The following is a 142,331-nucleotide window of genomic DNA, read 5'->3' on the forward strand; positions in this document are numbered from 1 at the left end:
GTAGGGCTCAGAATCCATTCAATCAGCAAATATCTCAAAACCAAGCTAGTGGGAGTGGACCCAACCAACCTACTAAAAGAGGGAGGGAGAGCCAGAGTGGCCAAACGAAGATGGACGTAAATTTTCATCAAGCCGCCTCGGAAGAAACCGAGGAGGACCCTATATAAACATTACCATTAATAAAAGAATATTAAGGTGTATCGCTGACTCGGGATCATCGATCAACATCATGAAAGAAAATTATACAGATTCCGAGATAAAAGACGATAACCTTACGGTCCATACCATCAATGGACCTGTCCGTTTAACTAAGAGTATAATGAGGAATGCGAACAAAACATGTCCGTCCGAACAAAAGTTCTACATACATAACTTTTCCGAAAATTATGATATTTTATTAGGAAGAGAATACTTGATGGCAAGTAAAGCCCTCATCGATTACAGAAATGACACTGTAACACTAGGAGCTAGGTCGTACCCAATCATTCAGAGTGGAGAAGTTATTGAAGCCGGCAAGACCGCACAGAAGTGCACTGATCCCTCTACAAAAGAAGAGAAGATCGCACCTAAGTGCCTTGACCCATCTCCAGAGGGAGATCAATACTTCGCTTCCGCTCTAGACAGTGAATTAAGGGAATGTAATCAATTAAGATTTGAACACTTAATCGACGAAGAGAGGGAAGAGTTAAAGAAGGTCTTATATGAGTTTAAGGATGTGCAGTACAGAGAAGGTGACAATTTGACTTTCACAAGTACAATCAAGCACGAGATCAAAACTCAACATGAAGACCCGGTCTACAGACGACCATACAAATATGCCCAGATACATGATCAGGAGGTAAACCAGCAAATCAAAGATATGATCAGGCAGGGAATAATTCGAAAGTCGAATTCTCCTTACTGCTCGCCCATATCTATGATTCCGAAGAAGATAGATGCTTCAAGAAAGCAAAAATATCGAATGGTAGCAGACTATAGAAGTCTAAATGAAATAACAGTTAAGGACAAATTCCCAACTCCACGAATGGATGAAATCCTAGACAAACTAGGTAAATGTCAGTATTTTACGACAATCGATTTAGAAAAAGGTTTCCATCAAATACCCATGGAACCTAGCTCAATCCCCAAAACTGCGTTCTCCACTAAGCATGGACATTACGAGTTCACTCGTATGCCCTTTGGGCTAACCACTGCCCCAGCTACCTTCCAAAGATGTATGAACAATCTGCTAGAAGAGTTAATCTTCAAAGATTGCTTTGTATACTTAGATGACATCATTATATTTTCCACTTCATTGGAAGAACACTTGTTGTCACTAAGGAGAGTATTTGGAAAGTTGAGAGACGCCAACTTGAAGCTACAAATGGATAAATGTGAATTCATGAAAAAGGAAACTGAATTCCTAGGTCATGTAGTCACTACTGAAGGAATAGTACCAAATCCAGGCAAAATCTCTGCCATTGTCAAATTTCCAATACCAGAAACGACTAAACAAATAAAGTCATTATTAGGTCTGTGCGGGTTCTACAGGAAATTCATTCCTAATTTTGCGAACATAGCAAAACCCATGACACTCAAACTAAAGAAAGGAGCTCTCATAGACCGCAAGGAAGAAAAGTACGTCGAGGCATTTGAGAGACTAAAAGTACTCATCACATCAGACCCTATCCTTGCGTTCCCAGACTTTGACAAAATGTTCACGGTAACAACCGACGCTAGTAACATAGCATTGGGAGCGGTTTTGTCACAAGAACACAAACCGATCTGCTACGCTAGCAGAACCCTAAATGAACATGAAATAAACCATTCAGCCATCGAAAAGGAATTATTAGCGATCGTATGGGCAACCAAGTATTTCCGTTCATACCTGTTCGGTAGAACATTCGAGATACAAAGCGATCATAAGCCCTTGATTTGGTTGAACAACCTCAAGGAGCCAAATATGAAATTACAAAGGTGGAAAATAAAACTGAATGAGTTTGATTTTAAAATGAAATATCTACCAGGCAAAGAAAATCATGTAGCTGATGACTTATCAAGGGTAAAGATTAATGAAAATCTCCTTGGAGAAGCTTCCAATAGCGTTGGTGCAACTGTACATAGCGCACAGGAAGACAATCTAAATCACATTGCTATCACGGAAAGACCAATTAACTATTACAATCGGCAAATTGAGCTAATAAAAGGCAATGAAGATAAGGTAGAAACAATTCGTTATTTTCACAAGCTAATCATCAAGATCACGTATAAGGAAATGACTAACACCTTAGCGAAGGATATAATAAAGGAATATCTATGCACCAAAAAGAGCGCATTATATTTCCATAACGAAATAGATTTTCCTCCATTCCAAAAAGCCTATTTAGAAATCATTAATTCTAACAATATAACCAAAGCTATTAAATCAAGCACGAAACTCCTAGATATTCAGAATTACGCTGAATTTAAAGAAACCATATTAAAGAATCAAAAAGGCTTACTCCATCCAGGGATAGAGAAAACCGTCAATTGGCTTAGGGGAAAATACTATTACCCGGATTATCAAAAACTAATCCAAAACATCATAAACGAATGTCCTACTTGTAATATTGCCAAAACAGAGCATAGAAATACGAAGTTGGCATTCGAAACTACACCGGAAATACTGAACATCAGAGAGAAATACGTCATAGATTTCTATATGGTTGGTAACCAACAGTTCCTATCATGTATTGACGTATACTCGAAGTTTGCCACTCTTGTAGAAGTAAAAAGTCGTGACTGGTTAGAAGCAAAAAGAGCCATCATGAAAGTTTTTAACGAGATGGGCAAACCAATTGAAATCAAAGCCGATAAAGATTCAGCTTTTATGTGCACAGCATTGCAAGCATGGCTGAATGCGGAAAACGTCAAAATAGAGATCACTTCCAGCAAAAATGGAATATCTGACGTAGAAAGATTTCATAAAACAGTAAATGAAAAATTAAGAATAATATCTAGCGAGGATAACCCAGAAGATAGATTCACGAAGTTTGAATTAATTCTTTATACTTATAATCATAAAACCAAACATAATACCACCAATAGGACACCAGCTGATATATTCATTTATGCAGGCTCACCTGATTATGACACCCAACTAAATAAAGTGAATAAAATCACTCAATTAAATAAAAACCGCATAGAGTATCAAGTAGATACCCGCTATAAACTATCACCTCTAGTTAAGTCTAAGGTAACAAATCCTTTCAAAAGGACGGGCGAAATTAGACAGGTAGACGAAAAACATTATGAAGAAAAGAATAGGGGTAGGAAAATAACTCATTATAAATCAAAATTCAAGAAAAAGAAGAAATCTAATAGAAGCAAATATAATAATTCCAGAGAAACCGAGGAAGTTAATGGAATCGGCGAACTTCAACACAATTAAACATAGGCCAAAACATAGAAATAAATCCTATAAAATCCCAAAACGGATATATGATATTCAAAACTGGATCGATTAACATACCTATCAATTACGAATACCATTATCTAACTGTTAATGTAACTAAAACCGAAGAACTATACCAAAATTTATTAATGCAAGCCACTAAATTCCAGGACATAATCCAAATAAAATATCTAGTAGACAAATTGCAAAGAGAAATGAACGGGCTAAAAATAACCAAAAGAAATAAAAGAGGCCTAATCAATATAGTAGGAACAGCCTACAAATATCTCTTTGGAACACTAGATCAGGAAGATAAAGTCGATTTGGAACAAAAAATAGAAAATTTAGCCAGCCATAGCATTCAAATGAATGAACTAAATTTGGTAATAGATGCAGTTAATAGCGGAATAAACGTTATAAGCAAACTTAATGAAGAAAAAGACAGGAATCAACAAATAGAAATTTTGATATTCAATCTACAACATTTCACAGAATATATCGAAGATATAGAACTAGGTATGCAATTAACTAGGCTCGGTATATTTAATCCAAAATTATTAAAACAAGACTACCTGGAACAAATAAATTCTGAGAAAATACTAAATATAAAAACCTCCACATGGCTAAAATCCGATACCAACGAAATTCTAATAATTTCCAACATTCCCAAAGACATTACAAAAGTACCAATCTATAAAATCGTTCCGTATCCAGACGAATTAAATAACATGTTTACAGATATGACATACGACAAGTACTACATAAAAAATGAAGAAGTATTTGTTAAAGAAACTAGATTGAAAACCAATGACAATTGTATAAAAGGAATTTTAATGCAAATTCCCACTAAATGTCCATATTCCAAAACTTTTCAAAACTTTCAAATAAACTTTATTGAACCCAATATACTAATCACATGGAATCTTCCAAAAACAACGCTAAACCAGAATTGTGTAAACCAAGAAATCATAGCGGAAGGAAATACCATTATAAAAATCTACAACTGTTCAATCCAATTAAATGAATGTACAATATCAAACACAATGTTAGATTTTGCCCAGAATGTTTATGTTTCAACAACAACATAACTAAAATAAAACCACTGTCGTATATCCAAACTAATGAAATAATTATGCAATACACCAAATATAGTAACCTATTACAAATAAGTCTACTAATTTCATTTGTCATAATTATATTAGTACTACTAAGTTATGTAGCTGTTAAATTTAAGAAAACTTCTAAAAGAGTCACGGTTAAATGTATTAACCCTATAATAGAAGCAGAAGAGGAACCAACCTCAGCCACCGCACTTGACCCCCCGTCACTATACCCGAGGGTAATCGCCTAGGGACAGGCTAATAACAAACGGGGGAGTGACATATCCATAATTCCCCACATCCCATACACATTATGTTTATGTACAATTCATCCACCCCATCCACACAAGTAACAGGACCCCACTCAAGAATCAATAACTGTTTCTTCCCATACTCCAAGCTAGGGCCCCCCATAATATAAACAATGGACCACATTGTTTCATCAACATTAGAATCACGCCACTCTCGAGAAATCGATCCTTTAGAATCACGCCACTCATGAGGACCAATCAAAGCTAGACATAAAACCAAGGAGTATCACATTCCTAGCTCCGTCATGTAATGCAACACCGATCGCCAGCAGTGGATGCCTTTCATCAAAGCCGACGCATCCCCAAATATCGATCCAGGCACGTACGCCACCGACACGAAGATGCAGCCGAGGAAAGCAACGCCCGAAGCCAGAGTCGGGAGTTCCAAGAGAAGGGCTCATGGAAACTAGCCAGCAGCAGAGAGATCAGTTCCGTTTGAGACAAGCAGACGTAAAGTTAAGTCGGGGAATTCAACCAATCTTGTGACATAAAGAAATTAAGTACTAAACATAAAATCTTTTTTAAAAACTAAATTTCGAGTTGCGGATATTTAACTATATATATGTAAACAGATATATAGGCCCTTGATATCAGCAGATGACTATGACTGAACTTAAGGACGGCGTACAAATAGGGTTGGTCGTGTGCACTCTTGCTAGGCTTTGGTCTAGCTCGCCGGATGGTCGGGGTTCTTCCTCACCTAATTGTACTATCGTACTCCACTACATTTAAATAGTGCAATTTACGGGAAACTATAAGTGATTATACAAAAACAAAGTAAACTGAAATACTGATAGCGCCGACACGCCAAATAAAAGCCCTACTGAACCATTTCTATTTAGAGAGAACCTAGGTGTTGATTGCCCCTCTCTTCTGTACCCACCCTAGCATGACAATGCGTTCGAGTTCTTGCATTGTCCCTTGATGAATGCTTTACTAAGATTTACCACATTTTATAAGATCCTGGCACGGATACTCGACAGACCGTTTTTATGATTTTAAAGATTCATTTCAATTCAAAACGATTCATATTTTAATATAATGGGAGACTTCAATTTAAATATTCATTACGTTGCAGTTGTAGAAACACAACAATTGACTTAGGTTCTAATTTGTGGGTAATATTCCCTTAATCCTAATTATCATATAAGTTTAGTTATAAATTCATTATTTTAAAGCATGAAAATGATTAGGGTATAGATATATATATATATATATATAAACGAGAGAATAAGAATCGAAATCGTAAACAAAAGCTAGATCAGTGTCTTACGCTGATCGTTGGGCCCAATGAAGTCGTAGATGTTGACCGCAGCTGTTTAAAATATGGAAATCATAAATATATAATGCATACAATACAAAATACAAACACCGTCGCATAGTCATCAGCCAGTTGTTTTGGTTTTCATAAATTTAATTGTTATGCTCTATCGCGAAAATTGAACCAAAAAGTAACAAACGAAAGACAATTTAGTGTGCATATGCACATATGTATGTAGATATGTACGCGCGTAACATCAAAGAGGGGTGTTAATAAAGTTTCAGTTACATTACGTTAAACTGCTGATGTTATGCGTTGGAACTTGATAATGAATTAAATGTAAATTGGACAAAACTCGATCCCGTGCGGCTGCTGTGTAGACTCTTGTCCGCCTGAAGTTGGTTAGAGGTCAACAGGTGCGATGTATATGGTTCTTGGCCGTACTGACGAATCTTTTGCCAAGCCTATATTTAGTGATTTATGACTGAGCAGCACTAAATATTCTTGGCGATTGAGGCTGATCTGGTTCACTTGGGTCTTTGGAGATTCCGAACTCGGTGGTAATATAAGATCCAGAAAAGATGAATTATGGTTGGAGTTGGAGAGACCTCGACAACTGTACGCCTAAGCCAGCTCCCAGGGTAGTCTTCTCGAGACTATACCGCGATGGGGCAGCTTAGGTACACTTCCCTGCAACATAGGTTATGTCAGCACGTGCACGGCATTAATATGAAAACATACCTTTTTCCCAAAATATATCTGCACTAAATTCTTCTTATTCACTGACCACTGGGCTGTACGGCACTTGTAATTATATGCTTCCTGCATATATATGTGGAATGTATATATTTTCCGGACAGCACTATATATATATGTGTGCACTGTGTATGTTGCTCGCACTCGGGAATTATCACGTCTTTACAGATCGATCAACTTTCTTCTTTTGTTCAAAGCAGTAATAGACGATGGACTGAGTAGCCTGTGCAGCAGAGCTTTTGAGCTTTTTACTAACTGTGCAATCGTATGATCTAGAACATTCGAGCAGCATTAGACGATCGTGTAATGCACAGCATAGCTTAACTGTGCAATCGTACGATTGCCGTCTATGCTTCCCACTGTCCGTCGCTTGCATGTGTGCGTGGGCGTTCGGACTTAAGAGCGGCTAAAGCTTTGATCCAACCTTAAGAGCGGCTAAAGCTTGATCATTTGAAAGATCACTAGGAGGTCTCACGAGACGAAAGAAGATAACCAATTCCCTATATTTATACCCGATACTCAAAATGAGTAAGAAAGAATCGTTTCCGACCCCATAAAGTATATATATTCTTGATCAGCATCAATAGCCGAGTCGATTGAGCCCTGTCTGTCTGTCCGTCCGTCCGTCTGTCCGTCTGTCCGTCCCCTTCAGCGCCTAGTGCTCAAAGACTATAAGAGCTAGAGCAACGATGTTTTGGATCCAGACTTCTGTGATATGTCACTGCTACAAAAATATTTCAAAACTTCGCCCCGCCCACTTCCGCCCCCACAAAGAACGAAAATCTGTGGCATCCACAATTTTAAAGATATGAGAAAACCAAAAACGTAGAATTGTAGAGAATGACCATATCTTTAAGACTGCGGAATCTGAATTGGATCGTATCATTATTATAGCCAGCATCAAGAAAACAATTTCATTTTTTCTCGCCCTGTCTCTCTCTAACACACACGTAGCATAGGCGGCTTTGCTTAGAGTAAAACATTAGCGCCTAGATCTCAGAGACTACAAAAGCTAGAGCAACCAAATTTGGTATCCACACTCCTAATATATCGGACCGAGACGAGTTTGTTTCAAAATTTCGCCACACCCCCTTCCGCCCCCGCAAAAGACGAAAATCTGGGGATATTCAAAAATCTCAGAGACTATTAAGGCTAGAGTAACCAAATTTGGTATCCGCACTCCTGTTAGATCTTACTATAAAACGTGTATCTCCAAATTTCGCCCCACCCCCTTCCGCCCACACAAAGAACGAAAATCTGTTGCATCCACAATATTGCACATTCGAGAAAACTAAAAATCATAGATAATGACCATATCTATCAGATTGCTGAATCTGGATCAGATCAGATCATTTTTATAGCCAATAGGAACAAATCAATTTGCAGTGGCTACGCAGCGCCCGACGTCACGCTCAGACTGATTTTCTGTCTCTCTCGCACGCACTCTTTGTCGTGTCGTTTAATATTAGCGGCGTCTGCCGGAGGAGAGCCATACTGACTTAGTATCTGGTATAACCGTAGAGTTGCGGTGTCCGCAGCAACTCACAACGTTCCCCCTCGTTGACATTCGTTTTAGCCTGTTGCCGGATTAGCTGCAAGGAATCTGGGTTCTCTATTCTAGTATCGTCGTTCAAAAGGTCTAGTTTACGCAAGAGCGCGTAATCCTTCCCATTCAACATCATGGTTTGACCAAATGCTAGAAAATATGGAGAATACCCTGTACTCCTATGTAAGGTAGATCTCAATGAACCACTAATGGCATTCAGGTTACAGTCCCAATTGGAATGTTCGTTACCGATATAAGCTCGTATCGCAGCTATCACGGATCTGTTCAGTCGCTCGCTGGCACTCGCTTGCGGTGAATAAATAGCTGTGCATTTTTGTGTTATACCGAAGCTATTTTAAAATGCCTGAAAGTAGCTAGATTTAAATTGGGATCCATTGTCTGACAAGATGACTTCTGGCACCCCAAATGTATAAAAGAGAGACCCTTCCAGGTATTCACAGATCTTTGGGGCTGTAAATTTCTTCAGGGGACACAGAAAATGGAACTTGGTATTGTGATCGACAACTATGTTTCCCTTTTTCGTGCGTGGGTATGGTCCTAAGAGATCTATGTATAATTTCTGAAACGGCCTATCCGAAGTGAATGGTTTACCCATAGGAGGTCTAAGAATCATATTCGGACTCTTGGTCGTGCGACAAACGGTGTATTCAGATATGTACTTGCGCGTCTGGCTAACCATGCGAGGCCAGAATAAATATCTTTTAAGCTTCTCTATGGTTTTACTCATCCCACAATGTGCGGAGCTAGGGGCGTCATGAGCTTGATATAATACGTTCGTAATTAAACCTGACGGAACCCAAAGTTTCCATGATGCGTTCTCTTGAGACTCATCTCCCGAAGCGAATACTGTACTTTTGAAAACTTGACCGTCTATCACTTTTAAGTCTGGGAACTTACTCTGATTCTGTTGAATGCTTTCTATTAAACTCAGATACTCAGCTGATTTGAATTGATCTGAGTCTATATCAACCATGGGGTTTATTTGCGTGAGCTCCTCTATAGCCGGTTCATCCTGACGCGATAGAGTGTCAGCGACAACATTCAGTGTCCCCTTTCTATGTAGAATATTAAATGTGAAACTACGCAATTTCATAGACCATCTGGCTAATCTACCCGATAAATCTTTTTGTTGCATTAACCATTTAAGTGTTGCGTGATCGGTTATGACTACGAAGTCCTGTCCCTCAATACAAGAGCGGAATTTTTGTATCCCCTTTATGACTGCTAAGCACTCTAGTTCGGTAACCGAATAATTACGTTGTGCCTTGGATAATTTTTCTGACATGTAAGCAATTGGCAATTCAACGCCGTCGCGTTCTTGCGCTAAAACACAGCCGATTCCGTAAGTGCTAGCATCACAGAGCAAAATAAAAGGTTTTGAGAAGTCAGGAGTTATCAAAATGGGTGATGCGGTTAAACAGGACTTTAAGGTCTCAAACGACTGTTGAGCATCCTCATTCCACTGTAAATCTTTTTTCTTCTTAAGCAACTCGGTTAGGGGAATACTAACGGTAGCATAATTTTCAACGAAACGTCGGTACAAACCGGATAACCCCAAAAATCGACGCAGTTGCTTAACGGTAACTGGCACAGGGAACTTCGAGATGGCCTTGATTTTGTCTGGATTTGTCTTTATCTGACCATTACCAATAATAAAACCCAAATACGTGATTTCTTTTATGCAAAATTTCGATTTCCCTATGTTAATGGTTAGATTTGCTTTGCGTAGACACAACGCTATCTCCTGTAACAACAGTAAATGCGACTCGAAGTCCTCTGATAAAACAAGTAGATCATCTAAATATACAAACACACGTGTACGAAGATGAGTTGGAATAACTCGATCCATTAGTCTACAGAGAGTTTGAGCGGCATTGCAAAGACCAAAAGGCATCATTATACCCGATACTCAAAATGAGTATTGGGGTATATTAGATTTGTGGTAATAGTGGATGTGTGTAACGTCCAAAAGGAATCGTTTCCGACCCCATAAAGTATATATATTCTTGATCAGCATCCATAGCCGAGTCGATTGAGCCAGGTCTGTCTGTCCGTCTGTCCGTCTGTCCGTCCGTCCGTCTGTCCGTCTGTCCGTCCCCTTCAGCGCCTAGTGCTCAAAGACTATAAAGCGAGAGCAACGATGTTTTGGATCCAGACTTCTGTGATATGTCACTGCTACAAGAATATTTCAAAACTTTGCCCCGCCCACTTCCGCCCCCACAAAGGACGAAAATCTGTGGCATCCACAATTTTAAAGATACGAGAAAACTAAAAACGCAGAATCGTAGAAGATGACTATATCTTCTAGAGTGCAAAATCTGAACCAGATCGTATAATTATTATAGCCAGCATCAAGAAAACAATTTCATTTTTTCTCGCCCTGTCTCTCTCTAACACACACGTAGCATAGGCGGCTTTGCTTAGAGTAAAACATTAGCGCCTAGATCTCAGAGACTACAAAAGCTAGAGCAACCAAATTTGGTATCCACACTCCTAATATATCGGACCGAGACGAGTTTGTTTCAAAATTTCGCCACACCCCCTTCCGCCCCCGCAAAGGACGAAAATCTGGGGATATTCAAAAATCTCAGAGACTATTAAGGCTAGAGTAACCAAATTTGGTATCCGCACTCCTGTTAGATCTTACTATAAAACGTGTATCTCAAAATTTCGCCCTACCCCCTTCCGCCCACACAAAGGACGAAAATCTGTTGCATCCACAATATTGCACATTCGAGAAAACTAAAAACTCAGAATCATAGATAACGACCATATCTATCAGATTGCTGAATCTGGATCAGATCAGATCATTTTTATAGCCAATAGGAACAAATCAATTTGCAGTGGCTACGCAGCGCCCGACGTCACGCTCAGACTGATTTTCTGTCTCTCTCGCACGCACTCTTTGTCGTGTCGTTTAATATTAGCGGCGTCTGCCGGAGGAGAGCCATACTGACTTAGTATCTGGTATAACCGTAGAGTTGCGGTGTCCGCAGCAACTCACAACGTTCCCCCTCGTTTTATATTGATATAACGGTCGGTTAGGCACTGTAAATGCAGTGTACTGTCGCGATTGTTCATCCAACGGGATTTGCCAAAATGCGTGTTTCATGTCTAATCCAGTGATGTAACGAGCGGGTGGTAACCGACTTAGAATACCATCAATATGTGGTAACGGATATGCATCCCGTCTTGTAACCTTGTTCACCTCTCTTGAATCGAGACACAGTCTATATTTTTCGCCTTTCTTTACCAAAACTCAATTACTGCTCCAGGGACTAGTCGACTCCTCTATAACATCGAGCGCAAGCATATTGTCCACCTCGGCAAACATCAATTTCTCAATGGCTGGTGATACCGGCCAATGTCGTTGCTTTACGGGAATAGCTGCTCCAACATCTATAGAGTGTGTGACTAAACTGGTACGGCCTAATCCTTCAGTAGCGAAAGATGGAAAACAACCTATCACTTTATCTAAGCGACTTCTCTCGTCTGCTGTCAATTTATGTAGGTTCGGTGGTTCTTCGACGTCATCCGTACCTCCAACATCTAATTCAGATACCTCTGCAGATTTTATCTAAAAGTCCAAATTTTTGCCAGAAGTCTATCCCCAAATAGACGTCTTGCTTGAGTTCAGGAATAAGAAACATTTCTAGGTCTGCCGTGCATCCACGGTAATTAATTTGTGTTACCAGCTTGCCTATAACCTTACTTTCAGTATCGTTAGCCGTTCGTATTGCTCCTGAACACTTTTTAATCTTGCAATGCGCCAACATTTCTTTCGCGGCTGAGCCTCCAATACAACTGATTGTGGCCCCCGAATCTAACAAAGCTACGTAATCACTGCCTTCAATGGTGACATTGGTATACAGCCTGTTATCCGAACTAAGAAATATAGGTGAAACAAACTTGTTCTTATTCTTGCGAACCATCTTCCCAAATTGTCTTAAACGTTTAGTTGAACGTTAGGGCTTTCTTAAAAATTTAAAACTATCTATCTTATCAAAAATTTTCTTACGCGTTGTAATATAATTTGCTTCCCTTTCAGGTAAAGGAGTAAATGAATAATGATATGCCGTAGGCAGGGTTTCCTCTACTGTTTGTGAGCTGATCTTAGGCTTCCTTAAACTTTGGTCGTTCGTTAAACTAGTAGGTAATTCTTGCAAACTTTTTTCTAAGGATGTGTCTGCTTGTTGTTATTTAACACATCCTTCTGCAGGTTTCCCGGAGGGTTACATTTGGGACATACCGGCTTGTAAGTATCTTTTGTTCCACACCCGTAGCAAAAGATCTTACGAGGACCTACACAATCGTCAAATTTATGACCTTTGTTGTCACAGTTCCAGCAAGTTGGAACTGTGTGTGAAGTACGACGTTGTATTTGACACACTTCATTATGCTCGACCAAGTCATCGAATAGCTGCTCGCTATCGTCTGGACCTGACAATTCCAATACGTATGAGCGAAGAGTCCTTTGCTTGACCGATTTTATATCGTTATAAAACTGCTCCTGCTTACGTACCTCACGTCGTAATAGCGATCTGTTGGCAATCTTTAAGTGTAGAAGCTCGTGGTGAAGAGTGGGCTTGGAATTTCTAATAAGTAGATTCACAACATCTTCTTCTGTAACCGAATTTTGAAGCCTATCCACGAGATCTTCGATAGCACATTGAAAGTCATCGAAGGATTCGTTTTCGCCCTGACGACGTTTCCTAATCTTTTCCCAGACATCATAGTCAGTCTCAACATCTTCAAATCTTCGTCTAAACTCTATACAAAACGTATCCCAATTAAAGTTTGGGTAGGTTAGGTTAGGTTAAGGCGGTAGCCGGGAGGGGGGGGGGGGTAAGAGCCCCCCGCCCCCAAGCTCACTTGGACCTATAAAAGGTCCGTTGTGTTGCCGCATGGGCATGTGCCCCTTCGCGTTGCCCGAACCGTGAGAGCTACTGCAGGTTAAGGGCAGTCCCATCCGGTGGCTTGGATGTATTTGGACAAGGTCCCTGGTTTGATTACGGACAGGTCCGAAATGTCCGTGAGGAAAGCGGCCCCGAGAATACGAAGACGACGATTTCCAAGGGCTGGGCAGTGGCAGAAGAAGTGGGGAACCGATTCCTCCTCCTCCTCGTCGCGACAACTCCTGCAGAAGTCGTTATGAGGGATTGACAGTCTAGAGGCGTGAGTGCCGATCTGCCAGTGTCCCGTAATGGCTCTAGTAACTGCAGAGCACTGTGCTCTGCTGAGTTTATACAGCTCTGCTGAGCGCTTCTTCGATCGATATGGCCATATCAATCTTGAGACTTTACAGGAAACGGTTTGCTGCCATCTCCTATTGGCATTTTGCTCGAACAATTCGTGCGTTAGGAGCCTGCACGTAGCCAAAGGCATCGCTACTTGCTCCCTCTCCGATAGGAGAGGAATCGTAGTACCCTGCCTGGCTAGCTCGTCGGCGGCGTCATTCCCCTCGATGTCCCTGTGGCCGGGGACCCATATAAGGAAGAGATCTAACTGCTCTGCGATCTCGTGCAGAGACCTGCGGAAGTCATTTACAGTCGCTAAGTTCGACGATATTGAGCCTAGAGCTTTGATAGCTGAGTGGCTGTCCGAGAAGACGCACACTAAGTGCGTATCTAGAAGTAGTTTGGAGACGATCGAAATGGCCTCCTTGATGGCTTCAACCTCCGCTTGGAACACACTACAGTGATCCGGGAGCCTGAAGCAATGACTGATGTTCAGCTCGCTGCAGTAGACTCCGCCTCCCACGCGGCCGTCTAGCTTTGAGCCATCAGTGTAGAAGTGGACCGCATTTGCAGGTCCTGGTTCGCCCATCTCCCAGTCCTCCCTAGATGGGATTGATACCTGGAAGGGCGTCGAGAGGTGATCACTGGGGATACAGTAATCTGTCCTCTCTGGTAATTGCGGGAGTCTCATCAGGATTCCCGAGTGCCCAACCGCGGATGCTTTCCACAGTCTGGCTTCTCTCATTCTGAGGGCGGAAAGTGTTGCCACCTTCTTTCCCATGAGATCCACAGGGAGGAGGTCCAGCACAGTATCCAGGGCTTCCCCTGGAGTAGTGCGTAGCCCGCCAGTTATGCATAGCTCTGCCATGCGTTGAACTCTGCTGAGTTTATTGAGGCATGTCCTTCTGTCCAAGGCTGGCCACCATACCACCACTCCATAGAGCATGATTGGTCGTATGATGGCGGTGTAGAGCCACCGAACTATATAGGGGGTCATTCCCCATTTTAGTCCTATGGCTTTCCTGCAAGTATAGAGGGCCACTGTGGCCTTCTTTACTCTATCCTCTATGCTCAATTTCCAATCGAGCTTTCTATCGAGGATTAGGCCAAGATACTTGGCGTTGTTGCTGAAGACTAGCGTTTCCCCACATAGTCTTGGGGGAATCAGTACCGGAACTTTGTACTTCCTAGTGAAAAGCACCAGTTCCGTTTTAGACGGGTTGACGCCTAACCCGCATTTGTCTGCCCATTTCGACATTTTCGTGAGAGTACTTGTCATGCACTCACACAACGTCTGCGGAAATTTTCCGGAGAATGCTATGACAACATCGTCCGCGTACGCCACCACACGGCAGCCACCCCCCTCTATCTCCCGCAGCAGTGTGTTCACTGCCACGTTCCATAGGAGGGGCGAGAGGACTCCGCCCTGCGGTGTGCCTCTGCTGACAAATCTGGTACACGTTGACGTCCCCAGTGATGCCTCAACCGTCCTGCATTGTAGCATCTGATCGATCAGGCTCACCGTCCTGGAGTCAACGCCCAGATCCGTCAGTGCGCCCGTGATGGCGGTCGGAAGGATGTTGTTAAAGGCGCCGTCTATGTCGAGGAAGGCTACTAGGGTGTACTCCTTAAAATTAAGGGACGCTTCGATGATCGATGTGATTGAGTGTAGGGCCGTTTCGGTGGATCTTCCCTTCCGATAGGCATGCTGGGAGTCTGAGATCAGACTGGACGGAATGCGCGCCGTTAGATGCAGCCCCAGGAGCCGCTCCATCGCCTTTAGAGAAACGACGATAGACTTATGGGTCTGAAATCTTTTGGGGCAGTGTGCGAGGGCTTGCCTGCCTTGGGTATGAATACGACTTTGGTCTGAAGCCAGGTGTCAGGAATGCACCCGTGGGAGAAGATTCCCTCGTAAATTATTTTGAGCCAGTTAATGGCTTTATGTCCCGCGTGAATCAGTTGGGCAGGGAAAATGCCGTCTGGCCCCGCGGACTTGTAGGGCTTAGCAGTCCTGGCTTAGCAGTCTCAGGATGGCATTTGAGGCGACAGAAGGAGGCGCGAGGTAGTTGGGTCTGTTTTCATCGCAGCCAGGGAAGTGGGAATTTAGGAGAAGATTTAGCGACTCCTCGCTGGACGTAGTCCACGACTGGTCGGTGTTCTTCAAGTAGCCCAGGGTGGGTGATGTCTTCGAGAGAACTCTGCGCAAGCGTGAGGCTTCTGAGTTACTCTCGATTTCGCTGCAGAACTTACGCCAGGAGGCGCGTTTGGCTTTTCTAAGTTCTTTGTTGTAGGTTGACAGACTGGCCTTGTATTCGGCCCAGTTTTGCTCAACGTTTTCAGCCTTAGCTTTTTTGAAGAGTCTCCGGGAGGCTTTCCGGAGTTCACCCAGTTTCGGATTCCACCATTCAGGATTCTTCCGGCCTCTGTTCTTGCCAGAGGGGCATGCTTTGTCGAGCGCCTTATTGCAGGCGTCGGTAAAGATCTTAAGAAGACGAGTCGTGGCCTCCGTGGGTAAGTTCGATGGAATTTCCAGTACCAATCACTAGCTTTTCCCGCGAATAAAAGATACAAGTGATCACAAAGCAATTGATAATTGTTATAAAGATTTTGTTGCGTTAGAGAACGTACTCGATAAATGAACTCATCCATCCTCATGCATGTTTTTGAACCACCGAATTTAATGCGCCATTTCTGCATTATACTGGAAACTTTTGCTGGTTTTACGTGTGAGCTCGAATTACTTCGATTTGCACTCGCTCTTGAAAAATCTAAAAGAACTTCTGCGTGACTATCTCGTGCTTGACCGATACCCACGTTATTTGTTTGGTTAATGTTATTGTCACCGGAAACATCGGGTGTTATATGTTCTGGTTGTGTCAACTGGAGTGACGCTAATTGATTTTGAATCGAAGATTCAATTGTTTTGCTTAAAAATGAAGTTAGTTGTTCCATTAACTGAGCCTGTTGAATGCTTACAGCAGACTGGACGTAGTTAGCGATTTCCACTTGAGTGGTTATTGGAAGGGTTGTGTTGTTGGTTTCAGTTTCTGTTGGTGAGCGATCTAACCGGGATCGTTGAGTTGATCTCGAATTCATACCCCTTCTAATAAACTTTTGGCCCTTTTTAGGTCGATTAGACGTTCCGTCTATTGTGCTAAAAGATTCGTTAGCACTAGTTGGACGTGTTCCTTCGGCGTTAAGCTCGGCTAACAACGTGTTGTTAGAGAATGTTAGTGCCAGAGCAGAACAATCTAATGAACAGGTGGGACATTTTGGGTTTGTCCTAATCTGTTCCAAATACAAAGTTTATGGAATTTGTGTCTACACGGGGTGTTGGCTATAATCTCACTAGTTCCCAATACTTCGTTGCAAATTCCACAAAATGGTTCTGCTTCCTGCAAAGCAGTTGTTATATCATCTGTACTTCGCCTTACAGCCATTGTATATCATGTTGAAGAATGACCATCTCTAGCAATGCACGCATGTATTGACAGACATATGAGTATGTAGACGTATGTATGAGTGAGAGACGTAACCAAGCGACGTTCTCTTATCTCCCTTTTTGTTCTCCCTTTCGTTTCGGTCTCTATCTGCCTGCGAGCAGAGCATTTATTAGTCAGTTAGAATGGTTGCGTTTTTACTTTTCGGTACAAGAACTTCCCTTGCAACGGCAGCGAAATTCTGTCCAACAGGTTATGGGCCCAGGTTCGGATTTTGTAAATTAAAAGTAAAGTGATTGTTTTAGTTACGAACTATTAACATCGGTGTGACTCAGAGACTAAACGATAATCAGCAATGAGCGGGATGTATCAAATAGACAAATTAGAGGAGGGAAATTATGACTCCTGGTGTATTCAAATGCGGTCTGTGTTGGTGCACGCTGAATTGTGGAGTGTGGCATCTGGTGACCTGCTACCAACGAATGTTCCCGAAGGTGTGAATTGGCAGGCCAAGGATGAAAAGGCGCTGGCCATGATCACATTGAGTGTGAAAACTTCACAGTTGGGATACATTAAAAATTGCTGTAAGTCGTCCGAAGCATGGAACAAATTAAAGAGTGTTCATCAACCAAGTGGACCTGTACGAAAGGTTCAACTGTACAAGAAATTGCTAAGCAAGCGCATAGACCAAAGGCAAAGCATTTCAAGCTACATTAATGAGTTCGTGGATATTCTTGATGGCCTTGGGTCAGTAGGAATCGAGCTAAATGATGAACTGCGCTCAATTGTTTTGTTGTCAAGCCTTCCAGAACAATTCGAAAATTTCGTTGTCGCCATAGAGACGCGCGACAGTCTGCCGACTTTCGTTGTTCTATGCGTAAGACTGAAGGAAGAAGGCGAACGAAAGGGAAACACAGAAGATCAAAAGGAATACGCAAAGGCATATACCGCAGTACATAAGCCGGCCGCGCACAGAGCGCTAAAGAAGAGAAACAATACAATGATATGTTTCAAGTGTGGTGAGCGCGGGCATATGAAGGCTCAGTGTAAGAAGGAGAGCGCAAATGTGGAAAGGGCAGCAAGAGTGGAGAACAAGCAGTGCAGTCTATTAAATGCGTTGGACGCAGATAATTTGAAAAAGAGTATGTGGTGTTTGGATAGTGGTGCCACAAGCCACATGTGTTGTGAGAAACAGTTATTCACAAAGTTCGAGAAACACACAGAAATGATTGGTCTGTCTGACTCCGGTTTCCTAAAAGCTGAAGGAAAAGGGGAAGTAGAGCTGAAGACAGAGATATGCACGCTGCTGTTAAAGAATGTTCTCTATGTGCCCGAAATGAATGGAAATTATTTCTCGGTGAGCAGCGCTGTACAGAATAAATGTTTCGTCACTTTTGGACAAGAATATGCACGAGCTATCCAAAATGGCGAATGCATTGTAAAGGCGAACAGAGTTGGAAACTTGTATATGTTTCGAGGAAAACAAAACAACTGTTTTGCGGCGGTTAAGGCTGATGGTGCCCTGTGGCATAAACGGTACGGCCACTTGAACATCAGTAGTATGAAAGATTTGATCAGCAAAGGAATGGTGCGCGGCATTGAAAATATGGTTTTCCCGGCGAATATGAATTGCAAAACATGTATGGTCAGCAAGATTCATGCGCAAACATTTCCTGTTGCAACCACCAGTAGAGCTCAAGATATATTGGAACTAGTTCATGCAGATGTGTGCGGGCCCTTTGACACACAGTCGCTTGCTGGATCAAAGTATTTTCTAACCTTCATCGATGACAAATCAAGGCGTATATTTGTGTATTTCCTGCGGACAAAGGATGAAGTCTTCCAGAAGTTCGTCGAGTTCAAAACCCTGGTTGAACGGCAAACGGGAAAAAGTCTCAAATGTATCCGGAGCGACAATGGCGGTGAATTTGTCAACAAATCGTTTGATGAATTTCTGAAAACTAATGGGATTGAGAGGCAGCTGACAATGGCGTACACTCCACAGCAAAACGGCGTTGCTGAGAGGGCAAACCGCACTCTGGTGGAAATGTCAAGATGTATGCTGGTCCAGTCAGGATTAGGCGAATCCTTGTGGGCTGAGGCAGTCAACGCAGCTGTCTATGTACGGAATCGATCACCGACCAAGGCGCTGACCAGTATGACGCCTATGGAAGCGTGGACTGGTAAGAAACCTTTTGTTGGTCATCTAAAGGTTTTTGGCTCCGTTGCAGTAGCTTTGGACAAAGGTCCAAGGAAGAGTAAACTTCAACCAAAAGGCAAAGAATATCGCATGATTGGATATTCAGTAGCGGCTAAGGGCTATCGACTGTATGACCCTGTGTCTCATCAGGTGATTGAGAGGCGAGATGTTCTCTTTGACGAGATCCAAGACGACAAGGATACAGTCACATTCGAACTTCCGAAGGCAGAAGTTAGCATGCAGTCAGGCGGCGATACTGATGACATTGACAGCAGCGGTGGAGACAGCAGCCATGGTGCAAGCGTTGACGGGGAGAATCCCAGTAGCAGCGGTACTGATGGGTACGAGAGCGCAACAGAAAAGGTTGAGTCAGATGAGCCAGCTCCTCGCGTTGGACCTGGCAGACCAAGGCTGATTCGGAACGGCAAACCTGGCCTTCCGAGAAAGGAGTACAAAATTCTTGGTGCTCTGGTTGCCAGCGACGTAAAGATTCCAGTATCCTACGAGGAGGCGTTGATCAGTATTCATGCATCACATTGGTCCGAAGCGATGCAACGCGAATATGAGGCATTAATGGCAAACGAGACATGGCAGTTGGCAGACTTACCGGCAGGACAACGAGCAGTTGGATGCAAATGGGTATATAGCCTGAAACGCAACAAAGATGGTCAAATCGAACGATTCAAGGCGCGGCTGGTGGCAAAAGGTTGCTCCCAGCAGTACGGCATAAACTATGCGGAAACATTTTCTCCAGTCTGCAGACTGGAGAGCGTGCGATTTATTCTTGCGCTAGCAGCAGAATTGAAATTATATGTCAACCAAATGGATGTATGTACGGCATACCTCAACAGTGACCTGAGCGATACGGTGTACATGAAGCAACCACAAGGGTACATTGATCGAGCTTATCCAGCGAAGGCTATGCTGCTTAAAAAGGCAATATATGGATTGAAGCAGTCAGGAAGGGAATGGAATTCGAAGCTGAATGGCGTCCTGACTAATCTGGGTTTTGTTTCCTGTGACAACGAGCCGTGCCTCTACCAGCAGAGAGGGAAAGGTAACTTATCGTTAATCTTGGTATATGTTGACGATTTACTTATAGCATGTCAGTCCAAACAGGACATGCTCGGTATCAAATCGGCTATTTCAAATGCGTTCGAATGTATCGACAAAGGTGTTCCAGAGCTGTTTTTAAGCATGGAGGTGCACCGTGAAGGTGAGCTTGGGCCTATCACCATAGGCCACTCGCAATACATCAAGGAACTATTGCAAGCTCACGACATGGACAAATGTAGACCAGTGGCTACTCCGTTGGATGCGGGGTTCCAGGTGGATTGTACTAATGAGCAGTGTCAAAAGGTTGATCCTGTCATGTATCAATCCATGATTGGTGAGCTGATGTGGCTGGCACTCACAACCAGACCGGACATTTTGCATTCAGTTGCAAAGTTGGCCCAGAGGAACAAAGATCCGCACGCAGAGCATCTGGCTGGTGTGAAGCACGTTCTGAGGTACTTGGCAGCGACGATGAACTTCAAACTACACTACAAAGGGTGTCACCAGCCACTTACTGGATATGTGGATGCGGATTGGGGCGGCGATCGAACTAACCGGAAGTCGTATACGGGCTATGTTTATTTTTTGGCAGGTGGCCCAATTTCTTGGCGATCTGAGAAACAACGCAGCGTGGCACTTAGCAGCACGGAGGCAGAATACATGGCACTGTCGGCTGCGTGTAATGAGTCCATATTCTTACGTCGCTTAATCATTGAAATTGGCTGGGGAGATGAAGCTACCTCAACTACCTTATATGGCGATAATCTGAGCGCACAAGAGCTGGCTAGGAACCCAGTGCATCACTCAAGGTCCAAGCATATTGATATTAGATATCACTTTGTACGACAGATTGTAGAAGAAGGTCAAGTTAAGTTAAAGTATGCTAGTACAACAGATATGATTGCAGATATCTTGACCAAGAAGAGAAAGCATGTCGAATTCACAAAATTGTTAAGTTTAAATTGAGTTAAATGGAAGCATGCACGCATTGAGGAAGGGTGTTGAAGAATGACCATCTCTAGCAATGCACGCATGTATTGACAGACATATGAGTATGTAGACGTATGTATGAGTGAGAGACGTAACCAAGCGACGTTCTCTTATCTCCCTTTTTGTTCTCCCTTTCGTTTCGGTCTCTATCTGCCTGCGAGCAGAGCATTTATTAGTCAGTTAGAATGGTTGCGTTTTTACTTTTCGGTACAAGAACTTCCCTTGCAACGGCAGCGAAATTCTGTCCAACAGGTTATGGGCCCAGGTTCGGATTTTGTAAATTAAAAGTAAAGTGATTGTTTTAGTTACGAACTATTAACATCGGTGTGACTCAGAGACTAAACGATAATCAGCAATGAGCGGGATGTATCAAATAGACAAATTAGAGGAGGGAAATTATGACTCCTGGTGTATTCAAATGCGGTCTGTGTTGGTGCACGCTGAATTGTGGAGTGTGGCATCTGGTGACCTGCTACCAACGAATGTTCCCGAAGGTGTGAATTGGCAGGCCAAGGATGAAAAGGCGCTGGCCATGATCACATTGAGTGTGAAAACTTCACAGTTGGGATACATTAAAAATTGCTGTAAGTCGTCCGCAGCATGGAACAAATTAAAGAGTGTTCATCAACCAAGTGGACCTGTACGAAAGGTTCAACTGTACAAGAAATTGCTAAGCAAGCGCATAGACCAAAGGCAAAGCATTTCAAGCTACATTAATGAGTTCGTGGATATTCTTGATGGCCTTGGGTCAGTAGGAATCGAGCTAAATGATGAACTGCGCTCAATTGTTTTGTTGTCAAGCCTTCCAGAACAATTCGAAAATTTCGTTGTCGCCATAGAGACGCGCGACAGTCTGCCGACTTTCGTTGTTCTATGCGTAAGACTGAAGGAAGAAGGCGAACGAAAGGGAAACACAGAAGATCAAAAGGAATACGCAAAGGCATATACCGCAGTACATAAGCCGGCCGCGCACAGAGCGCTAAAGAAGAGAAACAATACAATGATATGTTTCAAGTGTGGTGAGCGCGGGCATATGAAGGCTCAGTGTAAGAAGGAGAGCGCAAATGTGGAAAGGGCAGCAAGAGTGGAGAACAAGCAGTGCAGTCTATTAAATGCGTTGGACGCAGATAATTTGAAAAAGAGTATGTGGTGTTTGGATAGTGGTGCCACAAGCCACATGTGTTGTGAGAAACAGTTATTCACAAAGTTCGAGAAACACACAGAAATGATTGGTCTGTCTGACTCCGGTTTCCTAAAAGCTGAAGGAAAAGGGGAAGTAGAGCTGAAGACAGAGATATGCACGCTGCTGTTAAAGAATGTTCTCTATGTGCCCGAAATGAATGGAAATTATTTCTCGGTGAGCAGCGCTGTACAGAATAAATGTTTCGTCACTTTTGGACAAGAATATGCACGAGCTATCCAAAATGGCGAATGCATTGTAAAGGCGAACAGAGTTGGAAACTTGTATATGTTTCGAGGAAAACAAAACAACTGTTTTGCGGCGGTTAAGGCTGATGGTGCCCTGTGGCATAAACGGTACGGCCACTTGAACATCAGTAGTATGAAAGATTTGATCAGCAAAGGAATGGTGCGCGGCATTGAAAATATGGTTTTCCCGGCGAATATGAATTGCAAAACATGTATGGTCAGCAAGATTCATGCGCAAACATTTCCTGTTGCAACCACCAGTAGAGCTCAAGATATATTGGAACTAGTTCATGCAGATGTGTGCGGGCCCTTTGACACACAGTCGCTTGCTGGATCAAAGTATTTTCTAACCTTCATCGATGACAAATCAAGGCGTATATTTGTGTATTTCCTGCGGACAAAGGATGAAGTCTTCCAGAAGTTCGTCGAGTTCAAAACCCTGGTTGAACGGCAAACGGGAAAAAGTCTCAAATGTATCCGGAGCGACAATGGCGGTGAATTTGTCAACAAATCGTTTGATGAATTTCTGAAAACTAATGGGATTGAGAGGCAGCTGACAATGGCGTACACTCCACAGCAAAACGGCGTTGCTGAGAGGGCAAACCGCACTCTGGTGGAAATGTCAAGATGTATGCTGGTCCAGTCAGGATTAGGCGAATCCTTGTGGGCTGAGGCAGTCAACGCAGCTGTCTATGTACGGAATCGATCACCGACCAAGGCGCTGACCAGTATGACGCCTATGGAAGCGTGGACTGGTAAGAAACCTTTTGTTGGTCATCTAAAGGTTTTTGGCTCCGTTGCAGTAGCTTTGGACAAAGGTCCAAGGAAGAGTAAACTTCAACCAAAAGGCAAAGAATATCGCATGATTGGATATTCAGTAGCGGCTAAGGGCTATCGACTGTATGACCCTGTGTCTCATCAGGTGATTGAGAGGCGAGATGTTCTCTTTGACGAGATCCAAGACGACAAGGATACAGTCACATTCGAACTTCCGAAGGCAGAAGTTAGCATGCAGTCAGGCGGCGATACTGATGACATTGACAGCAGCGGTGGAGACAGCAGCCATGGTGCAAGCGTTGACGGGGAGAATCCCAGTAGCAGCGGTACTGATGGGTACGAGAGCGCAACAGAAAAGGTTGAGTCAGATGAGCCAGCTCCTCGCGTTGGACCTGGCAGACCAAGGCTGATTCGGAACGGCAAACCTGGCCTTCCGAGAAAGGAGTACAAAATTCTTGGTGCTCTGGTTGCCAGCGACGTAAAGATTCCAGTATCCTACGAGGAGGCGTTGATCAGTATTCATGCATCACATTGGTCCGAAGCGATGCAACGCGAATATGAGGCATTAATGGCAAACGAGACATGGCAGTTGGCAGACTTACCGGCAGGACAACGAGCAGTTGGATGCAAATGGGTATATAGCCTGAAACGCAACAAAGATGGTCAAATCGAACGATTCAAGGCGCGGCTGGTGGCAAAAGGTTGCTCCCAGCAGTACGGCATAAACTATGCGGAAACATTTTCTCCAGTCTGCAGACTGGAGAGCGTGCGATTTATTCTTGCGCTAGCAGCAGAATTGAAATTATATGTCAACCAAATGGATGTATGTACGGCATACCTCAACAGTGACCTGAGCGATACGGTGTACATGAAGCAACCACAAGGGTACATTGATCGAGCTTATCCAGCGAAGGCTATGCTGCTTAAAAAGGCAATATATGGATTGAAGCAGTCAGGAAGGGAATGGAATTCGAAGCTGAATGGCGTCCTGACTAATCTGGGTTTTGTTTCCTGTGACAACGAGCCGTGCCTCTACCAGCAGAGAGGGAAAGGTAACTTATCGTTAATCTTGGTATATGTTGACGATTTACTTATAGCATGTCAGTCCAAACAGGACATGCTCGGTATCAAATCGGCTATTTCAAATGCGTTCGAATGTATCGACAAAGGTGTTCCAGAGCTGTTTTTAAGCATGGAGGTGCACCGTGAAGGTGAGCTTGGGCCTATCACCATAGGCCACTCGCAATACATCAAGGAACTATTGCAAGCTCACGACATGGACAAATGTAGACCAGTGGCTACTCCGTTGGATGCGGGGTTCCAGGTGGATTGTACTAATGAGCAGTGTCAAAAGGTTGATCCTGTCATGTATCAATCCATGATTGGTGAGCTGATGTGGCTGGCACTCACAACCAGACCGGACATTTTGCATTCAGTTGCAAAGTTGGCCCAGAGGAACAAAGATCCGCACGCAGAGCATCTGGCTGGTGTGAAGCACGTTCTGAGGTACTTGGCAGCGACGATGAACTTCAAACTACACTACAAAGGGTGTCACCAGCCACTTACTGGATATGTGGATGCGGATTGGGGCGGCGATCGAACTAACCGGAAGTCGTATACGGGCTATGTTTATTTTTTGGCAGGTGGCCCAATTTCTTGGCGATCTGAGAAACAACGCAGCGTGGCACTTAGCAGCACGGAGGCAGAATACATGGCACTGTCGGCTGCGTGTAATGAGTCCATATTCTTACGTCGCTTAATCATTGAAATTGGCTGTGGAGATGAAGCTACCTCAACTACCTTATATGGCGATAATCTGAGCGCACAAGAGCTGGCTAGGAACCCAGTGCATCACTCAAGGTCCAAGCATATTGATATTAGATATCACTTTGTACGACAGATTGTAGAAGAAGGTCAAGTTAAGTTAAAGTATGCTAGTACAACAGATATGATTGCAGATATCTTGACCAAGAAGAGAAAGCATGTCGAATTTACAAAATTGTTAAGTTTAAATTGAGTTAAATGGAAGCATGCACGCATTGAGGAAGGGTGTTGAAGAATGACCATCTCTAGCAATGCACGCATGTATTGACAGACATATGAGTATGTAGACGTATGTATGAGTGAGAGACGTAACGAAGCGACGTTCTCTTATCTCCCTTTTTGTTCTCCCTTTCGTTTCGGTCTCTATCTGCCTGCGAGCAGAGCATTTATTAGTCACAAATAAACCTTACATATGAATGGTTGCGTTTTTACTTTTCGGTACAAGAACTTCCCTTGCAACGGCAGCGAAATTCTGTCCAACATATCAGACAATATTTAAGGAATTAAAGAAAAACTAATAAAACAAAATTATATAAGAAGGTATTAATTGTAATAATGTCTGTCTTTCCCAAATGCCAGAATACTTACAAAATATCTATTTGGTTTCAGTAGGCTTTTCTATTTTCGTTAATATGGACTATTTATAGGTTAATGACCTCGTGCACTGAATCATTGGACAACTATCGCAATTTGGCAATACAAAATTGTAAATCCGAATAACTCAAGATGCCTAAAGTGAAAAAGCAGGTTTGCTTTGGTCGGTCAATCCAAAATGAAATGAACTGGAACCGCAAAATCCTAAAACAATTCCTGTTTATTCTGGTCACTGTATGGTATTGCATAACTGTCTCTGATACTCACAATTCGATACTATAGGTCTGTTTTGGTCAACCAATCCGAATCAATTGAATTGCAGTTGCTAAATCCGAAAACCGAGACTAAGTATAAACTTTGAAATCTTTAACCTTTATGCAATATTTTGCAAAAGAAAATGTGTCGCTGAAATTTTGATGTATTACCGGTTGAGCTTGTAGAACCAAGGCAAGATTTGCTTGTCTTATTAAAATAAACGGCCTATATAGTAAGACACTATAAATCTAAATTTTAATATCGGCTCTTAATTGGTTTTAGATTCTAAGGCAAGTTGCCTGGCCCCACGTTGGGCGCCATAAATGTGTAGTGTACCAGAGTTTAAATATATATACATATATGTAAACAGATATATAGGCCCTTGATATAGGCCCAGATGACTATGACTGAACTTAAGGACGGCGTACAAATAGGGTTGGTCGTGTGCACTCTTGCTAGGCTCGGGTCTAGCTCGCCGGATGGTCGGGGTTCTTCCTCACCTAATTGTACTATCGTACTCCACTACATTTAAATAGTGCACTTTACGGGGAACTATAAGTGATTATACAAAAACAAAGTAAGCTGAAATACTGATAGCGCCGACACGCCAAATAAAAGCCCTACTGAACCATTTCTATTTAGAGAGAACCTAGGTGTTGATTGCCCCTCTCTTCTGTACCCACCCTACCATGACAATGCGTTCGAGTTCTTGCATTGTCCCTTGATGAATCCTTTACTAAGATTTACCACATTTTATAAGATCCTGGCACGGATACTCGACAGACCATTTTTATTTTTTTAAAGATTCATTTCAATTCAAAACGATTTATATTTTTATATAATGGGAGACTTCAATTTCAATATTCATTACGTTGCAGTTGTAGAAACACAACAATTGACTTAGGTTCTAATTTGTGATGAATATACCCTTAATCCTAATTATCATATAAGTTAAGTTATAAATTCATAAAGCATGAAAATTATTAGGGTATAGATATATATAGTGACATATCCATAATTCCCCACATCCCATACACATTATGTTTATGTACAATTGATCCACCCCATCCACACAAGTAACAGGACCCCACTCAAGAATCAATAACTGTTTCTTCCCATACTCCAAGCTAGGGCCCCCCATAATATAAACAATGGACCACATTGTTTCATCAACATTAGAATCACGCCACTCTCGAGAAATCGATCCTTTAGAATCACGCCACTCATGAGGACCAATCAAAGCTAGACATAAAACCAAGGAGTATCACATTCCTAGCTCCGCCATGTAATGCAACACCGATCGCCAGCAGTGGATGCCTTTCATCAAAGCCGACGCATCCCCAAATATCGATCCAGGCACGTACGCCACCGACACGAAGATGCAGCCGAGGAAAGCAACGCCCGAAGCCAGAGTCGGGAGTTCCAAGAATTCAAACGAATCGAATATGTATGCGGATTATATCCAACTGAAGATCTTCGCCAACAAAGGATCCTATTTGGAGCGACCGAGATCCAACTGTCAGGAGAGGCACAACGCATATCGCAAATGATACAACCCAACACGTGGCTCGAACTGAAGACGGCGCTGATCAACGAGTTCAAAAATCACACACCATATGAAGAACTCTTACGACAACTATACACCACCAGATTCAACGGCAGTCTTCGTAAGTTTATAGAAGAATTAGAGATAAAAACATTATTAATAAACAATAAGCTAAACTTAGAAAACATACCAGAAAATAATGTCATTTATAAAAACGCTTTGAACAACACAATTAAAGATGTCATTACTCGAAAACTTCCTGACAGAATGTTCATGACCTTAGCAAGAAAAGATATTACCACATTGTCTAATCTTAAGAAGGCAAAACAAGAAGAAGGATTGTACGAAGCTAGTACAACAGATTCAGGTACAAATAAAGATCAATCGAAATCGTCTCAATCAAATCGAAAGAATGTTGGAAACTATTATCCAAATTATAATACTACTAACTATCACAATCAAACTCAGAGTTCATCTGGAACAGGTCAGACTAATCGAACAAATCAAAATCAAAATTCCCAAAATCCTGGATTATACAATGAGTTCAAAAATTCCTTGAATCAAGGTAGGGCTCAGAATCCATTCAATCAGCAAATATCTCAAAACCAAGCTAGTGGGAGTGGACCCAACCAACCTACTAAAAGAGGGAGGGAGAGCCAGAGTGGCCAAACGAAGATGGACGTAAATTTTCATCAAGCCGCCTCGGAAGAAACCGAGGAGGACCCTATATAAACATTACCATTAATAAAAGAATATTAAGGTGTATCGCTGACTCGGGATCATCGATCAACATCATGAAAGAAAATTATACAGATTCCGAGATAAAAGACGATAACCTTACGGTCCATACCATCAATGGACCTGTCCGTTTAACTAAGAGGATAATTAGGAATGCGAACAAAACATGTCCGTCCGAACAAAAGTTCTACATACATAACTTTTCCGAAAATTATGATATTTTATTAGGAAGAGAATACTTGATGGCAAGTAAAGCCCTCATCGATTACAGAAATGACACTGTAACACTAGGAGCTAGGTCGTACCCAATCATTCAGAGTGGAGAAGTTATTGAAGCCGGCAAGACCGCACAGAAGTGCACTGATCCCTCTACAAAAGAAGAGAAGATCGCACCTAAGTGCCTTGACCCATCTCCATCTCCGCTCTAGACAGTGAATTAAGGGAATGTAATCAATTAAGATTTGAACACTTAATCGACGAAGAGAGGGAAGAGTTAAAGAAGGTCTTATATGAGTTTAAGGATGTGCAGTACTTCTCTGTACAATTGACTTTCACAAGTACAATCAAGCACGAGATCAAAACTCAACATGAAGACCCGGTCTACAGACGACCATACAAATATGCCCAGATACATGATCAGGAGGTAAACCAGCAAATCAAAGATATGATCAGGCAGGGAATAATTCGAAAGTCGAATTCTCCTTACTGCTCGCCCATATCTATGATTCCGAAGAAGATAGATGCTTCAAGAAAGCAAAAATATCGAATGGTAGTAAACTATAGAAGTCTAAATGAAAAAACAGTTAAGGACAAATTCCCAACTCCACGAATGGATGAAATCCTAGACAAACTAGGTAAATGTCAGTATTTTACGACAATCGATTTAGAAAAAGGTTTCCATCAAATACCCATGGAACCTAGCTCAATCCCCAAAACTGCGTTCTCCACTAAGCATGGACATTACGAGTTCACTCGTATGCCCTTTGGGCTAACCACTGCCCCAGCTACCTTCCAAAGATGTATGAACAATCTGCTAGAAGAGTTAATCTTCAAAGATTGCTTTGTATACTTAGATGACATCATTATATTTTCCACTTCATTGGAAGAACACTTGTTGTCACTAAGGAGAGTATTTGGAAAGTTGAGAGACGCCAACTTGAAGCTACAAATGGATAAATGTGAATTCATGAAAAAGGAAACTGAATTCCTAGGTCATGTAGTCACTACTGAAGGAATAGTACCAAATCCAGGCAAAATCTCTGCCATTGTCAAATTTCCAATACCAGAAACGACTAAACAAATAAAGTCATTCTTAGGTCTGTGCGGGTTCTACAGGAAATTCATTCCTAATTTTGCAAATATAGCAAAACCCATGACACTCAAACTAAAGAAAGGAGCTGTCATAGACCCCAAGGAAGAAAAGTACGTCGAGGCATTTGAGAGACTAAAAGTACTCATCACATCAGACCCTATCCTTGCGTTCCCAGACTTTGACAAAATGTTCACGGTAACAACCGACGCTAGTAACATAGCATTGGGAGCGGTTTTGTCACAAGAACACAAACCGATCTGCTACGCTAGCAGAACCCTAAATGAACATGAAATAAACTATTCAGCCATCGAAAAGGAATTATTAGCGATCGTATGGGCAACCAAGTATTTCCGTTCATACCTGTTCGGTAGAACATTCGAGATACAAAGCGATCATAAACCCTTGATTTGGTTGAACAACCTCAAGGAGCCAAATATGAAATTACAAAGGTGGAAAATAAAACTGAATGAGTTTGATTTTAAAATGAAATATCTACCAGGCAAAGAAAATAATGTAGCTGATGACTTATCAAGGGTAAAGATTAATGAAAATCTCCTTGGAGAAGCTTCCAATAGCGTTGGTGCAACTGTACATAGCGCACAGGAAGACAATCTAAATCACATTGCTATCACGGAAAGACCAATTAACTATTACAATCGGCAAATTGAGCTAATAAAAGGCAATGAAGATAAGGTAGAAACAATTCGTTATTTTCACAAGCTAATCATCAAGATCACGTATAAGGAAATGACTAACACCTTAGCGAAGGATATAATAAAGGAATATCTATGCACCAAAAAGAGCGCATTATATTTCCATAACGAAATAGATTTTCCTCCATTCCAAAAAGCCTATTTAGAAATCATTAATTCTAACAATATAACCAAAGCTATTAAATCAAGCACGAAACTCCTAGATATTCAGAATTACGCTGAATTTAAAGAAACCATATTAAAGAATCATAAAGGCTTACTCCATCCAGGGATAGAGAAAACCGTCAATTGGCTTAGGGGAAAATACTATTACCCGGATTATCAAAAACTAATCCAAAACATCATAAACGAATGTCCTACTTGTAATATTGCCAAAACAGAGCATAGAAATACGAAGTTGGCATTCGAAACTACACCGGAAATACTGAACATCAGAGAGAAATACGTCATAGATTTCTATATGGTTGGTAACCAACAGTTCCTATCATGTATTGACGTATACTCGAAGTTTGCCACTCTTGTAGAAGTAAAAAGTCGTGACTGGTTAGAAGCAAAAAGAGCCATCATGAAAGTTTTTAACGAGATGGGCAAACCAATTGAAATCAAAGCCGATAAAGATTCAGCTTTTATGTGCACAGCATTGCAAGCATGGCTGAATGCGGAAAACGTCAAAATAGAGATCACTTCCAGCAAAAATGGAATATCTGACGTAGAAAGATTTCATAAAACAGTAAATGAAAAATTAAGAATAATATCTAGCGAGGATAACCCAGAAGATAGATTCACGAAGTTTGAATTAATTCTTTATACTTATAATCATAAAACCAAACATAATACCACAAATAGGACACCAGCTGATATATTCATTTATGCAGGCTCACCTGATTATGACACCCAACTAAATAAAGTGAATAAAATCACTCAATTAAATAAAAACCGCATAGAGTATGAAGTAGATACCCGCTATAAACTATCACCTCTATTTAAGTCTAAGGTAACAAATCCTTTCAAAAGGACGGGCGAAATTAGACAGGTAGACGAATGTTTTTCGTTTTTTTTTGAAGAAAAGAATAGGGGTAGGAAAATAACTCATTATAAATCAAAATTCAAGAAAAAGAAGAAATCTAATAGAAGCAAATATAATAATTCCAGAGAAACCGAGGAAGTTAATGGAATCGGCGAACTTCAACACAATTAAAATCCTCATCTTCCTCATAATTACCATCGTAATGGCACAGGGCCAAAACATAGAAATAAATCCTATAAAATCCCAAAACGGATATATGATATTCAAAACTGGATCGATTAACATACCTATCAATTACGAATACCATTATCTAACTGTTAATGTAACTAAAACCGAAGAACTATACCAAAATTTATTAATGCAAGCCACTAAATTCCAGGACATAATCCAAATAAAATATCTAGTAGACAAATTGCAAAGAGAAATGAACGGGCTAAAAATAACCAAAAGAAATAAAAGAGGCCTAATCAATATAGTAGGAACAGCCTACAAATATCTCTTTGGAACACTAGATCAGGAAGATAAAGTCGATTTGGAACAAAAAATAGAAAATTTAGCCAGCCATAGCATTCAAATGAATGAACTAAATTTGGTAATAGATGCAGTTAATAGCGGAATAAACGTTATAAACAAACTAAATGAAGAAAAAGACAGGAATCAACAAATAGAAATTTTGATATTAAATCTACAACATTTCACAGAATATATCGAAGATATAGAACTAGGTATGCAATTAACTAGGCTCGGTATATTTAATCCAAAATTATTAAAACAAGACTACCTGGAACAAATAAATTCTGAGAAAATACTAAATATAAAAACCTCCACATGGCTAAAATCCGATACCAACGAAATTCTAATAATTTCCAACATTCCCAAAGACATTACAAAAGTACCAATCTATAAAATCGTTCCGTATCCAGACGAATTAAATAACATGTTAACAGATATGACATACGACAAGTACTACATAAAAAATGAAGAAGTATTTGTTAAAGAAACTAGATTGAAAACCAATGACAATTGTATAAAAGGAATTTTAATGCAAATTCCCACTAAATGTCCATATTCCAAAACTTTTCAAAACTTTCAAATAAACTTTATTGAACCCAATATACTAATCACATGGAATCTTCCAAAAACAACGCTAAACCAGAATTGTGTAAACCAAGAAATCATAGCGGAAGGAAATACCATTATAAAAATCTACAACTGTTCAATCCAATTAAATGAATGTACAATATCAAACACAATGTTAGATTTTGCCCAGAATGTTTATGTTTCAACAACAACATAACTAAAATAAAACCACTGTCGTATGTCCAAACTAATGAAATAATTATGCAATACACCAAATATAGTAACCTATTACAAATAAGTCTACTAATTTCATTTGTCATAATTATATTAGTACTACTAAGTTATGTAGCTGTTAAATTTAAGAAAACTTCTAAAAGAGTCACGGTTAAATGTATTAACCCTATAATAGAAGCAGAAGAGGAACCAACCTCAGCCACCGCACTTGACACCCCGTCACTATACCCGAGGGTAATCGCCTAGGGACAGGCTAATAACAAACGGGGGAGTGACATATCCATAATTCCCCACATCCCATACACATTATGTTTATGTACAATTCATCCACCCCATCCACACAAGTAACAGGACCCCACTCAAGAATCAATAACTGTTTCTTCCCATACTCCAAGCTAGGGCCCCCCATAATATAAACATTGTTTCATCAACATTAGAATCACGCCACTCTCGAGAAATCGATCCTTTAGAATCACGCCACTCATGAGGACCAATCAAAGCTAGACATAAAACCAAGGAGTATCACATTCCTAGCTCCGTCATGTAATGCAACACCGATCGCCAGCAGTGGATGCCTTTCATCAAAGCCGACGCATCCCCAAATATCGATCCAGGCACGTACGCCACCGACACGAAGATGCAGCCGAGGAAAGCAACGCCCGAAGCCAGAGTCGGGAGTTCCAAGAGAAGGGCTCATGGAAACTAGCCAGCAGCAGAGAGATCAGTTCCGTTTGAGACAAGCAGACGTAAAGTTAAGTCGGGGAATTCAACCAATCTTGTGACATAAAGAAATTAAGTACTAAACATAAAATCTTTTTTAAAAACTAAATTTCGAGTTGCGGATATTTAACTATATATATGTAAACAGATATATAGGCCCTTGATATCAGCAGATGACTATGACTGAACTTAAGGACGGCGTACAAATAGGGTTGGTCGTGTGCACTCTTGCTAGGCTTTGGTCTAGCTCGCCGGATGGTCGGGGTTCTTCCTCACCTAATTGTACTATCGTACTCCACTACATTTAAATAGTGCACTTTACGGGAAACTATAAGTGATTATACAAAAACAAAGTAAACTGAAATACTGATAGCGCCGACACGCCAAATAAAAGCCCTACTGAACCATTTCTATTTAGAGAGAACCTAGGTGTTGATTGCCCCTCTCTTCTGTACCAACCCTACCATGACAATGCGTTCGAGTTCTTGCATTGTCCCTTGATGAATGCTTTACTAAGATTTACCACATTTTATAAGATCCTGGCACGGATACTCGACAGACCGTTTTTATGATTTTAAAGATTCATTTCAATTCAAAACGATTCATATTTTAATATAATGGGAGACTTCAATTTCAATATTCATTACGTTGCAGTTGTAGAAACACAACAATTGACTTAGGTTCTAATTTGTGATGAATATACCCTTAATCCTAATTATCATATAAGTTTAGTTATAAATTCATTATTTTAAAGCATGAAAATTATTAGGGTATAGATATATATAGTGACATATCCATAATTCCCCACATCCCATACACATTATGTTTATGTACAATTCATCCACCCCATCCACACAAGTAACAGGACCCCACTCAAGAATCAATAACTGTTTCTTCCCATACTCCAAGCTAGGGCCCCCCATAATATAAACAATGGACCACATTGTTTCATCAACATTAGAATCACGCCACTCTCGAGAAATCGATCCTTTAGAATCACGCCACTCATGAGGACCAATCAAAGCTAGACATAAAACCAAGGAGTATCACATTCCTAGCTCCGTCATGTAATGCAACACCGATCGCCAGCAGTGGATGCCTTTCATCAAAGCCGACGCATCCCCAAATATCTTTCCAGGCACGTACGCCACCGACACGAAGATGCAGCCGAGGAAAGCAACGCCCGAAGCCAGAGTCGGGAGTTCCAAGAGAAGGGCTCATGGAAACTAGCCTGCAGCAGAGAGATCAGTTCCGTTTGAGACAAGCAGACCCAAAATCAAGTCGGGGAATTCATTTAAATCTTGTGACATAAAGACATTTAAGTTGTAAAATAAAAGTCTTTTTTAAAAAACTTAAAATCGAGTTGCGGATATTTAACTATATATATATATAACGAGGGGGAACGTTGTGAGTTGCTGCGTACACCGCAACTCTACAGTTATACCCGATGGGGCGAAATTCTGAGATATACGTTTTATAGTGAGATCTAACAGAAGTGCGGATATTAAATTTGGTTACTCTAGCCTTAATAGTCTCTGAGATTTGTGGATGCCCCAGATTTTCGTCCTTTGCGGGGGCGGAAGGGGGTGTGGCGAAATTTGGACACGAAACGGTCAAGGTCCGATATCACAGGAGTGTGGATACCAAATTTGGTTACTCTGGATCTTATAGGTTCTGAGATCCTTGAACTCATATTTTGCAATTGGCAAAACCGACCATGAAACCTGTGTGTAGCGCCATTGGGATAATAATAATTGTTATTAGGATAGTATTTCATGAAGTCTAGTGTAAGTTAGGCTAGGGCAAAGCGGGAGCGCAATAAAAGCTCGCTCTCTCGCTCTTGGCGAATTCGCCCCGCTTTGCCACCGTAGGTAAGGTAGGCACAGAAGAAATTGTTTTAATATATGAAGGATGTCGAGAAAAATCCATGAAATCGAACGCACGCACTCCTTTTTTTCGTCGTATTAAAACACAAAATTGCAGTCACCCAAGTTGTTTCGGTATCGTTATTTAGAAAAACTATTCTAAAATTTCATGGCGCCCCCGGGTGGACTTGCAATTTAAACGTATTAATTCAAGTGGAAGGCAAAAAGTGACAGTGACACAGTGGAGAAAAGATAAATAGCCAAAATCTATTATACCTACATGTACATGCATATGTGCTGTAGCTAAATTGCCGAATTGACCGCGACGTGTGTGCAAATAATTCAACAAACAAAACTAAAAACGAGGGGAACGTGGTGAGTTGCTGCGGACACCGCAACTCTACGGTTATACCCGATACTAAGTCAGTATGGCTCTCCTCCGGCAGACGCCGCTAATATTAAACGACACGACAAAGAGTGCGTGCGAGAGAGACAGAAAATCAGTCTGAGCGTGACGTCGGGCGCTGCGTAGCCACTGCAAATTGATTTGTTCCTATTGGCTATAAAAATGATCTGATCTGATCCAGATTCAGCAATCTGATAGATATGGTCATTATCTATGATTCTGCGTTTTTAGTTTTCTCGAATGTGCAATATTGTGGATGCAACAGATTTTCGTCCTTTGTGTGGGCGGAAGGTGGTGGGGCGAAATTTTGAGGTACACGTTTTATAGTAAGATCAAATTTGGTTACTCTAGCCTTAATAGTCTCTGAGATTTTTGAATATCCCCAGATTTTCGTCCTTTGCGGGGGCGGAAGGGGGTGTGGCGAAATTTTGAAACAAACTCGTCTCGGTCCGATATATTAGGAGTGTGGATACCAAATTTGGTTGCTCTAGCTTTTGTAGTCTCTGAGATCTAGGCGCAAATGTTTTACTCTTAGCAAAGCCGCCTATGCTACGTGTGTGTTAGAGAGAGACAGGGCGAGAAAAAATGAAATTGTTTTCTTGATGCTGGCTATAATAATGATACGATCTAATTCAGATTCCGCAGTCTTAAAGATATGGTCCTTCTCTACAATTCTACGTTTTTGGTTTTCTCATATCTTTAAAATTGTGGATGCCACAGATTTTCGTTCTTTGTGGGGGCGGAAGTGGGCGGGGCGAAGTTTTGAAATATTTTTGTAGCAGTGACATATCACAGAAGTCTGGATCCAAAACATCGCTGCTCTAGCTCTTATAGTCTTTGAGCACTAGGCGCTGAAGGGGACGGACAGACGGACAGACGGACGGACGGACAGACAGACAGGGCTCAATCGACTCGGCTATTGATGCTGATCAAGAATATATATACTTTATGGGGTCGGAAACGATTCCTTCTGGACGTTACACACATCCACTTTTACCACAAATCTAATATACCCCAATACTCATTTTGAGTATCGGGTATAAAAAATCACCGCGTCGGTCGTGCAATACCCTCTCTGCAGCTATATACAAAAGGAGATACACATATACCATCTACCCAAGAAGATCCAAGTGGAGCATCCAGTATAAGAAGAGGAGAGTACAGCACCTGGAATTTCCAATCTTCCCAAGAGGTATTTGCGCAAAAAATTGAAAGCTCGAGTGAAGACGAAAAGATTAAAAAACTCGCAATTATTGTCTTGTGCTGAAACAATTGCACCTCGCTTTCAATTCTTGGCACATATGTATGTACGTATGACATAGTAGAGCTCGATTGCATGCTGTAGTTAGAGTTGAGCATATATGTATATATTAATACATATATACATATGTACATCTAACCCTCTTGGACGCAATAACTACACATAAAACTCATTTTAACTGCAATCTCTGTCACCCCTTTCCCATTTCTCGTTTTCGTTGTGTCAAATATATGTATAGTTGGGTCGTTGGCCAAGCACGCATAACAATACGCAGCTGCAGCGGTGAATTTTTTCGTCTCGCTTTCGCTCTTCACCGTTGCTTATCGTTGTTCTTGGCGTTGTTGTTTGGCGCGCTTGATCCAAACCAAATACCAAGTGACGCGCTACCCTGTTTTCGTCGGGTATATTCGATTGGTGTCAGTAGGATCCAACTATCAATTAAGACAAAGTCGTGCCTCGCAAATCAATTTAGCGTCGATCGTTGTAGGTGCATACGTATACACAACATCCATTCTTCAGAACTGCAGCGGTGAAATTTTTCGTTTTCGCTTGTCACCAGTGCAGTTCGTTGCTATTCTTGTGTGGTTTTCATGTACGCGCCAGCAAAGCGACGGTCTACCCTAAATTTTTCGGGTATATTGGTTTTTCACCTCGTTTGGGTACAATTATCCATTATTTCATTGAGTGCCTCGGCATTAAATACGATTATTAGAAACGATCTTTCGCCTTCAGTTGCTTGTATTGAGAATCAATATGACCTCAAAAGCCAACAATATTGCCCTTGAAGAGCTGAAGAAAAAGCGCAGTTGCCGTGTCAAAGGAATTCGTTTATTAGCGGACCGTTTAGAAGCGGGGGATATTCCGCTGGTATTGACGGAGCTCGAGTGCAGACTCGAAACGCTGATGCGTAGCATTCCCACGGCACGCGAACTTCAAGAGAAGATTGAAGATATAGACATTGACGATGAATTTGGAGTCGAGTTGGAAGAACTCTCAATTGTCACAAAGGCAAAATTAATGTCTCTCATTTGCGCATTAAAGACAGCTGATGAGACAATACCGGCAGTATCAGCTTATGGTGGCCCAACTCGTGCTCGCCTTCCGAAGTTAGCTCTGCCGCAGTTCAGCGGCAACTTTTTGGACTTTAAAAACTTCATAGGTTTATTTGAGACTCTAGTTCACAATGAACAAAGCATTCCAATTATCGAAAAGTTCAACCATTTGCTTTCGTGTCTCTCCGGTGAAGCGTTGGGAACAGTTAGGGCTTTCCAAGTAACCGAGACCAACTACGAGAAAGCAATGGCTAGCTTAAAACGGGTCTACGATAATGATTGTCTGATCTTTAAAAATCACATTGATGCCCTATTTAGTCTTCCCAAAATGACCCAGCAATCAGCATCGTCCTTAAGAAACCTTATCGATACCGCCTCATCCATATATGGTTCGTTGTTGTCGATAGGCGATGATAAAAAGATCTCGAAAGCGATGATTATTCATCTCGTCTTGAGCAGAGTCGATCCGGTGACCAAAGAGAAATGGGAAGAACAGCTCGATTATGACAAACTGCCACTTTGGACGGACTGTGAAAAGTTGCTTAATCGCAGACATCAGTATCTTTCGGCCGAAAATTCGGACAAACCAAAGCAGGAGCAGAAAGCTGTGCCAAGCAAGCCGCATAATCGGAGCTCATTCGCGTGTTCCACCGCGAATACCAAAAACCAACAATGCAGCTACTGCAATGCGAAAGGCCATTTGTTGACAGATTGCAGTCCATTTGGTCGGCTGGCAGTAATGCAAAGGTTCGAATTCGCAAAAACTGCATCCTTGTGCATCAATTGTCTGCAGCCAGGCCACTCTGTAGTACGATGCAAAGCTAAGAAGTGTCGAGTGTGTGGCTGCTCACACCATACCTTATTGCATAGATACACAGTGGCGAATAAAAGTCTAGCGTTACCATCACCCCCAGAGAATTCTTCTCCTCCTCCCAATCAGAATCAACCTTCCACTTCGCATGCTCTCCATGCGACAGCTATGGATAGAGTTATTCTGGCTACGTCGATCGTAAGCGTCCGAACAAATAATGGTGAACATGTTTTGGCCCGAGCTCTGCTTGACTCGGGGTCTCAAACCAATTTTATAACTGAGGACTTAGCACATCGCTTACAGATCCGTAGGGAGGAGTCGTGTATCAACTTGCTTGGTATTGGTGAATCCAATTCACAAGTCAAGAAAAAGATACACACGGTGGTGAAGTCGCGAATTACTGGTAGTGAGTTTTCGGTTGATTTCTGGATTCTAAAGTCCATTTCGGGGTATCACCCTGATCAGACACTTAACGTGAGTGACTGGAAAATCCCGAAGAACTTACCACTTGCAGACCCATATTTCTTCAAGCCACAGAAGATGGATATGTTGATAGGTGCAGAAACATTTTTCGAACTCTTATCTGTTGGTCAGATTCGACAAGGTCCTGACTATCCAACTCTGCAGAAAACGCTTCTCGGGCAGATACACTCCAAAGGTGACTGCCACCCAAGAAGCTAGGAATTGTTTGAGTTGTCGAGAAGAGTCAGTGATCCACATCGACAATACATTACAAAAGTTTTGGTCACTGGAAGAATTGCCGTCTTCTAAAAAGTCTTTATCTCCTGAACACAAGTTATGTGAAAAGCATTATAGAAGGACTACTCAGGTCGTGCCTTCAGGTCGGTTTGAAGTAAGACTGCCGTTCAAATCAGATCCCAGTATCTTAGGCAACTCCTTTGAAGTGGCTAATAGGCGGTTTTTATCGCTTGAAAAAAGATTGTCTCGTGACCCCGAGTTGAAGAAAATGTACTTGGAGTTCATGGAAGAGTACCTCTCCTTGGGTCACATGTCTACCACAGACAACACAATCCCCAAAACTCCACATTATTTCATTCCACATCAGTGTGTGTTGAGGCCCCAAAGCACGTCGACCAAGCTCCGCGTCATTTTCGATGCGTCTTGTAAAACGTCCTCTCAGGTGGCCTTGAACGACATATTGATGGTCGGTCCTACGATATAGGATGAGCTGTATTCGACATTGCTCCGATTCAGACTACACAGGTACGCCTTGACAGCCGATGTCAAGAAGATGTATCGCCAAGTCTGGGTCGCTGATGCGGATAGACAATTTCAGCTCATAGTGTGGAGAAAAAACCCGTCTGAGTCCTTGAGAATATACCAGCTCAACACCGTAACATATGGGACTGGACCAGCCCCATTTTTGGCTATTCGGTGTTTGAAGAGGTTGAGTGAGTCTGCAAAACTCTCATTCCCTAAAGCTGCTGAAGTTATTGACTCCGACTTCTATGTCGATGACATGTTGACTGGTGCTGGTTGCGTAGAGGAGTTAAAGACAATTAAGTCTGATGTGGCTCAGGTTCTTCAAACCGCTGGGTTTGAATTGACTAAATAGTTTTGGAACTCACCTGAGGTCACCGCATCCGAGAGCACAGTTAAACCGATAACGATCTCGGACTCAGAGTCAACTAAGGCGTTAGGAATATCGTGGCTGCTACACGAAGACGTCTTTAAGTTCCAAATTGACTCGTCAGTTATGGGTCTCTGAGCGACAAAACGGAACATATTATCGGTGAGATCAAAACTGTTTGACCCCCTTGGCTTGTTAAGTCCTTTAGTAATTAAGGGAAAGATCCTACTGCAGGAGCTTTGGCTCAACAAGCTAGATTGGGATGAGTCAATTCCAATGAACTTGGAAACAGCATGGAACTTATTAAAAGAATCCTTGGGTCAGTTGGAGAAGATTACCATACCTCGATTTGTGCATACTGATCCCATGTCACCGATTCAAGTACATGCCTTTGCCGACGCATCCATTAGAGCTTATGGAGCCTGCGTCTATATCCGTAGAAAGACTGCAGAAGGTTTCAAGGTCTCCTTGTTGACTGCAAAGTCGAAAGTAGCGCCACTCAAGACGAAAACGCTTCCAAGGCTTGAGTTATGTGCCGCTCACCTTCTAGCAGACCTTTGTCACCGAATCAAATTACTGCTCAAGGTTCCAATTGATAAAATGATATTCTGGTCAGATTCAGAAGTTACTCTTCATTGGATCAGATCCCACTCTTCGTCGTTGTCAACATTCGTTGCGAACCGAGTAGCGGAGATTCAAGAGTGGTCAAGTGAAGCTACGTGGCTGCATGTGCCAACAAAACAGAACCCAGCAGACATAGTTTCGAGAGGTTGTGACGTAGAGGAAATCGTGCAGCCGATTTGGTTTGGTGGACCAGAGTTCTTAAAGTTTGAAGAAGAGAGCTGGCCCAGAAATCCACACTTCGAGCTTTCCGAAGAAGAGATACAGATGGAAAGTCGGAAGAACTCGGTCGGACTGACCGTCGCGGCCAAGCCAAATTACTTAGTGGATGTAATCGAGGGATACTCGTCATACCTCAAACTGCTAAGAGTGATCGTTTTCGTGTTCCGCTTCATCCGAAAATGCAAAGACAAAAGTCTCAACTTTGGAAAAATTCGGTCATCCGTAGAATACGACGAGGCGTTTCTAAAAATAGTCGAAATAACACAGAAAAATGAGTCTCACGAAGATATTGAAAGGGTTCGTAAAGGCACCAAGTTAGGCCCCAGTCTTCAGCGCTTGAATCCCTTCATCCATGAAGAGGCTGGGACATGGTGCTCTTTTTCGTTGTTGCGAGTTGGGGGGCGACTAGTTAACGCTCCTATGTCATATAATGCCAAGTTTCCCTTGTTATTGACAAAACGCTCGCAGTTTGTGCAGACGTACGTTCGCTATCTGCATCAAACGAATTTTCATGCTGGCCCACGAGCACTCGTGAGTATCCTTAGACAGCGCATTTGGATAGTGAATGCTCAGGGGGTCGGCAGGGGGACAGTTAGGTCGTGTATTCGTTGCTTTAAATGCAAGCCGCTACTCCAGACCCAAATGATGGGCAACTTACCCGCAGACCGGCTCCGTGCTCTCCGCCCATTTTCAGTATGTGGCGTTGATTTTTGTGGCCCAGTCTATACGACTCTGAAAATTCGTGGAAGGCCCCCTTATAAGTCCGTCATAGCGTTATTTGTCTGTTTTGCGTCCAAGGCGGTTCATTTAGAAATTGTCTCCGATTTGACGACTAATTCCTTCTTGTTGGCATTCCAAATGTTCGTCGGTCGTCGAGGAACGCGTCCGCAACGCGTGAACTGCGACAACGCGACAAATTTCGTCGGAGCAAGTCGCCACTTCAGCGAACTGCGGAGGAAGATAGAGGCGGAAGTGGACGCGATACGCGAATTTGCGTCAAGAAGCGGGTGCGAGTTTGCCTTCATACCGCCTCGAGCACCGCACATGGGCGGACTTTGGGAGGCCGGTGTGAAGTCTGCCAAGGGCCTACTCCTACGGGCAGTCGGAAGCGCTCTCCTCACCGCAGAGGAGCTGGAGACCGTGCTGGTCGGGATCGAAGCGGTACTCAACTCGCGCCCGCTAGGACCCCTAAGCCCAGACCCAAGCGACGGAGACGCGCTGACTCCCGGGCACTTGCTGACAGGCGGGCCGCTCATCGCACCCCCAGCACCCAGGACCCCGGACCAGGAGGGTCTGAGCTGCTTAAAGCGATGGCGGCTTGTCTCGTCAGCCAGGCAAATGTTCTGGCAGCGATGGTCCCGGGAGTATGTGCTGGGATTGCAAATAAGATGCAAGTGGCACCAGGAGGAGCCAAACATAAAGGAAGGCGACCTCGTAATCGTCGCCGAGGACAACCTGCCCCCTCAACAGTGGCTCCTCGGAAGGGTGGTCGGAACAACCGCCGGGCAGGACGGAAGGGTCAGAGTGGTCGACCTAAGGACGAGCAGCGGAGCCACGTTCAGGAGGCCAATCCACAAGTTGGCGCTTCTGCCAATGGTTTGAAGCCTTCCAGGCCTTCAACGGGGCCGGTGTAGCGCCATTTGGATAATAATCATTGTTATTAGGATAGTATTTCATGAAGTCTAGTGTAAGTTAGGCTAGGGCAAAGCGGGAGCGCAATAAAAGCTCGCTCTCTCGCTCTTGGCGAACTCGCCCCGCTTTGCCACCGTAGGTAAGGTAGGCACAGAAGAAATTGTTTTAATATATGAAGGAAGTCGAGAAAAAAACAATAAATCGAACGCACGCACTCCTTTTTTTTCGTCGTATTAAAATACAAAATTGCAGTCACCCAAGTTGTTTCGGTATCGTTATTTAGAAAAACTATTCTAAAATTTCACTGTGTGTTAGAGAGAGACAGAGCGAGAAAGAATGAAATTATTTTCTTGATTCTGGCTATAATAATTATACGATCTAATTGAGATTTTACACTCTAGAACATATAGTCATCCTCTACGATTCTGCGTTTTTGGTTTTATCGTATCTTTAAAAATGTGGATGCCACAGATTTTCGTCCTTTGTGGGGGCGGAAGTGGGCGGGGCGAAGTTTTGAAATATACTTGTAGCAGTGACATATCACAGATGCTTGGATCCAAAACATCGTTGCTCTAGCTCTTATAGTCTTTGAGCACTAGGCGCTGAAGGGGACGGACGGACGGACGGACGGACGGACGGACGGACAGACGGACAGACAGACAGGGCTCAATCGACTCGGCTATTGATGCTGATCAAGAATATATATACTTTATGGGGTCGGAAACGATTCCTTCTGGACGTTACACACATCCACTTTTACCACAAATCTAATATACCCCAATACTCATTTTGAGTATCGGGTATAAAAACGAGAGAATAAGAATCGAAATCGTAAACAAAAGCTAGATCAGACTGGGGTGCATTATACACACTGAGCAGACGGGTTTGAATCATTATACGTTGTATGCATATCTACACTTTCAAGCCAATGGCTTTTTTGACCAAACTACTTTTCGCTGTATTTAATTACTCACTCCGGCGTTATTGTCTTACTCTGATCGTTGGGCCCAATGATGTCGTAGATGTTGACCGCAGCTGTTTAAAATATGGAAATCATAAATATATAATGCATACAATACAAAATACAAACACCGTCGCATAGTCATCAGCCAGTTGTTTTGGTTTTCATAAATTTAATTGTTATGCTCTATCGCGAAAATTGAACCAAAAAGTAATAAACGAAAGACAATTTAGTGTGCATATGCACATATGTATGTAGATATGTACGCGCGTAACATCAAAGAGGGGTGTTAATCAAGTTTCAGTTACATTACGTTAAACTGCTGATGTTATGCGTTGGAACTTGATAATGAATTAAATGTAAATTGGACAAAACTCGATCCCGTGCGGCTGCTGTGTAGACTCTTGTCCGCCTGAAGTTGGTTAGAGGTCAACAGGTGCGATGTATATGGTTCTTGGCCGTACTGACGAATCTTTTGCCAAGCCTATATTTAGTGATTTATGACTGAGCAGCACTAAATATTCTTGGCGATTGAGGCTGATCTGGTTCACTTGGGTCTTTGGAGATTCCGAACTCGGTGGTAATATAAGATCCAGAAAAGATGAATTATGGTTGGAGTTGGAGAGACCTCGACAACTGTACGCCTAAGCCAGCTCCCAGGGTAGTCTTCTCGAGACTATACCGCGATGGGGCAGCTTAGGTACACTTCCCTGCAACATAGGTTATGTCAGCACGTGCACGGCATTAATATGAAAACATACCTTTTTCCCCCAAATATATCTGCACTAAATTCTTCTTATTCACTGACCACTGGGCTGTACGGCACTTGTAATTATATGCTTCCAGCATATGTATATATGTGGAAATATATATATTTTCCGGACAGCACTATATATATATGTGTGCACTGTGTATGTTGGTCGCACTGTTGCTAAAGACTCACGTCTTTACAGATCTATCAACTTTCTTCTTTTGTTCAAAGCAGTATGGTTGGATGGATGGACTGAGTAGCCTGTGCAGCAGAGCTTTTGAGCTTTTTACTAACTGTGCAATCGTATGATCTAGAACATTCGAGCTGCATTAGACGATCGTCTAATGCACAGCATAGCTTAACTGTGCAATCGTACGATTGCCGTCTATGCTTCCCACTGTCCGTCGCTTGCATGTGTGCGTGGGCGTTCGGACTTAAGAGCGGCTAAAGCTTTGATCCAACCTTAAGAGCGGCTAAAGCTTGATCATTTGAAAGATCACTAGGGGGTCTCACGAGACGAAAGAAGATAACCAATTCCCTATATTTTTGTGCTGGCTACTACAAAGTGTGGGCCTCCCAGCAGTGACAAATTGGTGATTGTTGATTAATGTGTGTGTGTGTGTGTTCAGTGCATAATTTTAACAATTTATCATTTCCATAAGATAACTATTGACCCAGTTGCAAGCTTCTCCCCTCCCCAATTTCAATAACAAAACAAACCCCTCAAAGAGATTACAGCTCTTGGATAATAACTGATCCAGACGCAGAGCTGCAGTCGAGTGCGGGCCGTCTGACATCATTTCAGGCTGCGTTGCCTTGAAATGAATGAAATGTGTTGGCAGCAGTAGCTGCAACAACAAATCATTGCCTCCTCTGGCCATTATCGCCTTGCCTGTTGGTCATCAACGTAAGCCGCATGTTGTTGTTTTGGGTCGCCCCAGAGATAATCATCTAACTGGCAACAGCGGAGGTGATTTTGATGTGGATGTGTCTTCCTGGCCATGACTCGCACCCAATGTTCTCACACAAAAGGGTCCGTGTGTCCGTTGCAGGAAGCTGAAAAGGGCTTATCATGAGTGCAGCGTGCCCGGTTGGTTATTGATATGTGTTTAATTCCCCGTAATATGTACCTCCAGACCAACCAACCTCTGCTTCTGTTTGGGTTGTAATAGCGGAAATCACAGTCATGCCACAATGATTCCCCGGCATGAGTTGCACTGACGGATGTTTGTCTATCTTCGGCTCAGTTATGGGGGGTACTTGAAGATGCTTCTGGGCACTGGCCTCCAGCATCACCTCCTCCTCCTTCCCAGCCTCTGCTTAACCGTTGTACACAATTTATGCCGATGTTAACCCATTTGCAAGATCCGCGCACGCGATGCTGGTTCCATTGGAGCCGAATTTCGGCTGGGCTGTTGACTTGACCCAATTGGCAAACAGAAAGTTTGCCCGCCGGCAACGAACCCAAGCGAAACCCAACAAAAATTCATTGCAGAACTGCTGTACGAGTTTTATGTTGTATGATTTAGCATAATCGGATTGATATCCATTTACGTGGGTGTGAAACCGGTTATCACGGATATCTCTAGAGTCTTGAGCACCACATTAATCTCCGTCTTTCTCTCACCTTTTCAGCTCGCACCATGAAGTCGGGCACACAAATGGACGTACTGTACAGGGCGCTGCACTTAATCGTAAGTATTATCCAGGGACCAAAATCTGTGGCCTCATTCTGGGCCCATTGAAATGGAAAATTGGCAGACCAGGCCAGGCAGAGAGCCGAGAGACCGAGCAGCAGCTAAACACATCAATCAGCCAGAACCCCAAATGACAATTGCATGCCAATGCGATTAACCTGGATATGAGGTGGCCAGAGACAGACCGCCAGCCGGCCAGTCCCGACCCGACTCTCTCTCCGTATGCTAAACGCGATTCGGTCGCTCCTGCTCGCTCGCGCCTGTTGCCAAGTTGCCAAAAGTGGCACAACACTGGACCCATGCCTAGCTCCGCTTGATTCTGAGCCGCTTGGCCCCGACTCAACCCCAACTCCAGAGTCGACTTTGACTGGATTCAGGTTCAACTCTAACCCAGCGCAAGAGGCTGGCGAAAGTTTTCGCCACCCGCAACTGCAAGGTAGCAGTAGAATATAATGTTTCCCCATATCTGCCTGCAACACGAAAACGAAATTTCTGCTGCATTTCTATCCACTTTAGTTAAAGAAGCTTACCTACTGCCGGGTCTTGGCCGGATCAGGCTGGGGCTTACTGTCGGCTTGCCGTGATTTACGTCGACGCTTTATGGCCGGCCTGCCACGGGGTCTGAGCAGGAGACCGGGGGTCAGACTACTACTATCCCAACTATGCTAATGAGTGACTTGTCTCCACTTTCTTTGCAGACAATCGCAGCTCTGACGACGCACGCAGCACAGATAGCAACGGCAGTCAGTGAGTACAGACAAATCTATCCATTTATAAGTCTTGATAAGTTCTATTGACTCCAAATCCTGAATTATGGGAAAGCTTGTTCACCCATTGGTTGAACAGATATCTGAAAACGAATACATAAATCATTAGGCTGGAATCTTAAGTGTTTAAATGAGCTCTACAAGTATTACCTAATTAGTTATAAGCACAGCACCACTCGGCTTAAAAGACCGCATTCCTCTTTAATCTGCCATTGTTGTTCGGTAAAGAAACAGCGTTGGGTTTTTCGTGGTGTTTTGTCTTTGCCGTTTGTTTGGTTGCTAAATCTCTTGACTGTTGCCAAAAGTGTTGCCAGCACCAGGCACATAATCGCATGGCAAACAAAAGTCAATTCATGTGGCGCCTTAAGCTGCCTTATTGAAAAGCGACAGCAAACATTGCGGCATGCTTCGTTTCGGCTTCGTAATACGGCTGTATCCCCTAGATGGCCGACTCTAGCGACTCCAGATAGTTGAGGACCAGCTGGTAGGTGAGCCTGTGGTTAGCACGGCTCCTGCTGCCCGAAACGGGACGGCAGCCTGCTGGATCGTTGCGTCCGGGTCAAAGTGCTTTGTGGAAGCATGCCTGGAACGATAATAGAATTGTGAGGACTGGCGATGCTGGTTGGGTTTCTACACTTCATGACCCTCTCCCGTTCCGAGAGTCCAGCGTCTTCTATTCGGTTTGCATGAAACTGAGGAGACGGCATCGGGAGCTGGCTGGCCAAGGCGAACGCATTTCATCATCTTCATCGTGTGGCAGCTTCCGCTTGGGCCAGTCGGATTACTGGCATAAATTTCTGGTGGGAGCAGAGATCAATGATCAGTTGGGGCTGACCTCAATCTCGCTGTTGAATCCCACAGCATCCATGCTGAGGATTTTAACGAAGTCACAAATCCGAACGAGCATCAGAGTTGGCAATGCGGAAATGTTCCTACCACGAAACAGCTCTTCAGAATCGATTTAGATTGATGAAAATTCGGAAGAGTTTTTCCAAAACAAACGATATGGTGACTCCGGTCCAGCGGGCTCTAGTTTCGGTTTTTTACGTTAAATTGTCAGGTAATTTATGACTAAATAAAAACAAGTGCTCGACTTCAAAGCATTTATTGGACTGGTCGCAGCCAGAGATAGCAATAACTCCCCGACTCCACCGTCGAGCCGATCTTGAATGCGCAGAGAGCAGTACAAGAGCGCGGCGTGTGAGAGCAAAAGCTCTGCTCACAACATCGCACACGCTAAGATAGGGTAATTACGATCGTCTGCTGCAACATTCCGGCCCCGTTGAAGACCTCCGGTGCTTCAACCGTCTATTGGCAGTTTTGCCAATTTGTGTATGGGGCGTTTAATTACGCCCGCGGGTGTTCGCACCTCGGCGACGCGCACTCTCCCATCTTCTCCCTTGATTGCGGCCACCACTCGTCCTGTGGTCCACTTCTGTGGCGGTGTGTTGTCCTCGTGGACGAGCACTAGACAGCCAATGTCCAAGTCTGGCCCTTTGGTAGCCCACTGGTGACGCTTCTGCAGGCTGACCAGGTAGTCCTTGGACCAGCCCTGCCAAAACTGCTGCTTGAGCGCTGACAGCATTCGCCACCGCTTCAAGTACGCGAAGCTTCCCCTGCTGCATCTGTCGTCGTGATCTGATTCGGGCGGCAGCGAAAGAAGCGGCTGCCCGATCAGCAGGTGCCCTGGCGTTAGCGCTTCTCCATCGCTGGGATCGTTGCCTGGGGACGCGATTGGCCGGGAGTTGAGAAGAGCCTCCTACCTCTACCAGGTGGGTGCACAGCTCGTCCGCGGTGAGCTTGGCGTTGCCCACTCCGCGTACCAACGTCTGCTTGGCTGATTTGACGGCTGCCTCCCACAATCCGCCGAAGTGTGGTGCTCTCGGTGGTATGAAACACCACTCGACGCCTTGGCGCGCTGCGTACGCCTTGAGCCGGTCCTGGTCCCTCTGGTACGCTTGATGCAGCTCGTTCAGCACCTTGCTCGCGCCCACGAAGTTGGTGGCGTTGTCGCTGTACACCTTCTCCGGAAGGCCTCTTCTCCCGATGAACCTTTTAAAAACAGATAAAAAACTATCAGTGGACAAATCTGCTACAAGCTCCAGGTGAACAGCTTTTGATACAAAGCAGACGAAGACGGCTACATATGTCTTAATAGGGGGCCTGCCGCGAATCTTGAGAGACACGTAGAATGGGCCGCAGAAATCTACCCCACAAATCAAAAGGGGCCGAGCTCTTCGCACTCTATCAGCTGGCAGGTTTCCCATGATCTGTCCCTGTAGGACTGGCTTGTATCGGAAGCAGTGCACACAATTTCTCAGGATCCTTGTACATGCTTCTCGAGCATTGATTAGCCATATCTGCTGCCTTAGCAAGGAAACCATGACTTTGGCGCCTGCATGGTAGTGCAAATTGCGAAGATAAAGCGTCACGAACTGCGACTTTTGCGACAGCAGCAGAGGAAATTTGGCGTCATACGGAATCTCTGCGTTGAGCAACCTTCCTCCCACTCGAATCAGTCGCAGCGTTACTCCGTCGAGTTCGCTCGTATGTATGAACGGGTTTAGTCGTTGAAGATGCGGTGACAGGATTTCCGACCTCGCTAGCTTGTGGAATTCTGGTCCCAACTCGTGTCTTTGGACTACTTCTACCAGCCTTAGAAATGAGACCTTAATTTCTTTGGCTGACAGAACGACCTCTCGACTACGCTTGCTTCCTTGTAGGAACCGGTTTACATATGCCATAATCCGAAGCAATTTCTCAAAGGAAGAGCATCTTTCAATCAACTCGATGAAATCATTGGCCTGACACTTTGCCACTGAATGTGTTGCCAAACACTTCTTGTTTTCCGACCGTTCCATTTCTGGGGACAACTCAACCTGATGTAGACATGGCCTCAGAATTCCTGAGCAGAAATTGGGGACCCTCAGTCCACAATGAGCACGTTACACCGTCTACGTCTGTGCCACGTGACACCAAATCGGCTGGGTTTTGCTGAGTAGGAACGTGCCGCCAAGTCACACCGCTTGACGATTCCTGGATTTCAGCAACCCTATTGGCCACAAACTTTGCGAGCCAGTACAAGGTGACTTGGGAGTCCGACCAAAAGTTCACACTTTCGATCATGAACTTGTCCAGGAGCGGTTTTACTTGAGCCCATAAAGTGGATAACAGGAGTGCTGCGCACAATTCGAGTCTTGGAATCGATTTCGTTTTGAGAGGAGCTACTCGAGACTTTGCGGTAAGAAGCTTAGACACGACATTTTTACCATCACTGGTACGGATGTAAATGCAGCATCCGTACGCTTCACCTGATGCGTCTGCGAATCCGTGAATCTGAACGCTTTTATGCGTGGGAAGGCCAATGTAGCGAGGTATGGTTATCTTGTCTAATTCAAACAAATTTAGCTTGAAGTGGTTCCAACTCGTGTGCAAACTCATGGGAACCGACTCGTCCCAATCCAACTTTTGACGCCACAATTGCTGCAGCAATATTTTTGCCCTCGTTATTAAGGGACATAATAACCCTAATGGGTCGAACAATCGGGACGCAACTGACAAAATGTTTCGCTTTGTAGGGGTCAATGAATCAAATGAGTCATCTAAATGATAATGGAACAAATCATTTTGCGGATTCCATCTAATTCCGAGCGTTTTAACAGACGACGAAGGATCAAACTGCAGCGATTTCTCCTGGCCACTATCGGACAGCAGCTGGGGATGATTTGACGCCCACTTCGCCAACTTAAAACCCACGGATTCTAAGACCTCACACACTTCCAGCCGAATACGTTCTAAATCTTCCAGACTGTTTGCTCCAGTAAGCATATCATCGACGTAAAAGTCACTTTTTATGACTTGTGAAGCAATAGGATGGGACTCAGCATAAACGTCTGCCAATTCAACGAGACAGCGGATGGCCAGAAGTGGAGCTGAGGCTGTCCCATAAGTAACCGTATTCAGGCGATACGTTTGAACATCTGCATTTGCCTTATCCCTCCACAGAATCAATTGGAAATTTCGGTCTTCTTCGGCGACCTGAACTTGCCTATACATTTTGGAGATGTCAGCTGTGAGCGCAAAACGATTTAATCGAAATCGGGCAAGAGTTGCGTAAAGCTCCCTCTGAATAGTTGCACCCACCATCAAAGTCTCATTTAATGAGATTGAAGTCGATGTTTTGCTCTATGCATCGAAAACGACGCGTAGCATGGTGGCTTTACTATCAGGTCTCAGGACACATTGATGTGGAATGTAGTAATGGCGTCCTGGAGGAGTGCCTGGAAGCAATGACATGTGGCCAAGGATGAGATACTCTTTCATAAACTCCATATACAGATCATGCAAATACTGATCTCGTGCAAGTCTGCGTTCTAGGGATAGAAAGCGTCGTTTTGCCGTCTCGAACGAGAAACCCAACACGTTGGGATTTATTTTAAATGGCAGCCCCACTTCAAAACGACCCGATTCGATCCTGCGTAAAGTCTGCTTAAAGTTTTGTTCGCAAGCCAATTGTTCAGCTGTATATACAGCCTTCGACTTCTCTGGGACCTGTTCCAATTCCCAAAAGCGCTCCACCAGAGAGTCGAGAGAACAATGATCGCTACCAACAGCGATATTGCATACAGCATCCTGTGCTGATGCCTTATATTTTCCTGATACAATCCATCCCAACAATGTTTTCTGGATTGTTGGATGTTCGGAACTTGCCTTTAATTGGCCTACACACATTAACTCAAAAAAGGTTTCTGCCCCTATCAATAAGTCAACCTTAGCAGGCTTGTAAAACTGCGGGTCTGCCATCTGCAGGTTTGCTGGTATCTTCCATTGGGCGAAATTGACAACATGATCGGGTTGGTATGTGGAAATCGACCTTAACACCCAAAAATCGGAATCAAAGTTGTGATCGTTGATACGAGATTGGACAGAAGTATGAATCTTGTGCCTTATGACGGACGAGTTTTTTCCAACAGTTGTGATATTAAGGCACGACTCATCACGGCGCAATCGTAAGCGCTGGGCTAGATCCTCGGATATAAAATTAATTTGGGAGCCGGAATCTAGAAGTGCCCGTGCATACTGAAATTGTCCGGACCAATCTTGCACCTTTACAACAGCGGTAGCAAGAATAGCCTGGTCAGCACTAGCAACGTGACTAGAATAAGCTGTCTGAGGCTCAGACGATGACGAATGTTCTACTGGCACAGAACTAGGCCCATTTTGCTGTGGCTCAACCCCGTATCGATGAAGCAGAGTGTTATGGGGCTTAGAGCACACTCGACATTTTGCTGTCTTGCACCTCGTCACTGTATGACCTGGCTTCAAACAATTTATGCACAGTCGGAGTTGCTTGGTGATATCGAACCGTTGAAGAACAGGAAGAGCACTAAACGATTGACAATTGCTTATGGTATGATTCCCCGCGTGGCAATAGCTACATTTCGAATCAGCTCGCCTATCCGTCTTTGCACATGAAAATGACGATTTAGTGGGTCCTTTACTTGTCTCTTGTTTAGTTTTACCCTTATTCCGTGTTGACTCTTCGGCAGCTAGATGCTGATAGCGCCGATTCAGCTGGGCTGCGCACTCGGACCAAGACGGTAGTTTATCGTAATCCAGTTGCTCTTCGAACCGAGACTTCGTTGTGGGATCTACTTTAGACAGCGCTATGTGAATTAGCATCGCGCTATTTATGTCTTTTTCACTTCCTAACGACTGCAGAGAAGAATATATGGCTGACACCGTGTCAATGAGGGACCTAAGGCATGAAGCAGAAGCTTTTGTTGTGCTGGGAATGTCAAACAACTGCGAAACAGTATCAGAAAAGATCAAATATTTTTTGTCGTAAACCTCCTTCAAACTATCAAGAGCCTTCTCATAATTTTCTGCAGAGATCTGAAACGCCTTCACTGTTCCCAATGCATCGTCAACGAGACACGACAGTAAGTGGTTGAATTTTTCCACATTTGATAATATTGGGTCGTTATGCACCAAACTCTCGAAAAGGCTTATAAAGTTTTTAAATTCAGCATGTTTTCCACTAAACTTGGGGAGATTCATTTTAGGCAGATGTGATGAATGACGCTGGCTACTCCTATCCCTCCTCTGTATTCGCTGAGTTTCGGGTTCTTTAAGTGCAGACATGTACAGAGCCTTTGTGGTAACACACATATCCTCGACCGATGCTCGTAGATCGTTGTTGGGATTTAAACAATCGACGTCTGCCTGTATATCCATCAACTTTTCACAATAATTTTCGATCAGCTCGAGTCTGCATTTAATTTGAAGAGAGTCGAACGAAATAGTTTTTTCTTCAAAGGCCGTTCTCACACGCCTTAGATCGCCCATCACCCTATCGTGTCTTTGCATTGCTGTTGCTAACTTTTACAGGACTTTTGGACCCTCTCCTTCTTTTGAACCTCCTTCCCTGGTAACAATTTCCCTTTCCTTTTCACTCATTCTGGCGCTTTCTCTTACTTCAAGAGGGTCGGAAAGTAATGCACTGGGTTTAATGGTTAATGGTTAACCAAAATACTGTAGGTTATGCAAAAAACTATGAAAGAACGCGAAATTTCCACAAAAAACTATGTATCGGCTTCAAAGGGTTAACGCAGCGAAACAAACACAAATTATGCTCCCAATGCACACAACCAAACGCAGCCAAATTATGCACAATTTAGCGCAACGATAGCGTTACCGAAGTAAAGGCAGCACCAATAAGCGGTACTTCGCAAAAGAGAATTGAAAACAGCGGCAATGACCGGAGCGTCTGATTAGCAAGTACCGTAAACCCTCATCAATTTGCACTTTTCTTCAATCCACCAATATTCCGCATATAATAAATATTTTATGTTGCTGGCTGTTCACTTTGGTTTATTTTATTACTTTGTGTTTTATTTAATTGGTATTCCAATTCAACGAGGTGCCAATGAAATTGAGATCAGTGGCCAAATAGAGAAACACAGCGCACAAAATGGTGGCTTGGTTCTAGCACTCAATTTTTTTCGCACTAAATACCTGAGAATTCGGCATAGATTAGCCGAACACTTTCCTTTTTTGTTGAGTAAAGATGAATCCAATTTGTCGCACAAAACCAGCCAGCTAGAGCTCTATTCACAACAGAACAAAAAAAAACAATGACTTCTGCCGAGACAACGAAGATGCACTGTAGGTCACTGGTTTGTCGTGCGAATTTCCACGAAATGCTGGATGCCGATGTCCCTGCTCGGGCGCCAATGAAAATTCGGAAGAGTTTTTCCAAAACAAACGTTGAGATGACTCCGGTCCAATAAATGCTTTAAAGTCGAGCACTTGTTTTATTTAGTCATAAATTACCTGACAATTTAACGTAAAAAACCGAAACTAGAGCCCGCTGGACCGGAGTCATCACAACGTTTGTTTTGGAAAAACTCTTCTGAATTTTCAATTGATTTAATGTGGAAGAAATCCGTTCTGTCCATTCCACGTTTTTGTTTATTTCTCTGCCAATCCCTTGGCAAACACGAGCGAAACAAGGACAGCAATACTTCGAGCTTAGTGAATATATCCAGCACTGCTCATTTGCTCATAAAAGCGCGCAGTTTACTCATTTGAGCTCTTTCTTGTTCTTGTTACATTTGAGATCTGCGCTGGGTAATGCAGTTCTTCTCCTCAAATTATACATAATAGAAAGCCATTAAATGTTTTATGTGCTGGCCGCAGTCAGCAGCAGGAGAGGAGGCACCATAAAATCCGGCTCCAGCCACGACAGCGACGACGTGGCCGTGTTGCATGCAATTACTTTGCCTAGCACATGCTGGAATAGAACAGAACGGAGGCAAGTGATGCGAAATGCTGTAAGGTTCGTTGAACCACAGCGGAGGCATCACATCGCCTCGCATCCCATCCAAAGTGTACACACAGCCAACTGGCAGGGCGAACGTGCCGCAGCGGAGCAGAGCTCTTCCTCGTACCAGTTGTGTACCTTCTGATGGGCCCACGAAAGAGTGCAAAAAGAAGAGCCCAAGCATGCGAGCCCGGGAGGTGGAGGTGTCAGAGCAACAACTCAGCATGGAGTTCTTGGCAATGCAATGGCTTTCTGGTCTGGTTTGGTCTGTTTTGGCTTTGGCTGGGATTCGTGAGCGCTGGCATCGAGCAGGAAATGCCAAGAGCAGAGCCCAACCTAATCCCATGCCATGTCTCGAATCGTCTGCTGAAGTTCAAGGAACTTGCCATCTTTCTAATGGCCGCGGATCAGGCCAGGCCCACGAGCGCTTCTGTGCTGTGTCTTTCGCCCGGTGAGTCAGCGCTGTTGTTGCCGCTTCAATGGCTTTTCAATGTCATGAACGTACCGTTGTTGTCGCTGGTTGTTGGCTCTTCCGCATGCTGGCATAGCTTGGAGCGCACTGCGGCTCCAACCTTCACTAAATACTGCTCCCTTGGGCATCTGTTGTGCCATTGTCTTGCGTTTTTTTTGTGCGCTCATGTCTTGTGCTAACGGCTCTTGAGGTTGGTTCAGAGAAGTAGCTGATGCTGATGCAACTGCAACCGCATCCTCATCCACATCTAACTGTAGTTTGCCAGCTGCACAAACATTCCATTTTGGGAGCGTGCCTGTCATGTTTATCTGAGACTTCAATGCATTTCATAATTTCCTTTTTTTCGCTTGCAGAGGATGCACAGAACTCGCTAAGCGACGCCATTGCGGCAGCCGAGGCGGAGTCCGATGGGGCTCAGCCACCTCCAAGTCTGCCATCGAGCCGACCGTGCGCATAAAGTGCCTATCGGGGTCCATGCTGATCACAATCAAAGATGCCCCGCCAAACAACGAGACCGGACTGTTCAGTGGCATGATCTACCCGAAAGGCCTATCCAAGAACTCCACATGCCTCAGCGAGTACAGGTGAGTGAGAGCCGCGTGCAGATCACAATTTAGATTAGATCGTTGTAATTGCTAACGCTTTTGTCGGCCCCCGCAGAGATCACGTGGGCTCGCTACGGTACAAGCTGCCTCTGCGTAGCTGCAACACGATGCCCAAGGAGACGGTAAGTCACAGCCGATAGCCTAGAACGGAGATGGGTCTTCCATAATGGGTGCCAATCAGCCGGCAGACCAGACTCTAACTTGCTCTCCCACTCAAGCAGATGTCCACGCAAACTCGTTCTGCCTTTTCGCATGCAAATAAAAAAGCATTACACCTATAAGGCAACTCCGAGTCATTGGTTACAAGGTAAAATCCATATGCCAAGATGATTAGTCAATTGAATGGTTGATGTGACGCTCAGCACACGCACTCAGTGACTAAGCTAATGGTGGCTGGATCGCTTGTACAGCGTCGAGACTTGTTAACTAAAATAGCAGTCATTGGGCACGGCAGATGGCACGAAGAACCTAATGGATATGGCATCATCATTTTATATTAATTCTTAAGGCCTTTAAAAACCTATCATGTGAAGCTAGATTTCTTGAGATGTCATAACATAAAATCCGATCAAGCGTACTATTTATCAGCACAGCCCGAGCGAGCGTGAAAACCGGCCTACCATGTCCCTGTAAACGATATCGAATGATCCCAAAGTCGGCCCAGATGCGCCATATAAATTTCAGTCAGAGTTTTTCCAGCTTGCTCTAATGCTTTTATGGCTTGGCTTATTTATTGGCTCATTCGATCGATTCATTCGATCACACAACGAACTGCCTTTGTGCTGGGATCTGCTGGGATTTTGAAATCTCAATTAGCACTTGGCCCGGCTAAATGAGGCTGCAGCTCACGCATCAGCAGCACAGCAGAGGCATGTTTATGGTCAATACCTGGAGCTGGAGCTAGAGCAGAGCAACAGCCACAGCCTCACACGCTTATAAAGTCCGTTTGTGATACATAATTAACATATATTGTTCGCGTTCGTTTCCAAAACTCTCACATCCATGGCACTCTTGTGGAGCGGTGGAAAAGTGTCATAATGACATAATAGCTCATTTTATTATGCTTTTTATTGGCCCATTGTCTTGTTGACGCGCTGCTGATGATGATGCCGCGATGCTGATAACTTATACTTATTCGTAAACCTAACTGTCAACGGTTCTTGGTTCTTAGAGGCTGAAAGAAGCCCGCACACATCTCTCCGCTCCCCATCTCCGTCTCTGTCTCACAGCTTGTTTTAAGCCAGACAATGGCAGCGACGGAAACGCTTCAGAACCAGCGTTGGGCAATAAATCGCATGGGGTCGGACTTAGCCGGCTTCTTAATGCCTTTCGAAACAACGCTAGCAATTAAGAGTGCCCCCTGTCAGAGCCCACTTAAATGAAGAACTTCCGTGCCCAAGTCTGTAGAGACCCAATTACAGAACTTCCGAGCCCCTCTTCGTTTTTTGCCATTACCTTACGATGAAGTGTATGTACTGTCGCTATCGAGTATGTGTACCTGGCCTGGCGGCGAGACGTCACACTTGGTTGATCGGCTCTAGCACCATTCTATGACAACATCAGGAAGTGCTCCGCAGTCCACGTATTGTTTGTCTTGGATCGCACATTAACTTCTGGCTAGCGAGGCTCCAAAGCGATTTCTGGCTGCAGCGGAGCGTGAATCTGAATGCATAATGAGAAGGGGCTGTGCTTGGTAGCTGGTGTTCTCCAGTCACTGATATGGCTTCTTGACAACAGCCGGCGCACTGGCCAATGAGATTTTCAGTACAAGTTTGTACTGTTTCGTTTGCCAACGAGTTTGCTGTCCAAGTCTTTTGTCTTGGGTGATTTTCACTTGAATGCAAGAAAGACTGGCTTATACCCTGGGAACTGATCTACACATAAAATTTCCATTTTCCATCAATAATTTGATTACATTTCCTTTCCAGGATGATGGCGGCATTGAATTCTTCAACACAATCGTGCTCCAGCCTCACTTGAAACTCATCACTGATCTGGGACGTGGCTATCATGTGCGCTGTGCCTATAAAAGCCGCGACGCAGCCATCAAGCCCAAGAAGCATCTGCGCAAGCACTCTCAAAAACCCCAGGCCTTGCGCAGCGAGGATCGCCGGGATTATGGAAGATCCTTGGACAAGCAGCGCGACGATGAACTGGACGAGGAGGATGTGTACGACGTGAATGCCACGCTTGACGACGAGGATGTCAGCAATAACGAAATTCCCATGCCCGGCTGCCATATGAAAATCTACAACGACGAGCACAGAATAGCCGACGACGTGAAGATTGGTGATCCGCTGACCATTGTCATCAGCATCGATAGACAGCAGATCTATGGTCTCCACGTTACCGACTGCATCGTGCGTGACGGCTTGGGTTGGGGAGAACAGCGACTGGTGGGAGAGGATGGGTAAGTGTAAAGGAAAATATATCGAGTACAAAAATGTCATCACCCACATATTGTTTGATCGTGCAGCTGTCCCATGGACAATGACATCATGGGACAATTTAACTACACACAGGATCGTTTGGTCGCTAATGTGACCTTCCCAGCCCACAAGTTCCCATACACCACTTCCGTCTACTATCAGTGCAATGTGCGGCTCTGTGCGCTGGAAGATCCGACATGCCAGGAGGCGCCTCTGTGCAGTGGCAAGCGACCAAAGCGTCAGACTGCTGTCGATAGCAAGGACGAGGAAGGCTTACCAGCCACTATCGAGGTATTCTCCGGCCTCTACGTCAACGAGAACGAGAATGCCAATGACAGCGACGATGATGCGGTCTACAAGGAGAAGGTAAGACCACTCATAATACGATCTCCACCATTTCTGAACCTTCATATCAATTATAGACTCTGGAGGACGCTCTGTGTGTGTCGCAGCGCACCTTTGCCATAGCCATTGCCATTGCGGGCCTCATTTTGATGCTGGCCGTGGTCGCAGCAGTGCTGTGCATCATGGCACGCCGCAGCACGAAGACGGTATCCAACTCCGGCAGCTCAATCTACAGTGGGCCCTACACGAACACCGCCTTCTCGCATAGTAGTTAAACGCAGGCCGGGTCCCACCTCAATGTGAAAACTCAAAATTCAAGCTATCCAAAATTATGCACTCAAACACTCAAAGTGTTTAAAATCAGTTATCAGGATGAGATTCTGTCGCGCAGGGTGCCGCTGCGGTAGTCAACGTCAACTCCGTCGAAGCAAGAATGGGAGCAAATTAGTCTGTAAGGTCACTGGAGCAAGCGGTCCTTAGGTTAAGCGTAGTCATAGGTTTGCAAAATGTTTGTGCAGAGATTACTGGGCAATGGTTATTGCCCTTTAATGTCGCAGAGTTCTTCGCGTCGCATCGGTCACAGATGGAGCGGGAACTCTGTTCCGCACAGTCGGTGTTGGACTCGCCCTTCTTTGAGAGACTCCACTTTAAGCAGTGGTGCAGTCATTAGCGTGTTTCTTGACATCACATCCCTCTTTTCCACTTATTATACTTACCCTACCTACTACTATAATTTAAACACTCGAACTAACAACGAATGCAGCAGCCGACGCTCAGGTGATATTTGTACTCGTATCTACTTAATACTTTTAACTGCTACACGTAATTTTTTAACTTATCGGATCGGATGGGTTGCCTTCCTGCCAAAGGTCCACCAGAAGCACAAGCAAATCCACACATCACGTTCTTAGTTGAATTTCCTGAACAACTTCTTGTCATTGTTTAACTTAAACTGCACTACACTCTGGACTAGGGCAGCAGCCGCAGCCCTTATTAGAATGCAGCCGTCCCAAGCAGAAATCTACTAGTATACTTAAATTACAATAAATATCTTTTAACCATTCTCAAAGTAAGCTTAGGACTTTGTACTGCTTCAAATGGAGCATTCCGAATGCAATGCCGATGGAATGCTCTTCTGGAGCCGTTCAATTTACGCGTACGCATAGAAATGGCAACCAATTTAAATCTTAAACTGCGTAGTTTACAACTAAGTTAATATAAATCGTATTGAACAATAAACTCAAATTGACCATAAACAATTGTAATCATCAAGTGTCAGCTTTTGTTGTCCATGTCACTCTTACTCAGGGACACTAACTGGAGACCAGAGTAGTCTCTGCTGCTACCTCTAGCACTTCTAGTGCAACTTTGTGTGTGAACTCTGGTGGGTGTCCTCAATGATTATTACTATTATATTTCTGTTGCTACATCTGCTGGCGAGTCTGTCAATGGGATCTCTGAATTATCCCACTGACGAAGCGATTCCACCGCAGTTTCATTTGGTGCGAGATGCGAGGGCTTCAGCAGATGATGCACTATCTCTAGAAAACACATCTTCCTTCGAGGACTGCGCCAACTTGGCCCGGGAATTGCACAGACTGGCCCTAAACTACGCTCCAGGCGGTCCAACGCGACACAGGAATAGGTTTATTCAGTCGAATCATGGCAGTCATGGCAGAATCCTGCGCAGTCGATTGACGGTATTTGAACAGCCCGCAGAGTTCTTCAACTGCCATGTACTGCAGTGCCCGCAGAATAGCACCTTTGGGGGTATGGTTAATGACAGCCGCTTCGACTACTACAGCTTGCATGGCAGAACTATAGCTGTGTGCCAGAAGTCGGCTTATTTTTGGTGTACACCAATCCCAGCAGTTATCTGAATGCATCCTTGGAGTGTAGCAATTCCAGTGAGTTCTCCGGGAGCCTGGCGCACATTGCCTCCGAATCCCGGACGCGGGCCTTGTCACAATGGCTGATGGACTTCAACAGGAAGTCGCGCCCAGTCCTGGAAGCAAAGCCTATGCCAAAGATATTTCTGGCCTATGTGGGACTTGCGTTTAATCGCACGACCTCCCTCAACGCTCATGATTTTCGTAATGCTCAGCACGAGAGCTTGATGTGTTTTCTTTACAGGGCATGGGATGTTGGTCATCCAGCTCTTGGGTAAGTATAGACAACGGTTACAGCAGACTCCAGCAATTTGTTCTTCCACAATTACAGGCAGCAGAAGGCCAACGAGAGTTGCGTTGCATTGACGCCGCAGGGCACCTGGCATTCACTCAGCTGCGAACGCGAGCTACCTTTTATTTGCGAAATATTTACTGCGAGTCCAAGGAGCTGGAAGCATGAGGCTGAACTGGATATCGGCCCGAATGCTGTGGCAGAGTGTCGTAATGATTGAGTCTGTGGTGCAACACTGTTATTCGCAGCCGTTTTATTCACTTAAGCCGTTTTGAAAACACAAAAGCCAAATGTATTAGTATTATGTAGTGTCAGCCCACCATCCGCACTCTATCGAAAGTGAATCGCAATGTTTGAAGGTTGTAAAACAAATACAGTGCACACCATCGCAGCTGGAGCTGAAGTCCTCCGGGTTTAGTGGTACTTGTAGTTCCTGTGGTGCTTCAATTTGGTGTAGTTGATCATATAGAAGAACGTCATGCTGGCCACGGTCAGCTGGAAAAAGGGTGCAATACCAGCACGCTTGGGAAAAACGTACTTATGCTGCCAGCGCCACCAGGCACGGCTGACGGCACCAACCATTGCGTTGGGGGTCTTGTTCCGGCGACCAATCCAGGAGCCCAACTCGCCCAATTTCACCTGTCCGAATGGGACATCAGCTGCAAGTAAAGATAGTTAATTATGTAAATTACTCTGAATCTCTCATATCCGTGTCAATGTGCTCTGCTCGCACTTGCCTGCCGTGCCGCAAGAATCTTGCGCTGAAAATTACGTAACTTTGAAAAATTGCTTACCTTTGCCATAAAAGCGGGCGGGGTCGTAGGGATCATGCACCTTGGGGTTGTATTCAGCTGGATAGTCACCGAAAGCCATCTCGCTGTGTTAAAAAAATATATTTAATATTTTTCTTATGAAACGAAAAATGATGGCCTGCTACTCACAAGTGTGACAATCGAAATGTAGGGATATAATCGATAATACGACTGTGTAGTACTTTTCATCACTAGAACTAGATCGCTCTTTGAGTTCAGATTATATTTTCTTGCTTGTTAGCAGTGCTGCCAACTTTTTATCAGAAAAAAGCTGTTTTTAACTACAAGAAAACGAAAGATAAGCTGAAAACTTACAAAAAAATCCATAAAAAGCGCAAGTATTGGTGTTAGCAATGTTGTATTAAAGTGATATTTAATATGTATTTTATCTTATTTTCATTAACTCATCCGCATTTGGTCTTCAAAAAAAGCCAGATCTGACGGGAAAAAGCGCAATCTGCAGCACTGTTTGTTAGTTAAATATTTTGATCGTTGAACAGTGAAAAAACTGAAAAGTTGGACTAATAAATTATTTATGTAACATTAAACACATTTAAAATTATTCGTTATCGATGGAAATTGAACCACTGTTCGATTCACTTCATCGAACTAGTTCGGGCAGGAACCACGCAACTCCAGTATATACAGAAATCAAAAACGATTTTTTTTTGCAAGCCAGCCTGAAATTCAAATCAGAAACCAAGTAAATAAATATTAAAAGGATCAATAAATAATAAAAATGGAAGATCTTATGACGAAGGGTTCGTCGTCGCCGCAGGAGGAAGACGACGAAGATGAGAAGGCGGAGCTGAAGGCAAAAGTCGCAATCGCCTCTGATGAGGGGGTGGAGAACGCTGAGGATGCTGTGGAGGAGTGCGCTGAAAAGGAAAGCGCGGGTGGCAAGAAGAAAGGCACGCGCAAAAAACGCTCCCTCAACTGGGAAGAAGCGGAGAGGGGACTGCTGCTGGAGGTTATCAAATCAAAAGTGGCGTTCGTTGAGAACCGTAGTGTGGATGCCAAGAGTATCAAAGCCAAGCGACTTGCCTGGTCCCAAATCACAAAACAGTAAGTGTAGATTGCGCACCACAAATGTGTAATACTGTACATATACTAAGGGACATTTCCATTGCAGATTTAATGCGTTGAACTTTCGGCATCGGCTGCTGGAGCAAATTCAGGTGCAATGGCGCAGCATGAAGAACTCGGCGAAGCGCGAGCATCAGCAAAAGCATCCCAAGTCCGATCCCCTAGAGGGCATGCGTATGATTGAGTTTATGGAGGAGCTGCAAAAGGATCCGGTAACCGCGCGGAGCCAAACCCGCGGGGTCAACACCAATGGCAGCACCGTAAGCACACTCAAGAAGGAACTACTCGATATTGACGAAGATGAGGATATGCCGCTGGCCGCCTTGCCAAACTCGACGAATGCCAGTGAAGACACGTTGCAGACATCCACCATGGCCATACCATCGCCACCCCCATCCACCGCTGGCGGTGATGGGGACTCGCAGCAAGAGAGCGCTCCTTCACAGCCGCCCACTCAACGTCGCAAACGTGCCAAACCCAAGTCGACGGTTAATAAAAATGATTCCGGGGATATGGGAGAGGACAACGAAAAGTCAGCTCCAGTGCGAAAGCGGCGACAGCGCAATGTAAGTTGGAGGATTGTCCAAGCAGCTATGAATACGAGCAATGCTAATAACTAATCGTCTTCCCCGGGACAGCTCTCGCAGGCTCAGTCGATAATATCAGATGAAAATGAAGCGTCCACAACCGTTGCGCCTAGCACAACGCACCAGCAGTTCTCGTCGGCGGCAACAACGGTTCCCGAAACGAATAGCCCGCCAGCCGCCACGCATGACCTCATCAGCAGCACGGATATGGAGCAAAAGTATAAACATGACCTTTTCAAACTGCTGAAACAGGCCCGTCTGGCCGAGATAGACTATGCACGCCGCGAGCACGAACAGAAGTTGCGCCTAGAGCAGATGGAGCAGGAAATAAAAATGGCATACTACCGGCAAGAGCAGGACTTGAAGCTTCGACACATGCGGGAAGAGCACGATATAAGGCTCCGGCAGCAGCGACGAGAGCACGAGGCGCGTCTTGGTATTTACAGCCTCAAATGCAGCGGACTAAATGGAAGCATACAGGAACAGATGCCCCTGCCCTCAGCGAAATGCAACGCCAAAACGGACTACAATAATGTTCACATGGACGGTGACACTGTCAAACCATCGACCAGTGCAGAGGGGAAGCTGGCTCTTAGTGCAGCCTGCAATTAGTGGGCGTGGTAGGGGGGTCAGACACACGCTCGCAGTACGAATTGCCAGAAATTTAGAGGAAAACATAATCCAATACTTTAAAATTTAGCTTGAAATACGTTTAGCGAAATGTAGCCCGACCAAATCACGGTCAGATGAATGATTTCGAAGACAAATGAATGAATACGAATACTCAAAAACTACACTCAAGATCAAAATTGACTGTTTTTTTGTGCATTTCGCTCCACACACAAATACGAGCATACAGACAATGCATTTTCAATATAGTATTACATATATATTTCTAACGATTAAGACTCCTGAAAAACATGATCATTTCAAGCGCGGTTGTGTCGTACGAAACAAAAATACTCAAACACACTCTGAATAAGTTCCCTATTTGCAAATCTTTAAAACGCATACGACGCTTCAAGTCAGTCAGTATTCTTTATTGCCACTGTATTATTTTTACTTTTTACATTTTTTATTTGTAATTTTTTTTTACAAAACTTACAATTTAGACATAGGTACGTGTCGTAATTGTAAATCCCTGTATGTCTGTTCATACATTACCGGAGAATCTTTTATAATTCTTATAATCATAAGTTACTGTACATCGTGTTCTATAGCGCAGTAATGTCCTGTCACTTTGCTTCTGCTTAATAAAAGGCATGATTAAGGCGAGAGCGAAGTAAAGTTAAACTAGATTAAGAAAATACAAATACATAGTGTGTAATCAACTCTTCGAATGTGTTTTAATAGCTTTCAAATCTCTGTCATAATACTCAAAATATCCGAAATTTGTGTATGATCGAGGTTTTTTTTTAATTTGTACGTTAGTATGTAGGGGAATTTCGAGTCTTTCTTTTAGTAGTTTTATTTACTTATTTTTTTTTTAGAATCGTACAGTTTTTTTTTAGTATATAGCAAATTTTTCGCAAAATGAAGAACCTTGACGGAACACTTGACTATATGGAAAATGCACGGTTCAATTATTTATACGCGCCTGAAATTGCCCGTTTGGAAAAGGAAACCAGCTTTAAGCACAGCGAACTGACATGTGTCGTGATGATATATCACAAATTTGTGTTGGAGAATGGCGAGCGCGCAAAATTCATGACATTAATGCAACTCAGTAGCCTTGTTGAAAACGTATTTGGAGTTACTGATCAAACGATTAACGCTAACGTTGTCTCACGGATAAGTTTTGATCCGGACTTCGATCATCCAGACTTTTCCGCCGATCGCCACTGCAAATTGCGGTCATTCATTAAGCTCTTTGACATTTATTTTACCGACGATCTAGAAAAACGGATGGTTTTTTGTTTCTCAGTGAGTAAAATCCAATATGTACAAGTAAGTGGAGTGGTAATATGACTACGGGATATATCTATAGGTATATGATAGGACTGATTTCAATTCTCTGGATCGAGAGGTTGTCCAGCTCTATGTGGATAAATTCTTCGAAGGCGACGACGAGGATGAGGTTTTTGAGTTGCGTCAAGTAAGACTATTGCTTGACTATATAATTCCCATACCATTTCACGTCTGATATATTCGCAGGACATGGTGGAATTGATTTTCATAAAGTTCGACCAGGATAAGGACACTTTCATATCGGCAGAGGAATATTACGATGTAGTGCGCCAGCAGCCCATGCTGTTGGACTTCCTTGGTCCCGTGTTTCCCACAACTCGTCAAAAGGACATTGTGGCTCATTGTGCCAATATCATGTCCTGCTATGCTAAAATCGAGGGAAATTATTTATGATTTATGCATTTACATATAACCAAATTAAAGTAATAAAATTTAAGTGTAACAGTTATTTGACTACCTGTCTTAGCTGAAATATAGAGATGGCATGATACAGAACACTAATTGTCCTAGTGTCATAAGACCACTAACCATACAGTATATATGTATATGTGCCAGTCCATGCACCGAACATGTCGCAAACGAACTTTTTGGATTAGATCCCAGGGTCTTCGACGCTGGCGTTTGTCTACCGCCGTGTAATTATGAGCCAGCCTGCTTTATGTTATCGGCTTGGACTGGGTAAATTTTCCTTGTTTCCCCCTATTCATTTGGTTGGTTCTTCATTTATTTTTGTATTCCTTTCACCTCCACCTTGATCACAGGAAGCCGTCGCTGCCCTAGATGGGCCCACAAATAGCCAAGAAAACTAAATATGTATGGTTCGGGTTGTTATAGTCCTTACCGAAGGATCAAGGAGATTTTATCTCGGGGGCCATGGCACACCCCAATCGGGACACAAATAAGGGAGAAAAAAAGATATTAATGTCTGGAACAAATGTCCTTGATAATAGTCCTTGATAAGGACTGCATTAGATTAAGGGCATTTTTTTCGAACACAGGAAGCCGTCGCACGTCACGATCGTGCTAGAAATGGGCTGGGCTGTTGAAGTCCTTAACGGAGGATCAAGGATATTTTTATGATTACAGAGAGCCATGGAACGACAAGACCAGGCCACAAATAAGGAAGAAAACAAGATATATTTGTCTGGAAAAAATATCCTTGACCCTTGGTCCTTGATAAGGACAATTATATCAAGGATGTTATTCCTAATACAGGAAGCCGTCGCACTTGCCGATCGTGCCAGAAATAGCCGATAAATCTACATATGTATGGTTTGAGTTATTGAAGTCCTTATCGAAGGATCAAGGATATTTTTATGATTACAGAGAGCCATGGAACGACAAGAAAACAAGAAATATATATATGTCTGGAGAAAATATCCTTGACCCTTGGTCCTTGATAAGGGCTGCATTAGATCAGGGATATTATTCCTAATACAAGAAGCCGTCGCATGTCCCGATCGGGTCTCAAATAACGGAGAAAACAACAAAAGTTGTTGTCAATTGTTGTACACAAATTTTCAAATTCCGACCGCTCAAGTGGCCAAAAACGGGAATTTAAAATCTGGGATACCAGGCGAACAGAAATCAGCAGAAGGTCGCTGGTTTTTATACCCGATACTCAAAATGAGTATTGGGGTATATTAGATTTGTGGTAAAAGTGGATGTGTGTAACGTCCAGAAGGAATCGTTTCCGACCCAATATATATTCTTGATCAGCATCAAAAGCCGAGTCGATTGAGCCCTGTCTGTCTGTCCGTCCGTCCGTCTGTCCGTCTGTCCGTCCCCTTCAGCGCCTACTGCTCAAAGACTATAAGAGCTAGAGCAACGATGTTTTGGATCCAGACTTCTGTGATATGTCACTGCTACAAAAATATTTCAAAAATCTTCGCCCCGCCCACTTCCGCCCCCACAAAGGACGAAAATCTGTGGCATCCACATTTTTAAAGATACGATAAAACCAAACAAGCAGAATCGTAGAGGATGACTATATGTTCTAGAGTGTAAAATCTCAACCAGATCGTATAATTATTATAGTCAGAATCAAGAAAACAATTTCATTTTTTCTCGCTCTGTCTCTCTCTAACACACAGGTTTCATGGTCGGTTTTGCCAATTGCAAAATATGAGTTCAAGGATCTCAGAACCTATAAGAGCCAGAGCAACCAAATTTGGTATCCACACTCCTGTGATATCGTTTGACCGTTTCGTGTCCAAATTTCTCCACACCCCCTTCCGCCACCGCAAAGGACGAAAATCTGGGGCATCCACAAATCTCAGAGACTATTAAGGCTAGAGTAACCAAATTTGGTATCCGCACTTCTGTTAGATCTCACTATAAAACGTATATCTCAGAATTTCACCCCACCCCCTTCCGCCCCCACAAAGAACGAAAATCTGTTGCATCCACAATATTGCACATTCGAGAAAACTAAAAACGCAGAATCATAGATAATGACCATATCTATCAGATTGCTGAATCTGGATCAGATCGGATCATTTTTGGAGCCAAAAGGAACAAATCAATTTGCAGTGGCTACGCAGCCCCCGACGTCACGCTCAGACTGATTTTCTGTCTCTCTCGCACGCACTCTTTGTCGTGTCGTTTAATATTAGCGGCGTCTGCCGGAGGACAGCCATACTGACTAAGTATCGGGTATAAATGTAGAGTTGCGGTCTCCGCAGCAACCCACAACGTTCCCCCTCGTTCTAATATAAAATCTGTGTTTTCATAATAAGAGGCCTATTTGAAAACTGTAAATACGTTTTAAGCTATACTGTAACTGCAAACGGTATAAAACACGATGCCCTTTTAACTTAAGTGACAGCTAATATTGAACAAGCACAAGCCTTAGGGCTTAATGTACGAGCAGCTATTTGCGACCAGGGCTCAAATAATAGAGCTGTTTTCAGAAGACTGGGAGTCGACATTAAGAACCCCAGCTTTAAAGTTCAAGATAAAGAAATATTTGCGATTTACAATGTTCCACATTTGATTAAATCGCTAAGGAACATTGTAGCATTTGGTCAAACCATGATGTTGAATGGGAAGGATTACGCGCTCTTGCGTAAACTAGACCTTTTGAACGACGATACTAGAATTGAGAACCCAGATTCCTTGCAGCTAATCCGGCAACAGGCTAAAACGAATGTCAACGAGGGGGAACGTTGTGAGTTGCTGCGGACACCGCAACTCTACAGTTATACCCGATACTAAGTCAGTATGGCTCTCCTCCGGCAGACGCCGCTAATATTAAACGACACGACAAAGAGTGCGTGCGAGAGAGACAGAAAATCAGTCTGAGCGTGACGTCGGGCGCTGCGTAGCCACTGCAAATTGATTTGTTCCTTTTGGCTATAAAAATGATCTGATCTGATCCAGATTCAGCAATCTGATAGATATGGTCATTATCTATGATTCTGCGTTTTTAGTTTTCTCGAATCTGCAATATTGTGGATGCAACAGATTTTCGTTCTTTGTGGGGTCGGAAGGGGGTGGGGCGAAATTTTGAGATATACGTTTTATAGTGACATCTTAAAGGAGTGTGTGTACCAAATTTGGTTACTCTAGCCTTAATAGTCTCTGAGATTTGTGGATGCCTCAGATTTTCGTCCTTTGCGGTGGCGGAAGGGGGTGTGGCGAAATTTGGACACGAAACGGTCAAGGTCCGATATCACAGGAGTGTGGATACCAAATTTGGTTGCTCTGGCTCTTATAGGTTCTGAGATCCTTGAACTCATATTTTGCAATTGGCAAAACCGACCATGAAACCTGTGTGTTAGAGAGAGACAGAGCGAGAAAGAATGAAATTGTTTTCTTGATTCTGGCTATAATAATTATACGATCTGGTTGAGATCTTAAATTCTGCGTTTTTGGTTTTATCGTATCTTTAAAAATGTGGGTGCCACAGATTTTCGTCCTTTGTGGGGTTGGAAGTGGGCGGGGCGAAGTTTTGAAATATTTTTGTAGCAGTGACATATCACAGAAGTCTGGATCCAAAACATCGTTGCTCTAGCTCTTATAGTCTTTGAGCACTACGCGCTGAAGGGGACGGACAGACGGACAGACGGACGGACGGACGGACGGACAGACGGACAGACGGACAGACAGACATGGCTCAATCGACTCGGCTATTGATGCTGATCTAGAATATATATACTTTATGGGGTCGGAAACGATTCCTTCTGGACGTTACACACATCCACTTTTACCACAAATCTAATATACCCCAATACTCATTTTGAGTATCGGGTATAAAAATCTCGGTTTTGAGTGCCCCAAATGGAAAGTGGTTGTTGTTGTAATAGCTGGATTTTGTTGTTGTAATTTGTTGCCCGCCACATCTTGTCCGATCGGGTCGAGCGACGGCTTCCTGGGATCGAATTAGCTTTCTTGATGTAATGCATTCCGTCTCAAGGACCAAAGCTGAAGGATTTTTTCTCCAGACATATGTATATATCTTGTTTTTTCGCTTATTTGTTAGCCGATCTAGGCGTGCCATGATCAGAAAAATCTCCTTGATCCATCGGAAAGGACTCCAACAAACCCAACCACACATATTTCGTTTTCTCGGCAATTTGTGTGCCGAGCTAGGCCTGCGACGTCTTCCTGTGATCGAAAAATGTGCCTGATTTGGTGAAGTTCTATCAAGGGTCAAGGACATTTTCCCCAATCAAAAATATTTAGTTTCCTCTGCTATTTGTGAGCAGATCTGTGCGTTCCACGCCTTTTTGTAATCGGGATAGTTTCCCCAAAACAGGATACAGCATGGATGGTTTTTCAATAATTTTATTCATCATAACTTAGCTTCGTATAAATAAATAAACAATTTATATCTACTATCTAAATATTTGGACGCGTATATCCCTAAGCCTAACAGTAACGTTATCTATCTAGAAGCCCGCGAAGCCCCTCCCTCAAAGTGTTTATTGTCGATGGCCAGATGGAAGGATGACGATTGCTTCTTAGTTTCGGGTCTTCCGAGGGGTGCGCTTCGGTCCTGCTGGTATACGAGTCTGTTTGGCTGGGACAGGACTCGGTGTGTCTCGAATGCGCCTCGGTAATGCTTAGATAGGACTCCGTCCTATCTTTGTGGCAAACCCTAGGGTACACAAGTCCTCTGTGAAGGAATTTTACTGTAAAATGTATCCACAATTACATACTGATTTACTTACTCGTTTCGAAGCTGAAGGTCAGAGTTTGATTCGGGCGTGGGCGTGAACGAACATTTCCGCCGTCGATCAATGGTCATTTCTGCAGCGGACGGGTCGCCAAATTGTCGAGGAAGACCCTGGGATCCAATCCAGAAAGTTCGTTTGCGTATGGACTGGCGCTGTATCGTTACTGATAAGACGAAGATGATATCGATACACATCGATTGCTCTTAACACCAAAGTTAGTTCATACTAAATTGTAGTAAATAGGCTCCAATCACAAAAATTATGGCCACTGAAGAGCATCAGCGTCTGGCTAACATAGTGAAGAGCTGTCATGAGAGCCTGCGGCAGCTTACGAAGGAGCATGGGGCCCAGGTGGCCTGGCAGGAGCACACAAGCCCACAGAATGCGAAACGTCTGCTGGAGTACGCCAATGCAATGCGGGAACTAGCTGACATATGGGAAAGAAATGACAGCAACATGGAGCTGCAGGCACGCAGCCGCATCAAGTGGGCCATTGACTACATAACCAAGTACTTCACCGAGGGCGTATACATGCAAAAGCGCCAGCGGGAACAGAGATTACTAAAATGTTACACCAGCGAGCAGCAGCTGGGTGAAGTGACGTGCGAGTTCTTGGAGGAGCCACCAGACAGGTTGCGGGTACTGGACGTGGGAAGCTGTTTCAATCACTTTGCCAATTCCCCGCATCTGGAGGTGACGGCAATTGAATTGTGTCCCGCCACCAATGACGTCCTCCAAGCGGATTTCCTGAAAGTTGATGTGTCGCCAGGACTCGCAGAGCCAGATCTTTGCGAGGGCAGCGTGAAGAGTCTGCCTGCCAACCACTACGAGTGTCTTATATTCAGTCTTCTGTTGGAGTACATGCCCAGTGCGGAACAGCGCCTTCTTTGCTGCCGGAAAGCCTACGATCTCCTACGCCCCGAAGGTATACTTGTTCTCATAACGCCCGACTCTCAGCATGTGGGCAAGAACGCGCACCTGATGAAGAACTGGCGCTACTCATTGGCCAAATTGGGCCTCCTCAGGGTACGCTTTGAAAAGTTGCCCCATATCTCCTGCATGGTGTTCCGTAGGGCCATAAGCCTAGAGCTTTCTCGCCACTGGGCGAGCATTCACCGAGAGGAGGGCATGTGCGAAGCCATACAAATACCGCAGGACGAAAATTAGATAAGACAAGAGTCTGGCCGGCCATCTGTGTGGTTGTAAATATGTCCACGTCTACTTATTTATGACTTAACTTATTTTTCTTAAATGTGAGTTAATAATAATGGTTGACGATTTATCTATATCGTAAATATTCAAATGCTATTGCTTCTGCAACTGTGTACCAGCTGGCGCTGGTTCCGATTGTGGGAACAGGGACGTGCCGCTCTGACGCTTCTTCATGGCTGTGGAGGCACCCTGCGAGATTTTCGTTATGTTGGGGGGCAGGGGCTTCTTACGGTCTGCCTCCCATTCGGCGCGATGCAGGCGCTGCCGATGTTTGTACATGTTGGCATTCGAAAAGAACGTCATTGGACAGTTGGGACAGGTGTACAGGACCTCTCCGGTGTGAGTGGAGGTGTGCTCCTGCAGGAGAAACAGAAGATGGATTAGAAATACGATGATAGAGGACTAATTATTCGACGTACTCGTAAATCTTGCGGTCGCTTGAAAGCCTTTTCACACATTCCGCACTTGAACTTTCGCTCGCAGAGATGATTGTGGTAAATATGTCTCTTGAGGGCTCTGGAGTTGGTTGAAGTCTTGTTGCAAATGTGACAGCGGTGCTCACCCCCCGGCGGCTCATGCACCGTATTCATGTGCTGCTTAAGGCCGGACAGATGCCGCAGCCACGTGCCGCAAATCTCGCACTGCACGGGCTCCGGTTTGGGACGGGGCTCTTCGGAATGTTCCAGCTCATGATGCTTTTTGAGATTCGTTTGGGAGCGCAATGTCTTGCCACATTTATCGCACATGATCGCAGTTTCAGGGTCATGCATATAGCGCAAGTGCTCCTTCAGCTTGCGCTCCGTGGGAATTCTGGAACAGTAAAAGAATAAACATTAAGTTTGGAGTTTACTTTAAAGTCGTAGGACTAATCGTAACTAACTTCTTATTGCATTCTGGGCAGGTGAATTTGTAATCGAAACGTTGTGAGTTGCTGCGGACACCGCAACTCTACAGTTATACCCGATACTAAGTCAGTATGGCTCTCCTCCGGCAGACGCCGCTAATATTAAACGACACGACAAAGAGTGCGTGCGAGAGAGACAGAAAATCAGTCTGAGCGTGACGTCGGGCGCTGCGTAGCCACTGCAAATTGATTTGTTCCTTTTGGCTATAAAAATGATCTGATCTGATCCAGATTCAGCAATCTGATAGATATGGTCATTATCTATGATTCTGCGTTTTTAGTTTTCTCGAATCTGCAATATTGTGGATGCAACAGATTTTCGTTCTTTGTGGGGTCGGAAGGGGGTGGGGCGAAATTTTGAGATATACGTTTTATAGTGACATCTTAAAGGAGTGTGTGTACCAAATTTGGTTACTCTAGCCTTAATAGTCTCTGAGATTTGTGGATGCCTCAGATTTTCGTCCTTTGCGGTGGCGGAAGGGGGTGTGGCGAAATTTGGACACGAAACGGTCAAGGTCCGATATCACAGGAGTGTGGATACCAAATTTGGTTGCTCTGGCTCTTATAGGTTCTGAGATCCTTGAACTCATATTTTGCAATTGGCAAAACCGACCATGAAACCTGTGTGTTAGAGAGAGAGACAGAGCGAGAAAGAATGAAACTGTTTTCTTGATTCTGGCTATAATAATTATACGATCTGGTTGAGATCTTACATTCTGCGTTTTTGGTTTTATCGTATCTTTAAAAATGTGGGTGCCACAGATTTTCGTCCTTTGTGGGGTTGGAAGTGGGCGGGGCGAAGTTTTGAAATATTTTTGTAGCAGTGACATATCACAGAAGTCTGGATCCAAAACATCGTTGCTCTAGCTCTTATAGTCTTTGAGCACTACGCGCTGAAGGGGACGGACAGAGGGACAGACGGACGGACGGACGGACGGACAGACGGACAGACAGACATGGCTCAATCGACTCGGCTATTGATGCTGATCTAGAATATATATACTTTATGGGGTCGGAAACGATTCCTTCTGGACGTTACACACATCCACTTTTACCACAAATCTAATATACCCCAATACTCATTTTGAGTATCGGGTATAAAAATCTCGGTTTTGAGTGCCCCAAATGGAAAGTGGTTGTTGTTGTAATAGCTGGATTTTGTTGTTGTAATTTGTTGCCCGCCACTTCTTGTCCGATCGGGTCGAGCGACGGCTTCCTGGGATCGAATTAGCTTTCTTGATGTAATGCATTCCGTCTCAAGGACCAAAGCTGAAGGATTTTTTCTCCAGACATATGTATATATCTTGTTTTTTCGCTTATTTGTTAGCCGATCTAGGCGTGCCATGATCAGAAAAATCTCCTTGATCCATCGGAAAGGACTCCAACAAACCCAACCATACATATTTCGTTTTCTCGGCAATTTGTGTGCCGAGCTGGGCCTGCGACGTCTTCCTGTGATCGAAAAATGTGCCTGATTTGGTGAAGTTCTATCAAGGGTCAAGGACATTTTCCCCAATCAAAAATATTTAGTTTCCTCTGCTATTTGTGAGCAGATCTGTGCGTTCCACGCCTTTTTGTAATCGGGATAGTTTCCCCAAAACAGGATACAGCATGGATGGTTTTTCAATAATTTTATTCATCATAACTTAGCTTCGTATAAATAAATAAACAATTTATATCTACTATCTAAATATTTGGACGCGTATATCCCTAAGCCTAACAGTAACGTTATCTATCTAGAAGCCCGCGAAGCCCCTCCCTCAAAGTGTTTATTGTCGATGGCCAGATGGAAGGATGACGATGGCTTCTTAGTTTCGGGTCTTCCGAGGGGTGCGCTTCGGTCCTGCTGGTATACGAGTCTGTTTGGCTGGGACAGGACTCGGTGTGTCTCGAATGCGCCTCGGTAATGCTTAGATAGGACTCCGTCCTATCTTTGTGGCAAACCGTAGGGTACACAAGTCCTCTGTGAAGGAATTTTACTGTAAAGTGTATCCACAATTACATACTGATTTACTTACTCGTTTCGAAGCTGAAGGTCAGCGTTTGATTCGGGCGTGGGCGTGAACGAACATTTCCGCCGTCGATCAATGGTCATTTCTGCAGCGGACGGGTCGCCAAATTGTAGAGGAAGACCCTGGGATCCAATCCAGAAAGTTCGTTTGCGTATGGACTGGCGCTGTATCGTTACTGATAAGACGAAGATGATATCGATACACATCGATTGCTCTTAACACCAAAGTTAGTTCATACTAAATTGTAGTAAATATGCTCCAATCACAAAAATTATGGCCACTGAAGAGCATCAGCGTCTGGCTAACATAGTGAAGAGCTGTCATGAGCATGGGGCCCAGGTGGCCTGGCAGGAGCACACAAGCCCACAGAATGCGAAACGTCTGCTGGAGTACGCCAATGCAATGCGGGAACTAGCTGACATATGGGAAAGAAATGACAGCAACATGGAGCTGCAGGCACGCAGCCGCATCAAGTGGGCCATTGACTACATAACCAAGTACTTCACCGAGGGCATATACATGCAAAAGCGCCAACGGGAACAGAGATTACTAAAATGTTACACCAGCGAGCAGCAGCTGGGTGAAGTGACGTGCGAGTTCTTGGAGGAGCCACCAGACAGGTTGCGGGTACTGGACGTGGGAAGCTGTTTCAATCACTTTGCCAATTCCCCGCATCTGGAGGTGACGGCAATTGAATTGTGTCCCGCCACCAATGACGTCCTCCAAGCGGATTTCCTGAAAGTTGATGTGTCGCCAGGACTCGCAGAGCCAGATCTTTGCGAGGGCAGCGTGAAGAGTCTGCCTGCCAACCACTACGAGTGTGTTATATTCAGTCTTCTGTTGGAGTACATTCCCAGTGCGGAACAGCGCCTTCTTTGCTGCCGGAAAGCCTACGATCTCCTACGCCCCGAAGGTATACTTGTTCTCATAACGCCCGACTCTCAGCATGTGGGCAAGAACGCGCACCTGATGAAGAACTGGCGCTACTCATTGGCCAAATTGGGCCTCCTCAGGGTACGCTTTGAAAAGTTGCCCCATATCTCCTGCATGGTGTTCCGTAGGGCCATAAGCCTAGAGCTTTCTCGCCACTGGGCGAGCATTCACCGAGAGGAGGGCATGTGCGAAGCCATACAAATACCGCAGGACGAAAATTAGATAAGACAAGAGTCTGGCCGGCCATCTGTGTGGTTGTAAATATGTCCACGTCTACTTATTTATGACTTAACTTATCTGTCTTAAATGTGAGTTAATAATAATGGTTGACGATTTATCTATATCGTAAATATTCAAATGCTATTGCTTCTGCAACTGTGTACCAGCTGGCGCTGGTTCCGATTGTGGGAACAGGGACGTGCCGCTCTGACGCTTCTTCATGGCTGTGGAGGCACCCTGCGAGATTTTCATTATGTTGGGGGCAGGGGCTTCTTACGGTCTGCCTCCCATTCGGCGCGATGCAGGCGCTGCCGATGTTTGTACATGTTGGCATTCGAAAAGAACGTCATTTAACAGTTGGGACAGGTGTACAGGACCTCTCCGGTGTGAGTGGAGGTGTGCTCCTGCAGGAGAAACAGAAGATGGATTAGAAATACGATGATAGAGGACTAATTATTCGACGTACTCGTAAATCTTGCGGTCGCTTGAAAGCCTTTTCACACATTCCGCACTTGAACTTTCGCTCGCAGAGATGATTGTGGTAAATATGTCTCTTGAGGGCTCTGGAGTTGGTTGAAGTCTTGTTGCAAATGTGACAGCGGTGCTCACCCCCCGGCGGCTCATGCACCGTATTCATGTGCTGCCTAAGGCCGGACAGATGCCGCAGCCACGTGCCGCAAATCTCGCACTGCACGGGCTCCGGTTTGGGACGGGGCTCTTCGGAATGTTCCAGCTCATGATGCTTTTTGAGATTCGTTTGGGAGCGCAATGTCTTGCCACATTTATCGCACATGATCGCAGTTTCAGGGTCATGCATATAGCGCAAGTGCTCCTTCAGCTTGCGCTCCGTGGGAATTCTGGAACAGTAAAAGAATAAACATTAAGTTTGGAGTTTACTTTAAAGTCGTAGGACTAATCGTAACTAACTTCTTATTGCATTCTGGGCAGGTGAATTTTTAATCGGACTTGGCCACATGCTTGGATACATTGTGATATTCGATGGCTGCCTTGGTGGTAAAGGTTTTCGGGCACTTTTCGCACTGATAAACCCGCTTCTCCTTGGGATCCGTATTGTCGGATGGATTCGTGTGCGATTGCTCGTGCATTTCCAAGGTGCGGGAGTCCTGAAATACTTTTCCACATTGGGAGCACATAAAATGATCGGGGTTTTGATGAACCATGACATGTTCCGCCAATGTTTTACGTATCGTAAACTTCTTTCCGCAGCAGCTGACGTAGCCCGATTCGATGTTGTGCGAGAGGCGGTGATGCCGTCGCATGTCGGCAAAGTTCTGGACCAGGAGATTGCATATTTCGCAGGACAACTTTTTGAAGAACTTGATGATAATTTCATCATACTCATTTTGCTGGAGCTTGCGCCGTTCGATCTCCTCGCGGCTCATGCGGACAGGTGGGACCAAGGGCTTGGGACGCTTTCTGTACTTTTTCGGCTTGACTACGACCCGCTTGGGTATCTCAGCGTAACGCTCTTCTGGCTCAAAGTCCGGCAAACTGTTGTCCGAGTCTTCATCGCTGGTGTCACTGAAGGAGCTGGCGCTGACTTCCGTTCCCAGCGGCCACAAAGTCATTGTCATCATCGTCATCTGAGGCCAATTCTTTTTTCAGTCGTTCAGGAGACTCGAGCTTGGGCATAGGTTTCCGGCCACGCTGCGTACTTCTTCTCAGTTGGCGCTTTTTGCTAGATCCGTTTCTTTCGGATGATCCGTTTGAATCATTTAGGAACTCCGCCAGGGGAACGTCTTCATCTGAATCACTACCAAGTGCCTGCTCATTCTTTATCCGACGCTTTGGATTGGTGGGCCAGTCCGAATTTCCACTGGGCCTTTTCGTAGCAGTTTTGTGTCCATCAGTGTCCACCGGGTCCTCTAGAAACTCCAGCTTGGTCAGAGGCTCCAATTCGTTCACCTCCACCTTAACCGCGCTGGGGGCAAAGAAACCCTCGGACAGGGCATCTAGCTCTGCCGCAAGCAGGGGGTTGATGGCCTCTGTCTCGCCACAGAACTCGATTGGAATACTTTTCGAGTCGCTCTGCCGCTGCTGGTGCAGAATGTACACTCGCTCATGGAACTCATTGAAACTGCTCATGTTTTTCCAGCAGTCTCGGCAGATCACCTCCGAATTATTATCCGCAATGGGTAGCTGGGAGGGAGGGTTTAAAGATGAGTCTTTATATTGGAATCGGAATCAACTGTCCAGTAACTTACCTCAAAGAACAGGAAATGTTTGTTAATGGTCTCCCTTATGTTGAGACGCATCCCTTCATCGGAAAACAGTCCATAGGATGCATCGGAGGAACCCAAACAAAGTACACAGGATGTCATGATGTTATACTACCAAATGCATGCTAATACAATCTTTCTACGAGTCCAGCTCCATTCAGAAATTTGTTTATAAAAATTCTCATAAAATCACGCGTTATGGTATTTTTTTGTGAATTATTTGTCATGTGATAGCGCGTTTTCGGTAACACCAAATCGATAAAATAAATAAATTGAAATAGGAGTGGTGACAAAAATCAGCTGTGCGCATTTTATTAAAACAACCGACCGAAGAACTTCCAAAATTACTAGTTATCCGCATTAATTTAATTAGTATACGTCCTATTCTTGAATGGCAAAACGTAAGAATAAAAGGACCCCAAGGCGGATACATCGTCATCGGCACAAACACGGACTGTCTACACCCAAGACCACGCGGATGCTGCTCAACAAGTCGGCCCTAAGAACACAGGTAGATAACTCTCGCGCCGAAACGAGGTTCACGGTGAGTGTAGCCATAGAATATTAGAATATATTATTATTAAATTAAATGCATAGTTTGTAGTACGAGACGCGAATTGCGATTAACCCGATTATCCCGCGTATGTTGAGTGTTGTGTTGTGTTGTTGTGGTACCTTTGTCAGTGCGCAATCGCCGTAACCAAGCAGCACCGAAAAACTTAAGTACAGACAAAAATTGAGCAAGTTCCAGAAAAACCTTGACACGAATTAGACCATCGCAGACAAGCAAATCGAAGGCAGAAAAAGTCGTTATCAAATCCAAGTTGCCAAAAGCAGTTACCAAAACCCACCAAAAATCAGCGAAAAATGGAAGAGATCTGGAAGAAAGTCTGCAGCCACTCCGATGTGCCCGAGCAGGTGGCCAATGAGTGGTTCACTCGCATCCAGGAGCATCTGAGTGACGACAGTCCCTCGCGGGCCTACCACAACTGGAACCAGATGATGCAGCGCAAGGAGTCGCACCTGGCAGAGTGCACCAATCCGAACATTGTGCTGGCTGCATTCTTTCAGTATTACCACTTTGATGGCAACCGCAGCTGTGTAGAGGAAAACTGCGAGGTATTCCAGGAGTTCTGCAAGGAAGCCACCATCGAAGATGTGAGTAAGAGTCCGACATCATTTGACCATGGGCTATAGCTTGAGTGTTGCTGCGTGTCTTAAACAGGATGATACCAAGAGTCTGGTGTGCAACCTGTTGGGACGCAAAACTCCCGAGAACGAAGTGCACTGGTGCCACGACGATGAAGCCAATTTGTTGCAGGATGTGGATTTGGTGGTGCTAGCGTAAGTATTTTTCCCATCCCCGAAACGAAACGAATTTGTTGCTTATTTGCTACAACGTCTGATGATCCACAAGGTCCTCACCGGAGGAGTACAAGCACTATACAACGCTTCTGCGTTCCGAATACGCAAATCTCGATGATGCGACATACAAGGCAATGCGCATTAAGGTTCTGGAGACACTATTGCTTATACCATCAATATATGCAACTGGGGAGTACCACGACAAGTACGAGGAGCAGGCCCGTGCCAATATACGCAGCGAGATACTCGAGTTGAAGAAGTAAGGCGTTTGCGCGACTTGCTCAGATTTAGATTCCAAAGGGCTCTTTATTTGCTGCTTAGCTGTGTACTTAATTGCTGTTTAAACCTCATTCGAAATGCATGAAATTACGACACAACCAAGACTGCTCGAAGGACAGAGGTTCCTTGACAGATTGGGACGTCTTTTTTTAACAGTCCCATGCATGGACTCTAGATAAATTGTAACTTAATTCTGAACTGAATTCAAGTTTAATCAAAATTTGTCTACTAGTTCGATTTTATGCCAATCTATACGTAAGCCCTTTTAATATAATTATTACCATATTCCCACAATAAACATGATAAATATGTATATCAAAAACTACTCAAAAGCACGCCGTTTTACTAAAAGCACATTTTGAGAACTAAAATTTGAATACCTCTTGGGTGAGGGGCACACAGTAACATTGGATTACTTTTCTTTTTTTCTTTTATCAAAACTGAGCTTGAAATTTTTCATAATTTGCATTCCCTTTCACCAGGCTAATCAAACACAGCAAATTACAGAAGCCGCCAGCGACAGAACCGCAATGCCACCAGTAGGTAACTTTACAGAGCGTTCCGCGATGCCATCAGCAGACCAACCTGCTCGATTCAAGAAGTTCAAAGATGATCGGAGCAGGTTGAGACGGTGGATGGTAGCTTTGAGGAAGTTATATTATTGCATTTTGATTATTTCAGAACTCTCCCAAGCGCTTGCAGCCGAACGCACAAAAGAAAAAGAAGAAAATGGATCGCAAATACATCCAGAAGCTGCTGAGCTCGATCAAGAAGAAATACCGGATGAACAAAGGTCTGCACTTTAAGCGCAGGTTGGAGTTTCGAAATGATCCGCCGGCTGAGGCAGTATTGCCCAAGCCCAAGTTTTATATACCCCGAAGGTAAGGTAGAGATTGTATTTGGACTTTGACCACTTATTCACATGCAACTCAGGCGAATGGGAGCTCAACTCCAAATCAAAATGATACCATTGAGGATGGAGAAATAGTTGAGGGACTAGAAATCAGCGATGATGATGATGACTGCGTGCTACTGGAGCCCCCAACGGCCTTCATAAACATCGATGATGATGAGAGTGATGGCGAGCCCTCTACCAGTGACAGAAGCTTCAAGGCTTGCAAGCGTCGTGCGGAATTGCTCGCCTCATCACCTCAAATACTGTTCGAAGACTGCCATCGCCAGACGGCGCTTCTTAGGACATCGAAACCAACAAATCAACTGCTTTATTCCACCATGGCCAAGAAGACCGTGTCAGAGTCTTCCTACATCGTCTCAGACGATAGCTTCGAAACGGCCAGGCCGAAGACAAGCCAAACACATGCCGATTCTGTCATTGTTATCGATGACACTATTACGGAGGAAGACTTCATTCCGTTGCCACCCGATGATCCAATATTGAAAACCTCTAAAACGAAGAGAAAGAAGCGGAGTAGCAAACGAATGAGCGACCGCCTGTTCACTTCTGCGGAAAAGAAAGAACTTGGTAAGTACAATAGAAACACCTTCAACCCCTCAGAGGAATCGGAAGAGACTGACAACGAGCCGAAATCAAACAAGAGAGCGGTGATAATCGATGGCAGCAATGTGGCCTTTGCGTGAGTGTTTCGCTACGACATACACGTGTATGTAAGCTAAAGAACCCATTTACAATACCCTCACAGACATGGAAATTCCAACATATTCTCCTCGGAGGGCATCAAATATTGCCTGCAGTATTTCGATAAAATGGGCCATAATGCCAAGGCTGTGATACCGACGTTCCGCAAAAATTCTACCAAATCTACGAATCCCGAACTTCTGGATAAGCTGCACAAAGAGGGTAAGATCGTGTTTACTCCATGCAAGAACTTGCCTGGTAAAATGTCCACCAGCTACGATGATCGGTAAGCTGTAGATTGATTTTGTATTTCCCATTAAATCTCCATTAAAATACTTTGTTTCCCATCCTTCAGCTTCATATTGCAGCTGGCGTACGAGTGGAATGCAGCTGTGGTGTCGAATGATAACTACAGGGATCTGATAAATGAGAATCCAGCATTCAAGAAGATTGTGGAGACTCGCGTTCTTGGCTATTCTTGGTGCGACAACATATTCATACTCCCAAAGGATCCGTATGGACGCTGGGGACCGACACTTGATGAAATACTAAAATGTTAATTCCTTCCTTATATGTATTTAAATTCGTTCAGTTTAGTTAAATCAGTTATCTCATTGAAGCTATTTACATTTCATATCTCGTTGGCATTTCTGTGGCTCCATCTTTTCTTTTTTGAATCACATCAAGAAATGAAAAGTTGACAAATTATCAGGGATACGTTTATTTCAGCATTTAGTAAATTGCTTAATCGAAAATTAAAGAAACTGTTGTTCATACATAAGAATTACTCTTAAAATTTCTTGTATATATGTATAAGCGTGTATATTTAAGTATGGAATAAAATTTATTATTTCGGAATCGAAAGTTTTTGTTACAACACCGGTGGCTGACCGTTCACCAGGAACGTTGTGGTGGTTGTCGTCGTGGTGGTGGAGGCGAGAGTTCCCGACTCGTAGACTGGCGGTGGCTCGTTGATGCCCACCTCCAGGTTGGTGGCAATAGTCAGTGTGGAGGCTGCATTGCTTACTCCTTGCTTCTGTTCGCAGTATGCTGCCTCATCGTAGCTGGGCGGCAGATCCAAAGTCTTTGGCAGCACAGTAATCTGGTCGTTCTGGTCACCTACACTGACGCTGCGGATGCCAGCGGCACAGCTGGAACTGCAATTGCAATTGTTGTTCGTCACACTGATTTCCATCTCACGACGGGCTGAAGGAAGAGAAGGAAGCGATTTCAAAATCACATTTAAATTTACACTTGCCGCCAAAGCTCTTTGTTAAGAAGCTTTCAGCTGTAAAAACGATAGCTTTCGCTGTTAAAACGCTATATTCAAGGTGTTAACATAACATGGCATATCGCTGTTACGTCAGCTGACTCTGCTGTCACGTCACCCGAGCTGACGCTTGGCCGCGTTTCTAAATAATTTCATTGCTTCTATAAAGTTTCAGCTTGTTGTTTACGTACGCGGCTGCAATACCAGCGGCGCCACCTAAAGCGCACAAAATCTAGTAAGTGAAACTATTTGCACAAGTTCGAACCTTTCGATCGGCTCACCTTCATTCACGTTTATATAATACGCGTTGGCGCCTCGCACCAGTTGAAAGTTAAGATGCATGTGGCATACAGAAATCGAGAGATATGTAAATGAAAATGTTTGCTCAATGCTGTTTGAAAGATGCAACAAGTTTAATCGCACCAATTTGAGCTATTAGAGGGCCGCCACGAAAGTGTTCCAGTCCAAAGTGCAAATGCTGAAACTAATGAGTGAACTCTGACCCTGACTCATTCGCAAAACTAATTTCGGGGTAATTTGAAGTGAAAGCCCTCCCCAGAGCACAGTTCAGGGGATAATCGGCATTGACAACCTGTTGGCTTCACAGTTGACTGGCTTCTCCCGCGCTGGCATTCCAACAACCGAGACACCACACAAATTTTAACACTTTCTTCTTCACATTCCACAGCACAGAATCCGCTGCCATAGATGTCGTTGCGTCGCGTTCTGGGCTATGGCGCCTTAGGCGCTGGACTGGTCAGTACCGGCCTCAGTCTCCACACAAACGACTACGACCCGAACTCCCTAGGGATTGTGCGGCTGTCGCGCTCCGCTGCTGCCGTCGTGGATGTGGCTCTAACCTACAAGCGAGAGCTCTACTACAGGGAATGGGACAAAGAGACGCCCGAATACAAGGCTGAGAAGAGTCGGGTGCACAAGATAGCGGCCGAGAAGCTGCTGAAGCTGATATGCACCAATAAGGGGGTGTACATCAAGGTCGTGCAGCACATAGGTGCCCTGGAGTATCTGCTGCCCAAGAAGTTTGTGCAGACAATGAAGGTGCTGCACTCGGATGCGCCACAGAATCCAATCGAGGACCTGTACAAGGTTATCCGACAGGACCTGAAGTGCAATCCGGAGGATATATTCGATAGCTTTGAGCGGGAACCACTTGGCACCGCCTCCCTAGCCCAGGTGCACAAGGCTCGCCTGAAGACCGGTGAGATAGTGGCTGTCAAGGTGCAGCATCCGTATGTGAAGGGCAACTCCCGCGTGGATATGAAAACGATAGAGCTGGCGGTCAATGTGCTATCCAGAATATTCCCCGACTTTAAGATCCACTGGCTGGTGGAGGAGTCCAAGAAGAACCTGCCCGTCGAGCTGGACTTTCTGAACGAGGGCCGCAACGCCGAGAAGGTTGCCAAGAATTTTGAGAAGTACAGCTGGCTGCGCGTGCCCAAGATCTACTGGCATCTGAGCTCCACCCGTGTTCTGGTCATGGAGTATCTGGAGGGTGGCCATTTCAAGGACCTCTCCTACATTAAGAGCAACAAAGTGCACAACATCGACGCTTTTGCGGTTTCCAATCGCATCGGCCAGCTGTACTCGGAGATGATCTTCAAGACGGGCTTTGTACACAGTGATCCGCATCCGGGAAACATTCTGGTGCGGCGCACACCTCAGCACAATGTAGAGATCATCCTGCTGGACCACGGGCTGTACGCCAACTTGACGGACAAGTTCCGCTACGATTACTCCAAGCTCTGGCTAAGCATACTCAATGTGGACCGCAAGGCCATGCGGTTTCACAGCGAGCAGTTGGGAATCAAGGGGATCTGTACGGACTGTTTGCCTGCATGGTGACTGGCCGTCCCAGGGAGACGGTCATGCAGGGCATCACCAAAGTCAAATATTCCAAAGAGGAGGTGAGTTTATCCAAATTTTCTCTCTCGAACTCTAATGTTGATGATTTGTATCTCCATTTGCAGAATGACACCCTTCAGAGCAACACTTCCATGGTGCTACCTCACATTTCGGATGTCCTGGAGCAGGTCGATCGCCAGATGCTGCTCATCCTGAAGACGAACGATTTGATTCGGGGCATTGAATCGACGTTGCGCACACAGAACCGCATGACCGCGTTCTGGGTCATGTCCAAGTTCTGTGTCCAATCCTCGTATGCCGAGCAGAGGACCCAGCTGGCCAACTCCCGTTCGCGGGCCCTATGGCTGCAACTGCGCGAGCGCTTGGAGCTGCTCAAGCTGAACTGTTACTACCTCTACCTGGGACTGATTAACTTTGGTTTCCTCGAAGCACTCAAGCAGGTCATATAGCACTATCTGAATTAAAAGTACAAAACTGGTGACAAATTACCTCGCTGTAGGGGGATGGGAGTAAGCGGAGGGTTAGCAGGAGCAGATCCCAAATCGATCTCAGCTTACCATAATCACCACAGGCGGTAGAAGGAAGATGAACAGAAACACCAGGATTACATACATCACATAGTTAAAATAGTAGTACACGTAGGGACCTTCCCACGTAGCGGTATATCTGCCACCATTGCTGGCCCACCCAGCAGGAGTTGGGCTCACAGTGGCATTACTAATCGACGTAGTAGTGGTCGTCAAATTCGCAATTGTGGTTGTAGCTCTATTACTCTATTGTAGCTCTATTAACCGTACTGTTTAAAGCAGGGGCCATATTCCACTCGATATAATTTCTTGTCTATCTATCTATTTATTATTTTGCGTAACACGAATCGAAGTGTATCAATTGCTTCAAAGGCGACGCGGCGGAGCTCGATCGAACTGACTAACTAGACTGGCCCAAATTGATGGCCCCAACCGGGCATGGGTCAGACCTGCGCACACCCGCCGCACACCCGCACATATTTGCTTTGTAATCATTAGCTGATAAGGTGACAAAGGCAGCAACCCGAGCCAGGGGCTTACTTACGGCTGGGTGTGATTTCTGCTCTGTTTTCCGTTTTGTTTCGTGCCTGGCAATATCTAATGAGGCGATATGATAAATGTGCGCAAATAGATATATATCTGTACATGGACAATCGTTTTTGCGAGTGTTTTTTTTTTTTTTTTTTTTTTTTTTATATTCATATACTTATTTATTTGCTCTATAATATATACTATACAATTTATATTTATCTTAATTTAACGGACAAGATTATGTTGGGACTAGGGGCCCCGCGGACTGCGGTACTGCCGCAAAGCATTTCTTCGCAGTGGCGTGGACACCTACTCCGTCTGCTCCTTCCGCCTTCTCTCCAAGGACCTAAGCGTTCTCATCACGCTAGAGGCGAACTCCGCGGCCGCTTCCCACACCTTCGGGTCTGCCAGCATCAGCGGCACCAGAGTCTCGGTGCTGACCCTAGACCCTGCTGCTGTCTCCAATGTCTGACGCTCGAGGTCAAACCTGTGGCAGTCGAAGAGGACGTGGCGAGCGTCCTCCTCTATGCCTGTGCCACACTCGGGCACCAGTCCTCTGTCTCGTGGCCGGCCATCTGTCTATGCTGGTCCTTCTGGCGGCGTCCTTAATTTCTGCTTTGGAGCGTACCTCGGCTGCACTGTCCGTCATGGCAGTGTTTGTGTTTGTGTGTGTGGAATACTATTGTATGTATATATTAAGAATATATTTCATGATTTATGGAGAGCGGGCACTCTTCTCGGGCACCAGTTCAGTGTCCCAACTCTGGAAAATATTTATGTTTGTTCTCAAGAACAACCATCCCACTCCCCACTTACCTGGCTCATCCTTGAGGCGCAGCGACATCGAATAGGAGCGAAAGGTTATCATCAGCACCTGCAAAAGATACTTGATAGTTGGGGCAACCAGGAGCAGCAGTAGATGGACTGTAGTGTCCACTTACACGCAGCAGGAAGATCAGGAGGCCAAGGAGGCAGAGGGTGAGAAGCATAGCCCCAAGATTATCCATTATAGCCGAATCAGTTAACACTCGTTTGCTTTGATGGCTAGCTTTCTGTCTGCCGGATGAGTGGGTGCTCCTTGATTCACACTAAAGCCTTTGGCATATGTCAAGGTTCAAGATAAGATATGGTCCGAACCGAACTTGATTACATTTTAAGCGTTTGATCGACTTTTTAGCGGCATTGTCTTGCAGCCGTGACTCCCCTAACTCTAACTCTGTCAAAGTCACGTAGAATCGCGATGCGAATCGTTGAAGAACTGATTTCCAAATGGCCAACACACAGATTATACTCGTTGTGTTATCATCGCCAGATTGCTCTTTTATGCTTTCTGTTTATCTCATGCCGGAGCAAAAGCCCACAACGAGATGACGACGATAGGCGGTCTGACATTTGTTACAGGTTAATTAAAGCCAGTGGCCGCTTGTTTGGAATTCCGGCCAAAACGCTGAACTCTTCCTTTGGACAACCCCTGACCCCGGGACAAAGATTGAGACTTCATTGCATTTCATTTTCCAACATATATATTTCGAATGGGTTTACTTTGATTTGAAATCAATTGAACGAATAATAAAAAGCATCACACGAAAATTCTTAAATACTTAAAGACTACCAACATCAAGTTTCTGCATATGTATCGCTACACAGATATGCATACATATATATTTTATTGAATTAGCAAAGAGTTTTTGTTTTTGGTTTGTCCATTATTATTTTTATGCAATGCATTCTCTCATAATGTTGAAATCGGCACAATTGATATACTATATATTTATTCATTTACTGATAATAAATAAATCGTTTCCATTATCCACTGTTTTTTTTTAATTTACGGCAATATAATTTTATTTGTTTGCTATACATTTAGGTTTCGTATCATCTGCAAATTATCATCGCGCACACAGTTTGCATAAACATATGTATATATATACATATATATATGTTGAGACAACGAGCTTTTTCGCTGACTATGATTGTTCAATAATTTCACGAATTAATAATTTCCGAAACGTTATAAATTTTATTATAGGTATTTTGTGTGTTGAGGGTGTCCGAAGATGCCAGAGCCTTTTACAATAGTATTAAAGTGATACACTTGGATGAGGCAAGCGAGCCGATCTCGAGCCAAAGTAATAGATTGGTGACAAAAAAGGTCTGTTCTCCAACTATGTCAAGCGGTAACTGCTAGAGCAGGCGCAGCTGCTGACGGCATAGCGACGGCATATGAAGGAAAATAGGAAAAGATAACAAGAGCGAGCATAGATAAAGACTAGATGATTAAATGAGAGCATGTTGCTGAGCGAGCATAGATAAAGCTACGCTTACGTTACGTTAGTTTAGTATAATGACAAAAATGGAAAGGAAAGTAAATTGATAGGCAATAGAACGATGGTACAAAATTTACACTCGGGCTTCGCCCGAACATACTCCCCCCGTGAGATGATTAAATGAGAGCATGTTGCTGAGCGAGCATAGATAAAGCTACGCTTACGTTACGTTAGTTTAGTATAATGACAAAAATGGAAAGGAAAGTAAATTGATAGGCAATAGAACGATGGTACAAAATTTACACTCGGGCTTCGCCCGAACATACTCCCCCCGTGGAAGGATCCATGCCTTTCACCTCATCTCGTAGAGGCAATAGACATAGTTTTGCAAGTGCTCTTCGGCTAACACCTGTAACCATCCCGATCAAGGCGACTCGAGATACGCCATCAGCTCCTGGGATGAGCTCGAGGATTCTCGCTGGAGGCCACTTCAGAGGAGGGAAGTTCTCGTCCTTAACAAGTACGACATCATTGACGTGAAGCTCAGGATTCCGGGGGCGCCACTTCGTTCTTTCTTGAAGACTGGTTAAATACGAGTGGCGCCAGCGAGACCGAAAGATTTGCTGAAGCTGTGTGACCTTCTGCCAAGTGAACCAAGTCAGGCTCCAAGAAGGTTGTGATGGGGGCGCCAACCAGAAAATGGTTGGGCGTGAGTACATCGAGATCTGCAGGGTTCTCTGAAAGAGGAAACAATGGCCTTGAATTAATGATTGCACAGATGTTGCACGCGAGAGTGCGCAGCTCATCAAATCCAAGAAGCGAGGATCCAAGGGCACGTCGAAGATGATGTTTAGCAAGCTTGACTGACGCCGCCCACAATCCTCCAAAATGTGACGATCTAGGAGGAATGAAACGCCAATCGATGCAATCGGTGAAACAAGCTTGATGCACGGCTTCTTGATGACTGTCGCTTAGGAATAGCGACTTATGTTCCGCCAGTTCGTTCCGCGCTCCAACAAAATTTGTGGCATTATCTGACCAAATACGAATAGGTCTTCCACGGGTGCAAATGAAACGGCGAAGAGCAGAGAGGAACACAGACGTTGTAAGATCCTTCACAAGCTCGATGTGAACCGCCTTGGTGGAGAAGCATATAAAAATGCTCATGTAGCACTTTAGTGGGGGCCGGTTTCGAACTTCTGATTTATACAGGAACGGACCGCAATAGTCCACGCCGGTAACTAAAAATGCACGAGATTCGATGACCGGAAGATCTGCCATTATTTGCTCGAGAGTTCGAGGCTTCACTCTAATTGGAACGAGGGCCGCAACGCCGAGAAGGTTGCCAAGAATTTTGAGAAGTACAGCTGGCTGCGCGTGCCCAAGATCTACTGGCATCTGAGCTCCACCCGTGTTCTGGTCATGGAGTATCTGGAGGGTGGCCATGTCACGGACCTCTCCTACATTAAGAGCAACAAAGTGCACAAAATCGACGCTTTTGCGGTTTCCAATCGCATCGGCCAGCTGTACTCGGAGATGATCTTCAAGACGGGCTTTGTACACAGTGATCCGCATCCGGGAAACATTCTGGTGCGGCGCACACCTCAGCACAATGTAGAGATCATCCTGCTGGACCACGGGCTGTACGCCAACTTGACGGACAAGTTCCGCTACGATTACTCCAAGCTCTGGCTAAGCATACTCAATGTGGACCGCAAGGCCATGCGGTTTCACAGCGAGCAGTTGGGAATCAAGGGGGATCTGTACGGACTGTTTGCCTGCATGGTGACTGGCCGTCCCAGGGAGACGGTCATGCAGGGCATCACCAAAGTCAAATATTCCAAAGAGGAGGTGAGTTTATCCAAATTTTCTCTCTCGAACTCTAATGTTGATGATTTGTATCTCCATTTGCAGAATGACACCCTTCAGAGCAACACTTCCATGGTGCTACCTCACATTTCGGATGTCCTGGAGCAGGTCGATCGCCAGATGCTGCTCATCCTGAAGACGAACGATTTGATTCGGGCCATTGAATCGACGTTGCGCACACAGAACCGCATGACCGCGTTCTGGGTCATGTCCAAGTTCTGTGTCCAATCCTCGTATGCCGAGCAGAGGACCCAGCTGGCCAACTCCCGTTCGCGGGCCCTATGGCTGCAACTGCGCGAGCGCTGGGAGCTGCTCAAGCTGAACTGTTACTACCTCTACCTGGGACTGATTAACTTTGGTTTCCTCGAAGCACTCAAGCAGGTCATATAGCACTATCTGAATTAAAAGTACAAAACTGGTGACAAATTACCTCGCTGTAGGGGGATGGGAGTAAGCGGAGGGTTAGCAGGAGCAGATCCCAAATCGATCTCAGCTTACCATAATCACCACAGGCGGTAGAAGGAAGATGAACAGAAACACCAGGATTACATACATCACATAGTTAAAATAGTAGTACACGTAGGGACCTTCCCACGTAGCGGTATATCTGCCACCATTGCTGGCCCACCCAGCAGGAGTTGGGCTCACAGTGGCATTACTAATCGACGTAGTAGTGGTCGTCAAATTCGCAATTGTGGTTGTAGCTCTATTACTCTATTGTAGCTCTATTAACCGTACTGTTTAAAGCAGGGGCCATATTCCACTCGATATAATTTCTTGTCTATCTATCTATTTATTATTTTGCGTAACACGAATCGAAGTGTATCAATTGCTTCAAAGGCGACGCGGCGGAGCTCGATCGAACTGACTAACTAGACTGGCCCAAATTGATGGCCCCAACCGGGCATGGGTCAGACCTGCGCACACCCGCCGCACACCCGCACATATTTGCTTTGTAATCATTAGCTGATAAGGTGACAAAGGCAGCAACCCGAGCCAGGGGCTTACTTACGGCTGGTTGTGATTTCTGCTCTGTTTTCCGTTTTGTTTCGTGCCTGGCAATATCTAATGAGGCGATATGATAAATGTGCGCAAATAGATATATATCTGTACATGGACAATCGTTTTTGCGAGAGTTTTTTTTTTTTTTTTTTTTTTTTTATATTCATATACTTATTTATTTGCTCTATAATATATACTATACAATTTATATTTATCTTAATTTAACGGACAAGATTATGTTGGGACTAGGGGCCCCGCGGACTGCGGTACTGCCGCAAAGCATTTCTTCGCAGTGGCGTGGACACCTACTCCGTCTGCTCCTTCCGCCTTCTCCAAGGACCTAAGCGTTCGCATCACGCTAGAGGCGAACTCCGCGGCCGCTTCCCACACCTTCGGGTCTGCCAGCATCAGCGGCACCAGAGTCTCGGTGCTGACCATAGACCCTGCTGCTGTCTCCAATGTCTGACGCTCGAGGTCAAACCTGTGGCAGTCGAAGAGGACGTGGCGAGCGTCCTCCTCTATGCCTGTGCCACACTCGGGGCACCAGTCCTCTGTCTCGTGGCCGGCCATCTGTCTATGCTGGTCCTTCTGGCGGAGGCCTTAATTTCTGCTTTGGAGCGTACCTCGGCTGCACTGTCCGTCATGGCAGTGTTTGTGTTTGTGTGTGTGGAATACTATTGTATGTATATATTAAGAATATATTTCATGATTTATGGAGAGCGGGCACTCTTCTCGGGCACCAGTTCAGTGTCCCAACTCTGGAAAATATTTATGTTTGTTCTCAAGAACAACCATCCCACTCCCCACTTACCTGGCTCATCCTTGAGGCGCAGCGACATCGAATAGGAGCGAAAGGTTATCATCAGCACCTGCAAAAGATACTTGATAGTTGGGGCAACCAGGAGCAGCAGTAGATGGACTGTAGTGTCCACTTACACGCAGCAGGAAGATCAGGAGGCCAAGGAGGCAGAGGGTGAGAAGCATAGCCCCAAGATTATCCATTATAGCCGAATCAGTTAACACTCGTTTGCTTTGATGGCTAGCTTTCTGTCTGCCGGATGAGTGGGTGCTCCTTGATTCACACTAAAGCCTTTGGCATATGTCAAGGTTCAAGATAAGATATGGTCCGAACCGAACTTGATTACATTTTAAGCGTTTGATCGACTTTTTAGCGGCATTGTCTTGCAGCCGTGACTCCCCTAACTCTAACTCTGTCAAAGTCACGTAGAATCGCGATGCGAATCGTTGAAGAACTGATTTCCAAATGGCCAACACACAGATTATACTCGTTGTGTTATCATCGCCAGATTGCTCTTTTATGCTTTCTGTTTATCTCATGCCGGAGCAAAAGCCCACAACGAGATGACGACGATAGGCGGTCTGACATTTGTTACAGGTTAATTAAAGCCAGTGGCCGCTTGTTTGGAATTCCGGCCAAAACGCTGAACTCTTCCTTTGGACAACCCCTGACCCCGGGACAAAGATTGAGACTTCATTGCATTTCATTTTCCAACATATATATTTCGAATGGGTTTACTTTGATTTGAAATCAATTGAACGAATAATAAAAAGCATCACACGAAAATTCTTAAATACTTAAAGACTACCAACATCAAGTTTCTGCATATGTATCGCTACACAGATATGCATACATATATATTTTATTGAATTAGCAAAGAGTTTTTGTTTTTGGTTTGTCCATTATTATTTTTATGCAATGCATTCTCTCATAATGTTGAAATCGGCACAATTGATATACTATATATTTATTCATTTACTGATAATAAATAAATCGTTTCCATTATCCACTGTTTTTTTTTAATTTACGGCAATATAATTTTATTTGTTTGCTATACATTTATTTAGGTTTCGTATCATCTGCAAATTATCATCGCGCACACAGTTTGCATAAACATATGTATATATATACATATATATATGTTGAGACGACGAGATTTTTCGCTGACTATGATTGTTCAATAATTTCACGAATTAATAATTTCCGAAACGTTATAAATTTTATTATAGGTATTTTGTGTGTTGAGGGTGTCCGAAGATGCCAGAGCCTTTTACAATAGTATTAGAGTGATACACTTGGATGAGGCAAGCGAGCCGATCTCGAGCCAAAGTAATAGATTGGTGACAAAAAAGGTCTGTTCTCCAACTATGTCAAGCGGTAACTGCTAGAGCAGGCGCAGCTGCTGACGGCATAGCGACGGCATATGAAGGAAAATAGGAAAAGATAACAAGAGCGAGCATAGATAAAGACTAGATGATTAAATGAGAGCATGTTGCTGAGCGAGCATAGATAAAGCTACGCTTACGTTACGTTAGTTTAGTATAATGACAAAAATGGAAAGGAAAGTAAATTGATAGGCAATAGAACGATGGTACAAAATTTACACTCGGGCTTCGCCCGAACATACTCCCCCCGTGAGATGATTAAATGAGAGCATGTTGCTGAGCGAGCATAGATAAAGCTACGCTTACGTTACGTTAGTTTAGTATAATGACAAAAATGGAAAGGAAAGTAAATTGATAGGCAATGGAACGATGGTACAAAATTTACACTCGGGCTTCGCCCGAACATACTCCCCCGTGAGATGATTAAATGAGAGCATGTTGCTGAGCGAGCATAGATAAAGCTACGCTTACGTTACGTTAGTTTAGTATAATGACAAAAATGGAAAGGAAAGTAAATTGATAGGCAATAGAACGATGGTACAAAATTTACACTCGGGCTTCGCCCGAACATACTCCCCCGTGGAAGGATCCATGCCTTTCACCTCATCTCGTAGAGGCAATAGACATAGTTTTGCAAGTGCTCTTCGGCTAACACCTGTAGCCATCCTGATCAAGGCGACTCGAGATACGCCATCAGCTCCTGGGATGAGCTCGAGGATTGTCGCTGGAGGCCACTTCAGAGGAGGGAAGTTCTCGTCCTTAACAAGAACGACATCATTGACGTGAAGCTCAGGATTCCGGGTGCGCCACTTCGTTCTTTCTTGAAGACTGGTTAAATACGATTGGCGCCAGCGAGACCGAAAGATTTGCTGAAGCTGTGTGACCTTCTGCCAAGTGAACCAAGTCAGGCTCCAAGAAGGTTGTGATGGGGGCGCCAACCAGAAAATGGTTGGGCGTGAGTACATCGAGATCTGCAGGGTTCTCTGAAAGAGGAAACAATGGCCTTGAATTAATGATTGCACAGATGTTGCACGCGAGAGTGCGCAGCTCATCAAATCCAAGAAGCGAGGATCCAAGGGCACGTCGAAGATGATGTTTAGCAAGCTTGACTGACGCCGCCCACAATCCTCCAAAATGTGACGATCTAGGAGGAATGAAACGCCAATCGATGCAATCGGTGAAACAAGCTTGATGCACGGCTTCTTGATGACTGTCGCTTAGGAATAGCGACTTATGTTCCGCCAGTTCGTTCCGCGCTCCAACAAAATTTGTGGCATTATCTGACCAAATACGAATCGGTCTTCCACGGGTGCAAATGAAACGGCGAAGAGCAGAGAGGAACACAGACGTTGTAAGATCCTTCACAAGCTCGATGTGAACCGCCTTGGTGGAGAAGCATATAAAAATGCTCATGTAGCACTTTAGTGGGGGCCGGTTTCGAACTTCTGATTTATACAGGAACGGACCGCAATAGTCCACGCCGGTAACTAAAAATGCACGAGATTCGCTGACCGGAAGATCACTCTTCACTCTAATTGGATTACGTGTGCTACGGTCTTTCGGCCACCGATTGGCCAGTACGTTTGACGAATGATGGCTAATAGCGACTGGGGTCCAGCGTGAAGGTGTTTTTCGTGTAAGTGCCGTATCAGAGCAGAAGTGATGGAATGATTCTTGGGCAATATTATGGGATGCCGTGCTTCGAAGTCCAAGGTAGAGTTTTTAAGACGCCCTCCAACTCGAAGCAAGCCGCAATCATCTAAAAATGGCGAAAGCGAGACGATCGAGCTTGAAGCCTTGATGTCCTTTCGCGTTTCCAGGGCTCTTATTTCAGTAGATAGACGTGATTGCTGAGTAAGACGAATAAGCAGTTCGGTTCACAAACGCCAGTCCTCCACAGTTATTCCAGACTTTCGTCGATGAATGAATTTGCATACATACGCAAAAATTCGTTGCATTTTGGGGAAGGAATTTACAAACTTTGATTCTTCAACCAAATATCTTGACGCGCAGTTTGTAATTAGTATGGTTTTTCGTGCCTCCAAAACCGGCTCTGGAAGAGCAGGCGTACTTGGCCATTGATCCTTACTGGCTGTCAAGTATGTAGGTCCATACTTCCAAAGATGAGAATTGATGAGCTCAGCTGGCAATGATCCTCGAGAAAGCATATCGGCAGGGATTAGATCAGTTGCCACGTGCAGCCAAGACATTCCAGATGTGAGTTCCTGAATAACAGAAAGTCTATTAGCGACATATACATTGAAGTTGGATGGTTGATTTTTGATCCAAGCCAAAACGACTGTGGAGTCACACCAGCAATAATAAGAGCAATTGAAGTTCATCAAAGACACTTCATGCATAAGCTGAGCGAGTAGCGCTGCACCACATAATTCCAACTTGGGTATTGTGATAGTCTTCAGTGGCGCTACACGAGATCTGGAAGATAGAAGATTTGCCTTGACTCCATTGTCGCCTTGCGAAACAGCGTAGATGCAAGCTCCATAAGTACTCATGCTGGCATCACAAAATCCATGCATTTCAAGGTTGCTGCTTCGAAGGAACGATAGGCGCGGGAAAGATTTTTGTTGCATAGAGTCAAACTGCTGAATAAAGTTGATCCAAGTTGTGCGTAAGGAGACTGGCAGACTTTCATCCCAATGAAGCTTTTCTTTCCACAGCTGCTGTATAAATATTTTTGCTATAGTAATTACTGGCCCTATAAGTCGAAGTGGATCATAAAATCGTGCAATAGTTGACAATACAACTCGCTTAGTTGGTTTCGAAGGGACTTGATTGGGACAGAATGAAAATAATAGATCATCCGAAGTGGGATTCCATGCTAAACCTAGCGTCTTGGTTACAGAGCTGCCATCAGTAAATTTAACAAATGTTTCCCTATCTTCATGGGGTGTTTGATCGAGTACAGATGTATCGTTGGAACACCATTTCCTGATCTTGAAATTTCCTTTGGCTATGAGTCCTGACACCTGGCGAATTATTTCCAGCACCTCATTTGTAGTATCTCCTCCCGTTAGCAAATCATCCACGTAAAAGTCCCGCAGCACAACTTCCAATTGGATATGACGAACTCTCGTCTGCCGCTAGTTGGTGCATAAAACGGACGGCCAGAAATGCTGCTGGTTTCGTTCCATAGGTCACGGTATCCAGCTTGAATGTTCTTAGCTCCTCGAGGGGTGAGTCACGCCAAAGTATGCACTGCAGAAAACTATCTTGGGGCGAGACACGGACGCATCTATACATTTTACAAATGTCACCAGTCAATGCTATACGAACGGTACGAAATCGAAGAAGAGTCGTAACTAACTGTGGCTGAATTGTTGGGCCTGACATAAATATATCGTTGAGGGAATATCCTGTAGATGTACAAGCGGATCCGTCGAAAACTACTCGGAGTTTTGTGGTGGTTTTGTCTTCTCTTAAGACGTAGTGATGAGGAAGAAAAAATTTGCATTGTTTAAGAGCGTCACCTTTGACAGGGGACATGTGATTCAAATCGACGTATTCCTTTATAAATGCGGCGTATTGGGCCCTGAGAAGTGGTTTGCGAACCAACTTGCGCTCTAGATTGAGGAATCTGCGATAGGCTTGTTGATAAGAATCTCCAAGAAGACTGTCACTCAGCTTTCAAGGCAACTGAACGCAGTACTCGCCACTTGGAAGCCGACCGCAATGTTTTTTGAAATGTTCCTCGCAAGCAATTTCCTCCTTTGTTGCTTCTGTAGCGGGACCGTGGCAGTTTTCCACTTCCCAGAACCTTCGCACTAGCTCGTCCAAACCAATGGTAGGCGTTTGACTCAATTCCGTCGAACTAGAGGCCGAGACGGGCCCCCGATACTCAAAATGAGTATTGGGGTATATTAGATTTGTGGTAAAAGTGGATGTGTGTAACGTCCAGAAGGAATCGTTTCCGACCCCATAAAGTATATATATTCTTGATCAGCATCAATAGCCGAGTCGATTGAGCCATGTCTGTCTGTCCGTCTGTCCGTCTGTCCGTCTGTCCGTCCGTCCGTCTGTCCGTCTGTCCGTCCGTCCGTCTGTCCGTCTGTCCGTCCCCTTCAGCGCCTAGTGCTCAAAGACTATAAGAGCTAGAGCAACGATGTTTTTAACGATTACATATACAAATTTAATATATACATTAGCAATTACAATAACAAATGCTTGTCCTTAGATTGCCTCATCGACTCAGGGAGCCCAATAAGTTTTATAAAGTTATCATGTCTAGAGCACCAGTCGGAAAATAAACTAAATAAAGCGGAAGAGCGCTCACGATTAAGTTCAAATGAAATCAAAGAAGATGATATGTCACTGCTACAAAAATATTTCAAAACTTAGCCCCGCCCACTTCCGCCCCCACAAAGGACGAAAATCTTGTAGGGGCCGAATTTAGGGAAAGAGTATGGAACATCACGGATTAGCACAGTTTTCTTTTGGTAATGCTTAAAAGTGCAAATACATAGTAACTCCGAAAGTGGATCGTAAGCTGCAAGCTTTCCGAAAAGCTTTCTAAAGAGAGTCGGCGCGCAGCGCACGCATTTAAGCGAAAGACGTCACGTTTACCTTGACCCAAGAGAGTAGCGTAGCGTAGGGAGAGCATAGATTAAAAGCTTGACCAAAATTTCGCTCAATTGGGCGAAAGATCATCCGATTATACAGTTAAAGTTCCTAAGATCATCCGATTATGCAGTTAAAGTTTCCAAAAATCATACGATCTTCGAGCTTTTGGTTCGGTACCGCTTAGCTGAACTTGCAGAAGTTGGGCTGGAGTTATTGACTGAGAATCGATTGATTAAAGCGGACGTGTTTACTCGGGAATAAATAAATATATATATATATATATATATATATATATATATATATTTAGCCAACGAACAGTTCTGGCATCTACGCCATACCTCTTGAGTTGAGTTTCAATTAAGACCGAGAATCAGGAGATTTACCCAGGGAAGAAGTGTAAAGAAAAACCTAGCTGGTATGTCCGTGATTAGTTTGGAAAGTGTTCGTGGTAATATTTATGTATAAGAATTTGTGTTATAGGACGGCGGCCCGTAGCCACGTTACTGCTCGTGCGATCATCAGTTGCATAGGAGTGCATATACGGTGTGTTCTACGGGAATTGTGGGGCGGATCGAAAAGACAAGTAGTGAACCCGCGGGAAAACACCGAACAGCGAGACCTGCAGCTTGGCGTTGTCTGTCGAAAGCCTCAACAACCGTGGTGATGCACGGCGAAAACCAAGAGGCGCCTCCGGAACTTTATTTTTCGCGTCATTGATGCCACCCGTTATCGAGCCTCCAATGAAAGTGTAGTCCGCAGACCGACGTCGAATCGGATCGGCAACCTGAAGTCAAGCTAAGGAGCTAATGTACCCCATCGTATTGTACCCCATTCCGGAGGCGCAGTCCTACTCAGCCTGGCTGACATGTCTCTCGAATACGTCAATAGAGGATCGTAGTTACTCGTTGATGTCACACACGCCCCTTTTTCCTCTAGATTTCATGTGCCAGACTAAAACCATTCTCTTTCGTCACACGATGTATACAGTTTTATAGTTAGTTATGTAACCCAGCCAACATAATGGTTTTTGGAAACTAATGGGTATGAGAGCAACATTAATTTTTCTTGAGATTACAAAGCAGTACACTCTAGTACGCTCACGTGCATATATCCTCGTATTAAATATCTTTTCTTTTCCTTAGAAGTATACACCAACGTCATCATTGAGCTCAACGATCACGGATGGAATAAACGGTACTAGCCTACCAAAAGCGCTGTGAGTTTGTAAATAAGAACAAGTAAAGTACATATATGCACTGAGCTGGGAAGTAACCTGCGTGTTACATATATTTTTCTATTGATATCACCTTTATATATCCGTAACCATAATGTATTGGTACCTCTCACCCCTTTAGAATCCGTTCCCAATATATGATGGTCATTTTTAAATCTTTATTTTTCCTAATATTTCATCTCAATTCTTTACATATATATTAAGCTATCGAGACACAGCAAAAAAATGAATTTAATTATAAGTTAAGAAAACCCCCCCCTCCAAGAATTGAATTATATGATTAGGGACTTATGGAAATATATATATAATGATATTGATTTTGAAGTACAATCATAATATGTTCTAAATTCAGGAGTCCGTCCTCAGAAAGGCATGATCGAAGTGGTGGGATGATAACTGTTTAACGTTATTCAAGGGTCTATACGGTCAGGTTACCTGTATAGCATAGGTTGGGAGGGTAGAGAAGATAGAGATTCTCACTAACACCGGAGGTTCTCATCATTTGAGTAGAGTAATTGATAAGTATGTCCACACTTTCCACAACCAACTTGTTAGTCCCATAACCAATTCCTTGCTCCGGTTAAACCTGGATTCTGTTGTTAGTCCCATAACCAATTCCTTGCTCCGGTTAAACCTGGATTCTGTTGTTAGTTTTATGTTTAGTTCTTCTTTTATTTTTAATTTTTAAATGTGCACCTACAACATTATGCGAGTGTGTGTCAGTATGTGATAGGAGAGAGTAGAACGAACCCTGACAATCCGGCGAGCTTAGTCAGAGCATAGCTAGAGGTGCACACGAAATCTCTTCATACTAGTATGGGTAAACGATAGCTATCCCACACCTGCACGCTACATAATTGGCGCCCAACGTGGGGCCCGAAGGGACATGATCTCTCGTAAAGTTGGTACTTAACTTTAGTATCAGAGGCATGTCATTCTGGGGCTAGGCTCCACCATAGCTCTATATTCCATCCAAAACAATAATTCTCTGATAATGCCATACTGATAGATCTCTCCGGGTGGGAGTACGACAGCTGTTGCCTACGGAATCTACGACTATTTTTCATGGTTGGAAAAGTCGACCTATGTATAATCTGTTGTCTCTTACGCCGGATGGACTAGCTTATATAGGTAGTTATAATATGCTAATATCACGATATAGGACTCCACCAACGAGATAACTAAAGATGTTGACTTAGGGAATTGCGGGAGTTATTCAAAAGACGGATACCCCGACTCAGAGTTATATTCATTAAATTATCTCTAGCTTGCCTGTAGAGATTCCCTTATCAAATTCTAGTTTGTGTTAGGAAAAAGTCACAGATTTTAGGAATCACGATCGTCTATTTATGATAAGTAGAGACTGTCCATTATCCGGACTTATACCTTCGAAACTGGTAATAGAACTGTCCAACATACCCAACTTAATTACTCAACTATTCAAATGGAAACGTACAGTTAGTAGTAGACCACCTAGATCATGCCTGGAGAGGGCGAACATATTAAATATTTACCGACGGAAATAAGAAAAATTTCATATTCATTAACTCATATTTGCATATTAGTTTCATAATTTTATTTTCATTATTATTATTTTTTTTTATTTATTATTATTAAGAAATTCATACCAATCATGGCGGTCCACCGTAGTAATGAAAATTTAGCTTCGGCATTGATCAACCAAGACTCGTTTTGCATTATTTGCCAGGGCAATTTGCGGCAAGACCAGTTGATAGCTACCACGCCTAGCCACCCCCGATTTTAAGAAACCCTTTTTGTTAATATGTGACGCAAGCACTTTTGGTTTGGGCTGCGTACTAGCTCAATTAAACGAAGGGATCAGTTATAGAGAGATAGGGATAGAGTTACCTATAGCTTTTATGTCCGAGAAACTTTCCAAGGCGCAACGAAACTATTCGGTCACCGAACTCGAGTGCTTGGCAGGGATTAAAGGAATAAAGAAGTTTAGAGCTTACGTAGAAGGACAGGATTTCCAAGTTATAACGGACCATGCGTCCCTACAATGGCTTATGAGGCAAAAAGATTTGTCAGGTCGCTTGGCCCGCTGGGTTAAAAAATTACAGGGATTTAATTTTCAAATATCACATCGTAAAGGGTCCGAAAACGTAGTGGCCGACGCGTTGTCACGCCAAGATGAACCCGAGGTACGAGAGTTGAACGGCAACGGACCCATAGTCGACCTTACTTCTACAGAGTTTAAATCGAAAGAATACATGGATCTAATAGAACACATAAGGCTTAATCAACTTAAGTTACCCGATTTGAAGGTTGACGATAATTTGGTTTATAAAAGAACCGAACCATCCTCAGGGGACGCGATAGCAGATAAACATACTTGGAAGCTTTGGATTCCATCAGGTCTTGCCAGCGATATAATTTCCAGGGCTCATGACCCCCAGACGCTTCCCACAGTGGTATTGGGAAAGCCGTTGAAAAAGTGAAAAGGTACTTGTTTTGGCCAAAAATGGTTACACAAATACGAGCCTATGTATCACAATGCGACGTTTGTCGCCAGAACAAAAGTGCTAATGTCGTCTTAAGACCACCAATGGGTAAGCCAATGAATTCAGAAAGACCTTTTTAAAAGCTTTATCTGGATTTGTTGGGCCCGTATCCGCGTTCCAAGCAAGGGAATATTGGTATCTTAATAATCGTAGATCACAACACCAAATTTCATTTCTTATGTCCGCTCAAGAAGTTTACCTCCAGTAAGGTGTGTGACTTCCTAGAAAATATGTTATTTATACTTTCGGGGTCCCTGAGACTATACTCACCGATAATGGTTCGCAGTTTGTCTATGGGAATTTCAAGTCATTTCTTACCAGATTCGGGGTAACTCACCGTTGCACTGCAATATACTCACCGCAAGCCAATGCCAGTGAACAGTTAAACCGATCCGTGTTAGCGGCTATAAGAGCGTACGTCGGCAAAGATCATACTAATTAGGACAACAAGTTACCTGAAATTAGTGCGGCGTTACGAGCCAATATCCATAGAAGCACAGGGTATTCGCCCTATTTTCTTGCATTTGGGCAGAATATGATTCTTAACGGAAAGGATTATGAACTACTCAGACGACTAAATCTCCTATCGGATGACACCAGAGTCGAATATCCAGATGTAGTACAAGTATGTCGACAAGCCGCTCAGCAAAAGGTAGCTGAATCACACGAGCAAAATGCGAGGACATACAACTTACGTAGCCGGGTTCGTCAACTTAAAGTTGGAGACGTCGTGTATGCCCGGAATTTTTGTCAGAGCAACGCTTTAAAAAAGTTCAGCGCTAAACTGGCGCCTGTGTTTATATCAGCCAAGGTTATTCGCCGAGTGGGGACAATGTATTACCAATTAGCTAGCGAAGATAAGAAAAACTTAGGAGTCTATCACTTAAAAGATATTCAGCTTAAACCTTAATAAATGGCCTTCTTCAGTTTAAGTCTCATTGTAAGAACAATTACGTCTTCAACTGTGGTGTAGGTGCCGAATTTAGGGAAAGAGTATGGAACATCACGAATAAGCACAGTTTTCTTTTGGTAATGCTTAAAAGTGCAAATACATAGTAACTCCGAAAGTGGATCGTAAGCTGCAAGCTTTCCGAAAAGCTTTCTAAAGAGAGTCGGCGCGCAGCGCACGCATTTAAGCGAAAGACGTCACGTTTACCTTGACCCAAGAGAGTAGCGTAGCGTAGGGAGAGCATAGATTAAAAGCTTGACCAAAATTTCGCTCAATTGGGCGAAAGATCATCCGATTATACAGTTAAAGTTCCTAAGATCATCCGATTATGCAGGTAAAGTTTACAAATATCATCCGATCTTCGAGCTTTTGGTTCGGTACCGCTTAGCTGAACTTGCAGAAGTTGGGCTGGAGTTATTGACTGAGAATCGATTGATTAAAGCGGACGTGTTTACTCGGGAATAAATAAATATATATATATATATATATATATTTAGCCAACGAACAGTTCTGGCATCTACGCCATACCTCTTGAGTTGAGTTTCAATTAAGACCGAGAATCAGGAGATTTACCCAGGGAAGAAGTGTAAAGAAAAACCTAGCTGGTATGTCCGTGATTAGTTTGGAAAGTGTTTGTGGTAATATTTATATATAAGAATTTGTGTTATAGGACGGCGGCCCGTAGCCACGTTACTGCTCGTGCGATCATCAGTTGCATAGGAGTGCATATACGGTGTGGTCTACGAGAGTTGTGGGGCGGATCGAAAAGACAAGTAGTGAACCCGCGGGAAAACACCGAACAGCGAGACCTGCAGCTTGGCGTTGTCTGTCGAAAGCCTCAACAACCGTGGTGATGCACGGCGAAAACCAAGAGGCGCCTCCGGAACTTTATTTTTCGCGTCATTGATGCCACCCGTTATCGAGCCTCCAATGAAAGTGTAGTCCGCAGACCGACGTCGAATCGGATCGGCAACCTGAAGTCAAGCTAAGGAGCTAATGTACCCCATCGTCAACTGATTTAGCTGCGCCATCGACACTCAATAATGAACTCGAATTGATTGCATTATTGTTGGATTCTTCCGGAGGCGCAGTCCTACTCAGCCTGGCTGACATGTCTCTCGAATACGTCAATAGAGGATCGTAGTTACTCGTTGATGTCACACACGCCCCTTTTTCCTCTAGATTTCATGTGCCAGACTAAAACCATTCTCTTTCGTCACACGATGTATACAGTTTTATAGTTAGTTATGTAACCCAGCCAACATAATGGTTTTTGGAAACTAATGGGTATGAGAGCAACATTAATTTTTCTTGAGATTACAAAGCAGTACACTCTAGTACGCTCACGTGCATATATACTCGTATTAAATATCTTTTCTTTTCCTTAGAAGTATACACCAACGTCATCATTGAGCTCAACGATCACGGATGGAATAAACGGTACTAGCCTACCAAAAGCGCTGTGAGTTTGTAAATAAGAACAAGTAAAGTACATATATGCACTGAGCTGGGAAGTAACCTGCGTGTTACATATATTTTTCTATTGATATCACCTTTATATATCCGTTACCATAATGTATTGGTACCTCTCACCCCTTTAGAATCTGTTACCCATATATGATGGTCATTTTTAAATCTTTATTTTTCCTAATATTTCTTCTCAATTCTTTACATATATATTAAGCTATCGAGACACAGCAAAAAAATGAATTTAATTATAAGTTAAGAAAACCCCCCCCTCCAAGAATTTAATTATATGATTAGGGAATTATGGAAATATATATATAATGATATTGATTTTGAAGTACAATCATAATATGTTCTAAATTCAGGAGTCCGTCCTCAGAAAGGCATGATCGAAGTGGTGGGATGATAACTGTTTAACGTTATTCAAGGGTCTATACGGTCAGGTTGGGAGGGTAGAGAAGATAGAGATTCTCACTAACACCGGAGTTTCTCATCATTTGAGTAGAGTAATTGATAAGTATGTCCACACTTTCCACAACCAACTTGTAAGTCCCATAACCAATTCCTTGCTCCGGTTAAACCTGGATTCTGTTGTTAGTTTTATGTTTGGTTCTTCTTTTATTATACCCGATACTCAAAATGAGTATTGGGGTATATTAGATTTGTGGTAAAAGTGGATGTGTGTAACGTCCAGAAGGAATCGTTTCCGACCCCATAAAGTATATATATTCTTGATCAGCATCAATAGCCGAGTCGATTTAGCCATGTCTGTCTGTCCGTCTGTCCGTCCGTCCGTCTGTCCAAAGACTATAAGAGCTAGAGCAACGATGTTTTGGATCCAGACTTCTGTGATATGTCACTGCTACAAAAATATTTCAAAACTTAGCCCCGCCCACTTCCGCCCCCACAAAGGACGAAAATCTTGTAGGGGGCGAATTTCTATCCGATTTCCCCGTGCCAGACTGAGTCCTATCTAAGAATTATCGAGGCGCATTCGAGACAGACATTCGAGGTTTGATATATTCGCAGGACATGGTGGAATTGATGTTCATAAAGTTCAACCAGGATAAGGACACCGTCATTCCTTGGTCACGTGTTTTCATGTATATTTAGTTAAAAGATACAAATTGTTTATTTATATATGCTAAGCTAAGTTATGATAAACAAAATTATTGAAAAATCATCCTTGCTGTATCCTGTTTCGGGGAAACTATCCCGATTACAAAAAGGCGTGGAACTTACAGATCGGCTCACAAATAGCAGAGTAACCTAAATATTTTTGATTGGGGAAAATGTCCTTGATCCTTGATAAGGACTCCATCAAATCAGGGACATATTTACGATCACAGGAAGCCGTCGCTGCCCTAGATGGGCCCACAAATAGCCAAGAAAACTAAATATGTATGGTTCGGGTTGTTATAGTCCTTACCGAAGGATCAAGGAGATTTTATCTCGGGGGCCATGGCACACCCCAATCGGGACACAAATAAGGGAGAAACAAAATATTAATGTCAGGAACAAATGTCCTTGATAATAGTCCTTGATAAGGACTGCATTAGATCAAGGGCATTTTTTTCGAACACAGGAAGCCGTCGCACGTCACGATCGTGCTAGAAATGGCCACTTTTGCAAATTGGATGAAAATCTTTGGCTTTTCAGCAGCGCAATTCGTTTGCCGCTTTATTTTCCTTATTCACCTTTTTATACCAGATACTCAAAATGAGTATTGGGGTATATTAGATTTGTGGTGAAAATGGATGTGTGTAACGTCCAGAAGGAATCGTTTCCGACCCCATAAAGTATATATTTTCTTGATCAGCATCCATAGCCGAGTCGATTGAGCCATGTCTGTCTGTCCGTCCGTCCGTCCGTCCGTCCGTCCGTCCGTCCGTCCGTCCGTCCGTCCGTCCGTCCGTCTGTCCGTCCCCTTCATCGCATAATGCTCAAACACTATAAGAGCTAGAGCAACGATTTTTTGGATCCAGACTTCTGTGATATGTCACTGCTATAAAACTATTTCAAAACTTCGCCCCGCCCACTTCCGCCCCCACAAAGGACGAAAATCTGTGGCATCCACATTTTTAAAGATATGAGAAAACCAAAAACGCAGAATCGTAGAGAATGACCATATCTTTTAGACTGCAGAATCTGAATTGGATCGTATTATTATTATAGCCAGCATCAAGAAAACAATTTCATTTTTTCTCGCCCTGTCTCTCTCTAACACACACGTAGTATAGGCGGCTTTGCTTAGAGTAAAACATTAGCGCCTAGATCTCAGAGACTATAAAAGCTAGAGCAACCAAATATGGTATCCACACTCCTAATATATCGGACCGAGACGAGTTTGTTTCAAATTTCGCCACACCCCCTTCCGCCACCGCAAAGGACGAAAATCTGGGGATATTCACAAATCTCAAAGACTATTAACGCTAGAGTAACCAAATTTAATATCCGCACTCCTGATAGATCTCACTATAAAACATATATCTCAAAATTTCGCCCCACCCCCTTCCGCCTACACAAAGGACGAAAATCTGTTGCATGCACAATATTGCAGATTCGAGAAAACTAAAAACGCAGAATCATAGATAACGACCATATCTATCTGATTGCTGAATCTGGACCAGATCAGATAATTTTTATAGCCAAAAGGAACAAATCAATTTGCACTGGCTACGCAGCGCCCGACGTCACGCTCAGACTGATTTTCTGTCTCTCTCGCACGCACTCTTTGTCGTGTCGTTTAATACTAGCGGCGTCTGCCGGAGGGGAGCCATACTGACTTAGTATCGGGTATAACTGTAGAGTTGCGGTGTCCGCAGCAACTCACAACGTTCCCCCTCGTTTGTATTATAGAAAGTCCCCTCTCCAATATGATCTGTCCAACGCATAAAATGTCGTAAAATAAGCTGGCTCCAATAAGTACATCGATGCGCTGAGATTTGTTGAAGTGTGGGTCAGCAAGGCTGATATTGGATGGCATTTCTCATTTGGATACATCAAATGACGAAGCAGGCTGGTTTCATGTAATACGTGGAGCAACGAGAGCTGTGAGACTCGTGAAGTAATCGGAAGTCCTGGATTGAATGACCAAATTAACTGAACCTTCCGTGTGAAATGCAGAATCAGCGCCGATACCGGATACTGATACCGACCCTTTGGCTCGTTTCAGCTGAATCTTCTGAGTAAAGCGAGAGGTTATTAAATTAATCTGAGAGCCTGAATCCAGAAGAGCCCGGCAAGGAAGAAGATCACCAAATCGACTCTTTATCATAATGACTGTCGTGGCATGGTAATGAAGCGGCAACAAGAGAACTTGAAAGATTGGGGCCTGAGCATGAGTCTGTCTGAATAGGAGAAGTAGTAGCGTTTGCAGGTTCCGTGTTAACTGACGTAGGCAGCGGATTGTTGATATGTAAAAGGGTATGATGATTTTCACCGCATGTGCGACAAGAGCCTGAACTGCAGGAGGTATTCCGATGTCCCTTCTTCAAACAGTTGAAGCAAACTCTAAGCTTCCTTGCCTCTCTAAGACGCAAAGATGGTGAAAGGTTTCCAAAGCGAGTGCAGCTGTAAATGTTATGCCCTTTACTATCACAGAATACGCATTCCAATACGATTGTATTTGTAGCAACAAGACTGTGTTTTCAATGAGTGATTCGTTTATGTTTTCCAACCTGACTGTTATGGGTTTGAATCAACATAGCTTGATCCATGGTCTCCATGGCTTGACATCTCCTCTCCAAAAAAACCGAAAAATGGTCCCATGTTGGTATGACGTTAGGGGGCGACAGCTCTTCCCATTTGGTCCTGGTATCAGAGTCGATATACTTGTATGTGGAGTGAACGTTTGTTCACGTTTGTTTAATAATTTCACGAATTAATAATTTCCGAAACGTTATAAATTTTATTATAGGTATTTTGTGTGTTGAGGGTGGCCGAAGATGCCAGAGCCTTTTACAATAGTATTAGAGTGATACACTTGGATGAGGCAAGCGAGCCGATCTCGAGCCAAAGTAATAGATTGGTGGCAAAAAAAGGTCTGTTCTCCAACTATGTCAAGCGGTAACTGCTAGAGCAGGCGCAGCTGCTGACGGCTTAGCGACGGCATAGGAAGGAAAATAGGAAAAGATAACAAGAGCGAGCATAGATAAAGACTAGATGATTAAATGAGAGCATGTTGCTGAGCGAGCATAGATAAAGCTACGCTTACGTTACGTTAGTTTAGTATAATGACAAAAATGGAAAGGAAAGTGAATTGATAGGAAATAGAACGGTGGTACAAAATTTACACTCGGGCTTCGCCCGAACAATATATATGTATATATGTATGTATGTCCATATACATCATGTATGCCATTAATTTTATTGGTATACTTTTTTACTGTCGGCATGTCGGAACTTAATTGAAATCAAAATAAGAAATTAAATGAAATGCAAACACCCCACGGTGTCCAAGCGCATACAATTGGCAGACACTGTAAAAGGTGTCAGTGGAAATGAAAGGTTTTTGTTCATTTTTCGACATTTAATTAGCTTTGGCGTTCGATTTCGATTTCGTTTCCTGTTCAAATATGGGAACGAAACTCTTATTATTTATTTATGTGGGTAGAAATTATATATACAATTGTGGGTGTATGGATAAGGAAATGGTTGGTTGCATATGGAATCTGAATCGCTCTGCTATAAAAAAATCACACACTCTGAATTTTAATTTTAATTTTTATGCACATATATTCTAATGGGAATGTTGTCCAAGCCCCACTCCTGGGCAGGACTCATAAAAAATTCATAGATATGCTTTGGGCGGCTTTCTAAGTGCCGCCTAGGAGACCTTGCCTCGTCCCCGGAGTCTATCCCACAGAAGAGCAGCCGGGCAGGAGGGGACTTTTGTCAAGTTTTGCACATTTCGGAATCGCTTTTGGCAAAGAGAAAGATAAATCCAAACTGACATTTTAATTAATTTATCCGACTATTTCTTGTTAATAGTTTTGTGTTGATTTTGCGTTTACAACGTAAACTAAAATGTCAAACATATAAAGCCTTAATCAAATAAATACCTAAGAATGAATCTCACAGACAAAGAACCAAATCACATGGTAGGTTAGGTTAAGGCGGTAGCCGGGAGGGGGGGGATAAGAGCCTCCCGCCCCCAAGCTCACTTGGACCTATATAAATCACATGGTAAATTTTTGGGGAAAATGTTGCAGAAACACACGACACAAATCAATTTGGATAAGGATGGAACTTTCCAACTTTTGAGAATTGAGAGAAAACTTTGCTTTCACTGTAAACGAGCCGAACATGGGGTATATTGAGTGCAGGAAGCAGAAGGAACTGTCTGCATTAAATGTACGTAAATACGTAAGTAAGTATAGCATCTAAGAAATAGGTTGTTCTGTTACAGGTTGTTGTGAGATAACCTGATATACTTAAATTTATAGAATTGTTTAAGGCGAAAACTTTCTCTCTAAAGTTCTGATATAAGGGCACGGTACGGTCGAGAGTCTTTCCTCTATGGTCGTGTGGCTGTGTGTTTAATTTGAAATTCAAATTTATGAAACTGCAGTAGAAGCAGAAGCTTGATTTCCCACTGTCCAAATATGTGGCCGGGTGCGGGCGGCCCATTCTACCACTTCACTCCCAAATTTGTGGCATTTTCTTGATGCTTAAACAATTAGTTAGCCTACTTTTTGGGGCGCCACAGGCACACACATTCACACATGCATATTTTTTGGCTCTACTTTTATGTGGTGCCGGATACGAGCATGAATGAAAAAGGAGACTGCAGGAGACGGTGGCAGCTGCTCGGCTGGAATCAAGTTGTTGGCACAATTAGTAGGGTCGTGTCGGTTGGAGGCGAGGAGGGGCGTGTCAGTTGCGGCTTTCATTATCGAAACGTGCCTCATTTCGTCCATGAATGTTGAGCAAAATTAATTGCCGCCAGGCAGGAGAACGGCCCCCTGGCACACCCACCACTGACTGTTAAGGATGGCCCGAAGTTTTGTTTGAATGATTTCATTAAGATTATTTTTGGCAACAAAGGATCTGGAAAATTATACATAATTTATAATTAGCAGCGACCGAATGCCGTCTGTTTGCTTTCGGGTGCCCTGTTTATGGAGATTCTATTGAAAAGTTTAATTATGATTTTTGTGTATTTTTTAAATGTTGCCAAAAGTTTCGTATGTACATGGGCCATAAATGGGTTCTCCTGCCTCAGTTTCGAATTAAAATTGAAGTAGGACTCAAAGCCAAAGTGCTGGTAGATCTGCGAAGCAGGAAGAGAGGGGCAGCAACGGCGGAAAATGTTGTACAATAAAAGTTTAATGAATTACAATTCACGCTGGGCGGTGGGCGGATGCCGTTGGCGTGGGCTTCGGGTTTGGGTGTGGACTTGCCAGCTGGTAATCCATGGGAAAAACAGCGAAAACAGAAAACGAATCAAAAAGCCAAAAGGAAATGAAAATATGTCGACGGAAATGAGCATTGACGCCGTCCGATGGCTGTGACCCAGAGTGCTGCACACCCAGACGGCCTTCCGCTCTTGTCTTGGTCCGAATCTCTTCCTTTGGTCAAGTAACATGCGCTGATTTTGCCAACGGAGTGGGCGTGGCTCAGTCTTGGACGGAACGGGGCCATAAGATGCCATTTCATCATTGTCAACAGCCGCAGAACGATCCAGCGGACGAACATCGAACAAACAATAAATATTGTTAACAATTTGTTTGCTCTGGCTGGGGAAATACGAATAGAAAGCCACTGCAAATATTTGCCCTCGCGCGGGGCGGCCCAAAGCGGAAATCGTTTCCTCTAAGGAGTCGCACAGAGCCAGAACGAGGCAGAACGAGAGAGCGAGTAAGAGTGGGTAGCCTTGCAAACCCTTCGGCGCAATAAATTATCATCATCAGCAAATGGCAATGTGGTTCCTCCCCCTGCTCTTCCTTTCCTCACCCTCAGCAGACGTTAACAGTTTCCAATTGCCATCCGACCCTGGCAGTTCTCCCAATCTTCGGGCCTAATCGGGTACGGCGCGGTGCGGTACATTACGGACTGGTTGCTCCCGTTCTGGCCACGTAGGTAATGCGGCATTAATTAAATCAAGCATCATTAGGCAGTGGAGGGCGGAGGCGGAACTTGTGGGCGTGGCGCGGTTTGGAACTTAATGGGAATTATTGCATTTGGACTTGCAGCTGCACAGTGGTCAGCAGCACGTAAGCTTTGCATATTCAATGGAATGACTGCTTATTGTAATGCTGCAGCAATCATTAATTTGTTCTATATTTGTAAACAATTTACTTTCTCTCATCTCTTGAGTGAAAACGGCAAGCAAAATAGGTAACGGACAAGTAATAAATGGTTTTGCTCGCTGTTCACTCACTGAGTGGTTCGCTCTCAGTGTAAACTTACAAACGGAAGAGGAGAGTATCGGATCCTCTTACTCGATCGTTTTCCGTCTCGCTGCATGCCACTCGCGCGACTGCTCAATGACGGCATTTGGCTGGCTTTCATTGAGCGATTTACGAAACTAACTTTTGCAATCAATTTGTGGCCACTGCCCGTCAGTTAAATCGAAAAAGCACACACATGCGCAAACCAGCCCAGCTCCTGCTGCCTCTGTCCAAATGCGCATTCGAGTGTTTCTCTGTGTGTGTGTGTAATGTGCTCAATTGGCCATGCGAATCTAAGGTAAAATGATTTTTCAATAAAGCGACCCTGCGGCCAGGGCTTGCATAAGTAGCATACAGTCAAAAGCTACAGCTATTTTTCGCCCTTTCGCTGTTTTGGAATCTTCTTTAGTGCATTGTCTCTCCGAACGGAATTTAGTGTGTGTGGGCCTGGCAGCTGGCCAGCAGTGGGAGAAGGAGAAGAAGAACATGAGCAGCCGCTGAGCTCGCGCTGCTGCTGGATGGTTGAACAACGGCGAATGCACTTGGCACACTCTCACACACACATCCACAAAGAGGCTCTATCGGAGCCTCTCATACGCAGCAGCCGTGTCGGCCTCAAGGGGCTTAGGTGGTGGAAGGCTCAGTGTGCGGACGAGCAGCCTCTTTATTGCCTCCGCTTGTAGCAGTCATTATTCACTTGCCCAGGGATTTGGTTGCCGCCAGATCTTTAAATTTAATTTTCTAAATGTAATTCGATTCAAGTTGCTTTCACCGATGGCCGTTTTTCCAGTTTGCTATTTTGATGGGATTGAATTTTTCATATTTCTATGTTTTTGCCCTCGCACTTCCACTTTGGAGTGTAGGCCGGCGAGAGCAGCGTCAAGCATTCTCAGAAAAAAAAAGTGATGAAACACTTACAGAAAGTGCATGTTTTGCATATTGCTTTGAGCCCTCAACAAATATGTGAAAATGTGAAATTTCCTGCAGCCTGTTTTTTGCGGGAAAATCAAATTTGCCGTCCACTCCGCCGTCAGCCCCTGGCGGCTTTCATTTGTTGGCAACAATCGGCCATGAAAACAACAACTAAGCTTGACTAAATGCAATAAACTGACCAAGTACCGACCATTGCCACTGTTGCGGTGGCAGTTCGCAAACGAAATCCGGTACGTGCCACTCCCACAGCCCCAAATGCCCGCTTCCATGCACCACTGAGCTCTGCCAACTCAGCTGAATTTTCAGTTCTTACCATTTGTTGTTTCCTTTTTGGGGATACTCGTATACGACTATAAAATGCAATTTGCTCATTTCTGCATAGGAGCCAACCATATTTCACTCTTCTCTCGCTTCGAGGGGTCCACTCAACTCTTAACAATCAGAAATTGTGATTAAAGAACGGATTTAAGCCCCTAGTAGGAGTCGGTAGGGTTCTTGGAAGGATCTCTGGTTACTGTTTGGCAGGTGGCAGTTGGACCAAGCTCTTTGAAAATACCAGATGAAAGGAAGGTTGTCAACGCTTTGACACGCTTCCGTTCATGTGTTCACATGCCAAAGGAAGCGCTCATCATAAGGAATGTGCCGAAAAGAAACTGCACACTTTGTTTTTTATACCCGATACTCAAAATGAGTATTGGGATGAACCAGATCGTATAATGATTTTAGCCAGAATCAAGAAAACAATTTCATTCTTTCTCGCTCTGTCTCTCTCTAACACACAGGTTTCATGGTCGGTTTTGTCAATTGCAAAATATGAGTTCAAGGATCTCAGAACCTATTAGAGCCAGAGCAACCAAATTTGTTATCCACACTCCTGTGATATCGGACCTTGACCGTTTCGTGTCCAAATTTCGCCACACCCCCTTCCGCCCCCGCAAAGGACGAAAATCTGGGGCATCCACAAATCTCAGAGACTATTAAGGCTAGAGTAACCAAATTTATAGCCAAAAGGAACAAATCAATTTGCAGTGGCTACGCAGCGCCCGACGTCACGCTCAGACTGATTTTCTGTCTCTCTCGCACGCACTCTTTGTCGTGTCGTTTAATATTAGCGGCGTCTGCCGGAGGAGAGTCATACTGACTTAGTATCGGGTATAACTGTAGAGTTGCGGTCTCCGCAGCAACTCACAACGTTCCCCCTCGTTTTTCTTATAACTTCGATGTTTTCGTTCCGATTTCAATTTTCATTTTTTTTAATTTTAGAGAAAAACATTAACTTTCAATTTTGTTAATAAATTTAAAAAAATGTCTAGCCTCTTATTTTTGATCGAACTTTTTGCTTAACACCGCTCATTAAGTTCTGCACACCCTCTTTGGTAATCCTACGGGTCGCACGCATCCAGTTTTTATACCCGATACTCAAAATGAGTATTGGGGTATATTAGATTTGTGGTAAAAGTGGATGTGTGTAACGTCCAGAAGGAATCGTTTCCGACCCCATAAAGTATATATATTCATGATCAGCATCAATAGCCGAGTCGATTGAGCCATGTCTGTCTGTCCGTCCGTCCGTCTGTCCGTCTGTCCGTCCCCTTCAGCGCCTAGTGCTCAAAGACTATAAGAGCTAGAGCAACGATGTTTTGGATCCAGACTTCTGTGATATGTCACTGCTACAAAAATATTTCCAAACTTCGCCCCGCCCACTTCCGCCCCCACAAAGGACGAAAATCTGTGGCATCCACAATTTTAAAGATATGAGAAAACCAAAAACGTAGAATTGTAGAGAAGGACCATATCTTTAAGACTGCGGAATCTGAATTGGATCGTATCATTATTATAGCCAGCATCAAGAAAACAATTTCATTTTTTCTCGCCCTGTCTCTCTCTAACACACACGTAGCATAGGCGGCTTTGCTTAGAGTAAAACATTAGCGCCTAGATCTCAGAGACTACAAAAGCTAGAGCAACCAAATTTGGTATCCACACTCCTAATATATCGGACCGAGACGAGTTTGTTTCAAAATTTCGCCACACCCCCTTCCGCCCCCGCAAAGGACGAAAATCTGGGGATATTCAAAAATCTCAGAGACTATTAAGGCTAGAGTAACCAAATTTAGTATCCGCACTCCTGTTAGATTTTACTATAAAACGTGTATCTCAAAATTTCGCCCCACCCCCATCCGCCCACACAAAGGACGAAAATCTGTTGAATCCACAATATTGCACATTCGAGAAAACTAAAAACGCAGAATCATAGATAAGGACCATATATATCAGATTGCTGAATCTGGATCAGATCAGATCATTTTTATAGCCAATAGGAACAAATCAATTTGCAGTGGCTACGCAGCGCCCGACGTCACGCTCAGACTGATTTTCTGTCTCTCTCGCACGCACTCTTTGTCGTGTCGTTTAATATTAGCGGCGTCTGCCGGAGGAGAGCCATACTGACTTAGTATCGGGTATAACCGTAGAGTTGCGGTGTCCGCAGCAACTCACAACGTTCCCCCTCGTTTTTCATTTCTTCCATGTTTTCGGAGAGACTACCATCCTTCTTTAAATTTCTTTTAACTAATGCCCAATATCGCTCAATTGGCCGGAGCTCTGGGCAATTTGGTGGGTTCTCCTGTTTTGACACGAAATTGATGCCTTTTGAGTCAAGTAGCGCTAAAGCTGAGCGGGCATAGTGCGCGGACGCCAGATCTGGCCAAAATATTCTTGACACATTTTGTTTTTCATAAAAAGGTATAAAACGCTTTTTCAAACACTCCTTCATGTACACATCGGCGTTGATTGTCCCTTTTGTGAAAAAAGCACTGGTTCTTAGGCCACAGGTGCAAATGGCCTGCCATATTAGCACTTTCTCCCCAAATTTATCGACTTGAATTGTTGACACCGACTCGTCAACAGTTCCACCTTTAACTTTTGTATAAAACTGAGGGCCGGGTAAAGTTTTCGAGTCCAATTTGACATAAGTTTCGTCGTCCATAATAACGCATTGAACTGCATCATTGAGCAAGCGATCATAAAGCTTTCGCACTCTCGTTTTGCCGACTTCTACTTGTCGCAGACTTTTTTTCGGAACTTTTTTGTTTTTTGTATGTCTTTAAATTATGGCGTTGCTTTATTCTTTGAACCATACTCATACTTGTTCGCGCTTTTTTTGCCAATTCTCGAACGGACATCGTGTTATGTTTGTGGATTAAGGCTAATACTTTTTCATCAATATTTTGATCCCTTGGACCCTTTTTATACCCGATACTCAAAATGAGTATTTTCTCCCAGTTTTTGGTAAATATTTTAAAGAACATTTCTCTCCAAACTTAATTATAATATTTTTAACACTATTAACACTAACTTTGTAGCGTTTAGCTAATTGTCTGTAAGACACACCTTTTTCTGTACAATAATTGTGCACAATTTTTTTGCGAACTTGCTCTTCAATTCGAGGCATCGTTTAAACTGATAAGCGAATAGTGAAAAAGGAACATGCAAACAACGCAGAATTTCTCAAGCTTTCTAACGGTGCATCGAACGGCATGATCGAAAGCTCGCACTGCGAGAAATTGACGATTGTAAGTGTGCAGTTTCTTTTCGGCACATTCCTTACCCAGAATAGCTCTACGAAATTCACAAAATTCCCCCAAAAATACGTCCGCATTCTGGCCCCACTCTCACCTGAATTTACGTAAACGGACGCTCGGTCCCGGCGGCATCCAGCAAACTCAAATCGTTGAATGTTCCACAATTTTGCAACACTTGGCTGCAAGTGGCGTTAATTAAATCAAAATCGATGGCCACACGATGGTGTCCGGACACCCCGACGGACTCTGGCTCTGGGTGGGCTGCTGCTGTGCCTTGGGATTCGTTCTAGGGCAGGTGGCAGTTCTGCTCGGGCCCCTGTCGCAATTGATGTTCCCTGGCAAACAGCATCTGCAGCTCCTCCACGCTGTAGTCGTAGTCCTCGTACTCATCGTCCTTCAGCGACTGCTCCGAGTAGCTCTCGTCGTCGTCATCGCAATCAAAATAGCCGCTCTGTTAACGATAGAGTGAACGAGTGAGTGAATGATTGGCTTACGCTTGTTCTATAAGGATCACCATCCTCTATCTTACCTGACAGTCCAGGCAGCGGCAGTTATCACAGAGGCTGCAACTGAGGCACAAAATGTCGGCTGCCTCCTGGTAGAGTTCGTAACTTGATTTGGCTTGCGTTTGCTTCTTCATGGAACTCTGATGTTGCTGCTGCTTTTGCTGCTCCCCCTGCTCCTGCTGCTCCAGCTGCGGGTAGTTGGTCAGTTTGTTGTTGTCCTCATTATGCATGCTCCAATTGTTCAATTTATTCTGCTGGCGGGCCCCAGCCCCAGCGCCAGCCCCGGTCCCAGTTCCACCTCCGCCTCCAGCTCTGGTTGGGGCTGGTCCAGCTTCCTGACTGTTACTCTGATTTTTCAAGTGCCTGCCATTGTTGTTCCGCCCTTGCACGCCTGAGTGGCCCACAAATGATGATGCTGTCAACGTGCTGGCCTCTGAGCTGGGCTCCGCCTCATTGCTGTCGAGCATGGTAAATGAAAGTTTATTTAGCTTTTGGTTGACTAAACTAAACGCGCATCAAACGGCTGCAAGTGGAGCGGAAGGAGGCCAACGAATATGAAGTGGGTGTGCGAAGAAGAGCTGTACATTTACTCGTACATACTGCCAGCTAATGCAAATAAAGGAGGCTGGCATGGGCCTGAAAATGTCGTGTGTGAGAAACGAAACTTATAAAACTTTCAAATACACGGCCAGCAACACTATCCAGGGAGCATTTTCACTTCAGGCCATAATAAATTAATCCCCGTGTTTTTCCAAACAGAAAACACCTTGGCTGTGGACAGGGAAGCTCCCGACCGGAGGCCATTAAAGAAGACCCCGAGCTCTTATCAGCATGAAAAAATACTGCGGATATCTGCAAATGCAAATTCTTGTAAAGGAAAAAGTTTTTGAAAAATGTCGCAGGTTGTTTTGCAGCACAAGTTGATGGAGTCGTCATTCTTGTCGGCGTCGCGAAAGTTGATGAATGTGCTCTAAAGAATTTTACTAGTGATGTCGCCCTGTAATGAGACTGGCTAAGAAGCACGGGGCGGAGGAGAGAGCATTTTTTCCCTCTGTTGACGTTTACTAATTAAATGTGCACCGGGTACTAATAAATCAAAGAAGAACCGCCCCACCAGGAACACGCCCTCTGAAACTGCAATTAATGAATTTTTCCCGGCCGTGAACGAACTTTGACATCATTATAGCAACAGGGGGATAAAGAGAGTATGTGGCTGTGTGCCACAGGGAAGAGACACAAAGCGGGAAGAGGGCGACGCGCCACGAAAAGTTTTCGGTTCTTGAAAGTCGTGTGAGTGGTGATGGAAGGGCGAACAGGGAATGCAGCTTTGGCGGCAACTTTTCTCTTTTGGGGCCGCTCAAGTGTTGCCGTCTCGCATGCGTGCCCCACCACCGTAAAATATGATTATTGCACTTCAATATGTACAGTTATGGGAATCCATTGAGGCGATCTGGGCCGCAGCCGCAGCCGGAACCGGAGACGGGCGGGCATGTTAATCAACTTTTGCGGATGGAGATGGGGGCCCACCACCCCTTAAAGCCGCTTGTGAGCGCCACTGCGTTCATATCGCTTGATGTTTATGGCTACGCGTTAACTTTTCAATTTCGCAAATGGCCGCATAAAAGACCAGAGCCAGCGTGCAAATGCAGGGTGGTAGCAAATTTGCTATGCGATGGGGGTCAGAACTTTTGACTTAATGAAGAATGCAGGAAAGTTTCGCTGAAACAAAGTATCTGCCGGACAGATAATTGAATGCAGGCCGGAGCCGGACAGGTCCTAGGAAAGTTCGGTACAGCATTTAGCGGGCCAAATAGCCATAAAGATGGCGCCAAACGGAGACAAGAAATGACCCAAAATGGAGGCCATAAAATGTACACACAAATATGACCCTTGATCGGGGCCATGATTAATTGAGAAGTAATCGATAAATAATGATAGTTTCCAGCAGTCTAAATTCTTCCTGCCACCCATACATAGTTCCATTTATGTATGGGGCAGGGCAGTAATCGATAACTAACGATATTTTTGTTCATTTCCAATGGACCTTTTTTCATTTTTCATCTTTGTGGAGTTAATGAGAAACCACTCTAGCGGCATGTAGCAGCAAACTTCGGCAAGATGGCCTCACCTACATACAAACACACACATACATGAATCCATGGCTGTAATACATACCCGATGTCTTCTCCTCCGTCATCCCCCGCTACTGAGGCGGCTGCTGTTGCAGCGCTCCGCCATTTTTCTTCTTCGAGAAATTTGAGAAACTTTGTCTTCTTGGCAATAAGCGTTGATTTGACATTGGTGCATTTCTTCTTGGCCAGCAGCGGCTGGGTGGCTGGGGGGTGAGCACCTGCTGGGGGGCATACACCCTTTGCACTTGCCACCGCCACCGCTACCGATGTGCTCTCGAGCGCGAATTCGCACAGGCTTCCTCCAGTTGCTGACAGGCAGCCATTGTTATGGCCGCTCTCGTGGATAGTGTTTTTGTTGTGGATGTTGTTGTTGTGGATGTTGTTGTTGTGGATGTTGTTGTTGTGGATGTTGTTGTGAGTGTGGGTGACATTTTGGCAGGCATTGCCGACACTGCAATTGAACAGTTTTTGCAGGGCCGTTGCTGCCGGTGAACACATTGTGGTTGACATTGATGTAGCGACAGGATTTACGTAGTTTGAAGCGCATCCTCCACCAGTTCCCGTTCTCGTGGCCGTTCTCCCTGCCGCTGTTGTGGCACTGCCAAAAGTTTTGAATTTATGCTGCACACCCACACCCGCAGCACTCGTGGAGCAAGTTGCCTCAATTGGATTCGCTGGCGCTCCTCCCGCTGCTCGGCCCTGGCTGCCATTTATTTCACGCTTTGTTGCCGCATATGTGCCCAAGTCCTGCCATGGCAAGACAGAGTAGGAGACACGGTTGGACAGTTAGGCGGAGACGCAAGAGAGACAAAGGATCGTGATGCAAGTTTAGGACCCACATGCGGGCTCTACTTCGGAAAACTTACCCCATATGCATTATAGCTGGCATTAAGCACACAAATGGAGGAGTTCTGATTGCAGCACTGATAGACCATGTCGTCCATTGTTTGGGCTAGGGAGAGAGACAGAGAGGAGGAAAGATTAATAGCGCAAGAGACAGTGAGATTTTCATAAAATTATGCAAATGTAACAGTCAAATCAAACAGCAGCAGAAGGCGCCTCCATGGTATACACACAATAAGGTAAGGCAATTCAAGAGAGAGGACTCTGCTCACGAGCTGAATTGGCTTACCTTACTATTAGCATACCTTTGGTGCCTCTATCTCCCATCTCCATCTCCTGCTCGTCTTCAGCTGTGGGAGGGGAGTAGAGCTAAGAGGCGCGGGCAAAGTGAAAATTTAATTTAAATTCTTATTGCTGCTGATTGTTCTTGTATTGGGGCTTTTATTTATTGCTGCCTTTCTGTGAAGGATGATGGATCCCGTCCAGCTCCCGCTGCTGTTGGTGGTGGCAATCCAAGCTACAATTACCACCGCTGTACACGTCCAATTGAAGCGGAAATTTTTGCGGCTGCTGGAGCGTCGCCACCGCTGCTGCTCTTCTGCCTCCTCCCGCTGCCGGAGCTGAGCCAGCTCGTTAGCCACAGGGATTGGAATACTTGAAACGAAAAAAAAGAAAAACATAAGGAAATTGTGTTCCACTTTCTTTTGTGTTTTTTACCCCCAGATTTTGTCCGGTCCACGCACATTCAACTCCAGTTGTGGAGATGCAAAGGCGTCGAAGAGAGAACGAGTGCCTGGGCAGTCATGATAAAATTTCGTTTGAAAGGCAAGTTCATTGAAATGAACAGCCGCCTGCCGCAGTCCCAACCCGCCCCACCTCCACGTGGCCAACACGCAAAATAATCAAAATAATCCTTTTTTTGTTGGGATGGCTCTGGGCTTAGTTACGGAATTCGGATGGGACCGGACCCCTCTTTTGCTGGCTTTGGAGATATTGTTGTTGGGCTTAGTCCGGCGATTGTTTTCAGCTTGCAACAATTCTCACAATTGCGCCCAATATACGCAATTTAATTGTTGTTGCCGGTTGCCGGGACAATGCGCCCAACGCAACGCATAGCCATGAATCATGAAACTGTAATCCCTGGATGAGTGTGAACAATAACTGAAATGAAAATATGGCTCCGCACAATTGAAACGCCATCATTTATTAGGTGTATGTTTTTAAGAGCTCAAGCTTTTAGCGCAAACGGTTCCGGCAAGGTCTTTCTTGAGAGCCACATTTGTGTCCCTCTTCCCTGGACTCTTGTTGCTACAGACACACCTATAAATCCTGACGGCCACAGCTCTGGCGACCCCATTCATCAAAGTGTCAAAACAGCTGGTGAGCAAAAATCTTTTGTCATTTCCCAGCAGCCAAGCGGAAAGAGAGTCATGGTAGTGGGCGTCAGGACAAGAAAAAAACTTATGCATACGTGTTGGGAAATCAACAGAAAACAGAAAGAGAGGAGAGAGAAGAGAGAAAGGATTCGGTTCTGTGTTCTCCTTTGTGCTCGCTCCTTGAGCATCTCTAATGAGCGGCAATAAAGCAAATGTGATGGCAGGTGACTAGTGTTGGGTAAACATTGCTCATTTTGGTGAACATGTTCACTTGTTCTTTTTTAGTAAGTGAGTCAACTCACTCATATTGCTCACTTGCTCTCTTAGATTGCTCAGTTACTCACTTGCTCAGTTGCTCACTTGCTCAGTTGCTCAGTTGCTCACTTGCTCACTCAGTTGTTCACTATTCATGCACAGATGGTTCCAAATTTCAATATATGTTCGAATTAGAGACATACTGAATTTTTGAAAGAGTAAACAGCTTTGCCGGTAATACAAAAAGTGTGAAGTAAACGCAAATATGAGCAAAAGCTGCCAGATCGCAATATGCCCTTTGAGGAGCAAAATTGCGCAAAAAGTGAGTAGAGAACAAGTGAACAACAAAGAACAAGTGAGCAAAAAAGAACAAGTGAACAACAAAGAACAGCTTGGAAGGAAAATGTTCAGTTGCTCACTTAAGTGAACAACTCTTTTTTGTTCACTCACTCATGAGCAACACAACACTACAGGTGACGGACGCCCACACACACGCACACATATCAAACAATTTGCACATTATAATTGTTGACACACTGTCCGTATGTTCGTATGTTCAAAATGAGTATTGGGGTATATTAGATTTGTGGTAAAAGTGGATGTGTGTAACGTCCAGAAGGAATCGTTTCCGACCCCATAAAGTATATATATTCTTGATCAGCATCAATAGCCGAGTCGATTGAGCCCTGTCTGTCTGTCCGTCCGTCCGTCTGTCCGTCTGTCCGTCCCCTTCAGCGCCTAATGCTCAACGGCTATAGGAGCTAGAGCAACGATGTTTTGGATCCAGACATCTGTGATATGTCACTGCTACAAGAATATTTCAAAACTTCGCCCCACTCACTTCCGCCCCCACAAAGAACGAAGATCTGTGGCATCCACAATTTTAACGATACGATAAAACCAGAAACGCAGAATCGTAGAGGATGACTATATGTTCTAGAGTGCAAAATCTGAACCAGATCGTATAATTATTATAGCCAGAATCAAGAAAACAATTTCATTCTTTCTCGCTCTGTCTCTCTCTAACACACAGGTTTCATGGTCGGTTTTGCCAATTGCAAAATATGAGTTCAAGGATCTCAGAACCCATAGGAGCTAGAGCAACGAAATTTGGTATCCACACTCCTGTGATATCGGACCTTGACCGTTTTGTGTCAAAATTTCGCCACCCCCCCTTCCGCCCCCGCAAAGGACGAAAATCTGGGGCATCCACAAATCTCAGAGACTATTAACGCTAGAGTAACCAAATTTAGTATCCGCACTCCTGTTAGATCTCACTATAAAACGTTTATCTCAAAATTTCGCCCCACCCCCTTCCGCCCACACAAAGAACGAAAATCTGTTGCATCCACAATATTGCAGATTCGAGAAAACTAAAAACGCAGAATCATAGATAACGACCATATCTATCCGATTGCTGAATCTGGATCAGATCATATAATTTTTATAGCCAAAAGGAACAAATCAATTTGCACTGGCTACGCAGCGCGCGACGTCGCGACGTCACGCTTAGACTGATTTTCTGTCTCTCTCGCACGCACTCTTTGTCGTGTCGTTTAATATTAGCGGCATCTGCCGGAGGAGAGCCATACTAACTTAGTATCAGGTATAACTGTAGAGTTGCGGTCTCCGCAGCAACTCACAACGTTCCCCCTCGTTTTTTTTTATATTAATATACTTATTTATTTGCTCTATAATATATACTATACAATTTATATATAACTTAATTTAACGGACAAGTGTATGTTGGGACTAGGGGCCCCGCGGACTCCGTGTGTTCGTGTTATTTTTTTTTCTGTATTAACTCTTAATTTTATTAAATTTTATAAGCCTGGGACTTAACTAAAGCTAGACAGGGAGCTGTATTGAGTTGGAGAGACCGGCAAGAAGTTCCGGGTCTCTGCGGGACGGCCGCAAAGCATTGCTTCGCAGGGACCATGGTTCCTCCTAGCCACTCTCTTTCCTTCGGCGCTCGCACCTACGCAGCTCCTTCATGGCGCCGGCTGCAAAGTTGCTCCAGGCCGACCATACCATGGGGTCTTCCACAATCTTCTCGATCAGGTTGTTCGGCGTGAGCTGCCCGCCGGCGGCTCGCCACAACTCCTCCCTAATAAGTGAGAAGCGCCCACATTGAAAAATGATGTGCTCAGCGTCTTCAGTGGCGTCGCCGCACCACGAGCAGTTCGGCGAGTTCTCGTGGCCGAACCTCCAAAGGTGGCTGAAGCAGCCGTGTCCGCTCAGAAGCTGTGTGGAATGGAAATTGACCACACCGTGTCGCCTGCCGATCCAATATCGGACATCCGGAATCAGGCGGTGTGTCCACCGTCCTTTATCAGAGCCGTCTGAGCGGCTTCGCCGTGCTCTGAGGCTTCCTTCACGGGCCTGCTTGCGCGCGTCTCTCCTTGCCGCGCCGGCCCGGATGGCCTCGGCCACGGCCCTCTCCTCAAGCACCAGAAGGTCAATTGGAAGGACACCCGCCAGGACTAGGGCAGCGTCGTCGGATATGGTCCGAAAGCCGCAGCAGATCCGGAGCGCGCAGAGGCGATGAGTGGCTTTTACGCCCCTAGCGTAGCTGGCAACTTTAATTCCATCCGCCCATACGTCTGCTGCGTAGGTCATGGCTGAGCGGACTACACTGGTCAGCAGAATCCTCGTCTCCTGCTTCGGGCCACGGGTGTTCAGCAATATTCGGAACAGCGCCCGACTCGTGTTTGCCGCTTTCTCCTGGACGTAGCTTAGGTGTTCACGGAAACTGAGCCTGGTGTCGATCATCACGCCCAGATACCGAATGGCTCGTTTCGACGATAGTCTGTGGTCGCCAACCCTGATGTGAGCGGTCTCCACAGTCGAACGGGTGCTCACCAATACTGCCTCGGTTTTATGAGCGGCTATCTCTAGTCCCGCAGAGCGGAGCCAGTCTGCAATCAGCTGGATTGCGGTGTCACAATTTGCTTCGACGACGTCCAGGTGCTTGGCCACCACCGTCAGGGCGACATCATCTGCGTAGCAGGTTAGCTGACATCCGCCTGGAAGAGCTAATCTCATGACTCCATCGTAGGCAATGTTCCATAATAGGGGACCCATCACTGATCCTTGGGGAACTCCTGCCGTTATGCCGTGAGTCTGCGCGCCGGCCTCCGTATTATACTCCAGCAGTCTCCCCGCGAAGTAGCTCCTTACGATTGCCTGAAGGTATTGGGGTACACCGCGCCGGTTAAGTGAGTCCAGGATGCACTCCCACTTCACCGTATTGAAGGCGTTCCTGATGTCTAGGGTGACAATCAGGCAGTATTCCTTCTTGCCGCCCTTCCATCGAGTTCCCTCCACTGCCTTGGAGGCTATGTCAACTACCCTGCCTATGGCGTCCACCGTTGACCTCCCACTCCTGAAGCCGTATTGGTTTGGTGAAAGTCCCCCAGCATCCTCGACGGCGTTGTCTAGTCTTCTACGGATTATCTGTTCCAGAGTCTTCCCCAGCGAGTCGATTAAGCAAATCGGTCGAAACGAGGAGGGATCGTCCGGCGGCTTTCCTGGCTTTGGCAAGAGCACCAGGTGTTGCAACTTCCACTGCGGCGGAAATAGTCCTTCCCGCAGGCACTGCGTGAATGCCTTAGCAAACTCGTGCGGGTTGTATGCCATCGCCAGTTTTACCGCACGGTTGGGGATTCCATCAGGGCCTGGAGCCTTCTTGGCCTTTAAGCTTTGGGCCAGGGCGACGATTTCGTCCTCCGTGACCGGTTCGACCGAGTATGCAGGCTGGTGTGCGACGGCACTGCTGGCAAGACCGTGAGCCCCGGATGGGAACAATGCCTCAAGAATCGTCCGCAACTGGTCTGGGTCAGACGGCGACCCCGCGTTGCTGCCATGAATTCGCTTCATTACCGTCTTGTAGGCACGTCCCCACGGATCCTTCTCGGCTGAGTCACAAAGCTGCAGGAAGCACTCCCTCTTGCTCTCCTTGATGGCGTTCTTTAGGGCTTTTCTAGCTCCGCAGTACTCCGCCTGTAGCCTTGGCCAGCTAGTGCCACTCCTTCTGCGAGCCCGTTGATATCGCCTTCTAGCTGACAGGTAAGTGCGTCTGGCCTCCTGGATCTCGTCATTCCACCAATAGGTCGGCGATTGCTTACCCTTGAATGGCCTCTTGCGACTCATACTGGCATCGCATGCGAGCAGTAGGGACTCCAGAAGCTGGTTGACCATCTGTTGAGCTGAGCCTCCGACCTCCATATTCCTCAGCGCATCCAAGAACCTTGGAATCCGCATTGATTCGGGATTGTAGGCTGCTCTCCGGCTTGTCTGCGTTGCCCTGGTCAGTCTGCAACCACCTTCTCCGCCTATCGAGAACACCACTGCCTCGTGGTCGCTGGCCGTATAGTGGTTCCCCAGGCGCCAGGTGGACAGAGGGGAAAGGCTGCTAGAGGCGAATGTAAGGTCGATGACTGACCCAGAGCCACCCCTGTTGAAGGTATTCGCGGTCCCCTGATTCAACAATGCTCAAGCAGTGCGTGTCCCTTGTATATGGCGTCCGAGCTGCTGCTTCTGGAGATGTCACTGCCCCACTCCTGGGCCCAAGCATTGAAGTCGCCAGCAATCACATTTGGTTTGTGGTGCCTGGCGTCGTCGGCCAATTCGTCCATCGCCGCAGCGAAGCTATGACGGCTCAAGCTTGGGGGGAGATAGCAGCTGTAAATCCATAAGTTCCCCAGTTTTGCCCTGACGAAATGTCGGAACTCAGCGCACACTGAGGGCCGCAGAGGAGGCTTACCGCAAGCCCATATTGCTGCTTGCTTTCCTGAGGAGCTTTGGACCCAGAATCCATCCTCGGGGGAAATGTATGGTTCGCTAATTATTGCAACGTCCGATCTTATTTCACGCACCGACTGAGAGAGCAGATCTGTGGCAGCCTCGCAATGGTTTAGGTTTATTTGGTAAAACCTAACCATGTCCAGCGTTTTGACTTGCCTTCTCTTTGGGTGCCATGGGGCACCTGTGGCTACCAGCTACGTGTGAGTGGGGCTTGCCCTTTCCGACACAAAGGAAGCATTTTGCCTCATTGTGGCAGTCGCTTATCTTGTGCTCCTCAGACCCACAGCGGAAGCACCACCCGCTTCTGTCTACAGAGCTTTTGCAATTAAGTGCAATGTGGCCGATCTCAAGGCACCTGAAGCACTTTAACGGCAGATTTCGCTCCCGTATGCGGCAGACGGACCATGCCACTTTAACCTTACCAACGGATAACGCCTTCGTCGCAAGGGTCGCCGGCAGGCAAATAATAGCCCGCTGGGTACCACCAAAGCCTGGGCGCAAACTCTTAATGGCGTCCACATCGAGTGTAATCCCCATTTGCTCGCTGAAGGCCTTCCTCACGTCCTCCGAGGTAGCCATCTCATCCAAGTCGAGCATCTCTAGCCTCGTCTGCTGGGTGAGTGCTCGCGCCTCCGCCTTGCCTCCTAGGACAGTGCCTATGTCCTCGCGAAGCAGCTGCGCGGTCTCCTTCGAGGCGTCTTTGAGCTCCAATAGAAGAGCACCTTTGGCTGTTCGCTTCACTCTGCTCACACTCTCGCCGACCTTCTTCATCTTCTCGCTCTGGTTGCGGGTGACGAGGTTAAGGATCTCCGCGTAAGTCATTTCCCCTTTTGGCTCGATGGTAATAACATCCGGACGGGGCCTTGGCTTCCGGGCGTGCGCTCTGCTCTTCACCTTCTCCCATTCACCTTCGGTAGGTGCAGCTGATTCGGTCTTCCTTGCCGGTTGTTCGCGGGACTGCAACGTGGGATGGCCACTCATATTGTTTCTCCGCTTCGGCGAGCTCCTCGTCGGCTTGTCCAGCTTCCTTTTCGGCGCATCGTGTTGAGGGGAGCACTGCGTCTCCTGATCACGCCGCTCCACCCTCTCCTTCCTCTGAAACTTTGCGTCGAAGCTGTGAAGCGCGGACTTTTGCATCCTCACCACGTTCTGCGCCAACTCTTTCATCTCCTTGTTGAGATAACGGGCGTCCCTCAGCATCTTCGACAATTCCGTCGACTTTTCTACCAGCGAAGCCAGGATCGACCGCAGATCTCCGTCGGCCTTTGGTCCTGTACCGCTTTTGTCTGTGGAAGCACTGCTGAAGTCAAAGGGATTGACAGGGACTTCTGCTGGTGCAGACACAGTCAGTGCTGGCAGCACTCTAAGGGGCGCCTTAAGTGGAGTTCCGGTACCAAGGCTTAGCTGGGCCGGCTTCTCAACTGCCTGCTCCCTGGGCCAAATGCCTCGGGGCGTCTGCCACTGTGGTGGGGAACGCTGCAGGCTAGTTCTCCTCTCAAAGACCCGCTTTTCCTCCTCCTCCATTCTTCCTGTTTGTAACTGCCAAATACTCGATTTTGAAATTAGAAATTTAAAATTTAAAATTTGGGGCCCGCGCGATTTTCCGGTTGGCGCTCAACTTTCAAACTGGTTGGCTCTATCTGGCAACCCTATGACTGTCCTACGCTGTCCGGCAACTCCGTGCTGTAAGCACCTCTGCTCGATCAGCTGATCCGTGAATATAAATCGAGGCAAGTGAAGAGATTTGAGTGAAAGTTGTTTTTATTTTTCCTACCACCAACACGATGGATAGAGAAATGCGCCAAAACCAACGATCACCCCCCCCCTGGCCTATCTGCTCGTCTGCGTTTGCCCCTGCAACCAACTGGGAAGTCTCCGCCGCCAGCCACCATGCGCAGTGAGTACGGGACGCTGAAAGCCTGACTTGAACCGTCTTCTGTTTTGATTCCAGGCGTGATACGGATTTTGTTTATAGAAAACTCGGAGCTCGCTTGCAAACACGACCGCACTTGGAAACTCAAACTCAAACTATCCGTGTGTTCGTGTGTGTGTGCAAGTTTGTGTGCGTGTGTGTGGAAGGTGCGCTTGTGCGTGCGTGTCATTAGTGGCAATCTGATGGGAGCCAGAAATCCTGCTTTGATTCCATTTTATTATTCGCCACCCACCATAATAAAATAAATAAAACTAATAATAAAACTTTTATTTATTTTGGGATTTTCGTCAACTGGTCGAAAGGCAAACAAAACAGGCCTACAGCAATAATAAGCCCCCAAGTAGAGCGAGGAATGGAGAGGCAGCACCAGAGCCCGTGCCAGAACAAGAGCCAGAAATGGAAAGCCAACCAGAACCAGTGGAGCATGGCATATTTGTCATAATCAGCGTTTAGGCATTGGCATAAATTTGAATGAGTGCGCAGAGAAAAGCAGAAAGTGGGAAAGGGACATATTATCCTTATCATATATTAGGCGCAGCACCTCTGTCCCACTTACACTCCCGATCACAGTTCATGGACAGACCCCGACCTGCGATTGACAGCTCTCGCACTCGCACTGCCAATGGGCAATCTCTTTGAGCAAATATTTGACAGAGCATTTTCGAGCACTGTAGGTGGTCGCGGAAAACTGAAAAATCAGGAATGCTGCCAGAGCGGAGTGTGCTGGGGAAGCCGCTATCTGGTCATGTCCATATTTGAGCAAGCCAGGGCGAAAGCGAAGCTTCTGGGCCATAAATTTGATGCGTGCATAAAAAATGTTATTCGATTTCCTTCTTGGCCATATGCCCAAAATTCTTGGTAACAGGACGCCTCGAATGTAATGGAATCGAATCCATAGGCTGCTCAGAGCTGTTTTCGTGTATTCTATGGTTTGTCCTTGTTTTGTTTTGTATTTACCGAAATTTTCCAAAACGCCTTCCTGGTCATGAACCACATCTCATAGAGGAATATTTTTATATTCCATTGTATTTTTTTTTGGTATTTTTCTGGTCTGTTTTGTATGCGTTTGCATAATAATATCGTTTGCGGAATGGCCCACAATGGCAATAAATTAATATGGCATGTTCTACCCTCAGTTGGCGCCTCCACTATACAGTTGGCTAAGCCTTTTATGGCGCGATTACCGGGATGAAACATTTCTGGTATTCCAATAAGCAGTTATTCAAAGCGGTACCGAAATCATCGTACCGAAATCATCAGCGCAATGGAATCCTTCACCACGTATAATTGGAGAACGAATGCAGAACCCAAATATTTCAGCATACAACGTTTTACCACTTGTTTATTTATTTTAATTATGAAAAACCTACAGCAAAAGAGCAGGCAAACAAGCAAAACAAATCAAAATTTAAGCTCTTAACGGCAGGATAACCAGGAGGGAAGAACAAGCACCAGCTCTGGTAAGCTCCGAGGCATCTGAAGAGCATACATATTTTACATATATTCAGATTGTTCTTATTTGTAGACAGCTGGAGAAGACTTCAAGTGGGGGAGCATACGAATACATACGAATGACAGGCGAAAGAAGCCGTTAAATCTAAAGGAATATTCCAATGGCTTCCGCAAAACACACACATGCCCTAAGCAAATGTTTTCTCCTGTCGGGAGAGCGTGTATCCTCCATTATCGGTTTTTGATTGGAGAAACACACAAAAATTTGGCCTAATTAGAGTCGAAATGTCAAAATATTTACCCTGCTTGTGTGATTTGTCCCGAAACTGGACATCGCAGATATCCATTGGGGAAGAGCAGGCAGGGAAGTGGCCTCAAGGAGACAGTTCTCTTTCAAGTTTGCGGGCGGCACTTGACTTGCAATGAAAAGGCCGCAGCAGAGAATGGAAAAAGAGCACGAAAACCGAATCGTGAACAGCAAAGAACAAGGCAGAGAACATTAAATTCAAATGGTGATGGCTGCAAAAGAAAGAAGAAACTGGCTCCAAGTACATGGCCATTTCAGCTTCCTCCTCCTTTTTCAGGCTCCCCTCTCCCTCCCCTCATCTCATTGTACCAGTACCAGTGTACCACATTCGAAATCCAATGGAAAAAAGAGAGAATATAAAGATTTAAATCCCGGTCTTTCCACAGCAGACAAAATGTTTGCCACCAATAACAGAGCCAGCAAGGATTCGCCCTTCGCCCAAGGTATACTAATAGTACGTATAAGGTAGAGTCCGGTCTCCGGGTAGTATATTTGATTGCTCGGTTGCTGTACTCCAGATGTCACTGGAGTATATAAAACCGATTTAATAATCATACAATTGCAATTAGCTAACTGCCTCGCCTTGCCTTACCTTATTATTATTACACCTTGAGCTCACTCAGCTGAGCCAACAGCTTAAGAGAGAAAAAGAGAGAAATCTGAGTGGGATTGATTTAGCTGTTCTTTGATATTTAGCATGCTTACAGATAACTGTATTTGTCCCACGTCCGCCTCTCCTTTCCAGTGGTTCACTCTCCTCCAGAGCAGTGCAATAATTTCTGGTTAGACTCTCACTAAATGCAAGCAAATTTTGTCATTTGCCGGAGACGTGAGCTGATTTCGTAAGGAGTTTCGGGGATTGGACCGAGACCATAAACGTCTTAGCCTCCTCCCACATTAGTGGGGGCGGGCCGGACTGGATACTGAGACCTACCAGTGATACACAAAAGTTTTCCAACCTGCTAAACTCTCTGAGCAATTTCATTATGTCGTTTAAGGAGATGCATTAAGCGACAGAACTTTAATTTCTGTGTCTGTTTCGAAGGAAGAAGAAGGGCAAAACAAAGACGCAGATCCCAATCACGTGCCGCCTGCTGCCGCCAAGTCCTTTATAATAAATAGTTGAGTCACTTAAGGGGATTAGTGCTGAAATTAGTTTATGCCAATAAGATTAGCCATGACATGCCAAATGCCAACTTCATCTCCAATGAGAACTGAATCTATTTATGCATAGTTGGATTTTCCATTAGCTCCCCGAACGCCCACACCGCACATACCCACAGTACAATACAGTAAACAGTAATTGGAATAACATTATCATTCTTCTATCATATCAGTGTGCTATCGGGGATTTCCATTTCAATCCCGACAAGGCAACATTTCGACCAAAAATGAAATTGGTTTGGTATTTTCTACATACATATGTAAATTAATAACTGCGGTAGCGGATTGTGTTTTTAAAAAGTTTTTATTTTACTTCTAACTTCACTGATATAGATTTAAGTAGAGGGTCACAAAGGATTCCGGGCAAAGGGTTTGCGCGATCTTAATTTTTAGCTCGACTTTGCGGTGTCGCTTCTGGATCAAGACTGACTTGAACTTTTGATCTTTGCATTGTTGATCCCTTTCGGGAATAATTTTTCTATAAACATTTCAATTGATTTCGCCATCCCGAGTATTGGATTTCGTCATCCAAAGAGAGAACTGTAAAATGCCTAAAGTGCAGGATCTGCAGAAAGCCGGGAGTGAGATTGTTTATGAGAAGCCGGCTGTGGGCAAACATTGGTTTTCCATTTAGGCGAGTGTCAAAGATTGGGATTGCGGCGGGAGCCCTTGAGACTGTACATCTTAGAAATCAATTAGGCGGAGGCCCAAGATTGAAATTGTTTTCGTTTTGGAAAGCCAAAGATTGTTTACAACTCGTATAAGAGCTCAATAGAATTGGGTACGTTAACTCCCCCCATTCTTAAATGTTTCGTCCCGATACATTTTGAAGTTCTGATAGAGCTCTAATTTCTTCTGACATTATTTGAATGTTGCTTTCCACTATTTCTTCTGACGGTATTCTTATTGATTTAATAAGTACAAATTTGGTTAATTTATAGCCGAAGTAAAATAACATTATCAATATCAAAATGATTAAGAATAATGTTGTTAATGGTAAGGCCGTATTACCTAATGTTATAAGGGGATTTAAAATATTAACATTATCAAAAGAAAATTGCTTATCATTCGATTGTATATAATCAACTAATTCAAAATCGCTATATCTATGATGCGATATATATCTTAGAATTTTACCCTTATCATTTATGTGGGTTATATTATTTATTACAATTGTGTTGTTGAATATAAGGAGATACGATCCTAACAAAGTAGTATTGTCTACGATATTTTTGCCTGAAACTAATATGGCACCATCCTGAATGATGTCTATTTCTTTGTTTTTTTCCCTTTTTTTAGTGCAGTTGGCTTTAAAGCCATTAAGTAAATTGGTGAAACAGGTCTTCTTTAAATTTATTTGTGCGTAATTGTTAAAAGTTTCACTTAAGTTTCCTTAAATAGTATTTCTCCTTACATTCACAAACTTTTTCACTTATAACTAACATTCCATCATTTTGTGAGATGGCTCTTGCATGGTAATACTTGCAAATATCTTTAATTTGAGGATATTTTATGTAAATGATTATTAAATCAGCATTTCGAATTATTTTAACCGTTGCAATGTCCAGCAGATCAGACAGTTCAACAGGATGTTTTTCATGCTTATAAATGTCCTCTATTTCGTTTTTATTTAAAATTTTTGTATTGAAAATGTTTACTTTTAAGAGGGTTATGGTATCAACTAAATTTAGTAGGTCAAAAGTTATTAATTTTAAACGATGCTTTCTCAGTATCGTTTCTTCATTGAAGATGACATTTTTTAATGAATTTGATAGCAATTCAATTTCTTTGAAAAATTTGGAATTTATTACAAATTGTTTATTATTATTTTCAGTTAATTCATTTACTTTATTTTGTATTTTCAAAAAGTCATGATCAGGGCTGCCTGCTATCCATTTCCAAATGGTACCTAATTCATTTATTCCTCTTTCATTCCGTTTTGGAACTAATTCTGAAATCATTAATTTTAATAGACTTAAGTCCATTTATATTTCCCACTCATCGTCTGAATTAATTGATTTGTTGACATATTTGGATTCTTTATCAATTATCTCTCTATAAAAACTCAAATTAGTAATATGGAAAAGTTCAGCGTATGTTTCATAAGTGTAAACGTCTCTGTCGTCTTTGAGGAATAGATAGTCACTATGCGTATAGTCAATTACTTCCGAAGTCGTCAATATAACAAAAGTCAGTATTAGTATATTCGCATACATTTTCTGGAAAAAAATATTTAATATTTGATGTTATCTTTATGTATAATTCTGTTTCTATTGTTGATTATAATTTTATTCGGTCGATTTTCCTTAACTACCTGCTTTTTGTATCGGGATTGAAGTTTATTTCTTTCCCCGAATTTCTTTTCATAAACTACTTCTCCTATTTTATAATCTTTTTCTCTTCTATCTTTGTTATGTAGCTTATGCATTTTGGTCTGAGCTTCCTTAAGTAATATTGGATTATGCTTGTGTTCTATTTTGTTATACAATATGTCATATGGCATTTTATTGGTCGTTGAATGTATCGTCAGGTTATATTTCAGTGCGGCCCTTATTATTATTTCTGAATAATCTGTTAGATTTAGTTCATCCTTGATGCACCGCGCTATTTCTGTTAGTGTGGAATGTACCCTTTCTACCTGAACATTTGAGGTGCTGTGTCTGGGATCAGCATAATAAATAGTTAAGTTACTTCTTTGTATGAATGATCTAAATTGTGCTGAAGTAAAGCTTGGTTCGTTGTCAGTCATTAAAGATGTTGCTAACGGAAAGTGTTGCAAAATTTCCATTACCTTATTTTCAATGTTTAATTTACTTTGAATTTCCTTGACCACCAAGTATTTGGAATAAGAATCTATACAAGTTATGAATGTTAGGTTTTGGGCATAGTATATGTCTAAGTGTAATTGATCTCCTTCTTTTTTGTGCAGGTTTGGCCAATAATACAGCTTAGTTATTTGTTTGTAATTTTCGTCTAGTCCTCTATGGGCTCTGCAATGTGTTTCTTCTATAATTATAGCTTTATCTTCTGAATTTACTACATCTTGGAGGAACTTTCTCGTGAAGAGAAATTTATTTATGAAATTTTCCTTTAGCTTATTTTGGATAAGGTATAAATCTTCTAAAGTGCAGTGTATTCCTGTGGTTAAGTGAGGCTGAATAAATACTTTTAAAATGATTAGCAGATTGTCTACCGTATCAAATTCAATAATATGTCGGGTATTTTCATAAACTCTTACTAACTCATGAACTGTGAATCTCCCTTGCGCTAATAGTAGCTGCTGTTTAAATTGGTTTAGAGGCTTGCTAGTCTCTTGAATGAATTTTCAAAACTACTCTCTGCTGAATGCTGAGTATTTATGTCTGATTCTGATTCTGTCTGGTCGACATCACTATCTGTCATATGATTTATTTTAATCCGAGATAAAGCGTCCGCTACTACGTTAGTTGAGCCTGGCTTATAAATGATTTTTGGTGTGAAACTTTCTATGAAGTAATACCAACGTTTCATTTCAACATTTGGATTTTTTTGCGACATTGCAAATACATACAATAGCTAATAATTCTTTTTTATTAGTAGCATATAATTGCTCGGTTTTACTTAAAGTTTTAGAAATAAATGTTATGGGATTCCCATCTTGCGACAAAACTGCACCTATTGCTATGTCCGATGCATCTGTGGTTAATGTGAATTTTTTATTGTAATCTGGTTGTACTAATTCAATATGTGCTATTAAACTGTCCTTTAAATTATTAAATGCTCCCATTGCTGGTTCATCCAGCTGTATTAATGTTTTCTTGGATGCCCTTCGTGAAACTTTCCCATTTACTCCACTCAGATATTTTGTTAATGGCTTGGCAATTGTAGCATAATTTCGGGCAAATTTTCTGTAATACCCTGTTATTCCTAAGAAGCTACGTAGCTCTCTGATATTTTTAGGAATTGGATAGTTTTGTATTGTGGAGATTTTGTCTGGATCTGTTTTAATGATATTTTGGGAAACAATGTATCCCAGAAATTTGGTTTCCAATTGAAAGAATTTAGACTTTTCTAGGGAAATTTTCATGTTAGCGTTTTGCAATATCTGTATTATATGAATTAGATCTTTATAATGTTGTTCTATAGTTTTTGAAAATATTATTATATCGTCCATATAGACGTGACAAGTTTTCCCAACTTGTTCTCTAAGTATATCGTCCATTGCCCTTTGGAAAATTCTGGGAGCGTTCGTCAATCCTATAGGCATTCTTAGAAATTCATATTTGCCGTTATTTATGGAAAAAGATGTTTTTTCAATATCTGATTCCCTCATTAAAATCTGATAGAAACCTGACTCTAAATCAATGGCCGAGAAATACTTTGCCTTACCTAAATTGGCAAGGATTACTGAAGGATCTTGCATAGGGTATCTATCCGGTATGGTGTTTTCATTAAGTTTCTTAAAGTCTATTACTAATCTATGTTTAGGAGTTCCGTCCTCATTTACTCCCTTCTTTGGTACTACTATTACCGGTGAATTATATGGGCTTTTACTAGGTCTGATTATACCTTCATCTAACATTTTACTTATTTCGTTATTAACGAAATCGTTAACCGAATAAGCGTATGGATACTGCTTGCCATATACCGGTCTATCATGTTCAGTGTTAATCTCTCCTTTTATATCCGTTCTGAACGGTAACTGTAAATTTATATTGGCATGGTCTTCTTCGATGATAGATACCATTTTCTCTCTGAGATTTTCTAAATTGTCCTCTTTGGTGGGTTTTTGTGTTATACAATTTCATTTTTTTCAATTCAGAATTTGCATAATTTTGAATGTCGGATATTTCTACGACGGCGGATTCAGGATATTTGAATCCCAAACTATTGACGGATAATTCTTCGTCGGCGTGCTCAGGATTTTTTGATCCCAAGCTATATAAACTTCCTTCTACCTTTACTGATTCACTTTTCATTTCTTTTTCTTCTTCAAAATATTTTTTTATTATATATTCCTTCAACGGAAGGATGGTTTTTCCTTCTATAAAGGTTAATTTGTTTAAAGAAAGGACCTCGTCATATATTAGTTTCTCCTCATTGTCTTTATAGCTTAAAGTCCCCTTTCCTGTATCAATAACAGCTCCGATTTTCTTTAATAGGTTAAATCCTATTAGTAAATCTGCCTCCATTCCATCTCTTTCATAAAACACTTGTTTTGTGTTGAAAATAGTTATATTATGGAAATATTTAATTATTGAAAACCCATTCACTGTAGCAACTTTCTTATAAATTGATAATTCTTTTTTATTTTCGTAAATTCCCTTTTTTATATAACAGGAAGTTGCTCCCGTATCTATCAAAACTTTTAATTGTCTGTTTATTTTTTTATCTACTCTTTTTAAGTAGGGCAGACCTACTTCGGGGGCTGATCTAAAAAATGGTCCTCCTCAATGTTGCTTGCTTTATTAGCCGGTTGTTCCGACATTTCGTTTGGCTTTCGTTTCTGCGCCTGATTTTCGTTAGACTGATTATTCGGTACTACGTTTGCCCTAAAATGCTGAGCTTGGTTATAATTGTTATTATTTCTCCTATAATAACCGTTAGTATTCTCCCGATAATTTCTATTATTATTATTTCCCCTGAATTGATTGCTGTTCTGTCGGTTCTTGATTTGTGTCGATTCGTCTACATCCATTGGTTCTGGGGCCTGATTTTGTTGTCTATTACCCAAGAAATAGGGTTGTCCCCATGACATGTTATTCCTCTGAAGATCCCTTTTTTGGTCGAATGGTGAACTATTAGTCCTTGGTTGTCGTTGGTTGAATCTTAATATATTGTAGTTATTATTCCCTGAATTTCTGGGGCCACTGAATTGGTAGGCAAATTGGGCCCGAATGTTATTTGATTGCAATTCCTGTACCTTTGCTAAGGCATTCGGTAAATCTTGGAGATTCAATGAAAATAGGATTTCTGCAATGCCGCCGTTTAGGCCAGTGACAAAAATGCGTAAGGCATTGTCTCTAATTTTCTTATTTGATTCTTTCGTGATTTCACTGTCCTTTCCGTGAGTCATTATTGTCTTATTTATTAACAAGGTCATTTTCTTGTGCTGGCAGTGCTGATGGGCAAAGCCTCCTACCTAAAGCACAGGTATGGTAGACGTAACCAGAGATACCATAAGTGATAATTTTATAAACTCTCTCTCCAGCATCGCGGTGCACATGCGTCTGAAGCAGCACAAGGTCTACGGCGTCTTCAATCTGCGCGACCCGCTGTTCTTTCTCTCCGATCCGGAACTCATCCGGCAGGTGGGCATCAAGAGCTTCGACAACTTCACCAACCATCGAAAGGGCCTCGGCGACGCGGGCGGCGGTGCCAACAACAGCGTGCTGTCCAAGAGCCTGCTCTCCCTGCGCGACCGACGCTGGAAGCAGATGAGGAGCACATTGACTCCGACCTTCACCAGCCTCAAGATTCGTCTAATGTTTGAGCTGATTCAGGCCTGTAACGTGGAGGCGGTGGCCTACATAGAACGAAAGCTGGCAGAGGATGGAGCCACAGAGCTGGAGCTAAAGGATTTCTTCACACGCTACACGAACGACGTGATTGCCACTGCTGCGTTTGGCATCCAGGTGAACTCCTTCAAGGACCCCAACAACGAGTTCTTCTCCATTGGGCAGCGGATCTCAGATTTTAGTCTCTGGGCTGTCCTCAAGGTGATGCTCTACATCCTGCTCCCCAAATTGATGAAGGTATGCGCTGATCTGAATTTATTGTACATATCTCACTGATCCCTTTCCAATGCCAGGCCCTTCGGGTACCCGTGATGGACATGAACAATGTGGACTACTTCAAGAAGCTGGTCTTTGGTGCTATACAGTACCGTAAGGAGCACAACATCATACGCCCCGACATGATTCAGCAGCTGATGGAGGCGCAGCGCCTGTTCAGAGCGGAACAGGAGGCATCGCAGGAGACGACCACGCTGGAGGATCGTGCCGAGTTCAATGATGAGGATCTTCTGGCCCAGTGCCTGCTCTTCTTCTCCGCTGGTTTCGACACGGTGGCCACTTGCCTGACCTTCACCAGCCACGAGCTGTTGATGAATCCCGAGGCGCAGGACAAGCTGTATGAGGAGATCATGGCAACGGAGGAGCAGCTGGGGGGCAAGCCCCTGGACTACGACACTCTCATGGGCATGAAGTACATGGACTGTGTGGTCTCTGAGTCCCTGAGGATGTGGCCACCGGCATTCGTCCTAGATCGCATGTGCGGCTCGGACTTCCAGCTACGCGACGAGGAGGGAAAAGTCGTGCTGATCCTCAAGAAGGACGAGCTCATCAACCTTCCCGTCATTGCCCTGCACCACGACCCGGACAACTTCCCTCAACCTGACGAATTCCGGCCGGAGCGCTTTGACGATGACCACAAGCACGAGATCAAGCCGTTCACCTACCTGCCCTACGGCATCGGCCAGCGCAGCTGCATCGGCAATCGCATGGCCCTGATGGAGGTCAAGGCCCTGCTATATGGCCTGGTCCGTCGCTTCCGACTGGAGCCTGTTGAACGCACCACGACGGACTTGGTGGGGAACATTGCCGGCTTCCGCATGATGCCCCGCGAATTGTTTTGGTGCAAGCTCGTGGCCAGGGTAAATGGAGAGGCAAAAGTCCAGGAGTAGAAATTAATGAATGGCCCCAAATGGGCATGCGAGGGGGTTTACTGCCCTTTTTGACTTATAAATAATAATACAATTGAAAGCACTCAAAAAAACGAATAAAATACCCTGGCAAAGGGTATTATTTTTTGGCAAATGCTTGAAGTGCATAAAAGGGTTGTACAAAGAGGAAGAACGATGTGTCCACAAGGGTATGTGAGGTTTCGGCTTTCCGCCCTTCTTTCCTGATCGCTTTGTCGTTGACAAAGTTGACAAATTTGTCGCGGCAATGCTTCACTTTCAACATTTTTCGGTTTGTTTTATGTTGCTCCTTTGGAGGAACGTGTCGCTGTCTGGGGCGGGCGATGCGCCCCGTCATAATACTGTCAGGGCGTGACGGGGCCCCAGCAACATCAGCAGCAACGACAGCAACAAGAGATGCGGCATGGGATGCTGTCGAACCGCAAACAACAAAAGCAGCACAAAGAGAGAGAGAGAGAGAGAGAGAGCCAGTAAAGTCATGTGCGTGTCTTGCCACGCCTTGTTTATGGGTGGAGGAGAGCATAGGTCAGAGGGAAGCGGCAACATCAGCACAACAAACACACACGACACCCACCCACGTACCAACACATAGGACATTAAGGATTATTTATTGGGAGTTATTTTTCAGGCGGCATTAAATTTTTTGCCACAGTATGAATTATATTACACTTGTGTCATAAACTGTACCGTGAAAAGAGAGAGGGGGTGGCGAAAGTAGCGGCGGAGACTGACAACATTCTTCTTCTCACGCTCCCCCGCCATTGGCACGCCATCGATTGACTCTGAAAAGTATGCTGTAAAGCAGAGCAAGATAATTAAGCCCAATCTTTGCTCAATGTTCGTTCCTTCTTGTTTCTCCCACTCACACTCTCTTGTGGGCTAGCTGGAGGCCCGAGGTCCATGGTGTTGTTTGGGGGAGTATATAAGTGATAGAGCGAAATAAAGCTAGACAATTATGAGCCATCAAATATTGTCGTCAATGTGTTTTTCTATGATCTTCTGTGAACGCATTGAACGGCGGAAGAGAGGATTAGAGATCATAAACCAAACAGCAGTTCTCTGCTTGCCAAGATCCTTTTCATATCACCATCAAGTTTAATTGATGAAGTTTCTGCCTGGTCCCTCCACCCATTGCACCCCCCTGTGCCTGTGACGCTCATTTGACGACCCTGGGCTTGGGTCAAATCCTGGACACGCCTATGGTCATTAAGCTGGCACCCGAAAGCAATAAAAAAGCAAAGGCAATTACGAGATATGGCCGTTGAGTACACCCTCACACTCACATACACACAAGCAATTATTCACACAAAGTAACACACGTAATTAGTTGCATACAACCGTGGGGTATGGGCAAGGCAGGGCAGGCAAGGGCAGGGGCAGGGGCATGGGCCAAGGAAGGGGAAGGGGCAGGGCAGTATTCACCGTAGAACTTTCAGCGCGGCTAGAGTTAGTTGAATGTTTTTTTATTGGCCACCTTGTTGTTTCTGAGAGATTGAGTCGCATGTGGGCGGGCGGTAGTGGGTAGTAACGTGTAACAAAGCTGCAGGCAATCCTTAGCATACAAAAGCAGGAGGCGAAGGATGAGTGTAAGTGTGTGTGTGTACGTCTACCACAATATTTGCTCAAAAATGAGGCAAAGAGAAAGGCAAAAGTAAGGGCAACGGCAGAGGCAGAGTGGCAGCGGTAAAGTGGAATTTAAGCGAAAACAGAATAGTTTCGGAGATGCTGCCGGGGATAACTAAGCAAACGTTTTGCGGTTCTTTCCCCGCACCCGTCTTTTTGTGTAGAAACTTTTTGAGCTTCCCAGGCCGCCGACGGGCATTTCTCTGGCAGCTTCGAGCTTTTGTCTGTATTTGAATGTTGCCCTGTCCTGTCATCGCTGAGCGTGTGTGCGTAATCTTGAAATGCCAGCGTAAACATCATAAACTGTGGCGACACACACACACCCACGCACACGCACCGAGGCACAGAGAGTTCCGTTTCTCTTTCTATTTTACTTTGTTTTGCTTTGTGCACAGAAACCTTATCAATCAATTCGGCGCAAATTCACCCACACACACACACAAAGAGAGAGTGAGAGAGAGGATGAGGGTGAGGGATATATCTGGGATATAGAGCAGATGTCATAAAGAAAGTTTGGCGCCACGACCGCCAGACGCCTGCAGAAGCATTACATTCTCTCATTCTGTCCCGACTAGGCGACGACCGTCGGCAGACACAAACGAGGGGGAACGTTGTGAGTTGCTGCGGACACCGCAACTATACAGTTATACCCGATACTAAGTCAGTATGGCTCTCCTGCGGCAGACGCCGCTAATATTGAACCACACGACAAAGAGTGCGTGCGAGAGAGACAGAAACTCAGTCTGGCGCTGCGTAGCCACTGAAAATTGATTTCTTGCTTTTGGCTACAAAAATGATCAGATCTGATCCAGATTCAGCAATCTGATAGATATGGTCATTATCTATGATTCTGCATTTTTATACCCGATACTCAAAATGAGTATTGGGGTATTTTAGATTTGTGGTAAAAGTGGATGTGTGTAACGTCCAGAAGGAATCGTTTCCGACCCCATAAAGTATATATATTCTTGATCAGCATCAATAGCCGAGTCGATTGAGCCCTGTCTGTCTGTCCGTCTGTCCGTCCGTCCGTCCGTCCGTCCCCTTCAGCGCCTAGTGCTGAAAGACTATAAGAGCTAGAGCAACGATGTTTTGGATCCAAACATCTGTGATATGTCACTGCTACAAAAATATTTCAAAACTTTGCCCCGCCCACTTCCGCCCCCACAAAGGACGAAAATCTGTGGCATCCACATTTTTAAAGATACGATAAAACCAAAAATGCAGAATCGTAGAGGATGAGTATATGTTCTAGAGTGTGAAATCTTAACCAGATCGTATAATTATTATAGCCAGAATCAAGAAAACAATTTCATTCTTTCTCGCTCTGTTTCTCTCTAACACACAGGTTTCATGGTCGGCTTTGCCAATTGCAAAATATGAGTTCAAGGATCTCAGAACCTATAAGAGCCAGAGCAACCAAATTTGGTATCCACACTCCTGTGATATCGGACCTTGACCGTTTCGTGTCCAAATTTCGCCACACCCCCTTCCGCCCCCGCAAAGGACGAAAATCTGGGGCATCCTTAAATCTCAGAGACTATTAAGGCTAGAGTAACCAAGAAATTCTGAGATATACGTTTTATAGTGACATCTAACAGGAGTGCGGATACCAAATTTGGTTACTCTAGCCTTAATAGTCTCTGAGATTTGTGAATATCCCCAGATTTTCATCCTTTGCGTGGGCGGAAGAAGGGTGTGGCGAAATTTAGAAACAAACTCGTCTCGGTCCGATATATTAGGAGTGTGGATACCAAATTTGGTTGCTCTAGCTTTTGTAGTCTCTGAGATCTAGGCGCTAATGTTTTACTCTAAGCAAAGCCGCCTATGCTACGTGTGTGTTAGAGAGAGACAGGGCGAGAAAAAATGAAATTGTTTTCTTGATGCTGGCTATAATAATAATACGATCCAATTCAGATTCCGCAGTCTTAAAGATATGGTCATTCTCTACAATCCTACGTTTTTGGTTTTCTCATATCTTTAAAATTGTGGATGCCACAGATTTTCGTCCTTTGTGGGGGCGGAAGTGGGCGGGGCGAAGTTGTGAAATATTTTTGTAGCAGTGACATATCACAGAAGTCTGGATCCAAAACATCGTTGCTCTAGCTCCTATAGTCTTTGAGCACTAGGCGCTGAAGGGGACGGACAGACGGACACACGGACGGACGGACGGACGGACAGACGGACAGACAGACATGGCTCAATCGACTCGGCTATTGATGCTGATCAAGAATATATATACTTTATGGGGTCGGAAACGATTCCTTCTGGACGTTACACACATCCACTTTTACCACAAATCTAATATACCCCAATACTCATTTTGAGTATCGGGTATAAAAAACCTCACGTAGTCAGGGGCTTCGTCGCTTAAGAGAGGCTGTGCGCTCTCCCTTATGCCCTGCTGGCAACCATAAGCGCTTACGCCGCGCATAAGAACCAGCCCTCTTAAGAACAAGGCACAAAAGGGAAGATGCGAGGCTGGTCGCTCTGACGTTCTTTTATGCTTTCTACTTGCGGTTGCTTTCGCTAATGCACTTGAATAACTGACCTGCCATAACGATCGCGGCGCACAGTTTTTACATT

At 44.1% G+C, this 142,331-nt stretch overlaps 11 protein-coding genes and 4 pseudogenes across 16 annotated transcripts; 9 read left to right on the forward strand and 6 right to left on the reverse strand.

Annotated features, from left to right (window-relative positions):
* The first annotated feature begins 45,329 nt into the window (after positions 1-45,329).
* On the forward strand, positions 45,330-60,159 carry LOC117193448 (annotated as a pseudogene).
* Positions 60,160-60,291: 132 nt separating this feature from the next.
* LOC117193835 lies at positions 60,292-61,082 on the forward strand (annotated as a pseudogene).
* Positions 61,083-61,291: 209 nt separating this feature from the next.
* On the reverse strand, positions 61,292-62,086 carry LOC108159537 (putative ATP synthase subunit f, mitochondrial). Its single transcript, XM_017292913.2, has 3 exons — positions 62,017-62,086; positions 61,870-61,952; positions 61,292-61,734 (listed from the first exon to the last, which is right to left on the reverse strand). Exons 2-3 carry the CDS (start codon positions 61,946-61,948, stop codon positions 61,490-61,492), a joined length of 324 nt encoding a protein of 107 aa, XP_017148402.2. The 5' UTR covers positions 61,949-61,952; positions 62,017-62,086; the 3' UTR covers positions 61,292-61,489.
* A 429-nt stretch (positions 62,087-62,515) lies between these two features.
* On the forward strand, positions 62,516-64,900 carry LOC117193447 (ABC transporter F family member 4-like). Its single transcript, XM_033398203.1, has 3 exons — positions 62,516-62,952; positions 63,020-63,539; positions 63,612-64,900. The coding sequence occupies exons 1-3, from the start codon at positions 62,627-62,629 to the stop codon at positions 64,170-64,172; spliced, it is 1,407 nt and encodes a 468-aa protein (XP_033254094.1). The 5' UTR covers positions 62,516-62,626; the 3' UTR covers positions 64,173-64,900.
* Positions 64,901-65,014: 114 nt separating this feature from the next.
* Positions 65,015-65,982, forward strand: LOC108159114. The gene is made up of 3 exons (XM_017292096.2): positions 65,015-65,483; positions 65,548-65,655; positions 65,715-65,982. Exons 1-3 carry the CDS (start codon positions 65,094-65,096, stop codon positions 65,919-65,921), a joined length of 705 nt encoding a protein of 234 aa, XP_017147585.2. The 5' UTR covers positions 65,015-65,093; the 3' UTR covers positions 65,922-65,982.
* Positions 65,983-70,921: 4,939 nt separating this feature from the next.
* On the forward strand, positions 70,922-76,119 carry LOC108159113 (S-adenosylmethionine sensor upstream of mTORC1). 3 transcript variants are annotated; one of them, XM_033397315.1, is made up of 2 exons: positions 70,922-71,071; positions 75,188-76,119. In XM_033397315.1, the coding sequence occupies exons 1-2, from the start codon at positions 70,970-70,972 to the stop codon at positions 75,989-75,991; spliced, it is 906 nt and encodes a 301-aa protein (XP_033253206.1). In that variant the 5' UTR covers positions 70,922-70,969; the 3' UTR covers positions 75,992-76,119. The 3 variants fall into 3 exon arrangements, with proteins under 3 accessions (XP_033253206.1, XP_033253205.1, XP_017147584.2); XM_033397314.1 differs by having other exon boundaries at positions 70,922-71,059; positions 75,176-76,119; XM_017292095.2 differs by lacking the exon at positions 75,188-76,119 and having other exon boundaries at positions 70,924-72,003.
* On the reverse strand, positions 71,906-78,434 carry LOC117192606 (annotated as a pseudogene).
* LOC117192603 lies at positions 74,452-75,116 on the reverse strand. The gene is made up of 2 exons (XM_033397316.1): positions 74,843-75,116; positions 74,452-74,787 (listed from the first exon to the last, which is right to left on the reverse strand). The coding sequence occupies exons 1-2, from the start codon at positions 75,040-75,042 to the stop codon at positions 74,553-74,555; spliced, it is 435 nt and encodes a 144-aa protein (XP_033253207.1). The 5' UTR covers positions 75,043-75,116; the 3' UTR covers positions 74,452-74,552.
* Positions 76,252-76,626, reverse strand: LOC117192605 (zinc finger protein 596-like). Its single transcript, XM_033397321.1, has 2 exons — positions 76,455-76,626; positions 76,252-76,392 (listed from the first exon to the last, which is right to left on the reverse strand). The coding sequence occupies exons 1-2, from the start codon at positions 76,623-76,625 to the stop codon at positions 76,339-76,341; spliced, it is 225 nt and encodes a 74-aa protein (XP_033253212.1). The 5' UTR covers position 76,626; the 3' UTR covers positions 76,252-76,338.
* A 43-nt stretch (positions 78,435-78,477) lies between the features above and the next one.
* On the forward strand, positions 78,478-82,288 carry LOC117185899. Its single transcript, XM_033398542.1, has 7 exons — positions 78,478-78,739; positions 80,355-80,415; positions 80,554-80,665; positions 80,720-80,753; positions 80,806-81,467; positions 81,534-81,755; positions 81,825-82,288. Exons 1-7 carry the CDS (start codon positions 78,620-78,622, stop codon positions 82,027-82,029), a joined length of 1,416 nt encoding a protein of 471 aa, XP_033254433.1. The 5' UTR covers positions 78,478-78,619; the 3' UTR covers positions 82,030-82,288.
* Positions 78,680-80,197, forward strand: LOC117185869. The gene is made up of 4 exons (XM_017292087.2): positions 78,680-78,772; positions 78,826-79,386; positions 79,454-79,572; positions 79,646-80,197. The coding sequence occupies exons 2-4, from the start codon at positions 79,096-79,098 to the stop codon at positions 79,854-79,856; spliced, it is 621 nt and encodes a 206-aa protein (XP_017147576.2). The 5' UTR covers positions 78,680-78,772; positions 78,826-79,095; the 3' UTR covers positions 79,857-80,197.
* Positions 82,289-82,327: 39 nt separating the features above from the next.
* On the reverse strand, positions 82,328-86,939 carry LOC117192604. 4 transcript variants are annotated; one of them, XM_033397320.1, is made up of 3 exons: positions 86,623-86,939; positions 86,498-86,555; positions 82,328-82,675 (listed from the first exon to the last, which is right to left on the reverse strand). In XM_033397320.1, exons 1-3 carry the CDS (start codon positions 86,686-86,688, stop codon positions 82,341-82,343), a joined length of 459 nt encoding a protein of 152 aa, XP_033253211.1. In that variant the 5' UTR covers positions 86,689-86,939; the 3' UTR covers positions 82,328-82,340. The 4 variants fall into 4 exon arrangements, with proteins under 4 accessions (XP_033253211.1, XP_033253208.1, XP_033253210.1 ...); XM_033397317.1 differs by lacking the exons at positions 86,498-86,555; positions 86,623-86,939 and adding exons at positions 85,113-85,116; positions 85,181-85,588; XM_033397319.1 differs by lacking the exons at positions 86,498-86,555; positions 86,623-86,939 and adding an exon at positions 85,181-85,269.
* Positions 82,840-85,111, forward strand: LOC117192602 (annotated as a pseudogene).
* A 28,838-nt stretch (positions 86,940-115,777) lies between the features above and the next one.
* Positions 115,778-119,248, reverse strand: LOC117193588. The gene is made up of 5 exons (XM_033398328.1): positions 119,172-119,248; positions 118,699-119,052; positions 118,349-118,653; positions 116,197-116,629; positions 115,778-116,118 (listed from the first exon to the last, which is right to left on the reverse strand). Exons 1-5 carry the CDS (start codon positions 119,238-119,240, stop codon positions 115,954-115,956), a joined length of 1,326 nt encoding a protein of 441 aa, XP_033254219.1. The 5' UTR covers positions 119,241-119,248; the 3' UTR covers positions 115,778-115,953.
* Positions 119,249-136,634: 17,386 nt separating this feature from the next.
* LOC117194160 (cytochrome P450 9c1-like) lies at positions 136,635-138,136 on the forward strand. Its single transcript, XM_033398816.1, has 2 exons — positions 136,635-137,175; positions 137,232-138,136. The coding sequence occupies exons 1-2, from the start codon at positions 136,645-136,647 to the stop codon at positions 138,102-138,104; spliced, it is 1,404 nt and encodes a 467-aa protein (XP_033254707.1). The 5' UTR covers positions 136,635-136,644; the 3' UTR covers positions 138,105-138,136.
* The last annotated feature ends 4,195 nt before the right edge of the window (positions 138,137-142,331 follow it).

Source organism: Drosophila miranda (assembly GCF_003369915.1).
Source record: "Drosophila miranda strain MSH22 chromosome Y unlocalized genomic scaffold, D.miranda_PacBio2.1 Contig_Y2_pilon, whole genome shotgun sequence".
Lineage (NCBI taxonomy): Eukaryota > Metazoa > Arthropoda > Insecta > Diptera > Drosophilidae > Drosophila > Drosophila miranda.

Coding starts and splice junctions, on each gene's coding strand:
- LOC108159537 (XM_017292913.2), bottom strand. CDS start 61,948: ATGGCTTTCGGTGACTATCCAGCTGAATACAACCCCAAGGTGCATGAT. Junction 61,735..61,869: donor CGCCCGCTTTTATGGCAAAG/GTAAGCAATTTT, acceptor CTTTACTTGCAG/CTGATGTCCCATTCGGACAG.
- LOC117193447 (XM_033398203.1), top strand. CDS start 62,627: ATGGAAGATCTTATGACGAAGGGTTCGTCGTCGCCGCAGGAGGAAGAC. Junction 62,953..63,019: donor TGGTCCCAAATCACAAAACA/GTAAGTGTAGAT, acceptor TTTCCATTGCAG/ATTTAATGCGTTGAACTTTC. Junction 63,540..63,611: donor GAAAGCGGCGACAGCGCAAT/GTAAGTTGGAGG, acceptor TCCCCGGGACAG/CTCTCGCAGGCTCAGTCGAT.
- LOC108159114 (XM_017292096.2), top strand. CDS start 65,094: ATGAAGAACCTTGACGGAACACTTGACTATATGGAAAATGCACGGTTC. Junction 65,484..65,547: donor GGATGGTTTTTTGTTTCTCA/GTGAGTAAAATC, acceptor ATATATCTATAG/GTATATGATAGGACTGATTT. Junction 65,656..65,714: donor AGGTTTTTGAGTTGCGTCAA/GTAAGACTATTG, acceptor ATATATTCGCAG/GACATGGTGGAATTGATTTT.
- LOC108159113 (XM_033397315.1), top strand. CDS start 70,970: ATGGCCACTGAAGAGCATCAGCGTCTGGCTAACATAGTGAAGAGCTGT. Junction 71,072..75,187: donor GGGCCCAGGTGGCCTGGCAG/GAGCACACAAGC, acceptor GTGGCCTGGCAG/GAGCACACAAGCCCACAGAA.
- LOC117192603 (XM_033397316.1), bottom strand. CDS start 75,042: ATGTGTATCGATATCATCTTCGTCTTATCAGTAACGATACAGCGCCAG. Junction 74,788..74,842: donor GACCTTCAGCTTCGAAACGA/GTAAGTAAATCA, acceptor ATTCCTTCACAG/AGGACTTGTGTACCCTACGG.
- LOC117192605 (XM_033397321.1), bottom strand. CDS start 76,625: ATGAATACGGTGCATGAGCCGCCGGGGGGTGAGCACCGCTGTCACATT. Junction 76,393..76,454: donor AGCGACCGCAAGATTTACGA/GTACGTCGAATA, acceptor TTTCTCCTGCAG/GAGCACACCTCCACTCACAC.
- LOC117185899 (XM_033398542.1), top strand. CDS start 78,620: ATGGCAAAACGTAAGAATAAAAGGACCCCAAGGCGGATACATCGTCAT. Junction 78,740..80,354: donor AGTCGGCCCTAAGAACACAG/GTAGATAACTCT, acceptor CCCTTTCACCAG/GCTAATCAAACACAGCAAAT. Junction 80,416..80,553: donor AACCGCAATGCCACCAGTAG/GTAACTTTACAG, acceptor TGATTATTTCAG/AACTCTCCCAAGCGCTTGCA.
- LOC117185869 (XM_017292087.2), top strand. CDS start 79,096: ATGGAAGAGATCTGGAAGAAAGTCTGCAGCCACTCCGATGTGCCCGAG. Junction 79,387..79,453: donor AGGAAGCCACCATCGAAGAT/GTGAGTAAGAGT, acceptor TGTCTTAAACAG/GATGATACCAAGAGTCTGGT. Junction 79,573..79,645: donor GTGGATTTGGTGGTGCTAGC/GTAAGTATTTTT, acceptor ATGATCCACAAG/GTCCTCACCGGAGGAGTACA.
- LOC117192604 (XM_033397320.1), bottom strand. CDS start 86,688: ATGGATAATCTTGGGGCTATGCTTCTCACCCTCTGCCTCCTTGGCCTC. Junction 86,556..86,622: donor TCCTGATCTTCCTGCTGCGT/GTAAGTGGACAC, acceptor TATCTTTTGCAG/GTGCTGATGATAACCTTTCG. Junction 82,676..86,497: donor GCGCCTCAAGGATGAGCCAG/GTAAGTGGGGAG, acceptor CTCTTCCTTCAG/CCCGTCGTGAGATGGAAATC.
- LOC117193588 (XM_033398328.1), bottom strand. CDS start 119,240: ATGGTCTATCAGTGCTGCAATCAGAACTCCTCCATTTGTGTGCTTAAT. Junction 119,053..119,171: donor CCAGCTATAATGCATATGGG/GTAAGTTTTCCG, acceptor TTGCCATGGCAG/GACTTGGGCACATATGCGGC. Junction 116,119..116,196: donor GCCGCTGCCTGGACTGTCAG/GTAAGATAGAGG, acceptor TATCGTTAACAG/AGCGGCTATTTTGATTGCGA.
- LOC117194160 (XM_033398816.1), top strand. CDS start 136,645: ATGCGTCTGAAGCAGCACAAGGTCTACGGCGTCTTCAATCTGCGCGAC. Junction 137,176..137,231: donor TGCTCCCCAAATTGATGAAG/GTATGCGCTGAT, acceptor TTCCAATGCCAG/GCCCTTCGGGTACCCGTGAT.